Genomic DNA, 144,179 nt, shown 5'->3' with positions numbered 1-144,179 from the left:
TGTGAGAAGAGCATTTATGCAGGTGAACACCAAGAAGGCTGCTGGCCCAGATGGCATAACAGGACGTATACTCAAGACCTGTGCCAACCAGCTGGCCCCTGTGTTCACCGCCATATTTAATCAATCACTGGCGGAGTCAGTGGTCCATGCCTGCTTCAAGATGTCTACCATCATCCCTGTGCCGAAGAAACCCTCCCCAGCATGTCCAAATGACTACAGACCGGTGGCACTCACCTCTGTGGTCATGAAATGCTTCGAGAGGCTGGTCAAGGACCACATTTGTGCCTCCCTCCCCAGTGATATGGACCCTATGCAATTTGCATACAGGACAAACAGGTCCACCGACGACGCGGTCTCCCAGGTACTGCACAGCACCCTCTCGCACCTTGACCGTCAGAAGGGGGGCTATGTGAGACTGTTGTTCATTGACTACAGCTCAGCGTTCAACACCATAGTCCCCACCAGACTGGTGGACAAGCTGATCGAGCTAGGTCTGAGCTCCGCCCTGAGCGCCTGGGTACTGGACTTTCTGAGCGAAAGACCCCAGGCGGTCAGGGTGGGGGGTCAGACCTCCAACACCATCACCCTGAGCATCGGGTCCCCCCAGGGCTGTGTTCTGAGCCCCCTGCTGTACTCACTCTACACACACGACTGTGTGGCCAAGTTCAGCTCCAACTCCATAGTGAAGTTCGCAGATGACACGGTGGTGGTGGGGCTGATCTCGGACAACGACGAGAAGGCCTACCGGGAGGAGGTTGAGGTACTGGAACGCTGGTGCCAGGACAACAGCCTGCTCCTGAACATTGGCAAAACCAAGGAACTGATCGTGGATTATAGGAGAGGACAGCAGGAGACACACACACCACTGATGATAAACGGGGCTACCGTGGACAGGGTGAGCAGCTTCAAGTACCTGGGGGTCCACATCTCAGAGGACCTGACATGGTCAACACACATAGACACAGTAGTAAAGAAGGCGAAACAGCGTCTCTACCACCTGAGACAGTTAAGGAAGTTCAGAGTATCGGGGAAGATACTCCAGTCCTTCTACTCAGGAGCTGTAGAGAGCATCCTGACCGGAAACATCACTGCCTGGTATGGAAACAGCACGGCACAGGACAAGAAGGCCCTACAGAAAGTGGTGCGCTCAGCCGAGCGTACCACGGGTATTGCACTACCCCCCCTGCAGGTTCTATACAACAAGAGGTGCAAATCCAGAGCCTGCAGGATAATGAAAGACCCTCACCACCCCAATAACAGCCTGTTTCAGCTGCTGAGGTCAGGCAGACGCCTGCGAACCCCAGCTACTAGGACAGAGCGGCTTAGGCTCAGCTTCTTCCCCCAGGCCATCAGAGCCATGAACAATGAACATTGAGTGCTCAGAACATTGAACTGTCCACACACAAGCACACATGAACACACACACGACACGCACACTGTGCACGCTCACACACGAGCAGCCACTTAACACTTTAACATGAGCGGGCACACACTCATGTCGCACACACGCACACTTATGGCCAAAGGAAAGGACACTTTAAATTAGAATAACAGGAACAGTGTATTGCACTACCAAAGCTAACTAGCATGTCACACATGCTCTGTAAATAACTATGTACAGATACCGAGATGTCACTCCATGTTACCTGCTACCTGTTACTGCACAATGTTGTTTTCTTCTTTTGATTCTATTATATGTACCACTGTATTGCACATCGTTGCGGGCAAGACCACCCGCATTTCATTGTATACCTGTATGCCGTGACAATTAAAACTCTTGACTTGACTTGACTTGACTTGAGCCCCTTGGTTCAAGTTCAATCGTGCCGACGAACATGTCGTTACAAGCCCGGTTCCGCGTAGGAATACGTCTGGCGAAATACGAATGGTACTATTTGTTCACAGCGCATATATATATGGCGCAAGTAAAGTAGAACTTTCTTTTTAGTCCATTAGTCCTTTACCCTCCAACCTAGTAACAGACGTGAAGCCTCACCCACGACCCACGTGTGGTGTAGTATGGCCTACTTGGCCTCAGAATAGGCATTGAGACATTGTGTGGATTAATAGTTGAATTGTCATAGTTTGGCACTATACCGTCGAGTGGGACGTATTTCTATTAAGTTAATAATAGTCTATTATGTATGGTGCATCGTTCGGTTAGAGTTATAAAGTGAGCAGTACCCCCATCGTTCCTGGCGTTATCTAGAGTCTTAACCAGGCTGGGCAGACCACGTGTGGTGCTTTCATCCGAGGAGTTCTGGGCCAGGACGAGTGGACCTGTACATTGGATTACTTTACCCGGACGACGGCGAGCCCTACACGGCTTGGATTATCTACTTGCTTTGGGTGCTTTGATTATGCCATGGATAACCGCCAACACTGCTGAGTGTTGGAACTACCCCCCCGAGAGGAGTCCAGGTGAGACGGCGCTCTACCCCGAGTGAGGTCGCCTCACGTCTCTTCGTTGTGGACCGGCAGCTACCGTCTACAAGAGGGCCCAGCTGTATTCATCTGTGGACCGAGGTTCTGTGGGCACCGTGTTCAGCACTCTGAATTCTCCCAAGAAATCGTTGGCCAGATGGGATATCGCCGGCGGCTCTCCTAACCCCCCCCCCCCCCCTACTGACTTACAACCAGCGGGACCCCCCTTTAGTGTATCCAGCTATAATCATTTAAGTACCATCGCTATAGTTCCCTAAAGAACCAGGTTGTATACTTGCTCCCTGCGTAACCAGAGATTGGACATTCAATGTTGATTTGCCTACGAATACTCATTTGCCTTACAAGTGCATTCAAATCATAAATGTCATTAAGTGAACGTTGTATATACCCTTTGCTATATAAAATATTCGATTTATACATTTGTGTGGACTTCGTTTCATCAGGTGGGAAAGTGTTCATCATATCTATATCATGTACTGTGTGGCCAGTAGTTAAAGTACATAATCGGTAGTGGTTTAATGATACCATACTTATCAATACAGTCAGGGAATTGTACCCCTCAGTTACAATTGGTCCTTCGAGCCGGAGGGTAACTAGTGTAATATTAATATAGTGTTATTAATATTGAAATGGCCTATGATGAACACTCCACGAAACGGTCCTCCTAACGTAGAACGCCCGCGGCGCAGACGACAGACACCTCAGTACTTAGAGGATTACGCTGTCAGTCAACTACCTAGCCTTCGACAAACGGTAAACGCGGTAAAAGTAGAAAGTAAAATTATGTCTGACCTTAACGACCAGGTTACCCCGACCACAGAGGCCCTAGTGGGTTCTAATGTAACTGACCAAGCTCACGGTGGGGACCAGGAGGGAGCTGACATGCCTTTACCCCCCGCCAACACCGAAGAAGTAGTCCCCGACCATCCCCGGGAGGAAGACAACCCAACAGAGAGAGAACTCTGCACGGAAGAAGAGGAGGAGAGCGCCGAGGAAATAGAGCTCCAGGACTCCCCAACGAGTACCGCCAGGAGCGGCTCACCTCTACAACCGTCTTCCCCCAGCGAAGCGGAGAGGATGCTATCACAGGCGTTCCTCGTCAGCCTGACAGCCTCTACCGAACGCGATCGACTTCAGGGTGAACGCGATCGACTTCAGGGTGAACGCGATCGACTCCAAGCACAGACGCTTAGCGAGCGCGAACAACTCCAAGCGCAACAACGGAGCGAAGAAGAGCGCATACGCCTGGAGATGAGACGCCTTCAGACGGAAGAGAATATGGCAAGAGACCGAGCAGACACCCAGCGTGCCGCTGACGGTGCCCAAAGAGAGGCAGAGCGCGACCTCGCTCTCATCCAGCGCGAAACCGAGCGCGACAGACTACAGGGCGAGCGCGACAGACTACAAGCCGAGCGCGACAAGCTACAAGCGCAACTAATGGAGCAGCTGATCCTCAAGGCAACACCCTCTCCCTCCGCCAGGGGTTCAAGGAACTCGTCGAAACAGTCAAGGGCAGCGTCTCCTAACCGAGCAAGCGACCCTGAACTTGACCAACAGACCAAGCCTATACCCCCCGCAGACCCCCTTCCCAGACCGGTCCAAGCGAGACCCAGCTACAAGGAAGGAGCGGCATACACTGCGGAGAAGCTAAATAAACGACTACAGGATCTAGAGGACCTGATAGAAGAAGAAGAGGGAGAGGAGGAGAACCAAGCCCGACGACAGCACAGTACTCCACCGGACCAGGAGGTCCAGTACAGCCCAGGCTATACCCCCGCGGCGCTGCGCTACAGACCCCCGACTCTATTCACGGGTGAGCATGACGCACGACCAGCCCCGAGGAATAGCACCTGGACCAGCGGGCCATGGTACCCTGCCGGTACCAGCCCACAGAGAGGCGCAAGAGGAGACTCGCCTAGGAGGTCTCTCCCCCAACGCTCGCCGATGTATCAGCCATCCACGGCGTCATACATTGCCACGCCGACGTTTCCAGACTTCACCTATGAGAATCGAGCACAGTACACGAAGCTCCGGATGTGCTTAGAGACAATGATGGTGGATGTCGCTGATGAACGCCACAAGTATGCAATATTACTGAAGCACCTGAAAGTACCGCGAGCGCACAATATAGCGCTAGCCTATGCCACCTCTACGACCCCATACACCGCGGCTCTAGCAGCGCTGGACCAGAGATATGGACGTATATGGGATTACGTAATCCAAGAGATAAGGCATATTGATCGCTTACCCCCAGCAACAGACAATCGCTCATTAGACGACCTGTCTATAAAAGTGCAGTCCCTGGTAGGGATGCTGGGAGCGCAACGGGAAAAGGGTATGCACGAGCTATACGCCAACAGTAGTGTTTTTTAAAAACTTCTCAAAAACCTTCATTGCTAATGAGGTAAGCGCCACTGGTCTAAAGTCCTTCAATTCTTTTGAATCTTTTGACTTAGGGATGGGTATGATGGTTGACGTCTTCCATAATGTGGGGATCTGACCTAGATCTACACACATCTGGAAGAGTCTAGAAAACACCCAACCAAGCTGATCAGCACAGTGGTGCAGGGTGCGCCCGCATATCGAGTCTGGGCCAGCAGCTTTTCTTGGTTTAACCTTTTTAAATGATACTGTGACCCAATCTTGGGAAATAACCATTTCGTTTTGGGGTTCCAGGGACTCCATGCATGCAGAGATTGTCTCTAAAAAGTCAGAACTTTCAAAGCGGGAGAAGAAGGAATTAAAAGTGTTTGGCAAGTCAGTGTTATTTACTCCTCTAATAGTAGTGGATTTATTCCTCCCAGTATTAGTATTTGTATTTATGGAAGCCATGTTCTTTATACCTTGCCATGCGGCTCTGAGGTATCCACTGCTATATTGAGCTTCTATCTTGTCCTTATACATTTGTTTGGCTTTCTTAATAGCAATACAAACTTCTCTAGAAGCAGCCTTTTTCTCTAGGGCATTACCCGTACAATAGGCCAGTTTCTTTTTATTGATAACTGCTTTTAACTCCTTGGTTATCCAAGGTTTATTATTTGGATAAATAACAACCACTTTACTCGGGATAATGGAATCTACACAAAATGTGATGTACGAGGAGATAGTGTCACAAAGTTCATTAATGTTATCGCCGCATGCACACACGTGTGTGTGTGTGTGTGTGTGTAGATAGGATGTTGCACTCAATGAAAATGTCTAAGGCCAATGAGTCTCAGATTGAAAGAGTAATTCATTGTAGCATTTCTCTTTTAGCAAACATTGAAAACAGGTCCCCGATCTCCAAACCCATCGGCTGTCATCTTCTACGATGCAGGTATCCATGCAGTGGGCGTACAGGCCTCCTGGTAGAGAGGGGTCTCACACACTCAGTGGGCGTACAGGCCTCCTGGTAGAGAGGGGTCTCACACACTCAGTGGGCGTACAGGCCTCCTGGTAGAGAGGGGTCTCACACACTCAGTGGGCGTACAGGCCTCCTGGTAGAGAGGGGTCTCACACACTCAGTGGGCGTACAGGCCGACCTGTAGAGAGGGGTCTCACACACTCAGTGGGCGTACAGGCCTCCTGGTAGAGAGGGGTCTCACACACTCAGTGGGCGTACAGGCCGACCTGTAGAGAGGGGTCTCACACACTCAGTGGGCGTACAGGCCTCCTGGTAGAGAGGGGTCTCACACACTCAGTGCTCATTCAGCGTTTCACATTAAATGACCAGACATTAAAATCTCTTTCAATCTGTGTTCAATCTTTACTAGAGCCCCATGTGAAACCTCAGCTGAAAATGTTTATACACCTCTTTGTTTTGCTCCCTCACTGTTCCACCATCTATTCTCAGTGCAAGAGGTTGAGATGATGTTTTTATTCACACCTTTTTATTTCTGTGCATGCAGCGTCCGGTGTAGATGGAGTACAATATGTGTGATAAAGGCTTGATAAGATACCGCATCTGGGTACCAAGAAAAACACAGATTTATAAGAAGACTTTATAAGGTTCACTGAGCATGGTTGCTCTTTTTCAGCAACGCCCTGCTTCACATTGACACAGTCACGTACATTTACACCTGCGGAGCTGCCCTGTACAACCACAGTCTGACACTGTTGGCCACTGAGCAGCTCCACTGGAGCAGTTAGGTGTTAAGTGCCTTGCTCAAGGGCATTTCAGCGGTTGGTATTTAGGGACGGGAGAGCACTATTCATTCACTTTCCCGCCCAGAGTTTTCCCTGCTGGCCCGGGGGGCCAAGCCGGCAACCTTCCGCTCACAAACCAGCGTCTCTAACCCTCGGGTGGCCTAAAGCTCTCTCCTCTGAACTATGGACATGTCCTCTTGTGCACCTCTCTGCAAGAGATTGAAGGTTTAATAAAAGGAAATCTCTTCCACTTGCCAGCAGCCAATCGCTGGTGCGGAAATGGTGTTCGGACCATAGATATATATAAATATCTAGATGACTCACCCACGCTGCTGGCCAACGGAGACCGACGTTGCCACATGGCAGCCATCTTGCTACAGGTAGCATGCCCACTCATAACATGAATGATAGTGCATGTACTATTGAAATGACCATAGATTGTTCAATTTTCAACCGTTTGGTTTGTTAAAAAACGTCAGAGATGTAGTTATCATAGTTCAAGTTCAAGTTTCTTTATTAGTTGTCATATAGAGGTACAGAATAATAACTTTTATACAAAATGCTTCTTTCTGTTTTGCTCCAGAGACTGTGCTAGGCAAAAATAGATAATAAAATAAGTATAGCAGTATAAAAGTATAAAATAGAAGTCAAGTACGTAGACAAAAATGTTCAGTATATACAATGCTCTATGTAGAGTAGAAGTAACTGAGTTACCATACAATATACTATACAGTGCAAAGCAGAAGTGGGATGAGGTACAATTTAGGTACAATATAATTTACAGTAAGGTGTAATGAGGTATTAGGTATGAGGGTTGTAGTGCAAATTCTTTACCGATAAATATAAAGTGTGCTTAGGTGTACTAAAGTGGTTAAAGTGGGTGCTGCAGTGAGTTGTATGTTTAAAGTGAGTGTGTGCGTGTGGATGTGTGTGCTGTGAGTGCATTTGATGGTTGTTACATAGTGTTATTGTTCGTTGAGCACCCTGATGGCATACTTATAATGGACTTTCATATGAAAAAAAAAAATTTATATAAAACTTCTTCCACACGTTAATAACGTGTGTAATAAACCAAACCATTTGTAAATCTGTCAAGATTTCAGCGAGTTAAGAGTATTTTTGTTTGTGCAGATCACTCACCTTAAAGCAGCTACCATAATACATACCAGAATAGTTAACTGTAGCAAGATGGCCGCCAGGGAAACTACGCGTGCGTGTGTGCGTGCGTGTGTGTGTTCTAAATCTCCTTGGACTGGATGTACATCTGTTGTATATCCAATGCTACCATGATGAATGTACAGAAAGACTCAAATACTGTAGGCCTATACTGTATATTAGGGTGCATTGTGGAAAAAACATACAAATTGCATACTCACAGCATTATAGGATAAAGGGAGCTGAAATGTGACCTGCACTTAGAATTGGCAACCAGCTAAAGCTATTTAAGGGTGTGTGAGAAATGTAGATTGTAAGCAGGATACAGTTGCCACTCGACTTCTCCTTTCCACTCTCACTGCATCACTGAGCACAGGGTGTCCGGCCTGTGAGGCAGTGGTCGACTGAGGCTGCTGATATGCTCAGCGACTGTCTGGAGCTCACTGACTGTTTTTAGTGAAGCATGTGATGATTTGGATGAATACACTGACACAATATCCTCATATATCAACTTCTCGGAAGACAGGTGTATTCCATCAAAGATGATGACTATCTATGGCAATAATAAGCCATGGTTTAATAAAGAGGTTAAAAGTATCTGGGTTAAGAAGAATCAGGCTTTCAAAAGTGGAGATGCAGATCTCTATAAAATTGCCAGGTATGAATTTGAACGAAGTGTGAAAACAGCTAAGGCTAAGTACAGAGATAGTCTTGAGGACAAATTGAAAGCTGGGGACGCAAAAGGGGTTTGGCAGGGTCTACATATGATTACTGGGTACAAGAACAAACAGTCAGCTCAGAATGTGGACCCCCTACTCCCTGACAAGCTTAATGAATTTTATTGCAGATTTGATGTGCACTCAGGTGATCAACCCAGGGTAGCTGATAGAATGGGTCCTGTAACCCCCCCCCTTTGTAGTCGAGGAACACCAAGTCAGAGCCTTACTCCGCAAACAAGATGTTAGGAAGGCCGCAGGGCCAGACAATGTGTCTACTTTTACCCTGAAAAATGGTGCTGACCAACTTGCTACTGTTTTTACAGATCTTTTTAATTGGTCTCTCAGCACACTTAAAGTCCCGGCATGCTATAAATCTGCCATAGTCATACCTGTGCCCAAGAAATCTAGCGCTGCTTGTCTGAATGATTACAGGCCCGTCGCTCTGACCTCTGTCATTATGAAGGTGTTCGAGCGGCTTGTCTGTGATCATTTATCTAGTATTGTTAAATTAGACATGTATCAGTTTGCTTATCAGCCCAACAGGTCTGTAGGGGATGCTGTATCTGTGTGTTTACACACCATCCTGCAGCACCTGGAGGCCTCTGCCACTTATGGACCAATTTTGTTTATTGATTTCAGTTCAGCGTTTAACACGATTGTGCCTTTTAAACTATTTGAAAAACTTAAATTGCTCGGAATTGATGAGTCTCTGTGCTATTTTATTCTAGATTTTCTCTCAGACAGAGAACAAGTGGTTAAAGTAGGTAATTTGTTCTCTAGATCCAGGACCTTGAACACCGGGGCCCCCCAGGGCTGTGTTCTCTCTCCTCTGCTCTACTGTCTATACACTAATGACTGTGCCTCCCACTCTGATTCTGTCAGATTTTTTAAATATGCGGATGACACAACAGTAGTGGGACTAATTAAGAACGGGGATGAATCGGCCTATAGAGCTGAAGTCGATAGCTTTGCTGTATGGTGCAAGGAGAACGACCTGCTTTTAAACATCTCTAAGACAAAGGAAATTATAGTTGACTTCCGGCGCGGGGAGGCAGTCCACCCTCCTCTGTACATAAACGGCCAGCAGGTGGAGAGGGTAGACAGTTTCAAATACCTCTGCATCACCATATGTGATAATTTTAAATGGGAAGTTAACACCAGCCTCATAATTAGCAAAGCCCACCAGAGGCTCCACTCCCTGCGCCAGCTTAAAAAGTTTGGTGTGTCCAGGGAGGCGATGCTCAGCTTTTACAGAGCCACTGTGGAGAGTGTCCTTACCTTCTCAATGACTGTGTGGTACGGAAACACCACCGTCCATGATAGGGGACATTTAGAACGAACTGTACGCACAGTGTCAAAAATCATCGGCTGTGAGCTCCCCTCTGTGGCCTCCATTTATGCCACACAAATCCGGCCGAAAGCGGAAAAGGTGATCAGGGACCCTTCTCACCCTGCTTACGACCTCACTGTAAACCCGAATAAGTTTCCAGAACTTAAAAAAATTGAGGCAATCCCATGCCTCAATTTTTTTAAGTTGATAAACTCAAATGTTTTCAGTTGGCTAAGACTTACAATTCTCAGTTAAGGCAACTCAAATATGGTCTGTTACTGTGACTTAAGGTTCTCAGTTAAGTCAAATCAAATATGGTCAGTTACTCTGACTTACAGTTCTCAAGTGGAGTCAACTCAAATATGTTCAGTTACTGTGACTTACAGTTCTCAGTTAAGGCAGTTCAAATATATTCAGTTACTGTGACTTAAGGTTCTCAAGTGGTGTCAATTCAAATATGTTCAGTTACTGTGACTTAAGGTTCTCAAGTGGAGGCAACTCAAATATGTTCAGTTACTGTGACTTACAGTTCTCAGCTAAGGCAATTCAAATATGTTCAGTTACTGTGACTTAAGGTTCTCTAGTGGAGTCACCTCAAATATGTTCAGTTACTGTGACTTACAGTTCTCAGTTAAGGCAATTCAAATATGTTCAGTTACTGTGACTTAAGGTTCTCAAGTGGTGTCAACTCAAATATGTTCAGTTACTGTGACTTACAGTTCTCAGTTAAGGCAGTTCAAATATGTTCAGTTACTGTGACTTAAGGTTCTCTAGTGGAGGCAACTAAAATATATTCAGTTACTGTGACTTACAGTTCTCAGTTAAGGCAGTTCAAATATGTTCAGTTACTGTGACTTAAGGTTCTCTAGTGGAGTCACCTCAAATATGTTCAGTTACTGTGACTTACAGTTCTCAGTTAAGGCAATTCAAATATATTCAGTTACTGTGACTTAAGGTTCTCAAGTGGTGTCAACTCAAATATGTTCAGTTACTGTGACTTACAGTTCTCAGTTAAGGCAGTTCAAATATGTTCAGTTACTGTGACTTAAGGTTCTCAAGTGGAGGCAACTCAAATATGTTCAGTTACTGTGACTTAAGGTTCAACCTTAAATCCATGTGATTAAGTTAACAGAACTCAAAGACATTGAGGCAATCTAATGCCTCATTTCTTTTAAGTTAATCAACTCAAATTTTTAAGTTAATCAACTCAAATATTTGCAGTTACTATAACTTAAGGTTCAGTTTTAAAATCCATGTGAATAAGTTAACAGAAAAATAACTACACAAGCACATTATATCAACTTCAAACAACTCTTTTATTTTTTTCTATTCAAAGAGTATACATATATAATCTGTATGTTAGCAATGTACAATAACACTGTAAACACCGTATACACTGTTTTTGGACTATATTACACGTATGTTAACAATACCGACCAGGTATTAGTGCCTCGCAAAGTGCAGATATGAAGTTTTCCCCTTTTTTGTATGCATTTAGGAGGTTTTGTTCTTCATCGAAACTATTTATCTTACAAAAACTGTGAGGTTCGCCTCTTCCCTGGACCTTTAATTCCTGTTCCCTGGACCTTTTATTCCCTGTCTCCTCACCTCACCAGCCCCCACCCTCGCGTTGTCGTTACTGTGAGGTTCGCCTCTTCCCTGGACCTTTAATTCCTGTTCCCTGGACCTTTGATTCCCTGTCTCCTCACCTCTCCAGCCCCCACCCTCGCGTTCGTTTACTCTCGTCTGCTCTTCAGCAGCCCACACCCTTGGACTACTTTTCATTATGTGTTTGATTGGTCCGTGCCGAACACACACTTCTAAATCAAGTATCAATTACCATCACGCACCTGATGTGTGTTCTAATTAGCGCCCCAGTGGGCTTTAAATACCTCGATCTCCCCCCCAGTCCTTGTCGGGTCGTTCCGTATCATATCTCTATCTGTAAGCTCCTACGGGAGATTCCCTATCTGTATCTGTTTCTGTATTCTGGATGCTGTTTCATCTCCGGCGTGAGACGAGGTGCCAGCCTTCGCCACCTGTCGCCGTTTTGCCTGGAGTGGGACACAGTACTGCGCTCTCTAATTCTCTACGGGAGGTATTCCAGTGTTCCACTCCAGACCCCGCGCCAGACGCGCACCACTCCAGACTCCGCGCTGATGCGCTCCTACAGCAGACGCGCACCACTCCAGACTCCGCGCTGATGCGCTCCTACAGCAGACGCGCACCACTCCAGACTCCGCGCTGATGCGCTCCTACAGCAGACGCGCTCCTTCAGCAGACGCGCTCCACTCCAGACGCGCATCGCTCTCTAATTCTCTACGGGAGGATGTGTCTCTCCGAGCCGGCGCGCTCTCCGAACCGGCGCGTTCTCCAAGCAGACGCGCACCACTCCAGACCCCGCGCCAGACGCGCACCACTCCAGACTCCGCGCTGATGCGCTCCTACAGCAGACGCGCACCACTCCAGACTCCGCGCTAATGCGCTCCTACAGCAGACGCGCTCCTTCAGCAGACGCGCTCCACTCCAGACGCGCATCGCTCTCTAATTCTCTACGGGAGGATGTGTCTCTCCGAGCCGGCGCGCTCTCCGAACCGGCGCGTTCTCCAAGCAGACGCGCACCACTCCAGACTCCACGCTGATGCGCTCCTACAGCAGACGCGCTCCTTCAGCAGACGCGCTCCACTCCAGACACGCATCGCTCTCTAATTCTCTACGGGAGGATGTGTCTCTCCGAGCCGGCGCGCTCTCCGAACCGGCGCGTTCTCCAAGCAGACGCGCACCACTCCAGACTCCGCGCTGATGCGCTCCTACAGCAGACGCGCTCCTTCAGCAGACGCGCTCCACTCCAGACGCGCATCGCTCTCTAATTCTCTACGGGAGGATGTGTCTCTCCGAGCCGGCGCGTTCTCCGAACCGGCGCGTTCTCCAAGCAGACGCGCTCCACTCCAGACGCGCATCGCTCTCTAATTCTCTACGGGAGGATGCGTCTCTCCGAGCCGGCGCGCTCTCCTCCAGACGTCTAGCCTGCGCGCTCCTACTCCATCCCTGTAAGCAGCTCTGCCCCTCGCCCTGTCCAAGGCCTTAACCCTGTTCTCTCTGTCCCTGTCTCCAGCCCGCCTCCGCGGGCCTCTGTCCCTGTTCCCCTCTCCAGTGCCCCAGTCCCTCGCCCTGTCCAAGGCCTTAACCCTGTTTTCTCTGTCCCTGTCTCCAGCCCGCCTCCGCGGGCCTCTGTCCCTGTTCCCCTCTCCGTTGCCCCTGTTCCTGCCCTGTCCTTGCCCTGGCCCTGTCCTTTAGCCCTAGCCCCTTAGCCTGCTCGCCTCTTAAAGGCACAGTGCCTATTTTCCCTAGTTCTTGTTTTCCAGTATTTTGTGTTCCCCCTTAAAGGCACAGTGCCTATTTTCCCTAGTTCTTGTTTTCCAGTGTTTTGTGTTCTCCCTTAAAGGGACAGTGCCGCTTTTCTGTTGTATTCAATAAATGCCCAGTTCTTGGCTTACTCTCATACCTGTCTTGTGTTGTGCGATTGGGGTCGGTTACAAACCATAACAAAAACATTGTGTTACAACTTCAAACTCTTTATATTTATTTCTATTCAAAGAGTATACATCTATTTATCTTACAAAAACATTGTGTTGCCCTCTCCAACAGTATGGCAATGTTAAAATTGAAAATATATATATAGAAAATATATATAGAAAATAAATACATGCATGTTATAACATGTACATACAATGTAATGTATATTACACATTTAATCCCACTGGTCACAATAGTGTAATAATGTTTGTTATAAGGCTCTGAAAATGTTACTGAATGATGTATCAATGTATTTCCAGCAAATATTGAAATAATAAAGGGTCTCAATATGTGCAGTGCACATGACCAGAGCCGTTTACATCCTGGCTGAATTACTCAAATTTGTATAGTGTGGTCATAGAATGAGCAAACATGTTGACGGCAACTATTGTGACCGTTGGGATAACACAGTGTATCTATGTACAGTACAGAATAAAATGTATAGATTATCTGAAAATTGTCAATCCGCTTGGCACATGTAAAATTCACAAACGTTGTGCTGTATATTGGGTCCTGCCAATGTGGAACCAAAATACCAATCCACATTACATGCTATACAGCTGGCAATACTGTTAATAGTGCACATACCTACATATGGAAATGCAGCTGTATTTGCTCCATGATGTATCATGGAACAAGATGGTGTTTTCATTGAAAGAGTTAGTCAGAATGTCAGAGGCACCATCCGTCATTTAGAGCAGGCTATGTTTGCAGAATGATAACTAGAACAATACAGTACTCTGTACTAAGAACACTATACAGTACACTAACTATACTGCCCTGTCAAGGCAGACCGCAGTAACTTCCAAACAGTGAAACTGTTTGACTTGCCATCCAAAATGTGTTATAGGTAGATAGATGATAGTACCCAGATTTAACATGTATTAATGAAGTAATCTTTAGGCATACAAAAATATGACGTAGTTATTTTAATTAACCCCAAAAAAGCAGATACTGCACTCTGCTGCACGATTTCCTTAAATAATTATACAGGTAATGTACAGGCAAAGTGCAGTAACTTCAAATGCAATGTTGTTTTCCCTCCAGCTTTCATAACTTCACCTAGCCATTTTATTTGGATCATCATCATTCCAATATATTCAGGTATTAAATTTCATTTTCAAAATGGCTAGGTTAAGTTATGAAAGCTGGAGGGAAAACAACATTGTATTTGAAGTTACTGCACTTTGCCTGTACATTACCTGTATAATTATTTAAGGAAGTCGTGCAGCAGAGTGCAATATCTGCTTTTTTGGGGTTAATTAAAATAATTATGTCATATTTTTGTATGCCTAAAGATTACTTCATTAATACATGTTAAATCTGGGTACTATCATCTATTTACCTATAACACATTTTGGATGGCAAGTCAAAACACTTTAAAGCCAGTTTTCACTGTTTGGAAGTTACTGCGGTCTGCCTGGGTTTTGAGTGTGATTTTGTAGTTACTGCAGTTTTTAAAACCCCATATCTCCAAAACTGAGCGACATTAACATCTGAAACTTGGTCACAAGATAAAACATTTATTGACAAGGTCAATTTCACTCATAACTAAATTTTTACTTTTTTCAAGTTACTGCGGTTAGCCCTTGACAGGGCAGTATACTACTGCCTACAAGGTCTCAAGGATACAGTCCCACTCTCAGCATACAAGATCGATGGTCTGCTGCTGCTGACTCCCAAGCGATTCATTCAAGTGAAACGGAACTGAGTCCAGCTAATGGTGAATAGTTATTTTATTAATCAATTATTGTGTCTTTATTCACTCTAGTTGTGTAATTGACCAGTTCATATTCTGTATAAGTTCATATTCTGTATATGTTAATAATAACGCTTCTGTGTTGCGTTTATGGCTCCTGGTATATCGCCTTGTACTCTGTACTGAGAACACTAACTCTACCACTGCCTACAAGCAATGGAAGCAGTCAGAGCAGAGTGGCATTTATGCCCATTGCCTCCTATTGTTCCTCGAGAAACAAACGTTTGGGACTTGGATGTTGCCTTTGAGATTCTGATAAACTCTTTCAACTCTAAAACTTACTTGGATGAAATTACAATAATGCCAGCAGGTTAAGAAAATTCGAACTGTAAAACTCTCAAATGTAAACATATTACATAAAAAATAAAGAACAAGGTACATTGAGTAGTTTGGACCTATTGGCTGAACATCTGCAAAGTAGTACAGCAACTTTTGAAGGTATTATTTTGACATGACAAGACATTTCAGATGAGTTTCTATAGACACACTTTTGAGGTGTTGGTAAGTGCTTTGGGGTAGTGCATAGATTAGTCCAAACATTACAGGAAGGAATCACCAAATCTGGGGAGGCTGATCATGATATGACTTTCAATGACAATAGAGATTGTCACAGGCTGGTAGTGAACTGGACTTGTGTCATGATCACTGATTACAGTAAGGAATAGAAACTCATCTGAAAGAAGGATGTGGGGTGAGGTATTAATTTCCTTGTCATGTCAAAATAATACCTTCAAAAGTTTAATGCAAGAGCGGTCAGGTGACGTAGCGGAGATTGCGTTCGTCACCAACGCTGGAGACACTGGATTCGCGTGTTCGAATCCAACTCCCTGCGTTGTCACCAGCTTGGCTGGCCGTTCACACTAATACAATTCGGCAGTATTAGGGGGTGGGGAAGCTGGCGGGTGGGAATCTGGCGTTGTGGACAGCGACGCCTACAGGTCAGGTCTCGGCGCTTGCTAAGCGGGGCAGGACTTGGTGGAGATAGCGTGCCCTCCCACGCGTTACACTTCACCAATGAGAGCCCTCGCTGCCAAGTGAAAAGACGTCACTGGCTGTCGGCGCACGTCTCGGGGGAAGCGTGCGATCGACTCGGGACGCCCTTATACCGACTCGTAGGAGAACATGCATACAGCACCAGGTAGGGGGGGGGGGGGGGGGGGGGGGGAATTGGCACAACGACTAATTGGGACGGGGAGAAAATCCATTGAAAAATCTGAAGAAAAAAAAATTATTGCATCATCAAGTCATTCTTGAGAGTCTGCAACCTGGGCAACAGTTTACCAGCTTCTAGACCTAGTAAAATCTTCTGAATGAATTCAAAAGTGTTGGTAAGTCCCTTGGGTATAGCTGAGGTGTAGTGCATAGATTAGTCCAAACATTACCAGGAAGGAATCACCAATCAGAGATTGTCACAGGCTGGTAGTGAACTGGACTTGTGTCATGGTCACTGATGACAGTAAGGAGGGCCACTGCAACACCCTGAAGCTCTGGCTCATCAGGCGTGTCCTGAAGGAATGAAAGAGACATAATAATCACAAATAAATCCATGGTTTCTACAAAGTGCAGCACAAAGCTAAGTATATGGAGTTGTGTTTGTAAGTTGTTTATATTTTAGTTAGAACTATTTTTTTGGTGAGAAGGTTATTTTTATTTAACCAGGTTAGTCCCGTCGAGATCAAATATCTCTTTCACAAGGGAGACCTGGAAGGAAGGAAGACTGATACTTAGCATTTTGATTAACTGTTCACTTAATATACAGTTGTACTGTAAATTATTTTCACTCGGACTCACTGTGCAGGTTTTGAAAAATACAGAGACTTCCTCCTGCAGATACACAGGCAGGGCATGGAGAACAGTGGTACGCCTGGTGTGAACATCATGGATTTCCTATTAAGATGTAAGATTAAGAAGAAAAAAAGAATTGTATTATATGGAAATGTTTACTGAACAAAGCGGATTTTAAACAGTCCAATCAGATATGTCCACAAATAACATGTTCACATCTTTAATGCAATCAGAAAAATGGCAAACACAATGGTGGACTAATTGTAAAATTCAAAAGCTCATTTGAATCATTGAACCTGTTCAATGTTACAGAGGTTCGACCTATGACATGTATAATAATCTATTCACCTGTTCATCGTGGATTTTTTTAAATGTGAGCCAAAGCATCTGCCGTGTTCCCAGTTTTGGACGCCTTCTGTCTGAATAACGTCATCAGTCGAGGAAGATGGCGGTCAAGCTCAGCGTAGAATGTGTTGGGCAGGTTCTGGTTGGCAATCAGCTGGAACTCTGCATACACCTATATTTAAAAACAGCAGGACAATATAGTATATCAACATCAATTAGTCACTTCAACTTGGTGGATCTCTTACTTTGTTTGGTTTGGGCTTCAGAGCATGACGGCGGGATTTCTGGTCAACCATGTCATTACATGCTTTGCGGAATCGGTCGCTGATGACAAGCTCACGGGGGCGCACAGAACACACACGCAGATGCGCCGCTAGAGTATATAAACCAGGCTTAAGAATCACAAGTTTCACTTTAAAACACACAGAATGTGCCAAATGTTAACACAGGAAAGAGAGCTGATCTATATTACCTCAGACTCCATTTTGAGAGCAGGCCAGAGGTCCATGAGCTCTTTCACTGGTGGGCTGGACTTCACTATGGTCTGTCGGCGCAGGGCAAATGTGGTCTGCATCAGCTTTCTAATGAGGGGCAGGTTCTTCTCAGTCTTCTTGACTTCTTCAGCTGCTCAAGCCTCAAGGAATCCTCTCCTTGGGGATAGTTGGGTAGGAAGTTTACTTCTGCTCGCTTGGGTCTTTTAATGTTGGAATGTGAAGGTTCGCCATCAGGATTGCTTCTACCTCTTTTTCCAGCATTTACAGTGACCTCCTCACATCCTGCCCGTCTCAGCTTGTTTCTGAAATTGCCCATCTTGAATTTGATGCTGTTCTTCCATCCATTGCAGCCGGTCTCAGATCCTGCTTCCTTCAAGCAGGGATGTTTGGCGACAAGAGCCGCAGAAGCCACTGCTATCTCTTTATCACTTGGATAAGCCTTGAAAGCATACATTGTAGATGCAAGCTTTTCTAAGATGTTGTGCTTTAGGTCTCTTGTCAACTTAAGGTGTCTCTTGTTCTTCTCAAATTCATTGTTTCCGTCTCTAAGTTTCAGCTCAACATCGAATGCAAATGTAGGAACTGGAAAAGGACCTGGAGGCCATCTGCTTAGACGTTCTGGAGATGACCTATCTGAAAGTATATCAACATTCTGGAGATGACATATCTGAAAGTATATCAGTAGATGCAAGAGAGCTGGAGTCGAGCGAAAGTGAAATGTGCACAACAGCTTTTTGTGGCAATTCCGTAATGTCATCAAGGGAAGTAAGTTTCCCATCAAAGTCTGGATCTTCATACAGCAAACTGAAGTCAAGGTCTATTTCCAACTGTTCTTTTATAATCTTGATCAGTGCATCAACAGAGGCGGGTCGTGAACTGAGTTTTAATTTTCTAGCCCGGTCTGTCTCAACAACACGAAGGATCATGGGTTGTGGGGAGGCAGCTGCCATTGTGCTATGGAAACTTGAATGAATCGCTTGGGAGTCAACAGCAGCAGCAGCAGACCATCGATCTTGTATGCTGAGAGTAGGACTGTATCGTTGTGACCAGACTGCAGGTAGATGGACAGTGGACAGATGTGGTCCGGTCGACAGACAGCAGCTCAAGGACCTAAGGAGTAGTCATAAACACAACACAGAAAGCGTCATTATTAACATATACAGAATATGAACTTATACAGAATATAAACTGGTCAATTACACAACAAGTGAATAAAGACACAATAATCGATTAATAAAATAACTATTCACTGCCGCCCTGCTGGATTAAATTCTGAATTGCAGGTAGGCCTGAATAAGTATTTACTGTGCAAAATAACCAAAACCAGATAAACAATATCTGTTTTTTATGAAGCACAGATCATGTTAATTAAGTATTCTGAGTCTGAGCAGACAGAAAACCATCTTACCCTCAGCAAGGGATTCCTTTGTGCTGAAGACCCACAATGCAACACAACAACTTCAAGCTAAAATGCCTCACATACAAAACGAAATAAAATATAGAGCCATGGCTGTGTCCCAAGTTTAACACAATTGAACTATAATAAAGTATTTGACCTGTTCCACTCGACGGGGTCGGTACCGACCCCTTTTGACCTTATTATCATATAGGCATATTTTTATGAAGATGAAAATAATTTGTGATTTTAAAATCAACCGTTTTCAAGTATAAACATCACTACTATGTCACAAATACATGTAGAATGTAAAACGTTAGGTTGGCAATAGTTTAGCAATAGGTTAAAAGTGTACTTATATCATTTTAAGTTTTCTATTTGCGATCGTCTATTCTGACCCGGAACCGGAAATGGAAATGTTGAACCATCGGAATTGTAGTTTACTTGTGGCCATTTTGTAGAGGAGATCGCTAGCTATCGGCCTGCGTTGAAATTTCTCCGATCTACACTTCCTGTCACATACTATGTTGGTTCAAAGTTCAGCGTTCTGAATGAATCATATCAATAATTGTTATGATTCGCGATAATAAGCTACAAAAGGTAACGTTTTTGACAAATATTGAAACGCAGTCAGTTTCTCCACACTATTGTTACCATGTAGGAAGAATTAGATCTGAAATTAGTTTCAAAATGGTTACACTGTGGGGGAAATAAAATAGTACAGTCGATTACAGTAAATATCAGTATCTGTTATTATGCACGCCTGGTGATACTATATCCAAATTGAACTCGGCCATTTTAAATATACTATATGTATATATATATAAATGTGCTAATTGGCTATAATAAGGTAATGTATAAGCATATATTCTATATTCTATAATAATATTTCAAATTGCATTGGTCCGGATGGGAGAATTCAGTACTGTATATACAGAACCTTCAGTTTGATCATCTTCCCTTTATCAATTTCCTTAGATCCTTTGTACACATGATCTCAAGAGGGTACTGAATGAGCTCAGTGGCAGTTTTTTAAGTTTGGTCATTATTATCATGGTTTTATTCACTGTCAAAGATGAAAAGAAAAATCATAATTCATATTTCCCTTTGTTTCATCACAATTTAAGCAAGCCTAGTAATAGACACAATATTTCTGACACTGAGAATACATTCATTGAGGTCCATAGATGTTCCTAGATACCAAGAATATGCAATTAGCCCTTGTAGAAGTGGAGCAATATTCCATTTACCTAGGTATACATTTTATGCAGATTTTCACCTGGGGTGGAACAGGTCACTAGTTACAACAATGCTTATGTAACTATTAAAAACGTACATTTTAATCACGAAACAAAATGGCAGACTAACGTTAGCTAGCATGCTAGCTAGCTAACGCTAGTAGCATGCTAGCTAGCTAACGTTAGTAGCATGCTAGCTACTGTAATAATATGCAATACTATTTGCTAAAACAAGCTCCAAACTATTTGCCACGGCACAGAGATAACATTTAGTCAAACGATAACAGCCCGGTGATGGTATCTGAACGGGATCATACTATTCCCATAAGAACTCACTTACCAGTTAACTAGTATACTATCTAGCATGCTAGCTAATAATGCTAACAATGCTAACAAGCTTCGTTCTGCACTGTAGGCTACTAGTTGCCACCACGGTAATAATTCACAAAGTAGCATGTAGTCAAACGATGACAGCAAGATTATGGTATGTGAATGGCATAATACATTATATTGTCAATGACTTACCAAGGAGTTTGGCTCAGACTATTTGTCAAGCCAGTAGTGAAGACACCATCGCGCCAACGCCAAGTTACGTTTGAATACCTCAAGTCCTGTGAGATCTTCTAGGTCTCGCGAGTTGCTTAGGACTACCCTCTCGAAGGGGAGGGGAGGGGGAGGAGGGGAGGAGGGGAGGGGGAATCTATACTAAATTGATTCAACTACAGTTTTTCAAATGTTGAAATGGTATCTGTAATTAAATATTGAATCAACATAGCTTTTTCAACCTCAACCAAAAATAACCAATCTGACCAAAATCCAACATTTAATTAATGTCTTTTGCTATCTGGGAAACATGCAGGTTGCATGTTTTCATGCAGACATCATCACACTAATGTTACTGCATCAGACAGTAATGTTTAAACATAGAAATTAGTGGAAAATATATTTTTTATAAGATAAGATAAGATATTCCTTTATTGAAATCATGGGTACAGTGACCGTGACAGGCCCGGATTGATTGATTGATTGATTGAAAACTTTATTAACAGATTGCAGAATGGGTACAGTGACGTCACAGGCCCGGATTGATTGATTGATTGATTGATTGAAAACTTTATTAACATCTCTCTCACTTTCTCTCTGTCTCTGTCTCTGTCTCTGTCTCTGTCTCTGTCTCTCTCTCTGTCTCTCTCTCTCTCTCTCTCTCTCTCTCTCTCTCTCTCTCTCTCTCTCTCTCTCTCTCTGTGTCATGCTAGCATACAGGCACAGGTCATAGATACTGGTCAACCGTGTCATGCTAGCATACAGGCACAGGTCATAGATACTGGTCAACCGTGTCATGCTAGCATACAGGCACAGGTCATAGATACTGGTCAACCGTGTCATGCTAGCATACAGGCACAGGTCATAGATACCAACACCAACAGTGTCATGCTATACAGGCACAGGTCATAGATCAACAGTGTCATGCTATACAGGCACAGGTCATAGATACCAACAGTGTCATGCTAGCATACAGGCACAGGTCATAGATACCAACAGTGTCATGCTAGCATACAGGCACAGGTCATAGATCCAACAGTGTCATGCTAGCATACAGGCACAGGTCATAGATACCAACAGTGTCATGCTAGCATACAGGCACAGGTCATAGATACCAACAGTGTCATGCTAGCATACAGGCACAGGTCATAGATACCAACAGTGTCATGCTATACAGGCACAGGTCATAGATACCAACAGTGTCATGCTAGCATACAGGCACAGGTCATAGATCCAACAGTGTCATGCTAGCATACAGGCACAGGTCATAGATACCAACAGTGTCATGCTAGCATACAGGCACAGGTCATAGATACCAACAGTGTCATGCTAGCATACAGGCACAGGTCATAGATACCAACAGTGTCATGCTAGCATACAGGCACAGGTCATAGATACCAACAGTGTCATGCTATACAGGCACAGGTCATAGATACCAACAGTGTCATGCTATACAGGCACAGGTCATAGATACCAACAGTGTCATGCTATACAGGCACAGGTCATAGATACCAACAGTGTCATGCTATACAGGCACAGGTCATAGATACCAACAGTGTCATGCTATACAGGCACAGGTCATTGATACCAACAGTGTCATGCTATACAGGCACAGGTCATAGATACCAACAGTGTCATGCTATACAGGCACAGGTCATAGATACCAACCATGTCATGCTAGCATACAGGCACAGGTCATAGATACCAACCTATCACACCTCTCACACCTATCACACCTCTCACACCTATCACACCTATCACACCTATCACACCTCTCACACCTCTCACACCTCTCACACCAATCACACCTCTCACACCGATCACACCTATCACACCTCTCACACCTATCACACCTATCACACCTCTCACACCTATCACACCAATCACACCTCTCACACCTCTCACACCTATCACACCTATCACACCTCTCACACCTATCACACCTCTCACACCTATCACACCTCTCACACCTCTCACACCTATCACACCTATCACACCTATCACACCTATCACACATCTCACACCTATCACACCTCTCACACCTATCACACCTCTCACACCTCTCACACCTCTCACACCTATCACACCTCTCACACCTATCACACCTCTCACACCTCTCACACCTATCACACCTCTCACACCTATCACACCTCTCACACCTATCACACCTCTCACACCTCTCACACCGATCCCACCTATCACACCTATCACACCTCTCACACCTATCACACCTCTCACACCTATCACACCTCTCACACCTATCACACCTCTCACACCTATCACACCTCTCACACCTCTCACACCTATCACACCTATCACACCTCTCACACCTCTCACACCTATCACACCTATCACACCTCTCACACCTCTCACACCTCTCACACCTATCACACCTCTCACACCTCTCACACCTATCACACCTATCACACCTCTCACACCTATCACACCTCTCACACATATCACACCTCTCACACCTATCACACCTCTCACACCTATCACACCTCGCACACCTCTCACACCTATCACACCTCTCACACCAATCCCACCTATCACACCTATCACACCTCTCACACCTATCACACCTATCACACCTATCACACCTCTCACACCTATCACACCTATCACACCTATCACACCTCTCACACCTATCACACCTATCACACCTCTCACACTTCTCACACCGATCCCACCTATCACACCTATCACACCTCTCACACCTATCACACCTCTCACACCTCTCACACCTATCACACCTCTCACACCTATAACACCTAGCACACCTCTCACACCTATCACACTTATCACACCTCTCACACCTCTCACACCTCTCACACCTCTCACACCTATCACACCTCTCACACCTATCACACCTATCACACCTATCACACCTCTCACACCTATCACACCTATCACACCTCTCACACCTATCACACCTCTCACACCTCTCACACCTGTCACACCTATCACACCTCTCACACCTATCACACCTATCACACCTATCACACCTCTCACACCTATCACACCTCTCACACCTATCACACCTCTCACACATATCACACCTATCACACCTCTCACACCTATCACACCTATCACACCTATCCCACCTATCACACCTATCACACCTATCACACCTCTCACACCTATCACACCTATCACACCTCTCACACCTCTCACACCTATCACACCTATCACACCTCTCACACCTCTCACACCAATCCCACCTATCACACCTATCACACCTCTCACACATATCACACCTTTCACACCTCTATACCCATTCTGCAATCTGTTAATGAATTCAATTATCTTAAGTTGTACTTAAGTTATGCTTTTACATTATACTTACTTAATAAGTGAATAATTCCAAGTCAATCAAAAACTATGAGTTTTATTTACTCAAAACATAATGCGGTTTACAGTCTGTATCTACTTAATTATCTTAAGTTGTACTTAAGTTATGCTTTTACATTATACTTACTTAATAAGTGAATAGTTCCAAGTCAATCAAAAAAGATGAGTTTTATTTACTCAAAACATAATGCGGTTTACACTCTGTATCTACTTAATTATCTTAAGTTGTACTTAAGTTATGCTTTTACATTATACTTACTTAATAAGTGAATAGTTCCAAGTCAATCAAAAACTATGAGTTTTATTTACTCAAAACATAATGCGGTTTACAGTCTGTATCTACTTAATTATCTTAAGTTGTACTTAAGTTATGCTTTTACATTATACTTACTTAATAAGTGAATAATTCCAAGTCAATCAAAAACTATGAGTTTTATTTACTCAAAACATAATGCGGTTTAGAGTCTGTATCTACTTAATTATCTTAAGTTGTACTTAAGTTATGCTTTTACATTATACTTACTTAATAAGTGAATAGTTCCAAGTCAATCAAAAACTATGAGTTTTATTTACTCAAAACATAAGAACACGTCACACGAACTCAAGACATTCAAGTTAGTAGAACTTTGATAGAATATTGAGTATACCCTACTCAAACTAATTGATTATTTTGAACATGCGGGTTTACAGTGCTCTTTAACCCCCTTCCCTCTGGCAGAAGACTCCAAAGTCTCAGGTGCAGGACATCCCGTTTTAAAAACAGTACATATCCCGAGGCTGTCCGTCACCTGAACTCAAGTACAAATGTACAGGGCCCTCATTTATCAAATGCTCTTAGAAAACCTTCTATTTCCACACGTAAGCACAGAATTTAGAATGTGTGCACGCACAAAAAAAAACGGACTTATCACACGTGCGTACACAGGTCCTAAGCACACCTGTCATGATAAATATCACCTTGCTTCTACGCTGAGGCTCGTGCACACTTTCACGTATTTGCATACCAAAACCGCCCCGATTAACCATATACGGTAATGGAACACCCCCATGAAATGTGGAAAAATGGACTAAACCGAGGGAAGCGTGTTATGAGACAGGCTGACTGACGTGTACACGTACAGTGATGTCGGATATGATATCTATTAACCATTGCTGCCTGGGCAGCGCAAACACTAATAAAGACCGTGCTGGAATATGACTGCCTTTTCCGTTTTGTTTGATTAATACCCAGGGATTAAAGTTCTCCTCAATTTTATTCCAAATCGCGACGGATTTTCCGTACATTTTCTACCTGCTGCATATGATTTCTAGAGGCATACAATCTATTTTGATGTCAGTATTGGGTAGCCTATATAAACAATAATACGAGAGCATATACAAGAACAATGAATCTCACTGCCATGTATGATGTAGCCTGCCTATGTGATCAATACATGAACTTGAATTCCATCATGTTTGTGTGCGGGAGCTCACAAGGCTGTTGTCACAATGGGTGGTACAGTAATAACAGTCTACACAATAATATCACGATGGACCATGCCATGTAGCCTATGTTCTATTATGACATGATCTGTGACGACAAATGTTCTAGAATGTTTGATTATGACATCATACTCTGACAGCATGCCTATGATCAATAAAAACGCGAACTTGAATCCCATCATCATATTTACATAGTCTGTCCACTATCTTTATTACTTTGTTATTCCATCTATGTAAAGCGACCTTGCATGGGTCTCTTGAAAGGCGCTATGTAAAATGAAGCTATTATTATTATTATTATTATTATTATTATTATTATTATTATTATTATTATTATTATTATTATTATTATTATTATTATTATTATTATTATTATTATTATTATTATTATTATTATTATTATTATTATTATTATTATTATTATTATTGTTGTTGTTATTATTATTATCATGTCTGTGTGCTGAGCTCAGTGAAGTTTCAACGGAGTGAGGTAAAGCGAGGTAATCTATTCTAATCAACAAATTGAAGTAGAAAGCATTCCGTTGTGGCCAATCTTATTTGGAAACATGACACAAAATAATAGTATGTCGCTTTTTATTTGAAACAATATTTAATGGCGTTTGGAGGTGGGTGTAGCATGTATCATGCTAGGATGTAGCAGCTCAGTGTAGCTTCATGTGATGTAGCAGCTCAGTGTAGCTTCATGTGATGCAGCAGCTCAGTGTAGCTTCATGTGATGTAGCAGCTCAGTGTAGCTTCATGTGATGCAGCAGCTCAGTGTAGCTTCATGTGATGTAGCAGCTCAGTGTAGCTTCATGTGATGCAGCAGCTCAGTGTAGCTTCATGTGATGTAGCAGCTCAGTGTAGCTTCATGTGATGCAGCAGCTCAGTGTAGCTTCATGTGATGTAGCAGCTCAGTGTAGCTTCATGTGATGTAGCAGCTCAGTGTAGCTTCATGTGATGTAGCAGCTCAGTGTAGCTTCATGTGATGTAGCAGCTCAGTGTAGCCTCACCTCGCGTAAAGATTTTCCCTAACGCACTTTCAGTTCCGCGTTCGGGTTCCGCGATCTGATTGGCCACTGACGTTTCTCTCAGCGCCAATCGCGTTTACGCCTAGTTCTATCACTGGTTAAGCTTGACGACTCTTTCGAAGTTGGTTATGGTTAGAGTTTGGTTTAGAGCAGGGCGATAGACCACCAGCCATGATTCCAAACTCTAACCTTACTTCGAAAGAGTGGTGCGTTAGGGAAAATCTTTGCGCAACCTAGAGGGGAGGAGTGGGATGATAAAATTGAAATGAAATGAAATTGAACAGTATGACTTTTATATTGTTGTCTGAACACTATTTATTTATGTTTAAGTATTTATTTAATTATATTTGCATTTATGTATTTATGAATTTTATTATTTATGTATTTATTAACTGTTAATCCATTATGAGGAATTCCATTTTCCAGATGAGCATAACAACATAAGAGTTTAAATGGGCACACTATTTAATTATATTGATTAATATAAATACATGTTTTTTTTTTAGATTAATGAACAATCAACCATATTAGTCAACTGAAATAGCCTAGACCTAGACTATGCCCACATCAGCAGCCAATATGTATAGGCTCCTGGCTGCCAGGGCAGGTAAATAGAAATACTGACATCTAGTTAAAAACACAACCAGATCAATAAGATGTAATATCCCAGGGCCATACCGAATCAATCTCAGGAGATGTTTCAGTCATGAAGAACTGCAGCCCCTTTCGTGACTTCAAGCAAGGCTTGCATCACAGTCACGAAAGGGGCTAGAAGAACTGTAAACCCTGTGCTTGGGTCCTTTCTTTGCGTTCTTATATTTCGGGAATGTTGTTCTCCTGAGGCATGCTGTCTGATGTCAGTCAGTCCACCATGTGCCACAGAAAACACCTACATACTTTGCAGTTTGCTTTGTAAACATCTCCACTGACGCTATCAAGGATTTGCCTCTTCCCACTCAGGTCTGTACTTCTGGAGCAACGTGAAAGCGCTAATTCTCATTGGTCGTGAGCTGCTGAGCGCACGCCCATCATAGCAGAGTTGCCATGTCTGTTTATTTTCCGCAGTCGGTTGGCTCATTTCTCTCACAATACTGGCAACACTGTCTGACTTGCAGAGCTCTCACATTCCCGACCTTAAAATACGGGACAAAGTGCGTCCCGTATCAGTTCAATAGGGAACGCGTCTTTTAGTTTCCAATTACGGGACGATTCCGTATTTTACGGAATGGGTGGCAACCCTAGATGTAGCAGCTCAGTGTAATAATAATAATAATAATAACTGTATTTGTATAGCACTTTTCATACAGAGGTTGCAGTTCAAAGTGCTTCACAACAGTAAAAAATACAGGCATGAGCGAGCATAGCAAGGTATGGTAAATCACAGTGTTTCACATTAGGATCTAGCATCCTAATAGGCTGTTTACAGTTTCATTCAGTAATACAAATAATAAAATTGTTTAAAATGATTAAGTTTAAAAATAGTCTAAAAACTATAAAATAGAACGGACATACAACAACAGTAAAAAATACAGGTATAAGCGAGCATAAAAATAAAAAATTTAAATAGCAAGGTTACAGTAAAAAGTGTGATAAGATTGTTCAATCAGATGAAAATGGCCCAGTTAGGAGAATCAACCTTGGCTAGGCGGTGATGTTCACGATGTACCTAACTGGAATGTTAAACAACTTTGAAAAGATTTAGGTCAAAAGTCATCTTCTCCTCACAACAGAGCATCACTCTAACATACATATGAATTTCATTGGAAGTGTATGAAAGTAGGCAGGGTAAGAATATAGCAAGGTATGGTAAATCACAGTGTTTCACATTAGGATCTAGCATCCCAATAGGCTCTCTGTTTACAGTTTGATTCAGTAATAAAAAATAAAAAATAAATAGTCTAAGAATTATAAAATAGAACGGACATACAACAGGGTATTTGACATACAACAGCACAGTGTTTCACATTAGGATCTAGCATCCCAATAGGCTCTCTATTTACAGTTTGATTCAGTAATACAAATAATTAAAGAAAATTAAAATGATTCAATTTAAAAATAGTCATCAGTAAGAAGTAAAAAGTGTGATAACCGACACATGAATTTGATAGGCAGTGTATAAAAATAGGCAGGGTAAGAATAGTGCAGGTAAGTACAATTTGTGTCAGGATATCCCTGATGTTTCTATAATAATATTTCCCCTTGACACTAGGTGGTAGCAGATATCTATCTTCAAATATTTGCCTGCATTACCCCACAGTGAAATGTCTGAGCAAAGAGAGTCTGTCTTTTAAAGATGTCTTTTAAAGATGTCTAGCGAGTTGGCTTCTCTGATGTTTTGGGGTAGTTTGTTCCACAGTTTTGGGGCATAGTTGATAAAGGCTGCATTACCGATCCTCTTTTGACTGTTTCTGGGAGCCTCTAGTAGTCCAGCAGCTGATGATCGCAGTGTTCTTGCTGGTGTGTAATTTATTAGAGTGTTGGCAATGTAGCTAGGTCCCTGTCCATTTAGAGCTTTGTCTGTAAGGAGAAGGACCTTAAAGTCAATTCTAAATGTTACAGGAAGCCAGTGTAAAGCAGCTAAGACTGGACTAATGTGCTCTCTCCTTTTGGTTCTAGTTAGCAGTCGGGCTGCAGAGTTTTGGATTAGCTGAAGCCTCTCTGTGGTTTTCTTAGGGAGACCTGTGAAAAGTGCATTACAGTAGTCTAACCGGCTAGATATGAATGCATGAATTAGCTTCTCAGCATCGTTCTGATTAATAAATGGTCATACTTTTGCTATATTTCTGAGATGGAAGAACGATGTTTTCGTCACTTTGCTAATATGAGAATTGAAGTTCAGTTCTGAATCTATGATAACCCCGAGACTAGTGACCTCAGATTTGATCCAAGGGGTTAGTCCTCCCAGATTCTTTATTAATGTTTCTTTTTTAGTTTTGGGGCCGATAATTAGAATTTCAGTTTTGTTCTCGTTTAGTTTCAGGAAGTTCTTACTCATCCATTTATTTATTGCCAGTAAGCAGTCTGTAATGGAGCTAATCGCTGTATCATTTGGTTCAGCAGATATGTACAGTTGTGTATCATCCGCATAGCTATGGAAATCTACATTATGTTCTCTGATGATATCACCCAGCGGTAACATGTAAAGGGATAAGAGTAAAGGACCTAAGCAACTCCCTTGTGCAACTCCATAGTTGTTGTCGTATATATCAGACATGTGATCTCCTAGTTTAACATAGAATTTCCTCCCTCTATGTTTTAAACCAGCCTAGCACATGTTCTGAGAAACCGACATGGTTTTCAAGATGATCGATTAGAATATCGTGATCGATTGTATCAAATGCTGCACTGAGATCTAGCAGGATAAGGATGGAGATCTTATTCTCGTCAGAGTTTAGCCTGAGGTCACTGATTATTTTGGTGAGGGCAGTTCTGTGTCGTTATGGCTTCGCTCAGCACCTAGTTGCATATATCTCGCTTCATCGTATATACACTGAATAAAAAATTCCACCATGTACCTTTACATGCCAGCATTCATCTGACCACACCCCCATCCGCTTACCTTCATAAGCAGGGGTGGGGCCACACACTCATCTCCTTCTCAAATTTCATCCACAAGGAAGTGCCTGCTATATGCCCACTTGACGTGGAGAAAAATATTTAGTTTGAGGAAAGGAAAACAGAAGAACAAGGAGATACGTTGACATCATATCTTTATTTTCTCTCTCACTTTTTTTGAGAAAATACGGCGATATTGTCTTCGTTTTTGGAGTGTCTGGAAGATGATTTCTGACCTTCAAACGGCTTTTCGTATTGGGAGCTTACGCCGCTGACATGCTCCCCAGCTATAGTCCTCCTTGCTGCGGCTGGATGGGGTTGCCCTCCGGCCACACAGCTGGACTGTGGGAAACAACGACTGTGTGAGAAGCGGTTGTTTCCAGGATGGGGTATGTACTGTTTTGCTTGCGAGCTCTGGTTGTTGTTGATGCTGTGGGGGTTAACAATTTACGAAACGCCGACTCCAGGCTGAGGTCCTCTGCTCGGCTTAAACGGCGGTCGGAGGATCTTGGTCTGACGCCCATGATGGTCAATCTAGTGGGCCGCGACCAGGTCCTGGTGATCCCGGGATTCTCGAGCGGATGCTTCTCTGTCCCGTGCAGGCCCCACCTTTCATATAAAAATGAAAGTATACCCTAACGAGGAAAAGTGGGCATAGGATCTTCTTTATCTGGAGTTCCATGCTCAAAGGGCCCCGCTGTATGTCTGGATCACCGTTGACAACTGTGTTCTGACATTCTTTTTCTTTTCCCTCTTAGGGGAGGGACTTGGACAGCGGCCTGTCTGAAGTGTGGCTTGTTATGTCGTTGTGTACAGTTCAGGTGATAGCTGCTTAGCTTGCGTGCTAGTTATGGCCTACTGTGCAGCTGTTAGCTGCGGCGTTAGCTCGCTGTGTTTACCAGGCTAGTAAACGTTAGCTTGTTGCTACACTGCCGATCAGTCGATCGGCTGTTAGCTTAATGCTACACTGTTGAACGTTTTTTATGACTATAACATGCCTTAAACACTCTGACTACAACGTCATCTTTGACAGAGGATGTTAGTCGAACCTACACCGGAGCCCTGCCAGCGAGGACTGCGTCAAACATGGAGAAACGTAGCGGCTGGGTGGTGCAGCGACGCTACCCTCATCGTCAACACAGAGATGCTGTGTTCAACTTCGGTGCCCCGTTAGCCAGATTGCAGTTCGCTTGGCCTGCGTTCAGGGTAGGAAGGTCCCGACCGGACCTTAAACACTTCTTCTTTCCTTCCCTTCTAAATGTTTTGTAATAACGATGTTTTCCAAAACGTGTGTTGCTGCAATACATTGAGGATACGATGCGTGTTGTGTGTGAATTGTCTTGTCACTGGTATAGCTTCTCTCTCCATAGAAATCGGGTTGTTGTTTTACATGTGTAAAAATGATCTGGTTAGTTGTGATGAGAACATGTCTGTTCATATAACGTGGACTCACAACTAAGGGGGTTAATTAACCTATAAAGCTATGCTTAGTGACATATGATTGAGGAATGAATTCCTTTCTCAGCCTGTAATGACAATGTACAGTGTGTTCACATATTAACAGGGTTACCTGTTCAACTTGGTCGTATCAAGGGTAAGGAAGGAGGGGTGATCCCCCCGGTTCCCTGGGGCTTCCCCACCCTCCTCTCAGACATGTTGTTTACAATATATTGTGTCACTGTGTTTGTGGGGATACGATGTAACCCTCAGCTTAATTGCTGGGGTTGTGCTAACCGCTTGAGAAACTATATTTTCCTAAAGAAAAGATTGTTTGGTCACTTATCGTGTGTGCTTAGCAAGGCCTGTGGCCGATACATAATCGAGGATTCTGTACGGCACCCCAGATTTCTTGCATTTTGGTTTTCTATTCATACATACATGGATTTGTTATGAAATACACAGTCAAGGATACCACACTACCCTGCTGTCTCTAAACTCAAACTCTAAACTAGTACTAACATTACTGTAGCAGCCTACTCTAAAGTCTATACTACTTAACGCTATATCTAATGTTCATCTTCACATCTGACACCATGTTGAGTTATAATCATGACATCTTAGGTTTGTTATAATCAAGAGACGATATGAGACAGGCGATAGCTTTAGAGTCCGTGCATGCTTTATTTAACTCCCCCTCTGTCACATCAAGGTTCCTACCGCACAAAGGTTCCTATACAAATATAACCTAATACTACCTAAATGACATTTTCGTAAATTCGGCTCCAAAGAAACATTGAAACGTGATCTGGTAGTGACTAAATGCTGTTTATGGCTCTCGCCACACGAGGGCGATTTTACATCACTTTTTACATCAACCATTATTAGGGATGTCCGATATTATCGGCCTACCGATATTATCGGCCGATATCGGCATTAAAATGTGATATCGGAAAATATCGGTATCGGTTTTGAAAGGAAATACTGTCATTGGCCTCCTCGATAATGTAACCTAAGTTCTTTTATTGAATGAAGCGGTGAGACACAAGTTGAGTCTGGAGTCAGATGTCTGCAAGGTTCTTTATCTCAAAGTACACGGAGAACACAGGAAGGATAGCTCTCAATCCGGACCACCTGCTTGAGCACAACCGCAGACTGGTCCTTGACAACAGACAGCCACACACTTTTATACAGTAATCCATAGACCAACCTCTTTTCTGACTTGGATGATTGATTAGTGTCGTGTCATACCTTGAGGACAAAGGATTTTAAGCGGGACGTAGAGTAGAAGGAGGGGCTGTTTTCAATATTCCTCCGCTCTCTTTATCAGAATGGCCCTCAACGGCATATAATTTGTGTGTGTGCATGTGTGTTGGTGTGTGTGTGTGTGAGTGTGTGTGTGTCGGTGTGTGTATGTGCTAAAGTGAGAGACATGAGTTTGCATGTCTAGCTGACACTCTCCAAAAAAAGGGGGGGGTGTGTGTATGTCTTTTCTGTGTGTATGCATGAATGTCTGTGTGGTGTGTGCTTGTGTGTGTGTGTGTGTGTGTGCTGGTGTGTGTGTGGGTGTTTGCATGCTTCTGATACATGATCTTGCACCTGTGTCCAGTACTGTTTCACGGGGCCCTGTGTCTACATAGAGACAGAGACCAGTGTACAATGTTTCTGCCAGTACTGTTTCACGGGGCCCTGTGTCTACATAGAGACAGAGACCAGTGTACAATGTTTCTGATACATGATCCACTGACATCAGATCAATTAATTAAAACTATCAATAATCCCCCTTTTGACATATAAATCCATATGTCAACACAACAATTCATTGTGCACCCAACAATATGACACAACCATCAATCATCAAGACATACACTAAGCATGGACCTGTTAAAAGGCCAAGGTCAGGAACAAATAGAGTACATTTCCGGACATATACCTACATATCGGATGACCACCAATACTGCCATCAATACACCAGACTTGCACTTAATCCAAGAGGGCGTGTATCATATAAGCGTGAAGCTTAACTATACGGGGGCCCAGAGGAGAGAGAGAGATAACAGAGAGACTCTAGAGTAGGCAAACATAGCACGAAGCGCATGGTATAGCAGAGACATGTGACAATTAGATGGTCCAGTGGTCATCCAGTAGCGTCCAGTGTCGTCAGGGCCGTAGATGGGCAGGCCATAGATCAAAACCGTGAAATACTAATTACAATCACACAATATAACCCAGGAAACGAACACGAGGATACAGTCATCAAGATTCACTGTATATTCATAGAGGAATGAAAACACAAAAAAAATAACAATAAACTGACGTTGATTTAACCTTAACCAGGACCTGTAAAATATGGAAATGATGCTTGACCGCTTTCGCATAATGTACATGCCTGAAATACTATGTAAGACAGTTCAGACAGGTCAGTTTTCTTTTGCACAATATCAATCATATTTCAAGACAGTTCAGTTTTAGTTCAGTCACATTTTGCATAATTGCAATCAATTTATACTTTCTCATCTATTATTAATTTATTCAGTTGTCGTGTCCAATTCAGTTCAATTTATTCAGTTGTTGTGTCCAATTCAGTTCAATTTATTCAGTTGTTGTGTGGAGTCCACACAGAGTCCAAACACCGCAGGCCATCAGGCAGAGAGCGCCGAACGACACCGTCAGTCAGCCATCACCCCCAGAGGACACTGCATCATACTGAATTCAGGCCGAAGTCCTGTTGCCGGCCCCTCCCCCTCAATCCGGCATCAGCCCTACATTTTCAGGCGACCAGCGAGCGACAGCTCGTGACATCGTCGGGGTTGCATTTCCACCCCACCACCGGCGGAGAAGGGCCTCGGTACGGTTCTCAGCATGACCACAGCGTCCCTAATGAAGCGGATGACAGCTGACCGTTCCCCATCGCGTCCATGGTCGCTCAGCCTCTCCCCAACCCGACAGCCTGTGGAAGAATCAAAGCACACAGAACACCACACAGCTTACGCAACAACCAAAACCAGATTACGACTTATTTTATGAGAAAACCCATTGATTGAAACACATAAAAAATGCGTAAAGAACCACTCAACTTTCAGATCCCCAGTTCCGGCACATCAGCGTCATACTTCGTCACCATCACCCAAACTCACAAATGAAAAAGAAGACCACATCAGAGATACATAAAAAAATGCAATGATTTTCAATGGTTGCAATCTCTATGCCGAGGGATCATTAGAAAATCAGACTAAAATTCACATAAAACAAATCAAAACAAAACACACATTGTCCCACATCAGAGTATACAATATCCTATGAGTAGACAATATTCTAATGAGTATATAATAAAAAAATAAATAAAAAAAAAAAAACAAGCAACAATATCTTGTCCCCATTCTCACAACCCTACCACGACCTCATAGAAACATGCAGTTGGTTCCCCCACATCCTCATCCCCGGATGCCATCATGTCAGCAGAGTCCGGTGGCTCAGACACGGGGGACCCCAGCTGGACAGGAAAGAGACGGGGAGGAGAGCCGGCCGGTGCATCCTCCAAGGGCTCCTCGTAGGCCGGTGCCTCGAGCACGGATCCTGCAGTCGCCTCGTGGGCATCCTCTCCATCCCCCAACAGGGCCCCCAACTCGCCCATATCATACATCCCCAACAGGGCCTCCAACTCGACCATACCATATATACCACCCTCTCTATCACCTACACACCCAGCCTCCCCTCCATTCACCATCATCTGGTACCCAGCATCCCCTCCATTCACCATCATCTGGTACCCAGCATCCCCTCCATTCACCATCATCTGGTACCCAGCATCCCCTCCATTCACCATCATCTGGTTCTCTGGTACTTGCGCGAATTTTGTGTCAACAGCAGTCACAATAACTTTCTCACAGAGTTTCCTGATGCATGGAATACAACAGCATCCACATAGGACAAATAGTGCCACAGATGTTATGAGGGTTACCATTACTGACGCTATCAGCCCTTTCCACTGACCAAAATGTTTGCTCAACCATTCACTAACGACATTTGTCACTCCAGAATCAGTCGCCATACTTGCAGACAGGGTCCTCAGCCCCTTCAGGGCTCTGGTTACAGACCCATCACCAGCTGTGTTGTTGGGGAGGAAAGTGCAGCATTGGTCCCCAAATAGCGAGCACACGCCCCCTTTCTCGGCCAAGAGCATATCTATAGCGATCCTATTTTGGTAGGCCATCAACGAAGTGGCTGATAATTGCTCAGACAGTCCCTCAATTGCATCACGAGTCATGTTCCCTAGCCTCTGTAGATTGAAATGAATATAATTGATTCGGTCAACATTCTTATTAGGGGTGATCCAGACGAAGATTGACTCGAACCCTGAAGCAATCTCGTCCACCAGCTTAAACTCGTTCGGTACCCCCCTTGGGATTCCTATTGCATCCACGTAAGTAGGATTATCTGCATACAAATCAAAGCTTGCCGCTCTCCTTCTGCGGAAGAAATGCAGGGGATGCCTGACACGTATAGTAGCAGCAGCTCGTTCTATGTCAGCTACGGAAATAGAGGTTATTGTTACCGGGGCAACCAGTGAGATCAAAGTACATGACCCTGTCCATGCCTTATCGAGCGTGTTCCTCAACTTTGTCCCTCCACAATACCAATAGATGTCAGCACGTGATTTTGTTAGTCTAGTCACATTTTCCCAACGGGTAACATCTATGGTGATATTGCACCACGTCTTGTCTATAGCACCCATCCTCTTCTCATCATTTGGTCGGATGTGATCGCGCCTATAGCACACATGATCACCCCGTATTGGATTGAACAAGGGGGGCCTTATGTTTTCGGGCGAGAGTGGGTAAGCCCCGTCCAGGTATCTACACCTTTTACTTTACCTTTTACAGTCATCATGAGTTCAGTCATGCACCAGGTCTCATTAATTGAAAACATAGAGGGTACCGTTAGTAACGCCGGTCTCGCTCCTGCACATATTACACATTCCCTTCTGGTTGCAGCCGCCGCATTTTCAGTGAAGTCAATCCAATAATTCTTCTGGAAGAATCCAGTTTCCCTGGCAAATGCCCTCTCAATTGTGTCAGAGTCCCCTTTTACAGGTCCAACAACCAGGGAGTTGTCAAGGTTTCGAATTACAGGCCTGGGTGGTACGGACAAGGGAGGTACTTCAAGGAGGTCCTCCTTGATTATTAGGTGGAACAGAGCACTCGGAAAATCATTGGAGATAGAGGTAAGCCAAAACAACCCCCAGTCGTGTTCACCGGGGTCTACAAGGGTTAAATCCAGAGGATTGCAGTTAGCTTTGGTACAGTTCCCGGGTCTAGGTAGTTTGGTGAATACCAGTCTCTGTATCAAGTCTCTACCTCTGGACCTTCTCATGGTGGCGTCTATGGGTCGCGGTCCCTTCCTGGGATGTCGGGTGGCCCAGGCCGCCCTCTTGTAACTATCCCAGCAAGGATTAGTGTGGACCGGCTGGCCGTAGTAACTCAAGCATAATACGAACATCTCGTTCGTCATCAGCTGTTGGTATGTAACAGGGTTATCGTCACACGTCAGGATCTCACATGCGTCAAATCTGTAGCTTGCCGTAGCTCCGACATTGAATCTAAACCTAGCGGGGGGGCGTGTCATCCTCCTAATGTCTTCCGACTCCCCTCTCTCATGGGATAACTTAGATACAGCAATAAACCTAGATGGATAAGGGCCCCCGGGCGTGTATGGCTCAGAAACGTCTTGTCTCTCCCGGCTGTGCTCAACCCTTGGCACACAAGAGCTAACATTACCAGAGATATGTTCACGGATGGGTACACATTTAGGATCAGATTTTGGGTTTGGGATGTCGAGCGGGAATGCTACAGCATACCGTAAATCCAATGGTGGGCCTGTATCAGAGGGGATCGTAGTTGTATTTCCTGCTTGTGTGTTCCTATAATATCTATCTACCCCCCAGACGAAGGGAGCAATAACCAAGGCGGTCATTGCGACAATAATAAATATCATCTCGGTAGCTGAGCATCCCAACCCGGCAAGTGCCCTCTTACTCTTGGTAGCTGGACATCCCAACCTGGCGAGTGCCCCCTCACCCTTCAATTTGGTGTATTTGGACCCGGGCATTTTTGTCTCTAATCACTGGATACTTCGGCCAGGTCCCTCCGTACTGCGTTAAGATCCCGCTCGGTGGGGTCTCCTGACTTACAAATATGTGTCTTATGCAGCCAATTACTGAGACGTTCCTCCCTAAGCCAGACCTTAACACAATGGGTAGTTACTTCTGCTACCTTGAACGGACCTAGCCAGCGTGGGTCAGACCAATTGAATTTGTTCACTTTTCTCATCACCCAGTCCCCAACTTCCACTGGGCTGGTTTCCACTTCTCTGTCGTCCTTGGTCAGTATCTCGATCACCTGTTGAGATATTGCCATTACAGCGTTGGTCATGCCTTTTACGTAATCACTCAATTCGGAGTGTGCCAGCACCAATGGTGGAGTAGTACTGGGCGCGGTCTGAAACGGGCACGGCATCTTCCTACCAGTAAGCACCTCATGAGGACTCACATTGAGAGTCGCAGAGGTGCTGGATCTCATGGTGAAGAGGACTATGGGAAGGGCTTCCGGCCAAGCCAAACTGGTTGCTTTGCAGACTTTTGCCAACCCTTCCTTGATAGTGCGGTTTGCCCTTTCTACCAGCCCCTGCGATGCGGGGTGGTACACAGCCCCGAATCGGTGTATTATACCGAAATGCTTCTCTACCTCCTGGAGGGCTTCATTAGAGAAGTGGGAACCATTATCGGACCGGATTGCTTCAACTAGCCCGAATCTGGGGATTAGTTCTCTGATTAGCCATTTAATCACTTCGGTTGCCTTCTCAGTCTTGGTGGGAATGGCCTCTACCCACCGGGAGAATGTGTCTACACACACTAACAGATACCTCTTCCCCTCCACCCGATGTTGCACTCCCATATCCGTAAAGTCTATGCAAATTTCTTTCCATGGTGCCGCCGGGGTGGGAAAACTACCGAGACCTGCTTTCAGTGCTGCCTTTGGGTTAAACTCACAGCATATCTCACATGATAACACAAAGTATTTACAAATATCCCTTAGGTGGGGGTGCCACCAGTGCTGGGAGATGAGGGTGTTAACCTTTGACCCTGCGCAGTGCCCTCTACTATGTGCTTCCTGACAGAGTAAGTTGAGTAGTCCAGCCGGAGCTACCACCTTCCCCTCATGGTTCCTATATATACCCTCCTGATCCCTGCTCGCTCCCTTCTCTAGCCATGCCTGCTTCTCCATGGGAGCGGCACCCTGCTGAAGTTCTCTGATTCGCTCACTCGTTAGTTCTCTCCCTTCTGGAGTGTCCTGTTTTCCTTTAGTTGGTTTCTGGACCAATTGCTTCTGCACAGTGGGGTCTCGGTATCCAGCAACGCGTTTAGCCTCCATATCAGCAGCGTTGTTCCCCTTTGTGATATATCCCTCCCCCTTTTGGTGTCCTTTGCATTTCAGTACAGCCACCTCAGCAGGTGCGGTCAATGCTTCATAGAGTTTAGTAAGCTGTGTCAGATGCTTAACAGGTTCCCCTGACGAGGTGACATACCCCTTCCTCCCCCAATGCGGCATGTCAACATGAATCGCATGTGTGGCATACGCAGAGTCCGTATGCAAGTTTACCCGTTTACCCTCAGCTGCTAAACATGCTTCTGTTATCCCCACTAGCTCAGCCAACTGGGCTGACGCGGTCTGGGGTATTATGCCCGATGTCACTGTGGAGTATCCCCCATCCATTCCCAGTTCTACCACAGCATAGGATGAGATAAGTGCACCAGTGGGGCCATGATGACTGTGTCCGTCGCTAAACAGTGTCATGTCTGGTGAGTCGAGTGGGAGGTCAGACAGTGACTCATGCAGCTTCATCTCTCGTCGCGTTCGTTCAATACAGCAGTGGGTGTCTGCTCTGCATTCATGATCCTGTTCAGTTTCCATTTGCTCAGCCATGTTAACCCTATCCGTGCTGAAGTGTACATGAGTCATCCCTAAAATGCGCTTTAGGTTTTCCGTCCTATGGCTTGATAGTGTAAACGCACTAGCGTCTAAATATGCCTTGACACCATGCCCTGTATGTACAATGGTCTGATTGTCCATTGTGATGTGTGATGTCTTTTGTAAAGCCTTACCTATGGCTGCAATGTTACGAGTGCATGATGGATGCCCCATCTCTATTTTATCTAGTCTAGTACTGTAATACATCAGCACCTGTCGCCCCTTCTCTGTTTTCTGGTACAGGACTGAGTTACAGATCCCGCCCGTTTCGGAGACATCTAGATGAAAAGGTTCGGAGTAGTCAGGTGTGTGGAGAGAGCATGCTTCGGACATGGCTGTTTTAATCTCTATGAAGGCCCTCTCGGCCTCTCCGGTCCAGATCAATGGGGCTTTATAGTCTTGATATCCTGCCTCCGTCATCATCTGTCTCATAGGAGTCACATAATCAGCAAAGTTTGCTATGAAGTTCTTACTATACGTCACTAGTCCTAGAAACTTCATCATTTCTCGTACCGTGGTTGGTTTTGAGTAGTGCAGGATGTCATGTCTAGTGCTATTAGTCATCTCAGCGCCGTCTTGGCTGATTACCTTCTGGAGGAATACAACCTGTGGGCGTCCTACTTGGAGTTTTTTTCGAGACACCTTGTATCCATAGTGGGCTAAGGAGGCTAACACAGCCTGTGTCGCCGTCATGATATCAGCAGAGGTTTCAGCCGAGATCAAAATGTCGTCCACGTATTGGTAAATGGTAACGCCCTCCGGCAACTTAATGTCTTGAAGGTGTGACTTCAATACATGATTAAAAATAGAAGGAGAGTCTATATATCCTTGGGGCAACCGGGAGTATGTGTATTGTTGCCCCTTGTAGGTGAATGCAAATAGTTCTTGACTCTCATCATCTATGGGGATACTGAAGAAGGCATTAGCAAGGTCAATACAGGTGAACCATATCTGTTCAGGTCTTTTTGCATTCAATATGGTGTATGGGTTTGGTGTATCATACTTAGTGGTCTCGACCACCTTATTGATTGGCCTGAGGTCCTGGATCATTCTATAATCCTTTTTACCTGGTTTGGGAACTGGATTTATAGCGGTGTTCCAGCGAGACCGGGTGGGGTGTATTACACCTCCAGATACTAGTCCCTTAATAGTATCTTTTATCCCGTCCTGCTGGGCTTCACTGAGCTTGTACTGAGCCCGAAATATGGGTGTGGTTCCTGGCTTAGTTTTAATCGAGATTGGATCTATCTTTAGCCTTCCAACATCCATTGGTCCCTGGGACCACAGTGATTGAGGTAGCGAATCTATCAGTGCATCAGTGTCGGGGTGGTCTGTGTTTTCGCGTCCATGTGTTCTTGGTAAACGTTGTTTCTGGCATTCTACCGTGACCTCTGATTCGTGGGTTATTCGGTATGATTTAGTTCCTGGAGAGTACCAGAGTAAGTCATGCTGCGTCTTTTCCCAATCAGTAGCCTGCATGCATGCCTTAATCATGGGGCCTAGGTTTTTCGCTTCACCCCCTCTAGTAACCCCTAGGGTAAGGTGCGGACTAGAGGAGGTTCCTAGGTTATAATACTCAGCCTGTTGTGGGGTCAGTATCACCCCAGCCGCGGTGCCTGCTTCACCTACATAGATATGTTCTATCCGGAGTCTAGGTTTTGCGTCATCTTGACCCTTTCCCCATCCCTCCCACAGGGCATCATAATTCTCATCCTCCGCTAATGAGTAGAAGAACGTACAGTGCGGAGGGTCATTTGGGGCTTTTTGTAAGTACTGGGAAGAGATCCAGGGTTGCCATGTTCGGTTTGCGTCGTGGAGCTTGCTGCTGTTAAAATCCACGCACACTCCCCACCATACCTCAGCCATTGTGTCAGGGTGGGGCTGGCAAAACCGTGTCTGCTGGACCATTTGGTGCTTCATCACCTGCCATGGCGTGGCACATGTTAATGAACTCCCATCGGGGAATAATATGTCCATGCTAAGGGGGTGACACATTATCTCAATATTAAGAGAGCCCAGTATGTCTCTGCCTATCAAATTAAGTGGGCAGCTCTTAGCTAATAGAAATGAATGTTTAAATCTCTGTGTTCCCCAAACACAGTCGGTTGTCTCAGACAACGGCCACATTTCGGTGTTTCCCGAGAACCCAGTTACAGGGACGGCATCCTTTGAGTGTGGCAAGTGTGTGTTAAGTGTAGAATACCGTGCTCCTGTGTCCACCATAAATAAATGATCACGGCCGTTTATGGTTAAGTTGACCATGGGTTCCATGAATAATTTATCTATGCTGGACAAATCGCCTGTGTATGGGTCTGGGCCTCCCTATTGGTTCTGGAACATTTGGTGTGGCCCACCACGGGGCATTTGATTCGGGCCGGGCGCCTGGTGGGGCGGGGGCATTATGGCCCTGGCACCCCTCCCCCTTTTCCCTGAGTTGTAGGGACATTCGCGGGACCAATGACCAGGCATTCCACATGAAAAACAGGTTCCTGTCCCGGGCACTGGGGCATCTCGCATCGGGGGGTAACCCCATGGTCCGCCGCCCCACCCCCTTCCATACCCCCTCCCATACCCCCTCCCCCCCTGAGTTTGGAACCTGTCGTTTCCACCCCTATCCCATTCGTCGTCCATGTTGGACATCTGGTACTCCGCTGGTGGGGGACACTGGAGGTATTGTGGGGTGTGAGGGGATTGACAGTATGGTTCCTCAAGAATTACTTGTGGCATCTGTTTATATGACTTGGCGCAATTCATTTTGTCTTTCATTTCCTTTGCCTGTCCCTTCAGAATATGCGACTGGAGATTAGCCAGTTCCTTTTCAGATTCTGCTCTCTCCTCCAATTCCACATCTATGTAATGGACTAGATGGGAGGACCAGAGTTCATGAGAGAACTCATTTATGCCAATAATACCTCTGAGCTTTGCTTGAACGTTCTTGTTCATGGACCCCTCAACTGCACCGCGAAACAGTTTATCCATGGTTGGGGTAGTGTAATCCCCGGTGCTATCTAACCACGTGTCTCTGACCCTGAGTATGTATTCCGTCCCGGTTTCATCAGGTTTCACTGGTAGGTTGTTCAATTCACGCACATTCTGTTTTGTGGGGTATTTCTTCCTAAGTGCCGGCCATAATAAGTCAATCAGGTCACTTAGGGGGGTGTCATCTGGATCCCCCCTTGTATGTGCCTCAATTTCTACCCCCTCTAAGGCAGACCGAGAGGCACACGCAGCGAACACTTTACGAAAATCCCCCATGGCCGGTTCATGCCCCACACATGTGTCTAAATATGCCTTGATAAACTTGGTTGCACCCTTATTGATGTCCGGCATACTCTCCTTCATGAGTGTTACGTCTCGGAGTGCCATTGGCGAGAATGTCGTGGTGACCCTACCAGTACCGGACGATTTGCTATGTGTGAGGGGCATCATATAGGCTCTATCGGGTCCCACCAGATTGTACACATTACTACCATACCTAGTCGGTGGGGCCCGAGTCCTATCTACCCGTTCCAGGTCCCTCCGTGTTGCTGGCGTGGAGGTCAATGGGGGTGACTGTTGGGGGTGACTCCCCACCCAGTCTTGTACCCCCTGGGTTTGTCCATTCTGAGGTGTGCCCGTAACCAGTACCGATTGTAGCTGAGTTATAAGGGTCTGCACCTCGGCTAATCCTATGCTACTTACGTCACTTGAGCTGGCGCCTAAGCTGGCTCCTGGTGCCGAGGTCTGGTTATCTACATACCCCATGGGCCCCCCGGTCGATTCTCTGATACTTGCGCCACTTGAGCTGGCGCCTGAACTGGTTCCTAGTGCCGAGTTCTGGGTGTCTATCCTATACCCCGATCCTATGACACTTGCGCCACTTGAGCTGGCACCTGAGTTGGTTCCTTGTGCCGAGGTCTGGGTGCCTACCACATACCCCACAGACCCAGCTTGGTTTGTTCCTGCGTATGGACTGGGCGTGAGATTACTACTATGTTCCGCCACTTCTGCCAGGTATCGTAGGGTATCGTCCTCCCTAACACTATTGCCACCGGATGGTCCGGTATCCAATAGCCCTGCTCTGATCACAACTAAAGGTCCCATAAATGCTGGTGCAGGTGTTGTCAGGGGCATTTGGAATTTGTTTAATGGCACCTGTGCATCTGCATATGGTGGTGGTCGACTAGAGAATGGATTGGTCGTGCTAAACACAGGAGCTGTTGGAGTGAATGGGGGAGCCTCAGCCGCTATGAGGTTATCAATCACTCTTTCTGCTGCTCTTTCTTCCATCTGCATAGTCAGTTTAACCTCTCCCAAAAAACAGGAGCAGTCAGCTAGGAATGACTCGGCCTCGGCTAGCTCCTGCTTAGCTTTAGACTTTGCTTTGAAAACGTAGGTTTTCGTTCCTTGCATAACAGCGTTTGCATTAGCTACTCTTGTGGCTGCTTGGCCTGCACATGTGCCAAGCTTCCCTTTTACCGGCACCTTCTCCGTCCATTGTCCAAACACTCCGACCTTTTGGACCCGTTCCGCCCATTCTACAAATCTTGTACTGGCTTTGTCTCTTTCTTTGTCGGCCACTTTACCCAGCCAACGTGAATGTGTATCTACTAATACTTGTCCGACGCTACCCGGCTCACACGACCTCCACTTTTGTATAATGCGTTCCGTCATTTTATTACAACCTTTATGCTAAGTTTGTGGGGAGAGTGAGAAAATTAAAGAGGAAGGGGGGGAGAGAGACAAGAGAGCGAGGGATAGATGGAGAGAGAGATGGAAAGAGAGAATGGGGATAGAGAACGAGAGGGCAAAAGAGCAAGAAAAAGTTTAAATGTGTGAGAGAGAGGAAGAGTAAGAAAGAAAAACAGAGAGAGTCAGAGAGAGAGACAGAGAAAAAGACAGAGAGAGAGGGAAAAAGCTAGTGTGAGAAAAATGGGAGAGTCAGAGAGAGAGCGTGTGAAGAAAAGTGTCCGGGGTGCGTGAGCAAAAGAGAGAGAGAGAGAGAGTGGGGAGAGAGAGAAGGAACGAGAGAGAGAGTGAGAAAGAGAAGGAGAGAGAGAGAGAAAACGAGAGAGAGCGAGAGAAAGGGAGCGAGAGAGCGTGCAAGTGGGGGAGGAGACGAGACACTCTGAATGGGTCCTGTGAGAGCGGGAGAAGAGAGAGAGTACGAGAGAGTGAGAGAGCTGGCTCGAGTTCAGTACTACCACCTAGGGAACAGCTCCGTGTTGTTGTAGTTTTTCGAGGACGTGTGGTCCCGCAATGTTTACAGCAAGCGGCACTATCGAAATATGTTGTAATGAAAATGGGGACCTTGAGGTGTGAAATTAGTGTGAGAGGGAGAGAGGGAGAGAAGAGTGAGAGACAGCGAGAGAGATAAGTCTACGGAGGGAGTGGGAATGAAAGAGAGGAGGGGTGACGAGAGCGAGGGATAATATAGATAGAGAGAAAGATGGAGAGAGAGTGAGATAGAGAGAGAGAGAAAAACAGAGAGGAGAAAGATGGAGAGAGAGTGAGATAGAGAGAGAGAGAAAGAGAAAAAAAAAGGAGAGAGAAAGAGTTTATTGTTAGTAACTGTGAGAGAGAGAGGAAGTGTAAGAGAGAAAGAAGGAATGTGAGAGGATGAGGGAGTTTGATCAGAGAAGCCAACGAGCCCCTGTGCCCTGCTACCTAAGTATTGGATTTCACTTCTCAGGTCAAAGGTCAATCCTGGCTGTTTTAAATAAGGAGGGAGAGAGGGTTTGATAGTGTGAGAGTGAGAGAGAGAGAGGAAAAAAGAGAGAAATAGAGAAAGACAGAGAGTGAGAGACCGAGCTAGTGTTAGCAAATGTGAGAGAGAGAGAGAGAGAGAGAGAGAAAGAGAGAAAAGACAGTGAGAGAGAACGAGCTAGTTATGAGCACGTGTGAGAGTAAGAGAGAAAAAGAGAGAGAGAGAGAAAAAAATTTGAGAGAGAGTCAGGGGGTGTTTGGGTGATAGAGCCCAAAATATAGAGAGACGATTCTGACTCGAAGTCAAACGCCTGCCAAAGGGGCCTGTCTTCCTTTCACCCAAATCTCGAGTATCACTCCTCTGTCAAAGGTCAATCCTGCGCCCGTAACCAGCAACCACAAGCTCGTTTAGCTCTCACGCGCTAATCATCCGCAGATTATTACAATCTTTGAGATGTGAGCTCAGGTAGCCGGCCGTAACACATATCGACACATTAATCCGAATGAGTTCCACCTCGAGATTTTTTTATGACACAGAAAACAGGACAGCCTCAGAGACGTTCTAAACCTCAAGATCCGAACAATCCCGCTAGACTGTAGGCTTCCTTATGCGTAATGTGTGTGTATTTAGATGCGCTGGGGTACAGAAAGAGAGAGATAGAGAGAGAGAAGGAGGAAGCCAGAGTGTGGGGAAGAGAGTTATAGAGAGAGGCAGAGGGGGGGGGGGAAGTAGGAGGAGGAGGAGACGGAGAAAAAAAAACACAAGATAGTGTGAGGAAGTGAGTTATAGAGAGAGGGGGGGGGGGAAGTAGGAGGAGGAGGAGACGGAGAAAAAAAAACACAAGATAGTGTGAGGAAGTGAGTTATAAAGAGAGGCAGAGGGGGGAGAAAGTCACCCTAACCACACAGCTTAACACAAACTCCAATCGCTTGACCCAGTGAACTAGTACAACGTAGTTATCCAACCTATTTAAGTAACGTGTCCCTCCACTTTGGGGGTCCGTTCAACTATGCTAAAGATGTTTTCTTCACTTGCTCCAGCTAAACCTGGGATTCAATACAAATGCCTATTCACTATCCCCTAATATCCCAACCCCGTCCGTGGATATTAATCTCAAAAGCCTGTATGTCGTTCAAATCGTTGCTGTAATAACGAGCCAATCTTCTACCCTTAATGGGCGGGCCCTGTTGAAGAATACAGCACCAATTCGTCTTACATCTAAGCTTTTCTGTTAAGATTCAATAACATGCCACCCAAATACATATATCCTTATGCCTTTTTTCCTCCACATCCACACACAATTGAAATGTATGGGGGAGAAAAGACAAACAAAACCAGCACAATCAATTTATAGCAATCAGTCGACTCACTTTCTTAATAGGTCACTTAGCTTTAACATTCATACAGAATCAATTTATAGGCCTTTAACCTCCGGTGGGACTTTAACACTATTTGGAAGAATAGATTTATAGGCCTTTAACCTCCGGTGGGATTTTAACCCTATTTGGAAGAATAGATTTATAGGCCTTTAACCTCCGGTGGGACTTTAACCCTATTTGGAAGAATAGATTTATAGGCCTTTAACCTCCGGTGGGACTTTAACCCTATTTGGAAGAATAGATTTATAGGCCTTTAACCTCCGGTGGGACTTTAACCCTATTTGGAGAAATAGATTTATAGGCCTTTAACCTCCGGTGGGACTTTAACCCTATTTGGAAGAATAGATTTATAGGCCTTTAACCTCCGGTGGGACTTTAACCCTATTTGGAAGAATAGATTTATAGGCCTTTAACCTCCGGTGGGACTTTAACCCTATTTGGAAGAATAGATTTATAGGCCTTTAACCTCCGGTGGGACTTTAACCCTATTTGGAAGAATAGATTTATAGGCCTTTAACCTCCGGTGGGACTTTAACCCTATTGGAAGAATAGATTTATAGGCCTTTAACCTCCGGTGGGACTTTAACCCTATTTGGAAGAATAGATTTATAGGCCTTTAACCTCCGGTGGGACTTTAACCCTATTTGGAAGAATAGATTTATAGGCCTTTAACCTCCGGTGGGACTTTAACCCTATTGGACAGACCTTAGGGCCTCACAGATGTCAGCAGACGCAGGTACTTTTTCTTATCAAAATGACAAAATAATTCTAAATTTGGAATTTTGCCAATTTGTAGTTCTTTTTAAAGGCTGGCATTTTGCCTACCGTTTTGTCATTTGAAGAAAAAGCACCGGCATCCGTTTTGACCTGGGCGGCTGTCCTTCAGCAGTCACACCTTGTCAGTCTCTCCAGGACGATTTGCAGAGAGGAGAGGAAAAAAATACAGATTATAGATCCATCATTCCTGTGCTCTCACATATACCAATATTCAGAACAAATCATAAATTTAGAGTTTTCAATGTGCAGGACATTCAGTTAAATAGGTGGTCTGCTCACCTTTTCAAGTTTTTAGCGCTTGTTTTGTCACTGACGACGAGACACCTTGGTTGGGACTCCAGACGACAACTGGTTCACCGCGATCAATCCAATCCCGGACGAGCCCCCATTTGAAAGGAAATACTGTCACTGGCCTCCTCGATAATGTAACCTAAGTTCTTTTATTGAATGAAGCGGTGAGACACAAGTTGAGTCTGGAGTCAGATGTCTGCAAGGTTCTTTATCTCAAAGTACACGGAGAACACAGGAAGGATAGCTCTCAATCCGGACCACCTGCTTGAGCACAACCGCAGACTGGTCCTTGACAACAGACAGCCACACACTTTTATACAGTAATCCATAGACCAACCTCTTTTCTGACTTGGATGATTGATTAGTGTCGCGTCATACCTTGAGGACAAAGGATTTTAAGCGGGACGTAGAGTAGAAGGAGGGGCTGTTTTCAATATTCCTCCGCTCTCTTTATCAGAATGGCCCTCAACGGCATATAATTTGTGTGTGTGCATGTGTGTTGGTGTGTGTGTGTGTGAGTGTGTGTGTGTGTCGGTGTGTGTATGTGCTAAAGTGAGAGACATGAGTTTGCATGTCTAGCTGACACTCTCCAAAAAAAGGGGGGGGTGTGTGTATGTCTTTTCTGTGTGTATGCATGAATGTCTGTGTGGTGTGTGCTTGTGTGTGTGTGTGTGTGTGTGTGCTGGTGTGTGTGTGGGTGTTTGCATGCTTCTGATACATGATCTTGCACCTGTGTCCAGTACTGTTTCACGGGGCCCTGTGTCTACATAGAGACAGAGACCAGTGTACAATGTTTCTGCCAGTACTGTTTCACGGGGCCCTGTGTCTACATAGAGACAGAGACCAGTGTACAATGTTTCTGATACATGATCCACTGACATCAGATCAATTCATTAAAACTATCAATAGTTTTCAATTTTTTTTTCTTTTTTTTTTTACATTTCTATAACATTTATTTACCCAGGCAAGCAAGTAAGAACAAATTCAGATTTTATTTATTGTCAAAAGTATGCATAATGTTGTGTTAATTCCACAACAAGAAATATGTAATGTTAATTACCTGAAATTATTCAGTTTTTTTGGGGGGGGAAACCCTGCATATATCGGTATCGGTTGATATCGGTATCGGAAATTAAGAGTTGGACAATATTGGTATATCGGTATCGGTAAAAAAGCCAATATCGAGCATCCCTATTATGAATTGAAAATGGGGGACCCTGATGTAAACAAGACGAAAGTCTTTCTCTGGTTAACAATAGACCTGTCGCTAAACCACGCCCCAAAATAGAATTTGTCCAATCATATCACAGCAAAAATCCTCGCTGCAGAAACCTCTGTCAACTCGGTTTGTTGGCTGTATCAAACCAGACGGCTGTGATCGAAACCACTGTGTAAGAGTTCAGTTTATATCTTATTATCTACCTAATATCCGATGGTGAAACGCTGTGCGTGGGGTACCTGTAATTCGGACACCAGGTACCCTGAAAGACTGGATGGAGGAGTATATTTCATACCTTTCCCGAAGCCCAAACGAAAACTAGAGAAATGCAAGCAGTGAATTATGTTGTGTCGTCGACCACATACACAACTGAATGTGAAGACCATTACCAAGGACACTTATGTTTGCTCAAAGGTAAGATGCCAACATGTTTGCTATCTACTCGTCCTCGCTAGTTAGCTGGTGTTTTTAGCTAACCTTTGCTTCTGTCTTTTCACCCCAAAGCACTTCAGAGATGGGAAGCCAACTCTGGAAAATCCAGATCCCATCCGACCCTCACCCAAAAAAAGGTAACGATACCGCAGATATTTCTGCATCATAACGTTAGCTTTCTGCATCATAACGTTAGCCTTCTGTATCATAAGGTTAGCTTTCTGCATCATAACGTTAGCCTTCTGTATCATAAGGTTAGCTTTCTGCATCATAACGTTAGCCTTCTGTATCATAAGGTTAGCTTTCTGTATCATAACGTTAGCTTATACTCTGGACTGGATTGATAGCAGGGCTAGTACTAGTAGAGCCAGCTAGTTCCCCATCTCATCAGCAATGTTACCGCAAGCCAGGTGCATAACAGTGGAAATGATGACCAACAAGGACAGTTATAGTTATAGATGTAATGTAGTGACCACCATTGATAGTATAAAGAACTGGCTAACAGACAAAAGAATACTAATAACATGAATACTACTACATGCACTAAGAATGCTCGATGCACTTCAGATGCCATAGTGCCACTTGAAACCAGTAACAACAGGGACAACGATGTAAATAAGTCCTGGGCCCTCATTTATCAACTTTTCTTAGAAAGTATTCTACTTCCGTTCGTAAGCACAGAATTTAGAATGTGTGCATGCACAAAAAAAACGGGATTTATCACACGTGCGTACACAGGTCCTACGCACACCTGTCTTGATAAATATCACCTTGCTCCTAAGCTGGAGCTCGTGCACTGTTTTAAGTATTTGCATACCAGAACCGCCCCGATTAACCATATACGGTAATGGAACACCCCCATGAAATGTGGAAAAGTGGACTAAGCCAAGGGAAGCGTGTTATGGAGAAATACGTGACAGGCTGACAGACGTGTACACGTACGGTGATGTCGGATATGATATCTATTAACCATTGCTGCCTGGGCAGCGCAAACACTAATAAAGACTGTGCTGGAATATGACTGCCTTTTTCCGTTTTGTTCGATTAATACCCAGGGATTAAAGTTCTCCTCAATTATTATTATTATTATTATTATTTTTTTATTATTTCTTTTTTGGCGTTTTATCGCTTTATTTCTACTGGGCAGTCCAGTAGTGAGAGACAGAGGAGGAATGGGAGACAGAGTGGGGGGAAGACATTCGGCAAATAACGACGGGTTCGGGAATCGAACCCGGGTCGGCTGTGTCGCGGCTGAGCGCGCTATGTGGTTCGCCACTGGGGCGCCCCAGTTCTCCTCAATTTTATTCCAAATCGCTACGGATTTTCCGTAAAATTTTTACCTGCTGCATATGATTTATAGAGGCATACAATCTATTTTGATGTCAGTATTGGGTAGCCTATATAAACAATAATACGAGAGCATATACAAGAACAATGAATCTCACTGCCATGTATGATGTAGCCTATACGCCATGTGTAGCCTGCCTATGTGATCAATACAAACATGAACTTGAATTCCATCATGTCTGTGTGCGGGAGCTCACAAGGCTGTTGTCACAATGGGTGGTACAGTAATAACAATCTATTACTCGATCCATCTACAATATCACGATGGACCGTGCCATGTAGCCTATGTATAGCCTGCCTATGTGATCAATAAAAACGTGAACTTGAATCCCATCATCATATTTACATAGTCTGTCCACTATGTTTATTACTTTGTTATTTCCCCCCCCCCTATCTATGTAAAGCGACCTTGCATGGGTCTCTTGAAAGGCGCTATATAAAAATTGTTGTTGTTATTATTATTATCACATCTGTGCGTGGAGCTCAGTGAAGTTTCAACGGAGCGAGGTAATCTATTCTAACCAACAAATTTAAGTAGAAAGCATTTCGTTGTGGCCAATCTTATTTGGAAACATGACACAAAATAATAGTATGTCGCTTTTTATTTGAAACAATATTTAATGGCGTTTGGAGGTGGGTGTTCTGCGTCTGCCCCCCGTGCCAAACAAGCAAGCCAACCTCTTGTTCGCGCATGAGCCCGTTATAATTACACTACTGTCGCTATTTCACAATGAACTATAATGAATTACGGTTCATACAGAACACGCGCCAGTGTCGGGAGTAATGCACGAAAGCTTATTTCCGCGTTGAAACTGCATGAACTGAGGAGCGCATAATGCCGTCCGTCTGCAGTAACGATCTTCTACCACGGGGCGTCAGCTACGCATGCTCCGAGCTGTGCGTAAATATAAGCACAAAGTCAAGTTCACGTTCAAATTGATAAATCCCACACTTTGCTTCGGGCGGCACACATTTTCTAGAATGTTCCTAACAATAGGTCCGTGGGTGAATTATGTACCATTACAATCACTACAGTACTGTATTAAGTTTCAAAAGTAAAAGTACAGTACATATTCTATAGGGTGTTCTTGTATTTCAGTGTTTCAATGTTTCTCCTTCCAAGGGTCATCAATAATCACAGCAAATGTTGTGACTATGAGTAACGGGTCAGGAGATTGACAATGTGCATCCAGCAATAACATTTTAATTCGATTTGTGAACTATGGGTCTGGGGTTGGGACAAAATCAATTTTAAGCCTCGTCACAGCATTCATTTGCCTACAAAAATATAATGTTAAATTACCATATCTATCTAGGTCGTCCTCGGACGGGCCCTCCATCGGTGCTTCCAGTCGTCCCGATCCTCCATGCATCTCGCGAGCTCGTTGGTGCTTTCTGTTCCCGCATCTCTCCTGAGTACGTCCACGTAGGTTAACGTGGGACTTCCTCGTGATCAATGCCTGTGTGTTGGTTCCCACAGCACAAGTTTGCTGGTTGGCATCTCATGGTGTCTCTGGCAGTGACCTGCCAGCCTCATTCTCCTGACTGCCACTTTATCGCTCACCTTTAGCACCCCCCCCATACAAGTTTGCATTAGATAGATGTATCACAACAACACGTGATATTGTTTGCTATTCCAGTTTATATCGTACATCCATTTGTGTAACTGTAAATCCATGTATATTTATTGTATATATTAAAAATAGTGGCTATTTATGTACACTTTAGTTGTGGGTTTTCTTTTCTAATCAGAGTGATCTATCTTGAGAATGTGTTGTATATGCATTTATTTATATTTATATTAAATATAACTTATACTTAGTGTTATAAGAAAAGCTATGTCCTGTACCCATTTACTGTGATTTACAGGTATTTTGGTAAATGGTAAATGGCTGTATTTATATAGCGCTTTTATCCAAAGCACTTTACAATTTGTTTCTCACATCTTACCCATTCACTCACACATTCACACACCGACGGTGGAGGCAACCATGCAAGGTGCCAACCTGCTCATTAGTGTCTTGCTCAAGGACACTTTGACACGCTGCCCGGGAGGAGCGAGAATCAAACCGGGAACCTCCGGATTACCAGACGACTGCTCTACTCCCAAGCCACTGTCGCCCCCTATTTTTACTTTGGTCTCTGTAACTGAGGGGTACAATTCCCTGACTGTATTGTTAGATATGATACTTACTACCACTACCTCTTGTACTTTAGACTCTGGCCACCCAGTACTAGGTATAAATAATTATGATAAACACTCCCACCTGATGAAACGGATCCAACACAAATGTACCAAGTCGAAAGTCTGCGTTTAATAATAATACATAGCAAAGGGTATGTACAACGATCACTTAATTACATTTATGATTTGAAATAGTATGCACTTTTATGGCAAATGAGTATTCGTAGGTAGATCAATATCGAATGTCCAATCTCTGATTGCGCAGGAAGCAAATATACAACCTGGAATATTTAGGGAACAATAGCAATGATACTTGAATGATTATATAGCTGGATACACTAGGGGAAGGTTCCGACTGCTTGTAGGACAGCTGGAGGGGGGGGGGTAGAGTCTGGCTGTATCCCGTCTGGCCGAGGGTATCCTGGGAGAGCCCACAGTCGTGCGACCCGGTGCCCAGCGATCCTCGATCCACAGATGAAAGCAGTTGGACTCTCTGTGGCCGGCGTCCTCCGGTCCACGATGGAGAGACGTGAGGCGACCTCGTCGTGTAGAGCGTCTTCTCACCTGTCGTCCTCTCCGGGGGGGGTATTTCCAACACACCGCAGTGTTGGCCTTTATCCATAGAATAATCAAAGTACTCAAAGCATAATCCAAGCCGGGGAAGGCTAGCCGTCGTCGGTAGAACAATCCAATATACAGGTCCACTCGCTCTTTGGCCTGGAGCTCCTCGGATGCAGCTTCACGTGGGGTCAACCACCCTGGATAAGCGTCCAGCTGATGCCCGAAACGATGGGGGTGCTGATTACTATAGAACTCTTACCGCACGAGGCACTACATATGAATAGACTATTATTAGCTTAATAGAATACGTCCAACTCGACGATATAGTGCCAAATATGACTATTCAAATATTAATATACACGATGTCTCAATGCCGATACTGGGCCGAATTGGCCTTACTGCCCACACGTGGTTCGCGGGGAGGCTTTTGCGTCTATCACTCTGTTGGAGGGTAAGGAACTGGACTAAAAGAAAGCTCTACTTTAATAGCGCAGTATATATACGCACTATGAACAAATAGTACCATTAGTGGTGCGGTAGACATATTCCTACGCGGAACTAGGACTTGTCCATACATGTTGAGCGGTACGATTGAACCTGGTCTGAGGGGTATGGCGACCTGGCACCAAGGTCTCGTCCAATGGTAGAATGGAGACTATTATGGGATGTTCAGTAGACTAGAAGGGATATTCAGTGCATATTGTACAAGGAATATACAAGGGATATCAGGGGATATACAAATACAATTAAATATATATATATAAATAAATATATATATTCGGTTTACTCTGATCCTTCAGAACAGCCGCCCCCTAATTGGTCCCAACCCAATTAGTTAAGCAGTGACAGATTAACCGCACTGTCCACCACTCAAGGGTTCGCTGTAAGGGTCAGTCAACTCACAAAGTCATAGGGTCATGGTCATCATCGATTGTGTCTGGGAGTCGGGGCAGTTCTATGAGCCTCGCCACAGGACGGGTGTAAATGCGCCCCTGGACGAGTACTTCAGCTGCTCGGACCTTGCCATCGGCACCGGTGATCACTTTGCTTACGCGGCCAGCCGGCCACATAGCTCTGGGTAGTGACTGGTCAATAATCATGACGACTGTTCCTTCCGTCAAATTGTCTCTCTCTTTTACCCACTTCTGGCGGGTCTGTAGAGACGGTAGGTAGTGCAGTAGGAAACTGCTCCAAAACTTGTCGGCTAATACTTGGCTGTACCTCCACATTCGTCGGCCGTTCGCTTCTTCAGGCCGGTACATTGTCTGGGGTAACGCGGGATCTAGCCGCCCCATCAGGAGGGTGTTGGGGGTGACTGGGTCAACATCTGCTACATCACTGGAGACGTAACCGAGGGGCTTTGAGTTCAATACTCCCTCAATCTCCGTGAGGACTGTCATTAGGACTTCTTCCGCCACAGTCTGGGCCCCAAGTACTGCGTACAGGGCTGTCTTTATAGAACGTACTTCTCGTTCCCAAGTTCCACCGAAGTGGGGTGCGTTTGGGGGGTTGAATTGGAAGTCAATCTGGGCTGGAGCGAGGTGGGTCTTAAGTTCTGGGCCCATAGCTTGGAAGCTCTCCCTCAGCTCTCTTTCTCCGCCTTTGAAGTTTGTCCCGTGATCGGACAATAATGTAGACGGTTTTCCTTTCCGTGATGTGAATCTTCGGAAGGCCATAAGGAATGAGTCTGCGCTCATGGTCGGAAGGAGCTCGATATGTATCGCTCTGGTGGTCATGCATTTGAATACAATACCCCACCGCTTCTCGGTGCCTCTTCCTTTCTTTATGTGCAGCGGGCCAAAACAGTCCATGCCTGTTGAGTGGAATGGCTTGTCGCCGAGTCGGAGGCGACATGGAGGTAGGTCAGCCATCCGTGGTATGCTGGGCTGCGCGCGCCACTTTCGGCAGTCTAGACAGGTTCGCTGGAAGCGTCGCACCGCCTCTCTTCCTTGAAGTATCCAGTAACAACGTCTGATTTCCGCGAAGACTCTCTCTGCTCCTGCGTGGTGTACATCCTCGTCGTATTTCTTTATAATCAGCTCTGTGACCTTGTGTCGGCTGTTCAATACGATCGGGTACTTAATGTCATCCGGTAAATTGGGGGCTCTCCGCAGGCGACCACCCACTCTGATGAGGGTATGTGTGTCACTCTCGGGGGCCAGATGAATCAATCTGCTGTCTGATGGGACGGGCTTTCCTCCCTGTAGACAGTCTAGTTCATCGGGGAATGAGTCTCTCTGGGCTCGTTGCAGTAGAAGCAGTTCTGCTTCCTCGTAGTCAGCTGCTGACATATCAGCGGGGGACTTAATCTCTGGGTGGTGCCGCAGGAATGTCCGTTGCTGCGCACTCTCTATGGTAATGCAATCGTCTATGTTGGGGTCTGCGGAGACAACAGTGCTCAATCCACAGAACATGGGTTTCTTATTCTCAGCCTCCTCGTCACTTGCTTCCCTCGGGGTGGGCGTGGGCCAATCTCCTTCCGGGAGCTTGAGGAATGCTGGTCCGTCACTGTAGATGTTATGACGGGTTAAGTCATCTAGGGACATTCCCCGGGTGATGACGTCAGCTGGGTTGTGTTTTGTATCAACATAGCGCCAGTTTGCTTCTCCGGTTAACTCTCCGGTTAACTCTTGAATCTCAGTGACTCTGACTCCCACGAAGACTTTGTATTTGCATGAATCCGATTTGATCCAGGCGAGTACTGTCGTGGAATCTGACCACAGGATTGTTCTATGCACCGGAATGGTGAGCTCACGTTGGATGAGCGTGGCTAGATGCGCTCCTGCGAGGGCTGCGCAGAGCTCTAGACGTGGGATAGACTGTTGCTTGCGTGGGGCTATTCTCGAGCGGGCGAGGATGAATGCTGTGTAGATCTCTCCCCCCTCTTCTTGGGCCCGCAAGTAGGCTACTGATCCGTAGGCGACCTCGGAGGCGTCACTGAAGACGTGTAGATCCATTTTACATGTCTCTGGCCTCACCGTGGGTGGGAAGTAGCTTCGGCGTATATTAACGCCTGGGAGTGAGTGGAGTTCCATCTCCCACTCTCTCCAGGTGGATGCAAGGTGTGCGGGAATGGGGTCGTCCCAGCCCTGGTCCTTGTCCCACAATGCTCGTACAATCATCTTTGCCCTGGTGGTGTACGGTAGTATACATCCTAACGGGTCATATTGTCGGGCGAGTGTTCTGTACACACTCCGTCTGGTGGTCGGTATTGCCGTCGACCTTCCCTGCTCCGTGGTCAGGGGTTTGTGTCTATAGTGGAGCGAATCTGTTTTGAAGCGCCACACTAGTCCTAGTGTCATCTCTTGGGCTTCTCCTGGGATTGTGGCCATCCAGGTCTCGCTGCTCGCTGCCTTGTCCTCGGAGGAGAGGCTGCGCAGTACGTGCGGATCGCTGCTGGCCCACTGCCTGAGATCAAAGCCGCCTTTGATCAGAGAGGCGCGGAGTTTAAGTAGGAGAGCCTCGGCTTCTTCCTGGGTCGAAACGCTTTGTAGACAGTTATCTACGTAGAAGCTGTTCTTCACACTGTGTCGGACCTCTTCGTCCGCTGCTGGGTCCTCTGCGACATGTCTCTGTAGTGCAAATGTAGCACAGCATGGGCTGCATGTAGTTCCGAAAGGGAGGACTTCCCATTGGTAGATGGCTGGGTGCTCATCTCCTGGCCTCTCTCTCCATAGGAACCGCAACAGGGGCTTGTCCTCCTCTACTAATCTCACCTGCAGGAACATCCCTTTGATATCCCCGCTGATAGCCACCTTGTCCTGGCGGAAGCGGAGTAGTACGCCTAGTAGGGAGGGGCCGAGTGTAGGACCGGGCAATAGCTCTTTATTCAGATTTTGGGATCCGATCTGGTGGCTGCAGTTAAACACGATGCGGTCTTTGCCGTTGTGATGAACCTTGTGGTGGGGCACGTACCACGATTCAGTCGTCTGGTCGGCCTCTTTAATGTCAATCTTTGTGACGTGTCCCGCTGTGATGAGCTTCTCAATCTCAGCGCGGTATACACTTTCTTGGGCGGGGTCCTTGGCTAAGCGCCGCTCTGTGTTTAGTAGGTACCGCTCTGTGGCGTCTTTCTTTGCGTGAAAGGTAGGCATCCCTTCCCGCCGCAGGAGTGGCGTGGCGTATCTCAACACGCCGCTGACTGGGACTCTCTTTGTTCCCGTCTCGAGGAGGTTAATGGCGTAGATGTCGTCTTTAGAGCGAATGTCTTTCTTTTCGTTCTTAAAGGGCATTTGTTCTAAGGTCCATAGCCTCTCTACATGCTGCAGGAGTGCGGTGTCTCCCTCTGTGACTCGGGAGTGGAGACAGCTAGTGGCTGTGGTTCGGTTGAGAGATTTGGCGAGTGGGCCTTGGAGAGTCCATCCTAGGCGGGTCTCGACTGCTGCAGGACAGCCTCTGGGTCCGGTATGAACCCGGTCTATCGGGACAATGAGGTCTGCATGGTCGGAGCCTATCAACAGTGTCGGGGTAGCACCGTCTATGAGTGGGATCGGTAGCTTGCGTAGATGTACATATTTCTCCATCAGCTTGGCTACGGGGTATGTGTACCGCGATAGTCCTATTTCTTGGCTGGTGAAAGCGTCTGTAATCCTGTACCGTCGCTCGGGCTGGCCGCTTGCTGCGATAGAGAATGAGACATTCTCGCCCTTTATCGTTTTCAAATCTCTTCTTATTGTCCGAATTGTCATTTGGTTTTCGCTCCCCCGCAGCCCTAGCTGGGCCGCAGCGGACGCGAGCAGAAGGGTCTTCTCTGACCCGTCATCAAGGACGGCGTAAGTGTCCATGACTTTATTCTGGTAGCTCAATGTCACACGGACTACCTTTAAGAGCACTCTGGCTCCGCTGCTGCTGGCGGGGTCGATGTACATGACGCTTGCTTTGCTGCTTGATGGTGCGGGTGGAGGCCGCCGTCTTTACTGTCGTGGAGTATGTCCAGATGGGCTCCATCGCACCGACTGCACCTTTTCTTTAAGCGGCATTCGGCTGCCATGTGTGATTGCGCACAGCGAAAACAGCGTCTGTTGGACTTTATCCATTGACTCGCTTCCTCCGCATTCATCTTGGGGAATGAGTCACATTGTGACAGCCAGTGTTCTTTCTCACAGTAGGGGCACACTATCTTCCACTTCTCCTTTCTTGAGGGGGTACTGTGGCTCCTACTGCTTGGCACTGACTCCGATTGGTGCATGACAGTCACCGATCTTCTTCCATCATTTAGTCTCCTGGTTCCTTCTCTGGAGCCAGGGGTGCTCCGTCCGAATGTATCTAGCCGTAAGCTGCTGACTTCTCTCGCCAGGAAGTCGGCTAGATCGAGGAGGTTCGGTTCGGGGCCATTAGGGTCTCGGTGGTCGCTCCTGTCGGGCGGGCGGTAGCTTCTCCAAGATCCTCTCTACATTTGAGTTGGCGTATAGTTCATGCCTACCCTTTTCCCTCTGCGCTCCCAGCATCCCTACTAGGGACTGCACTCTGATGGACAGGTCGTCCAGTGCTCGATTGTCTGTTGCTGGGGGTAGGCGGTCGATGTGCCTGATCTCCTGGATCACGTAATCCCATATACGTCCATATCTCTGGTCCAACGCTACCAGCGCTGCGGTGTATGGGGTCGTGGAAGTGGCGTAGGCGAGCGCTATGTTGTGCGCGCGGGGTACCTTTAAATGCTTCAGTAGTATCGCGTATTTATGGCGTTCATCAATGACATCCACCAACATTGTCTCCAGACACATGCGGAGCTCCGTATACTGGGCCCGGTTCTCCTGGGTGAAGTCTGGTACCATAGGTGTGCCAATGTATGACGCGGATTGTTGATACATCGGCGAGCGTTGGGGGAGAGGCCTCCTAGGCGAGTCTCCTCCTGCTCCTTGGCGTGGGCTGGTACCGGCTGTGTACCATGGCCCGCTGGTCCAGGTGCTGTTCCTCGGTGCGGGTCGTGCGTCGTGCTCACCCGTGAATAGCGTCGGGGGTCTGTAGCGCAGCTCCGCGGGGGTATAGCCTGGGCTGTACTGGACCTCCTGGTCCGGTAGAGTACTGTGCTGTCGTCGGGCGTGGTTCTCCTCCTCTTCCTCTTCGTCTTCCGTTAGGTCATCCAGGGCTTGTAGTCTCTGATTTAGCCTCTCCGCAGTGTATGCTGCTCCTTCCCGGTGGCTGGGTCTCGCTTGGACCGGTTGGGGAAGGGGGTCTGCGGGGGGTATAGACCTCGTCTGTTGGTCAAGTTCAGGGTCGCTTACTCGGCTAGGGGATGCCGCCCTGGAGTGATGTCTAGACGAGTTCCTGGAGCCTCTGGTGGAGGGAGGGGGTGTTGTCCTTCTGATCAGCTGTTCTATTAGTTGCGCTTGTGCTCTGTCGCGCTCGGCTTCGCGCTTGGTGAGATCCGATTCTCTCTGGGCACCGGTGGCGGCGCGCTGGGCATCGGCCCGGTCTCTTGCCATATTCTCTTCCATCTGAATGCGTCTTATTTCCAGGCGTATGTGCTCTTCTTCGCTCCGTTGCTGTATCTGCAATCGATCGCGTTCACCCTGGAGTCTATCGCGTTCAGTAGAGGCTTTCAGGCTGACGAGGAATGCCTGCTGTAGTGTCCTCTCTGCCTCGCTGGGAGAAGACGGTTGTATAGGGGAGCCGTCCCTTGGGGTACTCCGTGCGGAGTCTTGGAGCTCTATCTCCACGGTGCTCTCCTCATCTTCTTCCGTGCCGAGTTCTCTCTCGGTAGTATTGTCTTCCTCCCGGGACTCGTCGGGGACTACTTCTTCGGTATTGGCGGGGTGTAAAGTCATGTCTGGTTCCCCCTGGTCCCCACCGTGAGCTGGGTCAGTTACGTTAGAACCCATAGGGGCCTCTATGGTCGGGGTAGCCTGGTTGTTAGGGTTAGACATAATTTTACTTTCTAGTTTTACCGCGTTTACTGTTGGTAGAAGACTAGGTTGTTGACTGACAGCGTAAGCCTCTAGGTACTGAGGGAGCTGTCGTTTGCGCCGCGGGCGTTGTTGGTTAGGAGGATCGTTTCGTGGAGTGTTCATCATAGGCCATTTTAATATTAATAACACTATATTAATATTACACTGATTACCCTCCGGCTCGAAGGACCAATTGTAACTGAGGGGTACAATTCCCTGACTGTATTGTTAGATATGATACTTACTACCACTACCTCTTGTACTTTAGACTCTGGCCACCCAGTACTAGGTATAAATAATTATGATAAACACTCCCACCTGATGAAACGGATCCAACACAAATGTACCAAGTCGAAAGTCTGCGTTTAATAATAATACATAGCAAAGGGTATGTATAACGATCACTTAATTACATTTATGATTTGAAATAGTATGCACTTTTATGGCAAATGAGTATTCGTAGGTAGATCAATATCGAATGTCCAATCTCTGATTGCGCAGGAAGCAAATATACAACCTGGAATATTTAGGGAACAATAGCAATGATACTTGAATGATTATATAGCTGGATACACTAGGGGAAGGTTCCGACTGCTTGTAGGACAGCTGGAGGGGGGGGGGTAGAGTCTGGCTGTATCCCGTCTGGCCGAGGGTATCCTGGGAGAGCCCACAGTCGTGCGACCCGGTGCCCAGCGATCCTCGATCCACAGATGAAAGCAGTTGGACTCTCTGTGGCCGGCGTCCTCCGGTCCACGATGGAGAGACGTGAGGCGACCTCGTCGTGTAGAGCGTCTTCTCACCTGTCGTCCTCTCCGGGGGGGGGGGTATTTCCAACACACCGCAGTGTTGGCCTTTATCCATAGAATAATCAAAGTACTCAAAGCATAATCCAAGCCGGGGAAGGCTAGCCGTCGTCGGTAGAACAATCCAATATACAGGTCCACTCGCTCTTTGGCCTGGAGCTCCTCGGATGCAGCTTCACGTGGGGTCAACCACCCTGGATAAGCGTCCAGCTGATGCCCGAAACGATGGGGGTGCTGATTACTATAGAACTCTTACCGCACGAGGCACTACATATGAATAGACTATTATTAGCTTAATAGAATACGTCCAACTCGACGATATAGTGCCAAATATGACTATTCAAATATTAATATACACGATGTCTCAATGCCGATACTGGGCCGAATTGGCCTTACTGCCCACACGTGGTTCGCGGGGAGGCTTTTGCGTCTGTCACTCTGTTGGAGGGTAAGGAACTGGACTAAAAGAAAGCTCTACTTTAATAGCGCAGTATATATACGCACTATGAACAAATAGTACCATTAGTGGTGCGGTAGACATATTCCTACGCGGAACTAGGACTTGTCCATACATGTTGAGCGGTACGATTGAACCTGGTCTGAGGGGTATGGCGACCTGGCACCAAGGTCTCGTCCAATGGTAGAATGGAGACTATTATGGGATGTTCAGTAGACTAGAAGGGATATTCAGTGCATATTGTACAAGGAATATACAAGGGATATCAGGGGATATACAAATACAATTAAATATATATATATAAATAAATATATATATTCGGTTTAATCTGATCCTTCAGAACAGTCTCTATCACTATACATTTATAGTTAGTGTAATCAATCATTTGACCTGATGTACACTAGAATGTGCAGCATACCATTCTCTGACGTCTCACCCCTTTATGGAGGAGGATTGTTGGCAAGTGACAGCTCTCACTTTTTTCCTCATTCTAGTGACTAGTGACACAACTGTCGGGTCTAGCTCGTATACTGCGTTGGACCACTAGCCTTAAACAAAATGTATCAGCAATAGTAGTAATCATGGATTATCGTCATAGTTCTTGTAATCTTCAATCAAGTCAACTGTAAGTAATGCTTGAGACGTTATCTATAGCTAATGCTTGCATCATGGAGGTCTAAGGTAAATGTGTATCTCATGAACGTATTTTTCCACTGCATATTGTAACCCTCTCTGTCTGCTTCTAGATGAAATATTTGTGTTATCTTTAAAAAACAGGTCTATTACCTGCTGTGGTAAATCTCCCGCGATCTAGCCCCTTTCGTGACTGTGAAGCAAGGCTTGCATCACAGTCAGGAAAGGGGCTGCCTGCGGCCATCGTCAACGAGAGTCATTCACGGTCGGCTTGTTGTCCGACTTTTCAAAGGGGGCGTGGTTTAGCGACAGGTCTATTGTGTGTATTGAGCTGTACTGTACGCGTGAATACTTTCGGCAACCCACTTGTCCTTCCGCATTGCTCTGATTGGCCGAGCGCGCGCATGCGCATGAGCCGCGACGGGGCTCCTCAGAAAGGCAGGAATAATAAGCTCGCTTTACCGCAATTTATACAAATGGAAGTATTGATTTTGCCGTAACAAATCATTAAAAAAATATACCGTTAACTGGAATATGTTGTGCCTTTACACATATGTTGGATTATGTAATTGGTTTGTCATGACAAACCAATAAAAAATAGCTACTTTACATCAGGGTGAACGCTGTTGGTGCCACCACCCACTTCAATGACAGAGCTCTCATATTTGCGAATGCATAAACTATATCTTAAATTATGGCTATGTGTCTAATATGGCCGTCCCTTATCAATGACTTGTTTTGTTTACATCAGGGTGAACGCTGTTGCGAATTACACATAGCCATAATTTAAGATATAGTTTATGCATTCGCAAATATGAGAGCTCTGTCATTCGCAACAGCGTTCACCCTGATGTAAACAAAACAAGTCACTGATAAGCAGTGGCGGCTCGTGGATTATTCTCCACTAGGGGCGCTATACCAAACATTTTGCAAACATGTACAAGGCACGCATTGGCGAATATTATCACCATTGCCATCGATCAATATATGATCACAGTCAGTCAAATGCAACCACGTTTCCAATAGCCCAACACAAACACGCACAGCTCTCGCTCTCTCTCTCTCTCTCTCTCTCTCTCTCTCTCTCTCTCTCTCTCTCTCTCTCTCTCTCTCTCTCTCTCTTCTCTCTTCTCTCTCTCTCTCTCTCTCTCTCTCATATCTATTCAATAATAAACACATGTTTATATCTTGTCATTTTAAACAAGTTACCATTCATTGTCTGAGTGGTTATGCCCCACCCGCAGCGAAATTAGAGAGAGAGAGAGAGAGAGAGAGAGAGAGAGAGAGAGAGAGAGAGAGAGAGAGAGAGAGAGAGAGAGAGAGAGAGAGAGAGAGAGAGAGAGAGAGAGAGAGAGAGAGAGAGAGAGCGAGAGAGAGAGAGAGAGAGAGAGAGCGAGAGAGAGAGAGAGAGAGAGAGAGAGAGAGAGAGAGAGAGAGAGAGAGAGAGAGAGAGAGAGAGAGAGAGAGAGAGAGAGAGAGAGAGATCGCAACTATACCTTGTTAAGTTGAAACGCACAGTGGTCCAGCAGGGCAGAAGGGCTTGATAAAGTATATCCACTCCACTCCACTGTCCAGACTGTGTTGATGTCCATTGTCCATGCATGTCCAGTTGTCCACACTGCATCCATATAGCTTGTTGTTAACCAACAATGGCAACAAGTACTGTGAAGAGCTGTGTCTTTGCCCATTTCCTCGTCAAACAGCCTGCAAACTACCTGGCGTTCTATCGCCCTGCTCTAAGACAAACTCTAACCTTAACCAACTTTGAAAGAGTGCCTAAGCTTAGTTAACCGTCGAAAGAACTTGCCTTCACGCTCTAAGACAAATAGCTGCATCACAACAACACAGTCTGCCAACCTAGAAGCTAGAAAATGGTGTTGGCCAATCAGAGAGAGCGTCTCCGCGAAATGCGGCTACGGAAAAAAATGCTGCTACGGAAAGAAATTATAGACGCTGCTGCTTAGACCGCTTCAAATCGCGCCCGGCTTCCATCATAAACATCATATTTCAACGCACAGCGCATTACGCACTGATTGGCTGCGACGGATACAGCGATCAAACAGTGACGCGCACTCAGAGCGCTAGTGCGTCTAGCCCGAGCCGAGAAATACGGCAGGAGAAATACGGCTAGGAGAAATGCGGCAGGAGAAATGCGGCAGGAGTGAGTCACTTCCTGTTCAGGAAAACGAGTATTTTTTATTTTATATATTAACGTTATATTGTGCATTGGAAACACAAACATACTTAAAATGAGTAAATATTATTCATTTTAAACATGTTTATATTATTTATAGGGCTATAAAACAAAAAACAAAAAAATTTTTTTTTCTTCTCTCATTTAACAGGTGGGTCGGCGCCCTAGCGCCCCCGGTGGCCAGCCGCCACTGCTGATAAGCGACGGCCATATTAGACACATAGCCCGCAAATATGAGAGCTCTGTCATTGAAGTGGGTGGTGGCACCAACAGCGTTCACCCTGATGTAAAGTAGCGATTTTTTATTGGTTTGTCATGACAAACCAATTACATAATCCAACATATGTGTAAAGAAACATATATTTTTTTAATGATTTGTTACGGCGTAATCAATACTTCCATTTGTATAAATTGCGTTCGGGACCTCCATGTTTTGGGGGTATTCATCAGAAAAATCGGATCCGGGATTCGGTTCCCATCAGTCGGGCAAGAACTGCAGGTTTTCAGCCTCTCTCCTCTCTCCTGGAGCTTAAGCGGAGTTTAGTATTCCTGCCTGGCTGAGGAGCCTGTCGCGGCTCATGCGCGCGCTCGGCCAATCAGAGCAATGTGGAAGGACAAGTGGGTTGCCGAAAGTATTCACGCATACTGTACTGTACCCATTCCGCAATCTGTTAATAAAGTTTTAAATCAATCAATCAATCATTATGCTCACTTATACATCCCCAAGTCATGCAGACTCATGCTGTTAGTGTAACGCGATTACATGGAAATCTAAATGTTTTTATTTTATTAAATTTTTTACAGTTTACCACAATGCACTTTATTTATTTATTTTTATATATTTTCCACAATGCACCTTATGTGCATCCAGGTTCAACGAAACTGTGGACGTTTGCGGAACCCAAAAACCCGTCCTAAATCCAAAGTAAACGGCTCTAAAGGTAAAGTAAAGAGGGTGTAGGAGAGAGGAGGGGTGGGTGGAGTGTGAGAACTAGAGCAATAGTATCCAACTGCAGAGCCGCAGCGTGGCGCTCTCAGGTGCGGCGGTGGTGAGGACCGGACCTGAGAGCGCCGCTCTGCGGCTCTGCAGTTGGATGCTTCTCAGAAGGGGGAGTGGACGCAGAGCAGAGTAGTGGGGCTGATGAAGCAGAGCGGCGTCAGTAGAAGTAGGGAAGCACCAGCAGGAGCCACTTCCGCCCACACGAAAGATGGCGGCTCCCTTGATGGAGAAATTATCGGAATCTTTAGGTTCCCCAGAACCAGCGGTTCGACTAATATTATCAGTTCTAATCGGTGAGTTTTCCTTCTGTAATCGCTGACTGACAGCATTCGTTGAAGCTAGTTAAAATGCTATTCATTGTGCTGACATAGAGCTAATAACGGTACCAGGCTGCTGTGTGCCCAGTCTGTAACGTTACTGCATTCATTCAGCTAAAGCTAGCTAAAGCCAGGCACCAACGTATATAAACCCACAGTGCCACACACAGGCAGATAACCAGTTTCATAGCCTTAACAATCGCTACTACCCGAAATGACTAGCTACAGTAGATTCATTACGGATATACAAAATCAGTAAGCAGGCTTCATGCACATGTCATGTCACACAACATTGCAAGGAAGGTCGAGTTGTCAGTGCAGGCAGGGGCAGGCACACTGGGCACACTGGGCACCCTGACAGGGCAGTGCATCAGACACAGCAGCTCAGCATCAGGGCTCTTCTGTTCGCACCTAACTAGTCTTGTTTCCGCCTGTATACCGCTGGTTGTGAAAGAAGTACATTGCTTATGGTAAAAAATGTTAGTGTGCTGTTTGAACGTCGGTTGTATGTATGTAGCACAATAGATACAATGGGTTTCATATTACAGGGTCGGTATGTGAATGGGGGAGGCGGAGAGCGGACGCTTCTTGTACTCTGAACTTTGGTCCGACTCCCCCCCCCCCCCCCCCCCCCATGAACTTTGGTCCGACTCCCCCCCCCCCCCCATGTCACATGCTGGTAAAGGCTCACAACACAAGTCAGATTGTTTTGTTGAAACAATACACCTAGTATGTATATACTCTGTCAGGATCTATGGGTAACCGTACTGTATATTTGAATATCGTATATACCTGTATGTCATGTATGTCCCTATGCCATAAATGTAACTATGAATTGAAAATGGGGGACCCTGATGTAAACAAGACGAAAGTCTTTCTCTGGTCTGCATCCCCTTAACAATTGTGTGTATTGAGCCATACTGTACTGTACCCATTCTGCAATCTGTTAAATAAAGTTTTCATTCATTCATTCATTGTCTACGTCATTGCTAATGTTCATGGTTTACCTTCCTCCTCAGCCCTTGTACTATATAGAATGTTTAGAAATAACTGACGACTGAATAACTGATGTAATTTAACCACCATTACAATTTACAACCTTGTTCAGGACTGTCACTCTTTTTTGTACTGGCAATGGCACTTCAGTGTTTTGAAGGCTTACTTATAGTAGCTATACGCTAGTCATAAATAAAGGTTCCCAGCAATACCAATCATGTCTACCTTTTCGGTAGCACACAGCAGCACAGTGTTTGTGTGAGCTGCACTGATATTATGTCCCTGTTCTATCTGGAGGTCAGCAGCACATAGAACCACAAGGTCATTATTGTCAGTTGTTAGTGAATGTGCTTGGCTAACGTTGCGTATGTGTTTATGCCTCTTGTCTCCCAACAGGATACCCCTGTGCGCTGGTATACCGGCGCTTCTTCTTCTACCAGCCCGCCACCGTTGTTCACTTGTTTCACGCCCTCTCTGGGCTGTCACTAGCCGCTTTCAACTTTGGTGAGATGAAGAGGGAGAGAGGAGAGCAGGGAGGGAGGGAGGGAGGGAGGGAGGGAGACTTTTGTTTGGGAGGATGAGTGAAATGGCTAATGAGACTGTTTTCTTCCCTGTTTTTTCTTGTTTCCTTCAATGCACCTTTTCTTTTTTTTAATGATCCATACTCAAGGCCGTTTCTGGTTCCATGGCCTTGTTGTTATGATTTGTGTTGGGGGGGAGGGGGCTTTTTAATTGACAACAACAACAACTTTGAGCCCAGTGGTGTCACTAATGTTAAAAGCCCCAGTCTCTGATCTGTGGGAAAGCGACAATCCTATACCTTTCAGCCCCAACATTTGTTTGTTATTGTATGCATTGATGGCAGGGAAGGCTAGATTATGGGGTTAGCGAGGTACGTTCAGGGTTAAACCTGTGTTGTTTTCAGTGTTACCACAGTGTAGAACTTTTTACAGAGGTACATTCCCCTGGTAACTTATGCTGTGACCTGACCTGTTGTAGAGCTGGTTATGTTCTGCTGTAGAGCTGGTTATGTTCTGCTGTAGAGCTGGTTATGTTCTGCTGTAGAGCTGGTTATGTTCTGCTGTAGAGCTGGTTATGTTCTGCTGTAGAGCTGGTTATGTTCTGCTGTAGAGCTGGTTATGTTCTGCTGTAGAGCTGGTTATGTTCTGCTGTAGAGCTGGTTATGTTCTGCTGTAGAGCTGGTTATGTTCTGCTGTAGAGCTGGTTATGTTCTGCTGTAGAGCTGGTTATGTTCTGCTGTAGAGCTGGTTATGTTCTGCTGTAGAGCAGGTTATGTTCTGCTGTAGAGCTGGTTATGTTCTGCTGTAGAGCTGGTTATGTTCTGCTGTAGAGCTGGTTATGTTCTGCTGTAGAGCTGGTTATGTTCTTGCCAAGAGATTCAAACCTGGGAAAAACACTGCCTATTGACCAATCAACCTTTTGGAAAATGGCATGTAATTACTAGAAGATGACGTGGAACTTTAATTTAACATTTCGATACATAGAGTGTACTAGGGCTGCAACTAACGATTATTTTGGTAGTCGACTAATCTGTCTTATTTTTTCGATTAGTCGACTAATCTAACGATTATTTCTGTCACACCCTCCATCTCTGCTTCCTCTTTTTCCGGGCTCTTAGCAGACTTCTTAGCTTAACATAACAGACCGACAGTAAGTTTGGGGTAACTAATGGGATAACTGGGGTTGCAACAAAAGTGCAACTAGGGCTAAAAACACAATGAAATAAAATAATAATAAATAATATATCCTTCTTAGCAGACTTCTTACCTTAACATCCCAGGGAACTAATGGGATAACTGGGGATGTTGTTTGCTCCTGACAAGAGTCTCAAAGTCTGGGGGGATGGTAGACAAAGCAACTCTGAGGTCATGCTCAATGTCCAATATGTTCCTCTGCTTTGTCTTCAGCTGGACCAGAGCTGAGAAGCCACTTTCACAAAGATAGGTAGTGCAAAAAAAAACTATAAAAAAAATTATAATAATTTCTTTTTTAACCACGCATCGACGCAAAAAGTCTGCGTCGACGAGTTTTTATGATCGACGTCGTCGACTAATCGTTGCAGCCCTAGAGTGTACAGAAATAAGCATGAATAAAGCAAATAAAATCACACTGCGTATAAAATCACAATCATAAGACAAAGGTAGATAAAAGCAAGGATAACGAATCAATTAAAACGCGTACAATGATTAGTGATCAAGGTCTTAAATTATGTAACAGAGGGGAGAATCTCAAGCTTTAGGGATTGTTTGAGTTTATTCCATGAGCTAGGGACATCATAATAAAATGCAGATGTACCCTGTTCTGAGCAAACGTTGGGGACCTTAAGGACACTAGAACGGGTTCCATAGGTTCCAAAATTCCATTCCAGTAATCATGTAGTATAAGGAGGTAGCTTACCAATAAGGGCCTTAAAAATTTACAGATACCAGTGTTTGTTGCCCCTCACCATCGGAAAGGGCCAACCGACCTTCTCATAAAGGTCACAGTGATGAGTGTCATATCTATCACCAGTATTGAATCTGAGGGCAGAGTGATGGACAGAGTCCAAGGATCGTAACTTTTACAGTAAGTGTACTGATAATAAGAGGGCGTCTTCACAGGACAAAGGTTATTTTTAGAGGCTTTCCCCTGATAATTATATATGAAAGAATATACCCCCCCAAGTCTTCTAATACATTTCCTCCTGTTTGCTGCAAGCAATTTCAACTATAATCCTTCATTAGGCATTTGTATCTCATCCAAGTGTGATGAAAGCAAACCTTTGACCTTTCTTTTTTATTATGACTTTTGCAAGTAAGCGTATCACTTTGAATTATCCTTATAGGCCTATTGTTTGTAATTTGCACCCAGTAACGCAGGAGGGGTTTCAATCTAAAAGAATAATGAAAAAATATTTCCTGCATGCCATCATTTGTCACAGAAATAAGTCCAACATGAAAGTCATATCTACTTGTGCCTTAACACTTTGAGTGCCATGGACGCTTTATGTCGTTAGTTCATGCCGCCAGTTGAATGCCAGCAACGCTATATAGCGTTTGGTTGTCGTTTTTTTTAAATTATCAATTTGAATTCATATTTCATCAATCGAGCCTCACGCTAGTGTTCCAAACTCTCTCTGAGCTCCATTGGGAAAATACCGCCCCCTATCGTCTATCCCTGTGTAACTGCACCCCATTGGATTAGACTGATGGGGGGGGGGGGTCCAGTTTCCTCATTTTACTTATCCGGCAAGCCATTCTGAAGAGACCGAAGTGATTGCAGAGCTGGAAAACAATGTGGAATATATATTTACAGTACCCAGCGCTGAATCAATAAACGCGATCGATATTTGGAATGGCGATCAGGAATTGGAATAATCTTTTTGGAGAACATCTGATATGAGGTAAGGAATCTATTTGACCAGTCTTGGGGTAATCAGATCTGTTTTCACCTATATATCAGCGTTTGTGTGTGTGTGCACGCTGATCAGGAAATGAGAGAATAGATTTTTCAGATCACTTCTCTAGTGTGCATAAGTACACATATACTATCGATAATCTAGCGTTTATTTGAAAACGATTCATAAATAGGCTGAAAAATTACAACGTTTTTTGTGTATTCCAGAATATTCCAGTAAATGCCGTTTATCACGGAATCTTTATATTTTCCTGAAACTTTCAAGAAAACGAGGGCTTTTCAAAATGCTATAAAATGGAAATTAACTGATTAAAAAATAAAAATAAAAATCTGTTTAGACAATGTTGACTGCAAACAAGTCATTGATAAGCGACGGGCAGATTAGACACATAGCCATAATTTAAGACATAGATTATGTGTTCACAACGCTATCATTGAAGTGGGTGCTGGCATCCAACCATGTTAACCAGTGGCATCCAAAGTGTTAAAGGGGAACTATCTTACTATTTCTTTCACTATTTGGGCAATTTTACACAATTCCTGTGAGTCTATGGAACACATCTGTACGTTTTTCCCCCCAAAACATTTATTGTTTTGTATTTCTAATCCAGTACTGTAGAGCAGCAGTGTCTGCCCTTCAAGATTCCAAGCTATTTTTGGCTGGGCTCCGCCCATACTCGCAATGCGTTTTGAGTGACAGTCACCCACTGCACTGCACTGGCAGATACCTTTTGGGGGAGAGAGAGAGATGGAGAGGGACTAATTAATTTCACCGCAGGGGCATAATCCCACGGGACAATGCATTGGTAACTTGTTTCAAATGACAATATATACCGCTGTGAATATTATTGCACGGATTGGAATACGCGTGGGAGCGTGCGCCAGGGTTTCCGTTGTCCGGTAATTACCGGTTTTTGACCGGCAAAATCTGTTGAAGTCCGACATATTTAATCTCTCCGGTCATAATGTCCGGTGAAAATAATTCCCTCTAAGCACAATTTGAATTGTATTAAAATAGTTACATTTGTTTCATTGTTGCTTCACCAAGCAGGTCTAAAAATGACAACAATGTGTGTTCTATTATGATATGTGTGTAGTGTTCTGATAACGACTATTGGTGAAGCGATGTCGAGATTCATTTGGGTTAGGCAGCGGGAGCTAGATTTGCGAGAAGCATGCAACTGCAGAGCCGCAGAGCTGACAGTTGTGCGCGCACAGTGCAATACTCCAATTCAGCCATTGGCAATTCAGCTGTTGGGTGGGTGGCGCTGCTGAGCAGTCCCCAGACCGGGATGAGAGCGCCGCTGGCTCTGCGGCTCTGCAGTTGCATACTACTGGTATGTTCTTCGTTGGGACTGGGAGGCGGAGATATAATAGTCATCACGCAACGTTTATATTTCACGATAATGTTGCCGTCTCTCTCTGCCAAATTTCCCAGTTATTCGCTTGATATAATTAATACAAATGTCCAATATAACGGAATTCGTTAGCTCATAAAAATTTGATTATAATAACACACTGCTGTTTATTAATGTCGGGCCGACTGCCCACAGACACCTATTTGATTTAAAGTCAGCAGCAGCACGGAGTCTCTGGACTTATTTTATTTGGAATATAATGACTGTATACGCAAAAGTAGCCTAGTTTTAAGTTAAAATATTATAAATCTACATGCCTTGAGGATGTCATTCTTTATATAGCCTGCCTATCAATTGTTTTTAAGCTCAATAAACTCTGACCGGAATTTCTCCCATTTGACCGGCAGATTGAAATCTTGCCGGCACGGAGACCGGCGCCAATATTTTCTAACGGAAACCCTGGCGTGCGCTATGATATTTTGCAACAGGTGAGAGAGAGAGAGAGAGAGAGAGAGAGAGAGAGAGAGAGAGAGAGAGAGAGAGAGAGAGAGAGAGAGAGAGAGAGAGAGAGAGAGAGAGAGAGAGAGAGAGAGAGAGAGAGAGAGAGAGAGAGAGAGAGAGAGAGAGAGAGAGAGAGAGACGAGAGAGAGAGAGAGAGAGAGAGAGAGAGAGAGAGAGAGAGAGAGAGAAGCAGTGTTGTCAATATAATTTAACTATCTAACTAAATGAAATATATATTCACATAAGGTGCAGTATGCTTCAGGTAGTTTATTGTCCTCCTTGGGTTCCTATTAGTCCAAGGTCAATGTCTGGCAGCCGTCGCTGCCCCCTGTTTTGGAGCCTGCACTATTGAGCTGCCGCTCTGTGCTCAGTGATGCAGTGAGGCACAGTGATGCATTTTATAGTCTGATGGCTGTTGGAATGAAGGACTTCCTGTGCCGTTCAGTGCTGCATTTGGGTAGTGTGAGCCTAGCACTGAACATGCTCCTCCTGTCAGCCAAGTCTGTGTATAGTGGGTGGGTGGGGTTTTCCCTGGTGGCATGGAGCTTAGCAAGGCTCCTCCTCTCTCGGCCCAATGATTAGGCCGAGATAATAAGACTATTCATTTACACATAACACAGTGAGCAATCTTTTGCTCGGCAGTCCTTTCAGTGACTTCCGTTTAAATTTCTCATAACTGTTAGTAATAATTAGTTCTTCCTGCAGGACATAGAAGACAGCTCTTAAAAACAGGTCTGTGTTTGTGATTGGTCTTCTGTTGCTGAAACCGTACCCCTTCTACGTGAACCTAGCCCATAGCTCAAGTGGGAAAACCTGCATTGGCTAAGCAAATTGATAACCACTACTGTGACACAGATTATGATTGTGGTTGTAAGGATTAGTGAAGCTACCCTGGGTATCATGTTGAACTTGCTTCATACTTCATAGTATGGGCTACGGCTAGTATTGTTATGGTTAGTGAAGCTACCCTGGGTGTGTTGACCTTGCTTGGTAGTATCGGATAACAGTTATCTTTCTGACCGTGACAAACTATCCTAGTGAAGTGATAACTATCTGTGATGATAAGCAACAAACAGAAAGGTTTTTGCGACTACAGTGTATTGACAATAAACGGTTATACATTAGCCAGTATCTCCCCTGTCATACAGGTGTTGCAACATCTGTGTTGACATTTTGGAGTTTTTTTGTTGTTAATTTTGAGCTCCAGCAATCAGAGATTGGTGTTTAAATCAGTGTAGGGTAAAAGTGAAGGAACTAAATTGCATCTGAAGAGCACGTTCAAACACTTGTTTATCATGGATTCAAGTTTTCACTTTAACTTAATAAGCACATACTGTATACAGCCACAGTAACAAAACATGTACGTCAATGAAAGCTCGTTTTTCCAGTGTCCTTGGAGCAAGTTGGTTAGGGTTGGGTACCTTTTCACATTTTAATCGATACCGGTACCCAACGGTACCTTTTTTCTGTATTTTAGTCTCTAAAAATGTAATCTACCTACCTCAGTTATGGGGAAAAAAATCCAAACTTCAAATAACCACACTTCCGGCTTGCCATTGCCCCGACTGCTTTGTTGTTGAATCAAGTAAAATCCTAGGTAAGCGTATATTGTGCGTGTGAACGTGCGGCACACTTCATCATAGGTTTCGTTTCATGGTAAACGAAACATTGACGTCGTCAAAATTTGTATTTTATTTTTTTACAGTACCGAAATGTGGCACCGACGGATCTCACGTGATTGGGTCGGTACCCTTAAAAGTACCTGATTCGGTCCCCATCCCTAACGTTGGTACACATGAGGGTTAGGTATTCAGGGGGACTTGAGCCGTATTGGACACTGTTGTTACTACTGGGGATTGAAGCACCTTTGACTATTTGGTGGCCTCACTAGTCGAGCTGCTGCCCATTCTCCTACGCAGAGAGTTGGATGACATCCCACTTGTGTTCCACAACATCTCGGCCCAAAGAAGAAGTAAACTAACCGGCGCTACCTATTCTCATATCATTTTCCTTTAACATATTGAATAAATTATATTATATTATTGTTATCCCTGTATGTCTCTTTTTATAAATAAGTAACTGAAAGTGAGTTAAAAAAAGTTAAATAATTGAATTTCACGACATCTGTGCAGCCTTGTTTATTCACTGTGTCCATGGAAACGACGATGAACGCAGCCATAAAGGTATGGTTTCCTTACGCAGAAAAGATATAACACTATAGTCAGTTTACTTTTCTGATAACTACATCACTGCATAACTCATAAATGTTCAGAGAAGCTTAATCTCTGGTTATTTGCGATATTCTGTATACACCCACTTCAAAGTTATATTCTGTATACACCCACTTCAAAGTTATATTCTGTATACACCCACTTCAAAGTTATATTCTGTATACACCCACTTCAAAGTTATATTCTGTATACACCCACTTCAAAGTTATATTCTGTATACACCCACTTCAAAGTTATATTCTGTATACATCCACTTCAAAGTTATATTCTGTATACACCCACTTCAAAGTTATATTCTGTATACACCCACTTCAAAGTTATATTCTGTCTACACCCACTTCAAAGTTATATTCTGTATACACTCACTTCAAAGTTATATTCTGTATACACCCACTTCAAAGTTATATTCTGTATACACCCACTTCAAAGTTATATTCTGTATACACCCACTTCAAAGTTATATTCTGTATACACCCACTTCAAAGTTATATTCTGTAACTTTCAAAATGTTCAGTTGCTATTGCATGCACTCATCTGTGTTTCACTACAGACATGAGTGCATGCTTACCAACTGTCCGTCTGCAACACTACTATCACCAACATCTAAGAAGGGAGATCCCCCCTTGAATGGCCCTTCTAAGGTTTCTCTCCTCCACACTGCCTGTGGAGCTTTTTTCCCTATTGTTAGGTTTTAGTGAGTTTGTCCTTACCTTCGCGTGGGGTATGTTCTTGGAGTGCTTGCATTCTTTCATTTATTTGCATTTATCTTAAATTTTTTGGACCTTATGGTGTTCTTGTTCTGTTCTTGACTTATTGTTATGTTTTCTTCTTGACTTGTTTAAAGAAGACCTGTACGGCCCATGGGGACATTAACGTGTGTTGTCGGGCCTTATAAATAAATTTGATTTGATTTGATTACACCCACTTCAAAGTTATATTCTGTATACACCCACTTCAAAGTTATATTCTGTATACACCCACTTCAAAGTTATATTCTGTATACACCCACTTCAAAGTTATATTATGTATACACCCACTTCAAAGTTATATTCTGTATACACCCACTTCAAAGTTATATTCTGTATACACCCACTTCAAAGTTATATTCTGTATACACCCACTTCAAAGTTATATTCTGTATACACCCACTTCAAAGTTATATTCTGTATACACCCACTTCAAAGTTATATTCTGTATACACCCACTTCAAAGTTATATTCTGTATACACCCACTTCAAAGTTATATTCTGTATACACCCACTTCAAAGTTATATTCTGTATACACCCACTTCAAAGTTATATTCTGTATACACCCACTTCAAAGTTATATTCTGTATACACCCACTTCAAAGTTATATTCTGTCTACACCCACTTCAAAGTTATATTCTGTATACACCCACTTCAAAGTTATATTCTGTATACACCCACTTCAAAGTTATATTCTGTATACACCCACTTCAAAGTTATATTCTGTCTACACCCACTTCAAAGTTATATTCTGTATACACCCACTTCAAAGTTATATTCTGTATACACCCACTTCAAAGTTATATTCTGTATACACCCACTTCAAAGTTATATTCATTTACACCCACTTCAAAGTTATATTCTGTATACACCCACTTCAAAGTTATATTCCTTTACACCCACTTCAAAGTTATATTCTGTATACACCCACTTCAAAGTTATATTCCTTTACACCCACTTCAAAGTTATATTCTGTATACACCCACTTCAAAGTTATATTCTGTATACACCCACTTCAAAGTTATATTCTGTATACACCCACTTCAAAGTTATATTCTGTATACACCCACTTCAAAGTTATATTATGTATACACCCACTTCAAAGTTATATTCTGTATACACCCACTTCAAAGTTATATTCTGTATACACCCACTTCAAAGTTATATTCTGTATACACCCACTTCAAAGTTATATTCTGTATACACCCACTTCAAAGTTATATTCCTTTACACCCACTTCAAAGTTATATTCTGTATACACCCACTTCAAAGTTATATTCTGTATACACCCACTTCAAAGTTATATTCTGTATACACCCACTTCAAAGTTATATTCTGTATACACCCACTTCAAAGTTATATTCTGTATACACCCACTTCAAAGTGATATTCTGTTACACCCACTTCAAAGTGATATTCTGTATACACCCACTTCAAAGTTATATTCTGTCTACACCCACTTCAAAGTTATATTCTGTATACACCCACTTCAAAGTTATATTCTGTTACACCCACTTCAAAGTTATATTCTGTATACACCCACTTCAAAGTTATATTCTGTTACACCCACTTCAAAGTTATATTCTGTATACACCCACTTCAAAGTTATATTCTGTATACACCCACTTCAAAGTTATATTCTGTTACACCCACTTCAAAGTGATATTCTGTTACACCCACTTCAAAGTGATATTCTGTATACACCCACTTCAAAGTTATATTCTGTCTACACCCACTTCAAAGTTATATTCTGTATACACCCACTTCAAAGTTATATTCTGTATACACCCACTTCAAAGTTATATTCTGTTACACCCACTTCAAAGTTATATTCTGTATACACCCACTTCAAAGTTATATTCTGTCTACACCCACTTCAAAGTTATATTCTGTATACACCCACTTCAAAGTTATATTCTGTATACACCCACTTCAAAGGTATATTCTGTATACACCCACTTCAAAGTGATATTCTGTATACACCCACTTCAAAGTTATATTCTGTCTACACCCACTTCAAAGTTATATTCTGTATACACCCACTTCAAAGTTATATTCTGTATACACCCACTTCAAAGTTATATTCTGTTACACCCACTTCAAAGTTATATTCTGTATACACCCACTTCAAAGTTATATTCTGTCTACACCCACTTCAAAGTTATATTCTGTATACACCCACTTCAAAGTTATATTCTGTATACACCCACTTCAAAGTTATATTCTGTATACACCCACTTCAAAGTTATATTCTGTATACACCCACTTCAAAGTTATATTCTGTATACACCCACTTCAAAGTTATATTCTGTATACACCCACTTCAAAGTTATATTCTGTATACACCCACTTCAAAGTTATATTCTGTATACACCCACTTCAAAGTTATATTCTGTTACACCCACTTCAAAGTTATTATTCTGTTACACCCACTTCAAAGTTATATTATTTATACACCCACTTCAAAGTTATATTCTGTTACACCCACTTCAAAGTTATATTCTGTATACACCCACTTCAAAGTTATATTCTGTATACACCCACTTCAAAGTTATATTCTGTATACACCCACTTCAAAGTTATATTATGTATACACCCACTTCAAAGTTATATTCTGTATACACCCACTTCAAAGTTATATTCTGTATACACCCACTTCAAAGTTATATTCTGTATACACCCACTTCAAAGGTATATTCTGTTACACCCACTTCAAAGTTATATTCTGTATACACCCACTTCAAAGTTATATTCTGTATACACCCACTTCAAAGTTATATTCTGTTACACCCACTTCAAAGTTATATTCTGTTACACCCACTTCAAAGTTATATTCTGTCTACACCCACTTCAAAGTTATATTCTGTTACACCCACTTCAAAGTTATTATTCTGTTACACCCACTTCAAAGTTATATTATTTATACACCCACTTCAAAGTTATATTCTGTTACACCCACTTCAAAGTTATATTCTGTATACACCCACTCAAAGTTATATTCTGTATACACCCACTTCAAAGTTATATTCTGTATACACCCACTTCAAAGTTATATTCTGTTACACCCACTTCAAAGTTATATTCTGTATACACCCACTTCAAAGTTATATTCTGTATACACCCACTTCAAAGTTATATTCTGTATACACCCACTTCAAAGTTATATTCTGTATACACCCACTTCAAAGTTATATTCTGTATACACCCACTTCAAAGTGATATTCTGTTACACCCACTTCAAAGTTATATTCTGTTACACCCACTTCAAAGTGATATTCTGTTACACCCACTTCAAAGTTATATTCTGTATACACCCACTTCAAAGTTATATTCTGTATACACCCACTTCAAAGTTATATTCTGTTACACCCACTTCAAAGTGATATTCTGTTACACCCACTTCAAAGTTATATTCTGTTACACCCACTTCAAAGTTATATTCTGTATACACCCACTTCAAAGTTATATTCTGTATACACCCACTTCAAAGTTATATTCTGTTACACCCACTTCAAAGTTATATTCTGTTACACCCACTTCAAAGTGATATTCTGTTACACCCACTTCAAAGTTATATTCTGTTACACCCACTTCAAAGTTATATTCTGTTACACCCACTTCAAAGTGATATTCTGTTACACCCACTTCAAAGTTATATTCTGTTACACCCACTTCAAAGTTATATTCTGTTACACCCACTTCAAAGTTATATTCTGTATACACTCACTTCAAAGTTATATTCTGTTACACCCACTTCAAAGTTATATTCTGTTACACCCACTTCAAAGTTATATGCTGTTACACCCACTTCAAAGTTATATTCTGTATACACCCACTTCAAAGTTATATTCTGTTACACCCACTTCAAAGTTATATTCTGTTACACCCACTTCAAAGTTATATTCTGTATACACCCACTTCAAAGTTATATTCTGTATACACCCACTTCAAAGTTATATTCTGTTACACCCACTTCAAAGTTATATTCTGTTACACCCACTTCAAAGTGATATTCTGTTACACCCACTTCAAAGTTATATTCTGTTACACCCACTTCAAAGTTATATTCTGTTACACCCACTTCAAAGTGATATTCTGTTACACCCACTTCAAAGTTATATTCTGTTACACCCACTTCAAAGTTATATTCTGTTACACCCACTTCAAAGTTATATTCTGTATACACTCACTTCAAAGTTATATTCTGTTACACCCACTTCAAAGTTATATTCTGTTACACCCACTTCAAAGTTATATGCTGTTACACCCACTTCAAAGTTATATTCTGTTACACCCACTTCAAAGTTATATTCTGTTACACCCACTTCAAAGTTATATTCTGTTACACCCACTTCAAAGTTATATTCTGTATACACCCACTTCAAAGTTATATTCTGTATACACCCACTTCAAAGTTATATTCTGTATACACCCACTTCAAAGTTATATTCTGTTACACCCACTTCAAAGTTACAGCCGCATTTTCTTTCAAACTATTTTGGTGGCAGGGCGTCCAGATTTGGTAAAGCGCTGGCTCTCCTGGGCAGAGCGGTGACTCTCCTGGGCAGAGCGGTGACTCTCCTGGGCAGAGCGGTGACTCTCCTGGGCAGAGCGGTGACTCTCCTGGGCAGAGCGGTGACTCTCCTGGGCAGAGCGGTGACGTACAGGTTGGCTCTCCTGGGCAGAGCGGTGACGTACAGGGCGGCGTAGAGACAACTCTGTGAATTGCTTCCCATCTCTGAAGAACCGTTTCTATAAATAACATGGACACTGCTTAATTCTCATGAATGGCTAATGGCGTCAGATTGATGGAGTTTCAAACGTAACGGGATCCTCTGAGCAGAAGAGTGTAATCCAGAATGAGTCTGTGACTGAACGTGCTTCTCATCTTGACTAGCTCGTCGTAGAGTGGGTGGGAGGGATTCTCCAGGATAGCAGCCAGCTTCCTTCTCATCCCCCTCTCTGCCACCACCTCTAGTCTGACCAGCTCGACTCCCACCACAGAGCTAGCCTTCCTCACCAGCTTGTTGAGCTTGTTGGTGTCCCTTGAGTTGATGTAGCCCCCCCCCCCAGCATGCCACAGCATAGAAGAGGACGCTGGCCACTACAGACTGGTAGAATGACTGCAGCAGTCTATTGCAAACATTGAAGGACCTGAGTCTCCTCAGGAAGAACAGCCTGCTCTGTCCCTTCCTGTAGAGGGCCTCTGTGTTGTCCGACCAGTCCAGTTTATTGTTCAGGTGTACCCCAAGGATCTTATATGACTCCACCACCTCCACCTCATCCCCAAAGGGGGCCTCTTTGACGTGACGCGAGTGCTGATACGAGAGAGAGAGGGAGAGACAGACGGAGAGAGAGAGAGAGAGGAGAGATCGCTCCGAGACAGGGAAACCACTTTCGCATTATTTCCACTCACTCCGTTGTTGAGCGAATTGTTGATTGTGGGCGGTGGCTACAACCACAGAGGGGGCTGAGATATGCAGATCAGCAGCACCTACTTACGTCAGGGAGCAAGTCAATTCTGAATGGCTTGGTTCAGTGGGGGAGGTTCTTGTCTGAGCTGAACTGAAGAAACGGGAGGAGCTAGAGATTTCACATCTAGTCGGTGTTGGTACAACCCCACATTGCTAGAAAACAATGCAAACCACAGGAATAGGCCATTTATAAGATAGTTCCCCTTTAACTAAATCAAGATATTTTGATATAACGTTAACTAAACCAAGATATGTAGATATAACTTTAACTAAACCAAGATATGTAGATATAACGTTACGTTAACTAAACCAAGATATGTAGTAGGGCTGGGCGATTCTTGCTAAAATGTGAATCACGATTTTTCTCTAAGAATTGAGATCACGATTCTCTCATGATTCTTATTTTTTTCAATAAAATCATTTAAAAGGTAAAGTAAAAAGTTTAAAAAATAAAAATTTTTAATAAAAAGAAATCGTCATAACTTAGAAATGAGATTGCATAGGTCTATGAATCGAGATCGCGATTTCTTTTCGATTAATTGCCCAGCCCTAATATGTAGATATAACGTTAACTAAATCAAGATATATATAACGTTAACTAAACCAAGATATGTAGATATTGTAACGTTTGGCGTTGCCCAATGGTAATTACCGGTCTTCCTGCCCTGATTGCCCTAATTGATACCTGGTGTGTATAGTTGACTTGCTTCATATGCTCCCCTGGTTTGCTACTCAGATTGTCAGGTGTTCACTGAACATTACTGAGTAGTATTCTGTATTATTGTGAAAGCGTTATCGCTCCTTGCCACGGAGGATAATCTTGTTGTGCTATTTTGTTGGAGTCGCCATGTCTTTATGATTGCCGTTTATCACAGTTGTTATTTAAAGTGTTTCCTACTACGAGCACATGCAGCACCGTCGTGTGACGTGCTTATTATTTAGTGCGTTTTGGAGACTTGCTTTCCCCCTTTCTTTTCCCCTGTATTGTATTATTACCGTGTTCATTATTATAAAGCATTTAGCATGTTTTGGAGACTTGCTCTCTCCCTTAGTTTTTGAGCCACACACACTCTAATTAAAGGAGCAGTGCTCATATTCAAGAATCAAGAACTGTCTCATCGTGTCTGTTCTTCACTGCACCTGGGTCCAACACCCCTACCCACACCTGGGTCCAACACCCCTACCCACACCTGGGTCCAACACCCCTACCCACACCTGGGTCCAACACCCCTACCCACACCTGGGTCCAACACCCCTACCCACACCTGGGTCCAACACCCCTACCCACACCTGGGTCCAACACCCCTACCCACACCTGGGTCCAACACCCCTACCCACACCTGGGTCCAACACCCCTACCCACACCTGGGTCCAACACCCCTACCCACACCTGGGTCCAACACCCCTACCCACACCTGGGTCCAACACCCCTACCCACACCGTAACGGATAGAACGTTAACTAAACCAAGATATGTGGATAGAACGTTAACTAAACCAAGATATGTAGATATAACGTTAACTAAACCAAGATATGTAGATATAACGTTAACTAAACCAAGATATGTAGATAGAACGTTAACTAAACCAAGATATGTAGATATAACGTTAACTAAACCAAGATATGTAGATATAACGTTAACTAAACCAAGATATGTAGATATAACGTTAACTAAACCAAGATATGTAGATATAACGTTAACTAAACCAAGATATGTAGATATAACGTTAACTAAACCAAGATATGTAGATATAACAGTAACTAAAGCAACCTATTTAGATCAATCCACGGGAAATATTGGCGAAATTGTTCAGGTCTTTGATACACACGATGGACACATTTTCAGTTGCCATACGAATTGAACTTTCAAGTTTGAGGTTTTGAAAATGTATTCATATAATAATAATTGTTAGACTAGAAGTCTTTATTTGTCATGCAGTTTTTTTAACACACACACGCGAGATGGGCGACCCACGGGCACACACATCCACTGAGTCGCTGATGTCTCTCTGCACTTTTCCCATCCCGTTGTCCTTCCCCCCATGGGCAGCCGGGAGCAGATAGGGCGTCAACGTGAGCCGCGCCCCGGGGACCAATCCAAGTGCTCCTGTCCGTCTTCGTCAAGGACGCCACAGCGTTAGCGATCTGTTGTGCATGTTTTTCCATTGGGTTTATCTTATTGGGGGGGAAACCCTTGCGAGCACAGAGGGGGAGAACATGCAAACTCCACACAGAAAGGCCTGGGAGATACCCCACCTGGGTACCTGGCATCATGGAAACCTGGTCCCCAAGCGGGAATCGAACCCTGGACCTTCTTACTGTGAGGCGACAGTGTTAACCACTACACCACTGTGCCGCTTCATATTACATTACAGCTCAAATCACACACTACACACACCTTGGTTTGGCTCAGAAAAATACACATGTTATTTCAAAGTCTTAAACAATGAAAATGAGCTCTAAACATTATGCTAATAATAGCAGAGGCCACACCACACCATACCACCAGTTACACCGAGGGGCACGTGAGCCACAGCGAAGAGAACAAGAGAGGGAGAATGGATGTCGATACAGTTCTGAATGACGTTGTATTGAAGGTATATTTTAAAAGAGTTTTCAATTCTGTATTGAGACCCCTAGTTTTGGACAGTCATAAAACCTGCCAGTGTCTTAGGGCCGTTTAGCTAAGAAGCCTCCAGGTCCGTCCCTAAATACTCACTTAACCTACCTAAAGGACAGTTCTGTGAGTCCTGCTTAGTTCCGTAACTGGAACTAACATCCCTGGCATCATCCTGGACTCCACCCTTTCTTTCCTCCCCCATGTGAACCACATAACCAAAACGGCCTTCTACCACCTCCGGAACATTGCTCGTCTCCGCCCCTCCCTATCACTCTCCGCTGCTGAAACACTGGTTCATGCATTCATATCATCAAGACTGGATTACTGTAACAGCACCCTCTACGGCTCACCAAACACTATTCTCAATAAACTCCAATATGTCCAAAACTCTGCTGCCCGCATGCTCACCTCCACCCGTCGCTCTGATCACATCACCCCTGTCCTCCACGACCTCCATTGGCTTCCGATCAAATACAGGATACAGTTTAAAATACTTCTCATCACATTTAAAGTCCTCAACAACCTTGCCCCTCCCTACCTGTCCGACCTCCTCCACCGTCACACGCCCGCCCGTCGCCTTATGTCTGCTGATGCCAACATCCCACGACCAGGCTCTGGACCTGGGGCGACAGGGCCTTTGCTGCTGCTGCCCCCCCCCCCCCTCTGGAATGCCCTCCCCCGCCATATCCGTGATGCAAACACCCTGACATCTTTTAAATCAGCCCTCAAAACCCACCTTTTCAATCTGGCTTTTGACCTCTAATTTTGTTTGTTTGTTTTATTTTGTCATGTATTCTTTTTTTGTTCTGTTTTAGTTTTGCCATAGTTTTGTCTCTTCTACCCATGTAAAGCGTCTTTGAGCACCTGGAAAAGTGCTATATAAAATAGATGTATTATTATTATTATTATTATTATTAACTATATAAGAGCCTGTCTGGACTGTGCACCCGGTAAGAAACTATTGAAGAAGTTAGAGTTGTGCGTGTTCCCTCTTTAATTTACACCGTCACACATGCTACCCTCAGCTGAACAATCAGCCATTGGTGAGTGGTTCCCGTGGTGACGGGGAAGTGGCTCCCTGTGCCTGAATTAATTCAGACATATATAACCGGTTTGACCAATAAAGGGGACGAATGGACAGATGGACCGATTGAGGGACACATGGAACTCCTCGTGTGCAGGAACCACTGACATTAATCCCTTGTTTCTTTGTTCCTTTGTTGTGGCTGCACTTGGAATTTACAGCAGGTCTGTTGCTTTCTCTTTCTCTTTGTGGAATTACCTGTCTCTGAAACCTCCTTGAATACTCAATGATGTGTGTTTCTCTCTCTCTCTCTCTCTCTCTCTCTCTCTCTCTCTCTCTCTCTCAGGCGCTCAGATCTATCACTCGGCATTATGCGTCTTGGTCCAGTTCCTGATGCTGAGGCTCATGGGAAGGACAGTAACAGCTGTCCTGAGCAGTTTTATCTTTCAAATGGTGAGGTCTCTCTCTTTGTCTTCCCCTTTCTGTTCCCTGTGCCTGCTTTCTCCCCATGTCTTGTGACGCAGGCTTACTTCATACTGTAGCAATATCCCCCTTTTATTCACCGTGGCTCCTTCACTGCAGTGGCCGAGGTGCAGGTTTTAAATCCACTACTAGACTGACCCAGTGACTGCTGCATGAGACTCACTCTCAGACTCACTCTGCCAGGTCAATGTGACACGGCTCTGTGGTGACACTGCTCTGTGTGGTGACACTGCTCTGTGGTGACACTGCTCTGTGGTGACACTGCTCTGTGGTGACACTGCTCTGTGGTGACACTGCTCTGTGGTGACACTGCTCTGTGGTGACACTGCTCTGTGGTGACACTGCTCTGTGGTGACACTGCTCTGTGGTGACACTGCTCTGTGGTGACACTGCTCTGTGTGGTGACACTGCTCTGTGGTGACACTGCTCTGTGGTGACACTGCTCTGTGGTGACACTGCTCTGTGGTGACACTGCTCTGTGGTGACACTGCTCTGTGGTGACACTGCTCTGTGGTGACACTGCTCTCTGTGGTGACACTGCTCTCTGTGGTGACACTGCTCTGTGGTGACACTGCTCTGTGGTGACACTGCTCTCTGTGTGGTGACACTGCTCTGTGGTGACACTGCTCTGTGGTGACACTGCTCTGTGGTGACACTGCTCTCTGTGGTGACTAGGGGTGGGACGATACATCGATCCAGATCGATATATCGATCTATTATCAATAATCAAATAGGATCGATGCAACGTAATAAGATCGATTCATATTGCGATTATTTATTTTGAAAATCCCGCAAGTCATATCCGCCGGAGAGCAGAGGGGAAGGAGGAGGGGCGGGGGGGGGGCAGTCTACCTTTCTGTGGGGGACTGGGGGAGGGGCATTCTGTGTGTGTGTTACTGAGGATGGACAGATAATGTTGATATTTAAACATGAATACATAATAAATGTATTCATGATCATCATACATAAAAATAGGGAAACATGTCTTCTACTATTACCATGTACCTGTACCTCCCCTCCCCCATACTGATATGAGCCTGAATTTCCCCAAGGGGATCAATAAAGGAATATCCTATCTCATCTTACCCCTCCATCCCAGCTGCCCTGCTTATTTGTACCATTCTGATCATCTGCGTGTTGAATTGTGTTTGATAATGTCTCTGTGTGTGTGCTCAACCTTCTCTCTTCTCCCCCCGTCCCCTCCTCTATCTCTCTCTCTCTCTCCCCCTCTCTCTCTCTCCCTCTCCCCTCCCCTCATCTCTCTCTCCTCTTCTTTTCTCTTCTCTTCCCCTCCTCTCTCTCTCTCTCTCTCCCCCTCTCTCTCTCTCTCTGCAGGTATACCTGCTGGCAGGGTATTATTATACAGCGACGGAGGAGTATGATATCAAGTGGACCATGCCCCATTGTGTCCTCACACTCAAACTCATTGGTATGTTGTCTGGTCTTATCAGCTGAGGCAGGAAAACACCCTTGTTTGGGAATTCACCCACATCGACCTAATGACCTCTTTGATTTCATAACTCCAGTAATACTTCATTTGTAGACCTTCTATTTATAGGAGTAACTACCAATACGTGTTGTTGTGCAGTAGCTCTCTTATCTCCTATAGCTTTGATGCGTTTTTCCCACTGCAGTAGTTGTAATCGCCCCCCCCCATACAGTAGTAAACTATTAACCTGCTACTAAAATGTTCAAGAAGGCCCGTGGCGTAAGGTGTTCCAATGATCATGGCAATCTTAGTTACATATTGACTGATAACATAGTGACTGATGCCAGTTGCATTTTTCTGATTGCAGGTTTGTCATTTGATTTCTATGACGGCGGGAAGGAACCAGTGAGTTGATTGATCTCCCTATTTGATCACTGGTCAACCTGTGTGTGCTGTTTTTGCTCTGTGTCACTGTGTGTGGAAGGCTTTTTTTATTAATTTTTATTTATAATGTCAATCTGAATGGGAGAGAGGGGGGGCGGGGGAGTCATTTTGTTTATTTGATCAGTGTGATTTGGTATTAGTTTATACCCGCCAGCTTACTGGATGTTTTTGTTCAGCATACATTTTATGCAGTCCTTGGTTTATAAACGAGTCAGTGTTTCTTTTATTTTTTTGGGTGGGAAGTAATGAGTCAAGTTTCAAGTTTCTTTATTAGTTGACATGCAAAGATACAGAATACCTTCACATGGAATGCTTTTTTCTGTTATGCTCCTATGAGGATCATAGGACGCTTGGATCATACACATACAGCTCATTACAGTAATATTCCACAATTATTACATTTTAGATAGTAATAATGGTACAGAGCCTTGAGACAAACATATGCATATTCACCACCGCAAACAGTCATATACCTTTGTACAACAAGACAAGTGTGACGTCAATGTTGCATCGTACGCCGTTTGATAACGCATGTCATGTGTGAATGATGTCAAAACATTCACATCGTTTTAGATGGCGGTGTCTCTGTATCTTCCAGGAGTGTTGCTCTCCTCTCTGGGAAGGCTGTCCTCCTCCAATTGTTGATTTAATCGACAAATCTGCAAAAATGCAATCATGCAGAAGCAGCTCTTTTTGCATACTAGAGATAAGCGGATCATTTCCATCAAATAGAGCTAACTCATTCAGCCAGAAAAGCATAATAAAAGCAACTAATCCGCTAAAAAAGACCTTAATGACAGTTGACTAAGAGAGGGCAGCTGTACTACTGTATCTATCTGCTGGTTAATAGATTGCCGTCTCTTTGCCACTCACTCAGTTCATTATCTCTTTGCCCGCCTTTCAGCTGCACTTGACATCTCTTTCCTTGTGCGAAGAAACTCATAATCCTGCTTTTGTCAGATTGATATTAATTTCCGCCTCAATGTCACGACGAGTCGCCCTGTAGCGCTTTGGAAAAACGACCCGGTTTATGGGCTGTAGTTAAATGGCTGTTAAGCAGTACTTTGTGGTCAGATGGAGTTAGCGGTCAATCTAGATTGTGGTGGATTTACCATAAGAAGAGCCGTTGGTAATTGGATATGCTGCTACTGGAGCTCAGTGCTAGATGCTTAATACCCTTTTTTTTGGGGGTGGGTTTCCTTTTTATCTCTCTCCCTTTTTCATTAATAACCCCTCTCTCCTGTGACTCCGTCCGGCCTCCTCCGCCTGCCCGTCCCCAGTCCCAGCTGAACGCGGAGCAGCAGAGGGCCGCCGTGGTCTCGCCGCCCTCGTTGCTGGAGGTGTGCGGCTTCTCCTACTTCTACGGCGGCTTCCTGGTGGGCCCCCAGTTCACGCTGCGCAGCTACCAGAGGCTGGTGGCTGGGGAGCTCACCGACTGCCCAGGGCAGCCGCCCAACAGGTAGAGAGAGAGAGAGAGAACTGCAGGGGGACATGTCTTTTCAGCTATTAATTTATAACACCATTAACCTCTCTCTCTTCTCTCCTTTCTCCGTTTCACTCCTGTCTCTCCCAGTGTTCTGCCCGCAATGAAGCGCTTCGCCCTGGGTCTCCTCTGCCTGTCGATATACGCCATATTCAGTCCACACTACCCAGACAGCTACTTCATAACAGACGAGTACGAGGTGAGAAGGACGGACTCCTCGTGGAACCATTATTCACTCAGTGGGCCATTTTGCTCGTACGTCACCTCGGGTCGGAACAGGAGTTGGAAAGGAATCCCAACCTGAGCGTGACACGAGAGCGAAATGGCCGCCGTGTGAATATGCTCAATTGGAAATAGGATTTGCTCTTGCGTATATTTTGTTCAATGTGCGGCAGGTGAAGGTGAAGTCGGGTGTTCATCCTCCTCTTCTTCTTAACATGTGACTCTGTGTCCTCTCCCCCAGGCCCAGCCCGTCTGGTACCACTGTGTTCATCATCCTCCTCTTCTCTCTCCCCCAGGCCCAGCCCGTCTGGTACCACTGTGTTCATCCTCCTCCTCTTCTCTCTCCCCCAGGCCCAGCCCGTCTGGTACCACTGTGTTCATCCTGCTCCTCTTCTCTCTCCCCCAGGCCCAGCCCGTCTGGTACCACTGTGTTCATCATCCTCCTCTTCTCTCTCCCCCAGGCCCAGCCCGTCTGGTACCGCTGTGTGTTCATCATCCTCCTCTTCTCTCTCCCCCAGGCCCAGCCCGTCTGGTACCACTGTGTTCATCATCCTCCTCTTCTCTCTCCCCCAGGCCCAGCCCGTCTGGTACCGCTGTGTTCATCATCCTCCTCTTCTCTCTCCCCCAGGCCCAGCCCGTCTGGTACCACTGTGTTCATCATCCTCCTCTTCTCTCTCCCCCAGGCCCAGCCCGTCTGGTACCACTGTGTTCATCATCCTCCTCTTCTCTCTCCCCCAGGCCCAGCCCGTCTGGTACCACTGTGTTCATCCTCCTCCTCTTCTCTCTCCCCCAGGCCCAGCCCGTCTGGTACCGCTGTGTGTTCATCCTCCTCTTCTCTCTCCCCCAGGCCCAGCCCGTCTGGTACCACTGTGTTCATCATCCTCCTCTTCTCTCTCCCCCAGGCCCAGCCCGTCTGGTACCGCTGTGTTCATCATCCTCCTCTTCTCTCTCCCCCAGGCCCAGCCCGTCTGGTACCACTGTGTTCATCATCCTCCTCTTCTCTCTCCCCCAGGCCCAGCCCGTCTGGTACCGCTGTGTTCATCATCCTCCTCTTCTCTCTCCCCCAGGCCCAGCCCGTCTGGTACCACTGTGTTCATCATCATCCTCCTCTTCTCTCTCCCCCAGGCCCAGCCCGTCTGGTACCACTGTGTGTTCATCCTCCTCTTCTCTCTCCCCCAGGCCCAGCCCGTCTGGTACCGCTGTGTTCATCATCCTGCTCCTCTTCTCTCTCCCCCAGGCCCAGCCCGTCTGGTACCGCTGTGTTCATCATCCTCCTCTTCTCTCTCCCCCAGGCCCAGCCCGTCTGGTACCGCTGTGTTCATCATCCTGCTCCTCTTCTCTCTCCCCCAGGCCCAGCCCGTCTGGTACCACTGTGTTCATCATCCTCCTCTTCTCTCTCCCCCAGGCCCAGCCCGTCTGGTACCACTGTGTTCATCCTGCTCCTCCTCTTCTCTCTCCCCCAGGCCCAGCCCGTCTGGTACCACTGTGTTCATCATCCTCCTCTTCTCTCTCCCCCAGGCCCAGCCCTTCTGGTACCACTGTGTTCATCCTCCTCCTCTTCTCTCTCCCCCAGGCCCAGCCCGTCTGGTACCACTGTGTTCATCATCATCCTCTTCTCTCTCCCCCAGGCCCAGCCCGTCTGGTACCGCTGTGTGTTCATCATCCTCCTCTTCTCTCTCCCCCAGGCCCAGCCCGTCTGGTACCGCTGTGTTCATCATCCTGCTCCTCTTCTCTCTCCCCCAGGCCCAGCCCGTCTGGTACCGCTGTGTTCATCATCCTCCTCTTCTCTCTCCCCCAGGCCCAGCCCGTCTGGTACCACTGTGTTCATCATCCTCCTCTTCTCTCTCCCCCAGGCCCAGCCCTTCTGGTACCGCTGTGTGTTCATCCTGCTCTGGGCGAAGTTCAGTCTGTACAAATACGTCAGCTGTTGGGTCATAGCGGTGAGTCTCTCTCACCACTACGACGTCATTGCTCTACGAACCGGTTGGTCCACGAGTCTGCATCTCTCTCTCTCTCACTCACTCACTCACTCACTCACTCGCTCGCTCTCTCTCTCTCTCTCTCTCTCTCTCTCTCTCTCTCTCTCTCTCTCTCACTCACTCACTCACTCACTCACTCACTCACTCACTCACTCACTCACTCACTCACTCACTCACTCACTCACTCACTCACTCACTCACTCACTCACTCTCTCACTCTCTCACTCTCTCACTCTCTCACTCTCTCACTCTCTCACTCTCTCACTCACTCTCTCACACTCTCACACACACACACACACACACACACACACACAGAGAGAGCGTACACAAAACAAACACATTATCCCTCACACACACACACACACACACACACACAGATAAGCACTGACACGGGGCCTTACAGTACATTTACATACTGTACATGGCCCTACAGTGAGCTGCACACGCTATACCATGCAGGGTATGATCCCATGATTCATCCGTGGGATGATTTTTATATTCAAGCTGCAAACCCCGTCTGCCGTGTGTCACAGGAGGGCGTGTGCATACTCGCCGGGCTGGGCTACAACGGGCGAGGGGAGGACGGCGAGGCCAAGTGGGACGCCTGTGCCAACATGAAGGTGTGGCTGTTCGAGACCACGCCTCTCTTCACGGGAACCATCTCCTCATTCAACATCAACACTAACGCTTGGGTAGCCAGGTCAGTGTCCTACCCCAATTAGTTTGGTTTCTGTCGCTTGTACCGAGGGGGGTGGTGGGGGATTTCTCTAAAAGTGAACCATCTACTTCATATGGGAGGATTATGGGATGCATGATTTGCACAACTTTGAAATGAATGAGTTATTGTACGTGGTCCACAACCCTCTTCACACGTATCTAAATGAATGAGTTATTGTACGTGGTCCACAACCCTCTTCACACGTATCTAAATTAATGAGTTATTGTACGTGGTCCACAACCCTCTTCACACGTATCTAAATTAATGAGTTATTGTACGTGGTCCACAACCCTCTTCACACGTATCTAAATGAATGAGTTATTGTACGTGGTCCACAACCCTCTTCACACGTATCTAAATGAATGAGTTATTGTACGTGGTCCACAACCCTCTTCACACGTATTTTTTTGCACCAAAGCCATCATTTCACAAGATCATTTCATATCCGATTTTGAATCCAAAATCAGAAAACCAATAAAGGGCTGTTTTTCATTGTTTTGATTTTGTTCTGGAGTTAAAAATAGAACATGATAAATGCTGTCTTCAATTTTGTTTACCAAGGTCCACTTGGAAAAAGTGACCTGCTCACAGGAATACATGGGAGAAAAGTCTAACTAACTTCATGGTCACAACAAAATGTGGAAATGTTAAGCGACAAAATCGAAGACAACAAAATATCCCATTTCCCATTTCTCAAAACAACGAAAAACAGCCCTTTTATTGGTTTTCTGATTTGGGATTCTAAATCGGATATGAAATTATCGAATGATACACGGATACCAATGCCCTGGTAAAACATTTTGGCCAATGAGTGATCTAGAGCAGTGTCTCTCAACTGGTGGGTCGCGACCCAAAAGTGGGTCGCGGGGCCATTTTGAGTGGGTCGCGGATGTGTGTAAAAAAAAAAAAAAATTTTTTTTTTTTTTTTTACTTTTTTTTTTTCACTACCTATCTTTGTGATAGTGGCTTCTCAGCTCTGGTCCAGCTGAAGACAAAGCGGAGGAACAGATTGGACATTGAGCATGACCTCAGAGTTGCTTTGTCTACCATCACCCCAGACTTTGAGACTCTTGTCAGGAGCAAACATCATCCCCAGTTATCCCATTAGTTCCCTGCATGTTAAGCTAAGAAGTCTGCTAAGAAGGATATATTATTTATTATTATTATTATTTTATTTCATTGTGTTTTTAGCCCTTAGTTGCACTTTTGTTGCAACCCCAGTTATCCCATTAGTTCCCCCAAACGTAGGTCTGTTATGTTAAGCTAAGAAATCTGCTAAGAAGCATTATTTATTATTATTTTATTTCATTGGGTTTTTAGCCCTAGTTGCACTTTTATTGCAATCCCATTAGTTCCCCCAAACTTAGGTCTGTTATGTTAAGCTAAGAAGTCTGCTAAGAAGCATAATTATTTATTATTATTATTTAATTTCATTGGGTTTTTAGCCCTAGTTGCACTTTTGTTGCAACCCCAGTTATCCCATTAGTTCCCCCAAACTTAGGTCTGTTATGTTAAGCTAAGAAATCTGCTAAGAAGCATATTATTTATTATTATTTTATTTCATTGGGTTTTAGCCCTAGTTGCACTTTTGTTGCCCACTCTATTATCCAATTAGTTCCCCCAAATGTAGGTATGTTATGTTAAGCTAAGAAATCTGCTAAGAAGCATATATTATTTATCATTCTTTTATTTCATTGGGTTTTTAGCAATAGTTGCACTTTTGTTGCACTTTTTTGTGTTTATTTCATGTTTTGAAAGATTGCGTATTACTGCAATTTTTTTTTTTTACATAAATCATAGTGGTTCAAAATTTTGGGTCGCGACTTAATGACTAAGGAAAATGTTGGGTCCCGAGGCTAGACCAGTTGAGAACCACTGATCTAGAGCAGTGGTTCTCAACATTTTTACACCAAGTACCACCTGAGAACGTAGCTGGCTCTCCAAGTACCACCATATGACGGCATTAAAATACAGTCTATTCAGCTATGCACAGTTCACGCAGGAGGCAAATGTATTCCTAATACCATTATTTATTGTTAACTTTTGTCAGACACAGCCACATTGTGCAAAGGGATAGCACTAGAACTAGCAAACGCTTCCACACAACTCATACAATGCAAGGGGCATTGAGAACATAATAACTAACATTCTCACATAGCAAGTGAGAAAATTAAGAACCACTGTATTTCAGCAAATGTACTTAATTCTCTCTCTCTCTCTCACAGCAAGCAATTGTCCTTCATTCTCTCTCTCTCTCTCTCACACACACACACACACACACACACACACAATTATTTTGTTACAAAAACTTAATTTCCTGCATTCTGGTGCAGGAATTTTTGAAATGTTACCCTTTAAATGCCAGTGTTTGTGATGGGCATCACAAATTATTGTAAAAAAGAAAAGAAAACACATATTCAATACATTTTTGAATTTTTACCCTTTAAATGCCAGTGTGTGTGATGGCATCATAAATTATTGTTAAAAAAACACACAAAGTTAAATATTTTCAATATATCAAATGCAAAGTACATTTTTCTGGGGGGGATTATTACAGGCTAGGCATGTGTCAATGATTAGCAACAACACAGCTTTTGATGGATTTTTTGTAATGTCAGATTTCACACTAACTCTTTTCAGAAGAGTGGGAGTATTTCATTTTTTATCTGACATTACAAAAAAATCTGAAGAAAATAAATGGTTATGATCAGGGCTGAAGTTGAATTAAAGATGTATGACTGTTTAGACTGCATTACTCTCTGTCACAATGATCTCCTGGTTGTTCCCCACTTAGGTTATCTAACTATCGCGCCGCCGCAACCAGAAACACTGGCCTGGCCTGCTTCTAAATTCAGTGGCCTGACTGCACACAAAAATATATAATAATAATAATAATATTTTTTGTAAATGTTTTCAAGTACCACCAGCAGTACCACCAAGTACCACTAGTGGTACGCGTACCACAGTTTGAGAACCACTGATCTAGAGTGATTCAGAGTGATCTAAGAAAGAAAAGCAGCCAAGTAGGAAGCGATAAAATGGGCATAGAAAAAAAGTGTTCAATATAAATATGGATGTTGAAGAAAAAAGTAGCAATCCCTGTAAGGATTCAGTGTCCTCCGATGATGTCACCGGAGGACATATTCAAAGTCATTAGCTCTAAATAACTAAATGAATGTGTGCAATACGTGTGAATTGGGATACGTGTGAGATGTGCATAATAAATCGGCATTCTTTTTCTAATTTATTTAGTTTTTGGTGAAGTGACCCTTTGAAAGTTTGTATTTTTCACAATGATCCAGTGCTGGACCAAATAGTTCTAATACATGCACAGGACTCCTAGTGGCTGGCAGACCATGTGATTCAACATTTGATGACCGTCAAAAACAAAGTAATGTTTGTTTACCCCATTTTATCACATGCTCCAGGTTGCCTGAAAATTCTCCATGGTTCATTAGCGACCTCAGTTAGCTTACTTTATCTCACTACTGTTTCACATTTACAGGCAGATAAATGTCGCTCATTTGATTTAATAGTGACAAACTTCCACTCCTATCTCAAACTCCACTCTCTTCTATTGATCCTCCTCTCACAACAGTTGTGATTGGAGGATCAAGAAAAGAGGGCAGAGTTTGAGATGGGAGTGAAAGTTTGTACGTCAGTCAAAGTTGGAACAGTGGTAGAAGTTGATCAAATGATCTAAACGTTCAGTTGGTAATAGTCACTATTAAATCAAACGAGCCACTTGTTAATCTATTAAATCTGTCTGTCTGTGGCCCTATACTTGTCACCGTGGCCAACAAGCGGAAGTCCCAATGGCTTAATGATGGTAATGTGAGAGTACTGGCACTTAAAATGCTGTCATTGGTTGACCTACATGCTAAACAGGTCTGTGTATTTATAGGCTAGTACTGTATGTACTAGACTCGTGCTACAATTCCCTGGACACACATTGAAGCAGTTTAGTACTGAAATTGTCCAATTGTACAGCATCTAATCTGGATCACAGGTATCTTATAACACTATGTGTAGCGGCCATATGACAATCTTAGATTGTCCAAGGTTTAAATTTTGCCATGATATGCATTCACAGGGGGAGATTGTGATATAGTCTTCCACAATCTGCTCTTCATTTCTATTTATAACCTTCACCATAGCCGCTCTGACACTGCTGATATTGACACTTTTACTTTTATTTGTGGTTATTAATAAGCTCAATTTAAAGCCTGCAAATGGAGTACTATATTGTTAACAATAAAAAATATTGTGATACCCATTGTGAATCTTTAAAATGTGGATTGTGATATATTATTTTGGCCATATTGCCCACCCCTAACTAAAAGCCAACTATACAGTATCAACCTTCATATGTGGCCCAGTTTGGGAATAGATGGCATGGTGCAATTACACTTGTAGTTGGTACAGTACAGTATAGATCACCAGTGAATTAATGAGCTGTAGAATAAGTTATTCAAACTTGGCATGTCATTTCACTGGTTTATTCTACAGTGTTACAGGGTACAGAACACTGGTTTTGTATGAATGTGTTCTTAAACAGCCAAACTGTTCTCAGCTGCACTCCCCCGAATGAGGAATGCCACTGATTCTTAAATTGAATGTGTGTTCTTGTGCACCTGAATTTGCATACATACATAAATGCCCTGCCAGCTCCTGCAGACCATGCAACCACAGGGCTGTGTGCACACAGAATCCACAGGCAACGCAAAAGCAATTTGCGACTGATAAAAATGAGATTAGATTAAAATCTATTGTCATTATACAGCAGTACAGTACAACAAAAATAAGTTTGGCATCCAACCAGAGTACAATTATTTTTTTTTTTTTTTTTTTATCCACCTTTTCTCCCCATTTTCTATTTTTCTCCCATCCCAATTTCGTATTTCCAATTCTTCCCTCCCCTGTCTTGAACGTTGCTAGACTATGCCTCCCACTGGTCGGCTGTAGTGAGGATAGAAGCCTTGCATCACGTGTCCCCTCCGGTACACGAGGAGGCAGCCTGTCGCATCTTTTCACCGCAGCAGCTCGAACTCTCAGTGGCGAGGAGTAACACGTGGGAGGCTCACGCTGCTCCTGATACTTCCTGTTTCCGGCGTCACCCAACCGACCTGTAGGAGTCGCTGTCCACAACGTCCAATCCCCACCCACCGGCTTTCCCACCCTCTAACACTGCCAGTTGTGTTAGTATGACGGCCGGCCAAGCCGGTAGCAACGCCGAGAGCTGGGCTCGATACCAGCATCTCCTGCGTTAGTGGCGAGCGCCTTGCCCACTGCGCCACTCAGCCGCCCTACCAGAGTACAAATGTAACAGTAAAGTGCAATAGTAATATACAATGTACAGGTGATTAAACTGGGTATAACGTAATATAAATGAGTACTACTGAGTAACTAATCAGATGTATATACAGAGTTGTAGTATTAATATGTACAGTGATACAGGTATACCCCATGGTAAGTCATACTGGCCAGTAGCGTAACTAGTAAGAGTAGGTAAGGGATATGTACAGATATAGATATAGTATCTACAGATATGTAAGAAGGATTATATGCAGAAAGCACAGACAGATGGGGATATAGAGTAAGATAAGGAGTAAACATAAGCGTGACATCTTATTTATACAATACGGGGTACAAGGCCTCTCAAAAAGAGAGGCATGGGATGAGATAAAATGGGAGGTTAACGTGGTGTCAGGAGAGGGGCGCACAGCGGCTGAAGGATGGAGCACATGGAGGCCATCATGAGCACCACAGCAGTCAGGAGAGGGGCGCACAGCGGCTGAAGGATGGAGCACATGGAGGCCATCATGAGCACCACAGCAGTCAGGAGAGGGGCGCACAGCGGCTGAAGGATGGAGCACATGGAGGCCATCATGAGCACCACAGCAGTCAGGAGAGGGGCGCACAGCGGCTGAAGGATGGAGCACATGGAGGCCATCATGAGCACCACAGCAGTGGCTGAAGGATGGAGCACATGGAGGCCATCATGAGCACCACAGCAGTCAGGAGAGGGGCGCACAGCGGCTGAAGGATGGAGCACATGGAGGCCATCATGAGCACCACAGCAGTGGCTGAAGGATGGAGCACATGGAGGCCATCATGAGCACCACAGCAGTGGCTGAAGGATGGAGCACATGGAGGCCATCATGAGCACCACAGCAGTCAGGAGAGGGGCGCACAGCGGCTGAAGGATGGAGCACATGGAGGCCATCATGAGCACCACAGCAGCGGCTGAAGGATGGAGCACATGGAGGCCATCATGAGCACCACAGCAGCGGCTGAAGGATGGAGCACATGGAGGCCATCATGAGCACCACAGCAGTGGCTGAAGGATGGAGCACATGGAGGCCATCATGAGCACCACAGCAGTCGCCGGTGTGCGAGCTTTCTGTGTCCAAACACATCCAGCATCTTTTCAGCAGTCCGATGCTGCACTTGATGGTGGAACGAGTGTGTGCGTAGCTCTTTGAGGGTTGGTGAGTGGGTTCATCAACCAGGGGGCCAGTGCATATCTGCAATCTCCTAATAAAACAAGTCATTAGAAGAATAGAAGCCTACTGTTGCTGGAAAGATTAATTACGCACAGACACTTACCAATTAGCCATGCGTCTCCTTGCTTGAGGTGCACATCCACAAGTTATTTTGTAAGATGTAGGGTTTGAACGTCTGGTGCGGCTCCTCAGTGCTGGCTCCAGGGTATTGCACAGCTCCATTAGGACAGGTCTTGGTAGCCTGATGCATCCCACTAGGTACTCATTGCTCTCTGCAAATAGGTCTGCATGGTTGCAGTACTGGTGCTCCCTCCTCAGCACACGATCTTCCAGCAGCAGTAGATTTGCCATATTGTGTGTGTAGGCCTAGGGTGCAGACTTGGCCCTTAGCACGATTGATCACTAAATTATTGGATGGCATGGTTTAATTTTCATGATTGATGTTCAAATCCACATACAAGTTCAAGGTTTTATTTGTCACATGCAACATTATACCAGTAAGATGAGCAGTGGAATGTTCTTTAATGTGCACACTAAGCAAAAAAAAAGAAACAACAACAATGGAGAACAAGACGTTCTATGAACTATTAATCCCAAATGGCAAATATATGGCTTACATGAAAGGAATGGAATGTGCTGAGAGCAGAATGTAGATGTGTCCATTCTATTCCACTATGGCTATATCCACGTGATTGAGTTTAGTGCTTATTTATTTATTTATTCACTGCCATTTGCAGTTTGTGTAGTGCTTTTATTTATTGTAGGACATCATGATGCCTCGTTGAATGACTATAAATGTCATTGTTAAAGATACAAATATTCTCGTCTTCATTATTATTATTATTTAAATCCGAGGATGTCTGTAGAATCGATGTGAATACAATCACCAATGATTTCTCACAAATTAAGCCCTTAACTCATTGACTGCTAAGCTGTTTTCCCATCTTTACTCAATGGCGCAAGCGTTATTGACCATTTTCACGATGTTTGCGGACCCATCGTATATTCTATATTATAGCTATGGAGACAATAGTATGGCTCATTTGACAGGCACTATTTATAGTCCAACACTGACAAACCAGTTCATTTCTACATACTTTCGTTTGTGCGCTATTCCACGCAAAACATATTGCCCCTTTTCAAAATAATCCAGTCTTCTTTTCTAGATCGCGAGATACATGTTATATGCATATGCGCAAATCGTTCTGGTTGCTCACCTGAAACCTATATTATTTCCAAATCAAAGGTATATACCATATATAGATGTTTCTTCACAAAATCATCAAGGGGGGGGGGGGGGGGGGGGTAGATTTACGAAGCTGCGATCGTTACCAAAAGCATGTTTTAGGTCCTGTAAAATAGACCTTACCTTAGTCAGAAGGTACTCCAAAAGGAATAATCCAGTAGTTCCATCGCGATCGCCATTACTTGTGTGCATTGGGCATGGCTATAATACGGGAAAAAATAGGTTTCAGGCGGGCAAATCTCCGACAGATGGCTGTGTTCTGATTCACTTTGAGGGGGAGAGGATTCCTGCAGCCAGAGGCACAGAGAGAGAGACACCTTAGAGACCCAGTTCAAAAGGTAGGAGATACTGCCACCTGTCGGGATTCGATCGCCATTGCAATTTTAACGTAGGCAGTGGTACCAGGGAGACACAGGCAGGTCCGTGCAAGTGTTTAGAATGGGGAAATCGAATAGGGCGGTTAGGTGGCGTAGCGGAGATTGCGTTCGTCACCAACCCCGAAGCTGTGAGCTGGATTCGCCTGTTCGAATCCAGCTCACAGCTCCGGGGTTGTCACCAGCTTGGCTGGCCGTTCACACTAATACAATTGGCTGTATTAGAGGGTGGGAGAAGCTGGCGGGGTGGGTCCGGGTCGTTGTAAACAGCGACTCCTACAGTTCGGTCGGGGCGCCTGCTAAGCGCGGATAGGACCTGAGTGGGATAGTGTGATCCTTCCACACGCTATGCCCTCTCAGGGAGGATCCGCGCTGCCAGGTGAAAAGAAGCGGTTGATTGGCTGGACGTGTGTCGGAGGAAGCACGTGGTAGCCTCCACTCTCCCAGATGATCTGACTGTGGGGGGTAAGTGCGCAGCGACCAGGAAGGGATTGGGAATTGACATACGACTAACATTGGGATGGGAGAAATTCGGAGGAAAATGGAGGGGGGAAAAGATAAAAAAAAAAAAAAAAAAAAATGGGGAAATCGAAAAAAAGAGAAAAGGATCAAAACCCGAGAAATCTCTGGTTTTGGCGCAGAAAGGGTTAAGAACACGGGCGCGGGGAGCTCCAGTAGCTCACCACGTACCGCAAGTGCTATTTCAGCGCTGTGGACAACCGCGCTCGCGCGGATCTGGGGCTGAGCGCGTTCGAATCCCGGACGGCAGCCGTGCCTTTCCCAGAGTGTCTTTCCCCCCATCTGAACCCTTTCAGTCTGCTTCTGTCGGTCGAACTTGACCAAGTATGAATGCGAAGAAAAAGCGATAAACGCTAAAAGAACCAGGTGACTGGTCAAAGTTTTAAAAAAGAACACGGGCGCACTCCAATCTGGCCCATCTACGACTGCTTTTCCACGTTTCTTAAATCCTGTTCTTAGCTAAGAACGAATCCCAAATAAGAAACAATTCAGCCAGGAACTTCGTAAGAGGAGTTAAGAAGAAATGTATTCTTAACTTTTTTGTAACCGAGTTCAAGAATGAGGTCCACTGTTTATGTCCGCGGTGGGCAGAGCCTATCCAAGGATATTGTGTGTGACTCTGCGCATTATCTTGCAAACTATAGGGCCGATCAGCCTGTGCTTTGGTGCAGAACATTACAGAGGCAGAAGGATGAGTGTGTGGGAATATGTTTTACATCAGGCAACAGGAAGTATTTTGGGGGAATTAATTTCCAGCATTCTCCATTGACTTTCATGTAAACCTTTTGTGGAGAGTTTATGGTACACCTTTTTACCGCCAGAGGGTGACAACAACGGCTTTCGCTCGCCATTCACAGGGGTCAGCACAACCAAAGTGCAATAGCTGAGTCTCACCCAATGCGATCTTATCAACAGCCCAATTGTTTTACCTGGCAACAGCTTGGGGCAGTGATTATCATTTGGAAAATGACTATCAATTTGAAATGTTTGGAGTGGGGAGTTCATTTTGTGATGTGAATGGCCATAGGCCGCCCTTTTGGCTGAGTCACCTCGTTTTCAGTAACCAGCTAGTGTTACAGACTTCTGATTGGCCAGTCAATGTTTTGGTTTCGAATTGTGGACTACCTAGCGTAAAAAGTAGCACTTTCTATTGGTAACAACATGTGTACAATGTACATCAATCTCAATGAAAACCACAAACTGCATGAAAGCACTTGTGACTCACACACATCCTGAAAAGGCCACAAGAGACGACATAAGACACATGTGTAGTTGTGTACATGCCATACATCCTTCATTCATTGGGGGAACATGTTTTTTACCAACTATATCATGCAGCGGACATAATTATGTGCTCCCAATAAGCACCCATTCTAGTTTATACCCGGGTACAGAACACTAGTTTATCTTACAGTGATACCCATGTACAGAACACCTGGTTTATCTTACAGTGATACCCGGGTACAGAACACCTGGTTTATCCTACAGTGATACCCGGGTACAGAACACTAGTTTATCCTACAGTGATACCCGGGTACAGAACACCTAGTTTATCCTACAGTGATACCCGGGTACAGAACACCTAGTTTATCCTACAGTGATACCCGGGTACAGAACACCTAGTTTATCCTACAGTGATACCCGGGTACAGAACACTAGTTTATCCTACAGTGATACCCGGGTACAGAACACTCGTTTATCCTACAGTGATACCCGGGTACAGAACACTAGTTTATCCTACAGTGATACCCGGGTACAGAACACTAGTTTATCCTACAGTGATACCCGGGTACAGAACACTAGTTTATCCTACAGTGATACCCGGGTACAGAACACTGGTTTATCCTACAGTGATACCCGGGTACAGAACACTGGTTTATCCTACAGTGATACCCGGGTACAGAACACTAGTTTATCCTACAGTGATACCCGGGTACAGAACACCTGGTTTATCCTACAGTGATACCCGGGTACAGAACACTAGTTTATCCTACAGTGATACCCGGGTACAGAACACTAGTTTATCCTACAGTGATACCCGGGTACAGAACACTAGTTTATCCTACAGTGATACCCGGGTACAGAACACTAGTTTATCCTACAGTGATACCCGGGTACAGAACACCTGGTTTATCCTACAGTGATACCCGGGTACAGAACACTAGTTTATCCTACAGTGATACCCGGGTACAGAACACTGGTTTATCCTACAGTGATACCCGGGTACAGAACACTAGTTTATCCTACAGTGATACCCGGGTACAGAACACTGGTTTATCCTACAGTGATACCCGGGTACAGAACACTAGTTTATCCTACAGTGATACCCGGGTACAGAACACCTGGTTTATCCTACAGTGATACCCGGGTACAGAACACCTGGTTTATCCTACAGTGATACCCGGGTACAGAACACTGGTTTATCCTACAGTGATACCCGGGTACAGAACACCTGGTTTATCCTACAGTGATACCCGGGTACAGAACACCTGGTTTATCCTACAGTGATACCCGGGTACAGAACACCTGGTTTATCTTACAGTGATACCCGGGTACAGAACACTAGTTTATCCTACAGTGATACCCGGGTACAGAACACTAGTTTATCCTACAGTGATACCCGGGTACAGAACACTAGTTTATCCTACAGTGATACCCGGGTACAGAACACTAGTTTATCCTACAGTGATACCCGGGTACAGAACACCTGGTTTATCCTACAGTGATACCCGGGTACAGAACACCTGGTTTATCCTACAGTGATACCCGGGTACAGAACACCTGGTTTATCCTACAGTGATACCCGGGTACAGAACACTGGTTTATCCTACAGTGATACCCGGGTACAGAACACTAGTTTATCCTACAGTGATACCCGGGTACAGAACACTAGTTTATCCTACAGTGATACCCGGGTACAGAACACCTGGTTTATCTTACAGTGATACCCGGGTACAGAACACTGGTTTATCTTACAGTGATACCCGGGTACAGAACACTAGTTTATCCTACAGTGATACCCGGGTACAGAACACCTGGTTTATCCTACAGTGATACCCGGGTACAGAACACTAGTTTATCCTACAGTGATACCCGGGTACAGAACACTGGTTTATCCTACAGTGATACCCGGGTACAGAACACCTGGTTTATCCTACAGTGATACCCGGGTACAGAACACTGGTTTATCCTACAGTGATACCCGGGTACAGAACACCTGGTTTATCTTACAGTGATACCCGGGTACAGAACACTGGTTTATCTTACAGTGATACCCGGGTACAGAACACCTGGTTTATCTTACAGTGATACCCGGGTACAGAACACTAGTTTATCCTACAGTGATACCCGGGTACAGAACACCTGGTTTATCCTACAGTGATACCCGGGTACAGAACACCTGGTTTATCCTACAGTGATACCCGGGTACAGAACACTGGTTTATCCTACAGTGATACCCGGGTACAGAACACCTGGTTTATCCTACAGTGATACCCGGGTACAGAACACCTGGTTTATCCTACAGTGATACCCGGGTACAGAACACTAGTTTATCCTACAGTGATACCCGGGTACAGAACACTGGTTTATCCTACAGTGATACCCGGGTACAGAACACTAGTTTATCCTACAGTGATACCCGGGTACAGAACACTGGTTTATCCTACAGTGATACCCGGGTACAGAACACTAGTTTATCCTACAGTGATACCCGGGTACAGAACACCTGGTTTATCCTACAGTGATACCCGGGTACAGAACACCTGGTTTATCCTACAGTGATACCCGGGTACAGAACACCTGGTTTATCCTACAGTGATACCCGGGTACAGAACACTGGTTTATCCTACAGTGATACCCGGGTACAGAACACCTGGTTTATCCTACAGTGATACCCGGGTACAGAACACCTGGTTTATCTTACAGTGATACCCGGGTACAGAACACTAGTTTATCCTACAGTGATACCCGGGTACAGAACACTAGTTTATCCTACAGTGATACCCGGGTACAGAACACTAGTTTATCCTACAGTGATACCCGGGTACAGAACACTAGTTTATCCTACAGTGATACCCGGGTACAGAACACCTGGTTTATCCTACAGTGATACCCGGGTACAGAACACCTGGTTTATCCTACAGTGATACCCGGGTACAGAACACCTGGTTTATCCTACAGTGATACCCGGGTACAGAACACTGGTTTATCCTACAGTGATACCCGGGTACAGAACACTAGTTTATCCTACAGTGATACCCGGGTACAGAACACTAGTTTATCCTACAGTGATACCCGGGTACAGAACACCTGGTTTATCTTACAGTGATACCCGGGTACAGAACACTGGTTTATCTTACAGTGATACCCGGGTACAGAACACTAGTTTATCCTACAGTGATACCCGGGTACAGAACACCTGGTTTATCCTACAGTGATACCCGGGTACAGAACACTAGTTTATCCTACAGTGATACCCGGGTACAGAACACTGGTTTATCCTACAGTGATACCCGGGTACAGAACACCTGGTTTATCCTACAGTGATACCCGGGTACAGAACACTGGTTTATCCTACAGTGATACCCGGGTACAGAACACCTGGTTTATCTTACAGTGATACCCGGGTACAGAACACTGGTTTATCTTACAGTGATACCCGGGTACAGAACACCTGGTTTATCTTACAGTGATACCCGGGTACAGAACACTAGTTTATCCTACAGTGATACCCGGGTACAGAACACCTGGTTTATCCTACAGTGATACCCGGGTACAGAACACCTGGTTTATCCTACAGTGATACCCGGGTACAGAACACTGGTTTATCCTACAGTGATACCCGGGTACAGAACACCTGGTTTATCCTACAGTGATACCCGGGTACAGAACACCTGGTTTATCCTACAGTGATACCCGGGTACAGAACACCTGGTTTATCTTACAGTGATACCCGGGTACAGAACACCTGGTTTATCCTACAGTGATACCCGGGTACAGAACACTAGTTTATCCTACAGTGATACCCGGGTACAGAACACTAGTTTATCCTACAGTGATACCCGGGTACAGAACACTAGTTTATCCTACAGTGATACCCGGGTACAGAACACTAGTTTATCCTACAGTGATACCCGGGTACAGAACACTAGTTTATCCTACAGTGATACCCGGGTACAGAACACCTGGTTTATCCTACAGTGATACCCGGGTACAGAACACTGGTTTATCCTACAGTGATACCCGGGTACAGAACACCTGGTTTATCTTACAGTGATACCCGGGTACAGAACACTGGTTTATCTTACAGTGATACCCGGGTACAGAACACCTGGTTTATCTTACAGTGATACCCGGGTACAGAACACTAGTTTATCCTACAGTGATACCTGGGTACAGAACACTAGTTTATCCTACAGTGATACCCGGGTACAGAACACCTGGTTTATCCTACAGTGATACCCGGGTACAGAACACTAGTTTATCCTACAGTGATACCCGGCTACAGAACACTAGTTTATCTTACAGTGATACCCGGGTACAGAACACTAGTTTATCCTACAGTGATACCCGGGTACAGAACACTAGTTTATCCTACAGTGATACCCGGGTACAGAACACTAGTTTATCCTACAGTGATACCCGGGTACAGAACACCTGGTTTATCCTACAGTGATACCCGGGTACAGAACACTAGTTTATCTTACAGTGATACCCGGGTACAGAACACCTGGTTTATCCTACAGTGATACCCGGGTACAGAACACCTGGTTTATCCTACAGTGATACCCGGGTACAGAACACTAGTTTATCCTACAGTGATACCCGGGTACAGAACACTAGTTTATCCTACAGTGATACCCGGGTACAGAACACTAGTTTATCCTACAGTGATACCCGGGTACAGAACACTAGTTTATCCTACAGTGATACCCAGGTACAGAACACTAGTTTATCCTACAGTGATACCCGGGTACAGAACACCTGGTTTATCCTACAGTGATACCCGGGTACAGAACACTGGTTTATCCTACAGTGATACCCGGGTACAGAACACTAGTTTATCCTACAGTGATACCCGGGTACAGAACACCTGGTTTATCCTACAGTGATACCCGGGTACAGAACACTGGTTTATCCTACAGTGATACCCGGGTACAGAACACTAGTTTATCCTACAGTGATACCCGGGTACAGAACACTAGTTTATCCTACAGTGATACCCGGGTACTGAACACTAGTTTATCCTACAGTGATACCCGGGTACAGAACACCTGGTTTATCCTACAGTGATACCCGGGTACAGAACACCTGGTTTATCCTACAGTGATACCCGGGTACAGAACACTAGTTTATCCTACAGTGATACCCAGGTACAGAACACTAGTTTATCCTACAGTGATACCCGGGTACAGAACACCTGGTTTATCCTACAGTGATACCCAGGTACAGAACACCTGGTTTATCCTACAGTGATACCCGGGTACAGAACACTAGTTTATCCTACAGTGATACCCGGGTACAGAACACTAGTTTATCCTACAGTGATACCCTGGTACAGAACACTAGTTTATCCTACAGTGATACCCGGGTACAGAACACTAGTTTATCCTACAGTGATACCCGGGTACAGAACACCTGGTTTATCCTACAGTGATACCCGGGTACAGAACACTAGTTTATCTTACAGTGATACCCGGGTACAGAACACCTAGTTTATTCTACAGTGATACCCGGGTACAGAACACTAGTTTATCCTACAGTGATACCCGGGTACAGAACACTAGTTTATCCTACAGTGATACCCGGGTACAGAACACCTGGTTTATCCTACAGTGATACCCGGGTACAGAACACTGGTTTATCCTACAGTGATACCCGGGTACAGAACACCTGGTTTATCTTACAGTGATACCCGGGTACAGAACACTAGTTTATCCTACAGTGATACCCGGGTACAGAACACTAGTTTATCCTACAGTGATACCCGGGTACAGAACACTAGTTTATCTTACAGTGATACCCGGGTACAGAACACTAGTTTATCCTACAGTGATACCCGGGTACAGAACACTAGTTTATCCTACAGTGATACCCGGGTACAGAACACTAGTTTATCCTACAGTGATACCCGGGTACAGAACACTAGTTTATCCTACAGTGATACCCGGGTACAGAACACCTGGTTTATCCTACAGTGATACCCGGGTACAGAACACTAGTTTATCCTACAGTGATACCCGGGTACAGAACACCTGGTTTATCTTACAGTGATACCCGGGTACAGAACACTAGTTTATCTTACAGTGATACCCGGGTACAGAACACTAGTTTATCCTACAGTGATACCCGGGTACAGAACACTAGTTTATCCTACAGTGATACCCGGGTACAGAACACTGGTTTATCTTACAGTGATACCCGGGTACAGAACACCTGGTTTATCCTACAGTGATACCCGGGTACAGAACACTAGTTTATCCTACAGTGATACCCGGGTACAGAACACCTGGTTTATCTTACAGTGATACCCGGGTACAGAACACTAGTTTATCTTACAGTGATACCCGGGTACAGAACACTAGTTTATCCTACAGTGATACCCGGGTACAGAACACTAGTTTATCCTACAGTGATACCCGGGTACAGAACACTAGTTTATCCTACAGTGATACCCGGGTACAGAACACTAGTTTATCCTACAGTGATACCCGGGTACAGAACACTCGTTTATCCTACAGTGATACCCGGGTACAGAACACTAGTTTATCCTACAGTGATACCCGGGTACAGAACACTGGTTTATCTTACAGTGATACCCGGGTACAGAACACTAGTTTATCCTACAGTGATACCCGGGTACAGAACACTAGTTTATCCTACAGTGATACCCGGGTACAGAACACTAGTTTATCTTACAGTGATACCCGGGTACAGAACACTAGTTTATCCTACAGTGATACCCGGGTACAGAACACTAGTTTATCTTACAGTGATACCCGGGTACAGAACACTAGTTTATCCTACAGTGATACCCGGGTACAGAACACTAGTTTATCCTACAGTGATACCCGGGTACAGAACACCTGGTTTATCCTACAGTGATACCCGGGTACAGAACACTAGTTTATCCTACAGTGATACCCGGGTACAGAACACTAGTTTATCCTACAGTGATACCCGGGTACAGAACACTAGTTTATCCTACAGTGATACCCGGGTACAGAACACTAGTTTATCCTACAGTGATACCCGGGTACAGAACACTAGTTTATCCTACAGTGATACCCGGGTACAGAACACTAGTTTATCCTACAGTGATACCCGGGTACAGAACACTAGTTTATCCTACAGTGATACCCTGGTACAGAACACTAGTTTATCCTACAGTGATACCCGGGTACAGAACACCTAGTTTATCCTACAGTGATACCCGGGTACAGAACACTAGTTTATCCTACAGTGATACCCGGGTACAGAACACTAGTTTATCCTACAGTGATACCCGGGTACAGAACACTGGTTTATCCTACAGTGATACCCGGGTACAGAACACTAGTTTATCCTACAGTGATACCCGGGTACAGAACACTAGTTTATCCTACAGTGATACCCGGGTACAGAACACTAGTTTATCCTACAGTGATACCCGGGTACAGAACACCTGGTTTATCCTACAGTGATACCCGGGTACAGAACACTAGTTTATCCTACAGTGATACCCGGGTACAGAACACTAGTTTATCCTACAGTGATACCCGGGTACAGAACACCTGGTTTATCCTACAGTGATACCCGGGTACAGAACACCTGGTTTATCCTACAGTGATACCCGGGTACAGAACACCTGGTTTATCTTACAGTGATACCCGGGTACAGAACACCTGGTCCCTAACTACTGGTTTGTTTTCAGGCACGTGTTCAAGCGGTTGAAGTTCCTGGGCAACAAGCTCCTGTCCCAGGTCGCCACGCTGACGTTCCTGGCCGTCTGGCACGGCCTGCACTCCGGCTACATCCTGTGCTTCTCCCTGGAGTTCATCATCGTCAACGTAGAGAGACAGGTCAGAGGTCAGACAGGTCAGATAGATGCTCGTCTCTGGAGCAGGGATGAGCAACTTGGATGAAACTGTAGTCATGGCAAGTGGGCTACTTTGAAACTCACATATGCCAATCGATATATAATGGTATAATATGCTTGTAATTAATGTAATGTACACTTTTTGTACCAAAAGTTTGACTAAATCTGTGAGATTTTAGTGCGTCTATAATATAACTATATAGTGTGACATGACAAAAGTAGATTGTAAATATAGATAGTGTAATATATACTGGCTTATAATTTGGAAAACGTTCATCTGCAGGACACTTGCATGTGAACCTTAAAGGAACACTAACATTATGGGAAATGCACTTACAGTCTTCTCCAGAGTCCGACAAGAAGACAAGAACCAATTTCTTCACTGTGTCTTCAGTAGAAAACTATCCGGCTACAAGCTAGCTTAGCACAACTGAATGGAAGCAGATGCGTCTCTGCTAGCCTAGCTGTTGTACCACAGCCCCCTCTCAGTCATGTACCAGCCCCCTCTCAGTCATGTACCAGCCCCCTCTCAGTCATGTACCAGCCCCCTCTGCTAGCCTAGCTGTTGTACCACAGCCCCCTCTCAGTCATGTACCAGCCCCCTCTCAGTCCTGTACCACAGCCCCCTCTCAGTCATGTACCAGCCCCCTCTCAGTCATGTACCAGCCCCCTCTCAGTCATGTACCAGCCCCCTCTCAGTCATGTACCACAGCCCCCTCTCAGTCATGTACCACAGCCCCATCTCAGTCATGTACCAGCCCCCTCTCAGTCATGTACCAGCCCCCTCTCAGTCCTGTACCAGCCCCCTCTCAGTCATGTACCAGCCCCCTCTCAGTCATGTACCAGCCCCCTCTCAGTCATGTACCAGCCCCCTCTCAGTCATGTACCAGCCCCCTCTCAGTCATGTACCAGCCCCCTCTCAGTCATGTACCACAGCCCCCTCTCTGTCATGTACCAGCCCCCTCTCAGTCATGTACCAGCTCCCCTCTCAGTCATGTACCAGCCCCCTCTCAGTCATGTACCAGCCCCCTCTCAGTCATGTACCACAGCCCCCTCTCAGTCATGTACCAGCCCCCTCTCAGTCATGTACCAGCCCCCTCTCAGTCATGTACCAGCCCCCTCTCAGTCATGTACCACAGCCCCCTCTCAGTCATGTACCAGCCCCCTCTCAGTCATGTACCAGCCCCCTCTCAGTCATGTACCAGCCCCCTCTCAGTCATGTACCAGCCCCCTCTCAGTCATGTACCAGCCCCCTCTCAGTCATGTACCAGCCCCCTCTCAGTCATGTACCAGCCCCCTCTCAGTCATGTACCAGCCCCCTCTCAGTCATGTACCAGCCCCCTCTCAGTCATGTACCAGCCCCCTCTCAGTCATGTACCACAGCCCCCTCTCAGTCATGTACCACAGCCCCCTCTCAGTCATGTACCAGCCCCCTCTCAGTCATGTACCACAGCCCCCTCTCAGTCATGTACCACAGCCCCCTCTCAGTCATGTACCACAGCCCCCTCTCAGTCATGTACCACAGCCCCCTCTCAGTCATGTACCAGCCCCCTCTCAGTCATGTACCAGCCCCCTCTCAGTCCTGTACCACAGCCCCCTCTCAGTCATGTACCACAGCCCCCTCTCAGTCATGTACCACAGCCCCCTCTCAGTCATGTACCACAGCCCCCTCTCAGTCATGTACCAGCCCCCTCTCAGTCATGTACCAGCCCCCTCTCAGTCATGTACCACAGCCCCCTCTCAGTCATGTACCAGCCCCCTCTCAGTCATGTACCAGCCCCCTCTCAGTCATGTACCACAGCCCCCTCTCAGTCATGTACCAGCCCCCTCTGCTAGCCGAGCTGTTGGCCAAAAACACCTCTAAACACTTTTAAGATAGGCTGCTTGTTCTACAGTGTAAGCAGCATTTTTGATTGAAAGTGAATAATTGCAATTACACTTTGAATTGTGCATAATTCAGTAGAGCTAAAATAGCCAATCTAAATGTTGATTTTTTTTAATTGTCATTAAGACCTTCACAGGGTCATTGATAAGGTAAAATAAAATCATTATATGAGTCCATTGATGTATAATTTGTGACCGTTGCACCTTGAAAATGTCTTCATGAACTTGAAGCTTCCATCCTCTTCCTAATATGTGGGCGCATGGTATTTCTAGAGCTCGTCTGTGATCCTACAGTAAACCCAGACAGATCATATAGTTTTGTCATAAATAGGTGATAATCATAGATAATCAATGTAGAGGGTGATGATGAGCAGAGGTGATAGTAGACAGATTATAATACCAGGTAGATATATGCAGGATGTTCTTTATGAACAATAGAACAATTAGGTCTTTATGAAGCCTGTTGGATTTGTCACAAACTAGGACTGCTTTCAGTTTCCCTCGAGAGCACTTTGCACCAGTGCTTTGGTTTTTGAGATGGTGGAAGCAGGAACTGTATAACGGCGTGCTATTAATGGATGGTGTGAAGCATGAATATGCTTAAAGGAACACGCCAACATTTTGTGAAATTAGCTTACCGTCTTCAGAGAGAGACAAGATGATAGATACCAGTTTCCTCTCTGTGCGTTCAGTAGAACGCTATCTGGCTGCATGTTAGCCTAGCTTAGCACAATGAATGGAAGCGGACATGGCCAGTTAGCCTTCGGGAGAGGTGTTAGTTGGACAATGCGTAGGCTAACCGTTCATGTCCGTTTCCATTCATTGTGCTAAGCTAGGCTAACGTGGCCAGATAGCGTTCTACTGAATGCACAGAGAGGAAACTGGTATCTTATCTTCTATCTCTAAATGTTGGCGTGTTTTTTTAACAACTGAATTTAGAATGCTTCATGCCCCCCATCCTCTTCCAGTTGTTACGTTGCATGTTGCTACCTAATGCTAACATCTTCTACACCAATGTCTCAAAAAAACAAAACACTGGCGCAAGTCCTTCTTGGTTGGAGTGGAAGGATTCTGTTTGACAAATGGGATGGTGTTTTTGTATATATATATATAAACGTAGACGACCCTTTAAGAGAAGTTAAATGCTGTTTAGCTTTCAGCCGCCTGTCGCTGCGATGCACATAGAGGCTGATGTTGGTTGTCCTCGTCACTGCTCTGGAGGCGGGAGACCAGGATGTTGGTTGTCCTCGTCACTGCTCTGGAGGCGGGAGACCAGGATGTTGGTTGTCCTCGTCACTGCTCTGGAGGCAGGAGACCAGGCTGGTTGTCCTCGTCACTGCTCTGGAGGCAGGAGACCAGGATGCTGGTTGTCCTCGTCACTGCTCTGGAGGCAGGAGACCAGGATGTTGGTTGTCCTCGTCACTGCTCTGGAGGCGGGAGACCAGGCTGATGTTGGTTGTCCTTGTCACTGCTCTGGAGGCGGGAGACCAGGATGTTGGTTGTCCTCGTCACTGCTCTGGAGGCGGGAGACCAGGATGTTGGTTGTCCTCGTCACTGCTCTGGAGGCGGGAGACCAGGCTGCTTGTCCTCGTCACTGCTCTGGAGGCGGGAGACCAGGCTGATGTTGGTTGTCCTCGTCACTGCTCTGGAGGCAGGAGACCAGGCTGATGTTGGTTGTCCTCGTCACTGCTCTGGAGGCAGGAGACCAGGCTGATGTTGGTTGTCCTCGTCACTGCTCTGGAGGCGGGAGACCAGGCTGATGTTGGTTGTCCTCGTCACTGCTCTGGAGGCGGGAGACCAGGCTGATGTTGGTTGTCCTCGTCACTGCTCTGGAGGCGGGAGACCAGGCTGATGGTTGTCCTCGTCACTGCTCTGGAGGCGGGAGACCAGGCTGCTTGTTGGTTGTCCTCGTCACTGCTCTGGAGGCGGGAGACCAGGATGTTGGTTGTCCTCGTCACTGCTCTGGAGGCGGGAGACCAGGCTGCTTGTTGGTTGTCCTCGTCACTGCTCTGGAGGCGGGAGACCAGGATGTTGGTTGTCCTCGTCACTGCTCTGGAGGCGGGAGACCAGGCTGCTTGTTGGTTGTCCTCGTCACTGCTCTGGAGGCGGGAGACCAGGCTGCTTGTCCTCGTCACTGCTCTGGAGGCGGGAGACCAGGCTGCTTGTTGGTTGTCCTCGTCACTGCTCTGGAGGCGGGAGACCAGGCTGGTTGTCCTCGTCACTGCTCTGGAGGCGGGAGACCAGGTTGGTTGTCCTCGTCACGGCTCTGGAGGCGGGAGACCAGGCTGGTTGTCCTCGTCACTGCTCTGGAGGCGGGAGACCAGGCTGGTTGTCCTCGTCACTGCTCTGGAGGCAGGAGACCAGGCTGATGTTGGTCGTCCTCGTCACTGCTCTGGAGGCGGGAGACCAGGCTGCTTGTTGGTTGTCCTCGTCACTGCTCTGGAGGCAGGAGACCAGGCTGCTTGTTGGTTGTCCTCGTCACTGCTCTGGAGGCGGGAGACCAGGCTGATGTTGGTTGTCCTCGTCACTGCTCTGGAGGTGGGAGACCAGGCTGATGTTGGTTGTCCTCGTCACTGCTCTGGAGGCAGGAGACCAGGCTGCTTGTTGGTTGTCCTCGTCACTGCTCTGGAGGCGGGAGACCAGGATGTTGGTTGTCCTCGTCACGGCTCTGGAGGCGGGAGACCAGGCTGGTTGTCCTCGTCACGGCTCTGGAGGCGGGAGACCAGGCTGATGGTTGTCCTCGTCGCTGCTCTGGAGGCAGGAGACCAGGCTGCTTGTTGGTTGTCCTCGTCGCTGCTCTGGAGGCGGGAGACCAGGATGTTGGTTGTCCTCGTCACTGCTCTGGAGGCGGGAGACCAGGATGTTGGTTGTCCTCGTCACTGCTCTGGAGGCGGGAGACCAGGATGTTGGTTGTCCTCGTCACTGCTCTGGAGGCGGGAGACCAGGCTGCTTGTTGGTCGTCCTCGTCACGGCTCTGGAGGCGGGAGACCAGGCTGGTTGTCCTCGTCACTGCTCTGGAGGCGGGAGACCAGGCTGATGGTTGTCCTCGTCACGGCTCTGGAGGCGGGAGACCAGGCTGATGGTTGTCCTCGTCACTGCTCTGGAGGCGGGAGACCAGGCTGCTTGTTGGTTGTCCTCGTCACTGCTCTGGAGGCGGGAGACCAGGATGTTGGTTGTCCTCGTCACTGCTCTGGAGGCGGGAGACCAGGCTGATGGTTGTCCTCGTCACTGCTCTGGAGGCGGGAGACCAGGCTGCTTTTGTGTCATTCCTCTAGTCTCTCTTTGAATATAGAGTAGAAATTGACAACAATGTCTCGGAATCGAGCCATATTACTAGGTTACCGTGATGATTAACACATTGGACACCAGACCCGAGATAAGTCGGGTTAACTCGCCATCGCTTGAGCGCCAAACCTGAGAAAAGTCGGGTTTTGGTCGTTATTTCTTTTATTCGCTATATCCATTCATAATTCATCCATCCAGCCTGATGTTATCATTGGGAATGGGTCTGAGATCGCAAACGGCCAATACCGCCGTCTAACGCCTTGCGGCCGCTATTGCACTCCATTTGAAACGATGTGGCGCTTGTTGTCTGGGCCGAGCTGCAGCGTGCGTGCGGGGTCTAAATACTCCGGCAAGACAAGCGCTTATAACGATGCATCGACGAGGGTCACCCCCCCCCCCCCCCCCCCCTCCCGTTCATGTGCAATGCTGAATAACGTTGGAAACACGATCGCGATATGTATTTGGAATGGCGATCAGATAATTGGATTATTCTTTTTGCAGTACATCATAGACAAGGTAAGGACTATATGTTATCAATCTTGCGTTGATCCGATAATTCTTTCCCCGCGATCGGAGCGTGTGTCTGTAATGTACTGTGTAGCGTATTCCGTTGGTGGCGATCGAAGAATAGAAAAACTACCCCCCCCCCCTTTCTTGCATGCATGATGAAACATAATACCGATAATTTAGCGTTGATTTCAGATTGATTATTGATCCAGGCGAGAAATGGCACGATTTATAATGAAATGCAGTAAAACGCTGTTTGGCATTGTTTCCCGGGATTACACAGAATCACTCTAAAACTATACTCATATTCACCACGGTATAAAATGGAAATGTATGGATGAAAAAATTATCTGTTTTTTGCATGTTGACCGGAAGAAACTCACCGACAAACTCACTGACAATGTTATTAGATCCATAGCTATAATATTTAATATAGTTTTAGCACTGCAAACACCAGCATTTATCCCCATTGAACAAAGCACTGGCACACAACGGCCATACGCCCATAGCGACCTCTGGCGCTGAACCTGTTAAGGGATAATTATTATTCAATATCCGTTGTAATTATTATTATAACTTTTTCTTTTTTATTGCTGATAGTATGTGAGTACACATGCATTTGTGTCTGTGTGTCTGTCTGTAGAATGGTGTAAGAAAAAGAAAAAAAAGAACGGTGCACAATTGACTATCTCAAGCCCCGCCCTCTTTTATTGATCCTCCAATCACAACTGTTGTTTCCCTCGACAATCGAAACGAAGTTTGGATCAAGAAAAGAGGGTGGGGTTTGACATAGGTCAATTGGGTTTGTTGAAAGAGTATAATTATTAAATGTATTGGTAAGTTGGATCAAACCAACCTATGTGAATAATATTGTGTGCGTCTGTCTTGTCACAGGCCCAGGCACTAGTGAGAGACAGCCCCTTGCTGACGAGGCTGGCCAACAGTCCCCTCTACCCCCTCATCTATATAGTGCAGCAGTTCATCCATTGGCTCTTCATGGGCTACCCCCTGGTGCCATTCAACCTCTTCGCCTATGAAAGATGGCTCCAGGTAACTCTGTTAAAGGCCCAATCCTTTTTATTTATTTTATTTATTTTTAATGTTTTTGTTACCATAACACTTTAACTGCCGGAAGACGTGTTTAGGCGTCCTTCCCCGCCATGCTCAAGTTGCCGAAGACGCCGTAACTCGTCTTTGATATCAATATTTCAAAAATCTGTGATCGGATTCATATTTCCCATCCGCTGGCCTGAGACCCACCAAAAAGCCCCACTGAACCCTCTAGCGGTTCAAGAGCACCATCTGGTGGCCGATCGGCGCAATCGCCTAACAGGAAGTTACTTGGACGATGTGTTGTTCTCCCATATTACTTCCGGGCACTCTGTAAAGGTCCCGGCACTCTAGCTCGTCACAATACATAGCGATCCGTTGCCAATAACTCGATAAACAACATGATTTGGACGTATAAATACCATTATACAACCTGGAAATGGACCGGGTATTCCAACATCCCATAATAGGAAAATGTATACTCCACGCTCATCGCCCAACGGCGCGAGGAAGATACGGTAAGATTCAGCGTTATTTTTCAATGTCTTCTATACTAACTGATCTGATGAACATTTGACCCACATTAGATGAATGGTATAACGCTGCCCACGGAATTATAAACGCCCCCTCGCCCATCCGGTCAACATCAAATGACGTGTAGTAACTTCCAGAAGTCTGTCCAGTTGAATTTTTTTATATCGCGCCGATTGCTATCAAACTGTATTTGATCATCAATATAATGCATTTGGGGCTATAAATCACATTCTGGAGAAGCTGCAGAAAGAGATGAAAACATACTTATACTTTAGATCATATTTTAGTATGAATATGTGAATGAAAAAGTTTAACGTTCATACACCCTGAACAATACATATAGGACATTGAATGGGCCCTAATAATGGCAATTTAGCAATAGAATTTAAAAAGTTATAGCCCTGCAAAGAAGGGGAATTTCTCCATAGACAAATAGAGCTGGCAACCTATGGTATATCATGAATTTAGCCTTAGGCAATCAAAGTGTTAACAATGTGGGGTATATTCACATACATACTTGGAAGAGTTTGACCCGTCGGTGGAAAATAAGCTTTTTGAAACTCATTGTGAATCAGAGCGTGTTTACAGCAGATACCATTAGCACTGCTGTGGCTAATGGGGATCCAAATAAACTTAAACTTAAACCATTAAAAAAAATCCTTGTATCAAGTCAATCAGCTAGAGAATGAGAACACGTCACCTGTTGGTTTCCGCTTGGATCACCGATTGGGCCGTTAATAGTTCTGTGTATCATTAACGCTGCTCCACACTGAGCGTTTTCATAGCAAGTGATTAAGGTGTCCCTCTGGGCACTTTGTTAATAGTGTTGCTCTTATGATGGGGATCAGGAGTCTGATGTGAAAATGTATGCGTTTATTTATTCATTTATTTGATAATGGAATTAATTTGTTTTTCCCATCACTTCTGTCTTCCAGGTGTATTCGTCCGTCTATTTCTGTGGTCACATCTTCTTCTTTGCGGCCTATTTAATCATACCATACCTCCGCAAGGTGCTGGTGCCTCGGAAAGAACGGAGTGTTAAAAAAGAAGACTAAATCTTGATATGGTAAATGAATATAAGCCTTGTTTTTTGTACCTATTACTACGGCTGAACGATTTGAGCAAAAAATTATACTGCAATTCTTTTGACAGATACTGCAATTGACCTATCTCAAACCCTGTCCTCTTTTCTTGATCCTCCAATCACAACTGTTGCTTCCCTTGGACCAACTTTGTTTGTCAGCAGTTGTGATTGGAGGATCAAGAAATGAGGGGGCGGGGTTTGAGATGGGTCAATTGCGATATGATTCTCGATATTAAAGGGAATGATACAGAGCCCTGGAGTGGCCATAGAAATATATATAAAGGCCACATTTTACTACATTGACCACTCAAAATGCTCAATGCATTTTGAAGATACAATTCAAACTTCGAAATACAATCTTCAGTTTTGATGAATTAGTGGGCAGAAGATACAATTTGTTCCCACGTTTTGGTTCATTCGTGCACACGAGATACAATTTGTTCCCACGGTTTGGTTAAATTGTTGTCACAAATTAAATAATAGAGTTGTGGGGATCAACCAAGTTGTTCATTCCAGCCACCACCTGCTTACGGCTCTCGTCCTTGGTTGTAGCGCTCCCTGAACGTCAGCTAAACAAAAGAGATGGTTGTGGACTTTAGGAGGTCGAGGGTCAGGGACTACAGCCCCCTCAGCATCGAGGGGGCACCGGTCGAGAGAGTGAACAGTTTTACGTACCTCGGAGTCCACATATCCGAGGACTTGACATGGACCACACACATTGACAGTGTAGTGAAGAAGGCACGGCAACGCCTCTACTTCCTTAGGCGCCTAAGGAAGTTCAAAGTGAGTCCGAAGATCCTTAAGAACTTCTACTCATGCACAATAGAGAGCATCCTGACTGGCAACATCACCTCCTGGTTTGGGAATAGCACTGCACAAGACCGTAGCAGACTACAGAGAGTGGCCCGTTCAGCCGACTGCACAATTGGAGGTGGGCTTCCCACTCTCTAAGACATTTACAACAAGCGTTGCAGGGGTAAGGCTAAGAGAATAATCAAAGACTCTAGCCACCCAAACAACTGCCTCTTTGAACTGCTGCGGTCAGGCAAGCAATACCGGAGTCTCATGGCAAGCACAGAAAGACTCAGAAGAAGCTTCTATCCCCAGGCCATCAGGATGCTCAACGACAATAACACTATGTAACAAACCATCAAATACACTCACAGCACACACATCCACACGCACACACTCACTTTAAACAAACAACTCACTGTAGCAGTGAGCACCCACTTTACCCACTTTAGACACTTTAACACACTTTATATTTATTGGTAAAGAGATTTGCACTACAACTCATACCTCATTGCACCTTACCCTAAGTTGTACCTCATCCCATTTCTGCATTGTACTGTATATTGTATTGTAACTCAGTTACTCATTTTTCCTACTCTGTATTGTATATTGTATATATGGATATTGAACACTTGTTTACACTTGTTTACGTACTTTTGACTTTCTATTTTATACTTATCTATTTTTATCTTTATCTAGCACACTCTCAGGAGCAGTACAGAAAAAAGCATTTCATATAAAAGTATTCTGTATTTTTGTATGACAACTAATAAAGAAACTTGAACTAGCTATGGATAGAGACTCTTTAATTAAGCTTTACATTTACATTTTACATTTAGTCATTTAGCTGACGCTTTTATCCAAAGCGACTTACAAGTTCTGTGCGACAAGACAGCAAGAAGGGTATAACTCTATCAGCTGAGTAACAATGTTCATCAAAGTGTTGCGTGTTACAGTGTAGGTTAGTTTATTAGGACAAGTGCATGACATTAAGGTTAGTCGGGGTTCGATTTTTTTTTTTTTTTTTTTTTTTTTTTTTTTTAGCACACTTTAGCTTGGGGATGAGTTATCAAGACATGTTGACAACACTGGCTTGGCAGGGGATTATTGTTAGTAAAAGGCAATTTACAAGGATATTGTTAAACATTGGTGATTTTAGAGAGCTGGATGTGATGTGCATTCCAAACTTCTCAAAAAAGAAAAGAAAATAACATTACTGCGCAAAGACAAAACGATAGTAATCGCAAACGAATGCACTGTATCAAATCCAGTCACTATCATTGCATCTCAATTGATAAATACTGGGTAGTTTGCTAGATTAGGATATCAATCACCATGTGTTCACTATAGTAGAGCTTTATCAACAGCTAATTGGCTTCATGGGCTTACATCATGGTGTATTCTTTAAAATCACAGGCCTAATTTTGCAATGCATGTTTTTCGCGCATCCACACATTCTTACGCACAGATTCAGTGAGGTACCAAGTGCACCAACTGGACATTGACAATTATGGACTAAACTATTAAATCAACTTTAATTTGGCATACATTTCTTCACTATTTTATAAGACCTACATTGAACGCATAGGTAGGCTATCAACATGCAACTACGGTATGTCTTAATCCAAGTATACCCACCATGCGTAGAGACTAGAGACGCACACAACTCATTCAACAACACCGTCAGGCATCCTCTAAATAGAAAAGAGCTATGTGCCCGCTGTTTTACATTCTAAGTTAATCATGTTCATGCATTATCCTTGGACCTTTACTCTAATATTTGCATTGTTTTTAAGTAGCCCTAATATGCCTTAATAACATGGAGTCAGGGCAGAAGGTTGGTATTAGCTATGGTTGTCTGGCAAGTTTTTTCAGCAAACTGTTTTTTTTCCCGGCTATGTGAAGAATTGATGTCTGGTTAATTTGATAGGTTAGTCCTATAGGTGCACCTGGCTCATTGCCAACAATGCGTAAAATGTGGATGGACGCATATAACATGATTAACGCTTATAATTAGACCTGTGATTTTTAAATGTGTACATTCACTGTAACTGAGGGGTACAATTCCCTGACTGTATTGAGAGTATGGTATCATTAAACCACTACTTAGTTATGTACTTTAATTACTGGCCATACAGTACACGGTATATATGGTGATCACCCACACAATAATACGGCTTAACAAAGAAAGTCATATTTAGAAGTATTTATTAGCAGAGCAGCAATAGTAGGTTACAATATTGAGAATTATGAATTGCGCTTATATGGCGAAGAACACTTAAGTAGGTCAAGAGCGTAAGTCCATGAGCATATTAAGATGGGTATAATTAATACCACCTGTAGCATAAGAATTATATAAGGCACACTCGTAGTCAGCTGGAGATACTAAGGGGGTTCCCTCCGGTTGTAAGCCAGCAGGGGAGAGGAATTGTCGGGAGCAAAAGTCTGGATCAACGAGGAATAAAGAGACTCCAGATACAGGAGACGGTGCAATAATCCTTTGGTCCGTAGACAAAGCAACAGCTATACTCCGGTATGCATGGCAGCATGGATGAAAGCTAGCCAGCCTCTGTGGGTCCTAGAGGCGGGCTCGACGGTGCTCCTCACAGGGTAGATCCCACACAGCAGTTGGGTAGACGGTTCTCTGCTCCAGCAGCCACAGTACCAAAGCAATATAATCCAGCCGGAAAAGGCTCTGCATTCGTCGGTGTAGGTTCTCCGGTGTACATATCCACACGGTTCTCGTCTAGGACCCCTTGGATGGCGGCACGAGGTTAGGCCGCCCAGCCTGGATAAGTGCACTAGCTCGGTACGACGAACCGGTGGTAATGCTGGTCACTGTAGAACGGTAGCCGCACGATACACTATACATAATAGACTATTACTTTACAATAGAATAAGTCGAACTCGACGATACAGCGTTAAACTCTGACACTTTAGCTATCAATTCGCACGCGGTTCTCAAGGCTCTATTTAGGGGCAAAGGGGGCCCACTTCACGGCACGTTGTATCGTGGTGAAGGCTTCAACGTTTGGTCTAAGTCACTTTTAGGCTAAGTGCTTCTGTATCCACCTGCGACGTATTTATACGTAGGGTGAATAATCTAGTGCCAACCTCAGTTCTGTCTCGTATTACTGCGCAAACCTGGGCATGTTGAGACATGTCTTAGCGGTAGCTTTGAACTCGACATTGGGGGTATGGTCGTTGGCGCCTAGGGGTCGCTGTCCAATAGGAGAACGAATATTATGGTCTGGCCTGTACCTAGGTAAAGGGATATTCCGTGTATATGTACAAAGAATGTACAAGGGATATCAGACTATATACAAATATTATACAATATATCTCAAGTAATAAATATATATATTCGGTTTAATCTGACCCTTTGTAACAGCCGCCTCCTAATTAGTCCGCACCTAATTAGATAAGCAGAGACAGATTAACCGTCTTGTCCACTACTCAATGTCCGTTGTGAGGAGTAGGGCAATTCACAAAGTCAGTGGGTCATGGTCGTCATCAAGGGAATCAGGTAGCCTTGGCAACTCTATCAGCCTCGCCACGGGTCGGGTGTATGTCCGTCCCTGGACGAGCACTTCTGCCGCTCTGACCTTTCCGTCGGCACCAGTGATCACTTTGCTTACGCGGCCGGCCGGCCACATAGCTCGGGGTAGTGACTGGTCTATAATCATGACGACTGTGCCCTCCGTCAAATTGTCTCTTTCTTTTACCCATTTCTGGCGGGTCTGTAGAGACGGTAGATAGTGGAGGAGGAAACGGTTCCAAAACTTGTCAGCCAATACTTGACTGTACCTCCACATTCTTCGGCCGTTCGCTTCCTCAGGTCTGTACACTGTCTGTGGGAGCGCGAGGTCCAGCCGCCCCATCAAGAGAGTGTTGGGGGTGACTGGGTCGACATCTGCTACATCACTTGAGACGTAACCGAGGGGCTTTGAGTTCAATACTCCCTCGATCTCCGTGAGGACTGTCGTGAGGACTTCTTCCGCCACGGTCTGGGCCCCAAGCACGGCGTACAGGGCTGTCTTTATTGAACGTACTTCCCTTTCCCAAGTTCCCCCGAAGTGAGGGGCGTTCGGGGGGTTAAACTGGAAATCAATCTGAGAGGGAGCTAGGTGGGTCTTAAGTTCTGGGCCCATAGCTTGGAAGCTCTCTCTCAGCTCTCTTTCTCCGCCTTTGAAGTTTGTCCCGTGATCAGACAATAATATAGACGGTTTTCCTTTCCTCGCTGTGAATCTCCGGAAGGCCATAAGGAATGAGTCCGTGCTCATGGTTGGAAGGAGTTCTATGTGTATCGCTCGAGTGGTCATGCATTTGAATACAATACCCCACTGCTTCTCCGTCCCTCTTCCTTTCTTCACATACAGCGGGCCGAAGCAGTCCATACCGGTGGAGTGAAAGGGCTTGTCGCCGAGTCGGAGGCGACAGGGGGGTAGGTCAGCCATCCTGGGTATACTGGGCTGTGCTCGCCACTTGCGACAGTCTAGACATGTCCGCTGGAAGCGTCGTACTGCTTCTCTTCCTTGCAGTATCCAATAGCGACGTCTGATTTCAGCGAAGACTCTCTCTGCCCCAGCGTGGTGCACGTCCTCGTCGTATTTCTTTATGATGAGCTCTGTGACCTTGTGTCGGCTGTTGAGAACTATCGGGAACTTGACGTCATCCGTTAAGTCCGGGGCCCTTCTCCGACGACCACCCACTCTGATGAGATCATGGGCGTCGCGCTCAGGGGCCAAGTGGAGCAGTCTGCTGTCTGACGGGACTGGCTTTGATCCCTGCAGACAGTCTAGCTCGTCGGGGAACGAGTCTCTTTGGGCTCGCTGTAGCAGAAGGAGTTCTGCTTCTTCGTAATTAGCTGCATTAATGTCAGTAGTGGAGGGAACCTCAGGGTGGTGCCACAGGAATGTCTTTAGCTGCGCACTCTCAAGGGTGGGGCAGTCGTCTATGTTGGGGTCTGTGGGGACTGGTGTGTGCGTCAACCCACAGAACATAGATTTCTTCATCTCTGCCTCCTCTTGACTAGCCTCCCGTGGGGTGGGGTTAGGCCACTCTTCTTCCGGGAGCTTGAGGAACTCGGGACCGTCACTATAGAGATTGTGACGTGTGAGGTCATCCAGGGACATTCCCTGTGTGATGACGTCTGCTGGGTTCTGTTTTGTGTCCACGTACCTCCAGCATGCTGATTCTGTTAAATCTTGGATCTCTGTGATTCTGACTCCCACGAAGACCTTGTATCTACACGAATCGGACTGGATCCATGTGAGTACGGTCATGGAGTCTGACCACAGGATTGTTCTTTGCACCGGAATGGTGAGTTCACGTTGGATTAACGTGGCGAGTTGCGCTCCTACTAGGGCTGCGCAGAGCTCTAGACGCGGGATCGATTGTTGCTTGCGGGGGGCTATTCTTGAACGAGCCAGGATGAAGGCGGTATGTATTTCTCCTCCCTCCTCTCGGGCCCGCAAGTAGGCCACCGAACCGTAGGCTACTTCGGAGGCGTCGCTGAAGACGTGCAGGTCCATCTGGCACGTCTCCAGCCGCACTGTGGGTGGGAAGTAGCTGCGGCGTATGTTGACACCTGGGAGCGAGTTGAGTTCTGTTTCCCACTCTCTCCATGTGGAAGCAAGGTGGTCGGGTATGGGGTCGTCCCAGCCCTGGTCCTTGTCCCACAGCTCTCGTACAATCATCTTTGCCCTGGTGGTGTAAGGTAGAATACATCCTAACGGGTCATATTGTCTGGCGAGTGTTCTGTATACACTCCGTCTGGTGGTCGGTAGTGAAATCGACCTTCCCTGCTCCTTGGTCAGGGGTGTGTGTCTATAATGGAGCGAGTCTGTTTTGAAGCACCAGACTAGTCCTAATGTCATTTCTTGGGCTTCACCTGGGATGGTCGCCATCCAGGTCTCGCTGCTTGCTGCCTTGTCCTCTGGGGAGAGGCTGCGCAGTACTTGAGGGTCGCTGCTGGCCCACTGCCGGAGATCAAAGCCGCCACGCTTTGCAGACAGTTGTCCACGTAGAAACTCTTCTCTACGCTTTGTCGGACCTCCTCGTCAGCTGCTGGGTCCTCGTAGCACAGCGTAGCACAGCATGGGCTGCATGTGGTTCCGAAAGGGAGGACTTCCCATTGATAGATGGATGGTTGCTCATCCCCGATCCTCTCTCTCCATAAGAACCGCAGCAGGGGCTTGTCCTCTTCCACTAGTCGCACCTGCAGGAACATCCCTTTGATGTCGCCGCTGATGGCCACCTTGTTCTGGCGGAAACGTAGCAACACGCCTAGTAGAGAGGGGCCGAGTGTTGGGCCGGGCAAGAGCTCTTTATTCAGATTTTGTAATCCGATCTGGTAGCTGCAGTTAAACACAATACGATCCTTGCCGTTGTGGTGGACCTTGTGGTGGGGCACGTACCATGATTCGGTCGTCTGATCGGCCTCTTGAATGTCAATTCTCTTTATGTGTCCCGCTGTGATTAGCTTGTCAATCTCAGCGCGGTACACAGTGGCTTGAGCGGGGTCTCTGGCTAGGCGCCGCTCGGTGTTCAGTAGATATCGCTCCGTCGCTTCTTTTGAGGCGTGGAAGGTGGGCATACCCTCTCACCTCAAGAGTGGAGTTGCGTATCTCATCCCTCCATTGACTTTGACTCTCTTTGTCCCCTGCTCGAGGAGGGCTATGGCATAAATGTCTTCCTTGGAACGAATGTGTTTCTTTTCGTTCTTAACCCTTAGAAGTCAACGGGGCCTATTGCTCCCGTGGGCGGAGAACAAAAGAATTAGAATCTCTCACAAATGCTCAGGAAGTCCCGTTTTTCAAAAATCTGTAAAAATAGCACAAAGACAATTTCGAGTGCATAATAGTGTAATCTATATGTATCCTTACTTGCTAAACATAATACGACTTGTAAATATGTTTAATTCTTGCTCAATTGTATAGTTCTAAATATCCCTGTATTCCCCCGAAACTACAACGCGTCACGTACATGCACGCGCGCACACACACACAGCGCATAGGTGTTAATCACTGAGTGATCTAATATGCATATTCTTCAGCGCGAGAGGGGGGGGGGGTTGTGTTTCCCACTGTCTGTCGTTGATAATATAATCTGAAGAGGTCCTGCATTATTATTATTATCATTCTCGAGAATACACGCGGACCCGACGGAACGTTAACTTATGAATAAAAAGTAGTCTAACATGCTTTTCATCCTCGCCCGTGTATATACCCACGTCGCGCTAAAACATCAACTACTGTATGAGTAGAGACAGAGTGCTTGTGTGTACGAGTTATGATGAGTTATCTCGCAGTTTTCTAGAGTAGAAAGGTGCGCCCAGTAGAGCACACACACACACACACAGAAGGAATTTCTTGTACAGCGAGTTGGGCGTTTTATTTATTTTATCACTTGTAGGCTACCATAGCGAAGGCTCATGGCAGCAACGTTAGTGGTTGAAACGTGATTCGAGAGTGATACCAAGTGGAAGGAAATATATCCTGTCATCAGTGCGTATAGCAGGTATCCTCGAAATTCTCCGCTATCAACTCTGCAAGCTCCTGTCTGTCCGCCTGCACTGCTTCCACTGCCTGTGTCTGTCTACTGCTTTGGTCCAATCATATTCAGAGTCCCGTCAGAATCCCGCCCCCCCACCCACAGTCTGCGAATCAGAGGCAGAGTAGGGCGGGTCTTCACGAAATGCGTGTTGTCTCTTTCAACGGGTTGGAGTCAGAGCGAGAGTTGACAGCGCATATACAGGTAGTCTAATCTGCAGGTACTGTAGCGAGTAGCATAGTTTTGCCAGCAGGCAGTTAGTAGAAAAATATGGCATGTTCAAAGATGGCCAGTAAAATAAAAGTCAACAGTGAAAATCGCTGCAATAATAATTCTTTCTTTCTTTCTTTCTTTCTTTCTTTCTTTCTTTCTTTCTTTCTTTCTTTCTTTCTTTCTTTCTTTCTTTCTTTCTTTCTTTCTTTCTTTCTTTCTTTCTTTCTTTCTTTCTTTCTTTCTTTCTTTCTTTCTTTCTTTCTTTCTTTCTCTCTCTCTCTCTCTCTCTCTCTCTCTCATTCTAGAGAAATACAACCACAAATTGTTATTGGTTTGCTTCTTTTTCTTACAGTACTATATATACTGTACTTTACTGTATATACTGTACCATCCACTGTACTGAAACATCTCAATATAAGTAATCATGGTATGCTGCAAAAGGTGATATGGTATGTGATATGGTACAGTACTGTAAATACCATCTCTCTCTCTCTATCTCTCTCTCTCTCTCTCTCTCTCTGGCTTTATTGAGGAAGGGCACACCTCTATCAGCTGAGTAACAATGTTCATCAAAGTGTTGAGTGCTACAGTGTAGGTTAGTATATTAGGACAAGTGCATACCTACATGTATGACCTATATCTATCTACTACTTTTGGATATGAGCATTTTTTCAATACCCAACTATGTAGTGGCCGCTTGTCGCTAGGCTAGGCCTCCTGCTGGGTCCATTCACTGGAATAACAAAGGAATGACTGGGCCTTTGCTCCAGGTGTGAAATGGTTCTAGTGACAATGATCACATTGAATTCTGGGAGTGTAGTTCTCTCATCAGATAGCTGAATGAACTTGGATCTAGTTCAAAGTCCTATACTGAAAAGGTGTTAGGATTTTACCAGAATGTTTGATAGGACATTGATTGAAAACTATCGTCTCAAATTTGACAATTGATGGCTTATTTTGAAGGTATGAATCTGTAATTTTATATTATGTAACAAAAAAAAAGGGGGAAATTCTCAGGAGGAGGAGCTATTTAGGTTAGACTTCTAAGGGTTAAAGGGCGTTGTCTCTAGTGTCCATAGCCTCTCGACGTGCTGTAAGAGGGTGGTGTCTTCTTCTGTCACTCTGGAGTGGAGGCAGCGAGTGGCTGCTGGTCGGTTGGGAGACCTGGAGAGGGGGCCTTGTAGTGTCCATCCTAGGCGGGTCTCGACTGCTGCTGGACAGCCTCTGGGCCCAATGTGGACCCGGTCCGTCGGGACGATGAGGTGTGCGTGGTCGGATCCTATGAGCAGGGTCGGGGTGGCGCCGTCTATGAGCGGTATAGGTAGTTGACGCAGGTGCACGTATTTTTCCATCAGCTTGGAGATGGGGTAGGTGTACCGCGACAGGCCTATGTCTTGGCTGGTGAAAGCGTTAGTGATCCTATACCGCCTCTCTGGCTGCCCGCTTGCTGCGATAGTGAAGGAGACGTTCTCACCCTTTATTGTCTTCAGGTCTCTTCTTATAGTACGAATCGTCATCGTTTCTTCGCTCCCCCGCAGACCCAGCTGGGCTGCAGCGGATGCGAGGAGGAGAGTCTTTTCTGACCCGTCGTCAAGGACGGCGTAAGTGTCCATGACCTTGTCCTCGTAGCTTAATGTCACTCGGACCACCTTCAAGAGCACTCGGGAGCTCCCGCTGCGGGCGGGGTCAATATACATGACGCTTACTCTGGTGCTGCTTGGGGGTGCGGGTTTCTTCCTGTTGCTGTCATGCAAGACGTCCAAGTGGGCGCCGTCACACCGGCTGCACCTCTTCTTCAAGCGGCACTCGGCTGCCATATGGCTGCGCGCACAGCGGTAACAGCGGCGGTTGGACTTTATCCATTGACTCACCTCGTCGGCGGTCATCTTCTTGAAAGTGTCACATTGTGACAGCCAATGTTCTTTCTCGCAGTACTGGCATACAATCTTCCACTTCTCTTTCGTCGAGGGGGTGCTGTGGTTCTTGTTCCGCGGTACTGATTCGGCTTGGTGCATGACGGTCACCAGCCTGCGGTTATCGTTGGATCTCCGAGGTCCATCTCTGGGGCTTGGTCCACTCCGCACGAACGTATCCAGTCGTAGGCTGCTGACTTCTCTCGCGAGGAAGTCGGCCAGGTCTAGGAGGGATGGCTCGGGACCGTTGGGATCACGGTGGTCTCTTTGCCGCCTGAAGCGCTCTTGTCGGGCGGGAGGAAGCTTCTCTAATATCCTTTCTACATTAGAGTTAGCGTACAGTTCGTGTCTACCCTTTTCCTTTTGTGCCCCCAGCATCCCTACCAGGGATTGTACCTTGATAGAGAGGTCATCCAATGAGCGATTGTCTGTGGCTGGGGGGAGACGGTCAATATTCCTTATCTCTTGTATCACGTAGTCCCATATGCGTCCATAACGTTGGTCGAGGGCTACTAGAGCCGCGGTGTATGGGGTACTTGAGTTGGAATATGCCAGCGCTATATTATGCGCTCTGGGCACCTTCAGGTGCTTGAGGAGGATAGCATATTTGTACGTCTCATCGGGGACATCGGACATCATAGTCTCTAAGCACATCCGTAGTTCCGTGTACTGTGCTCTGTCCTCGTGTGTAAAATCTGGGAACGTCGGTGTGCCAAGGTACGATGCCATGGATGGCTGGCACATCGGTGAGCGTTGGGGGAGAGGCCTCCTGGGTGAGTCTCCCCGTACGTGTCGTCGTGGGCTGGTACTTGGTGGGTACCAAAGCCCGGGTACCCAGGTGCTGTTCCTCGGGGTTGGCGGTGCGTCAAACTCACCCTTGAGTTGAGTCGGGGGTCTGTAACGCAGGGCCTCGGGGGTAAAGTCTGGGCTGTACTGGACCTCCTGGTCCTGTGGAGTACGATGCTGCTGGTGGGCTTGACTTTCCTCCTCTTCCTCTTCCTCTGCTAGGTCTTCTAGATCTTGCAGTCGTCTATTCAGTCTCTCGGCGGCATAGGCCGGTTCTTCCCGGTTGCTGGGTCTCGCATGGACCGGTCGGGGAGGGGGTTCGGAGACGTGGATAGGCTCTTTCTGTTGGCCGGGCTCCGGGTCGCTTGGTCGGGTAGGGGAAGGTGCCCTAGACCCTTGTCTTGACGATGCCCTGGAGCTCCGTGCGGAGGGAGGGGGTGTCGCCCTGGCAATCAATTGCTCCATTATCTGCGCTTGTAGTCGGTCGCGCTCGGCTTCGCGCCTGATGTGAGCGAGGTCGCGCTCTGCTTCGCGCTGGGCTTGGGCTGCGTCGCGCTGTGCATTGGCGGCGTCGCGCTGTGCATCGGCGGCGGCGCGCTGGGCTTGGGCTGCGTCGCGCTGTGCATTGGCGGCGGCGCGCTGGGCGTCGGCGCGGTCTCTTTCAATATTCTCTTCCGTCTGGAGGCGTCTGGTCTCCAGGCGTATGCGGTCGTCTTCACTTGCTGCGCCTGGAAGCGTTCTCGCTGGGTCGCAGAGTGTTCGCGTTCACTAAGGGCTTGCGCTTGGAGTTGCGCGTGAAGGCGCTCTCTTTGGTCTGCAGATTGTTCGCGCTCACTCAGTTGTTGAGCCTGCAGGCGTTCTCTTTCCATGGTAGAGTGTTCGCGCTCGCTAAGCGTCTGTGCTTGGAGTCGATCGCGTTCGGTGGAGGCTGCCAGGGCGGCGATGAATGCCTGCGCCAGCATCTTGTCCGCCTCGCTGGGGGAAGACACTGATGGAGGTGATCGGCTTCTGACAGTGCTCGTTGGAGATCCGTTCTCCTGGCGCGCTATGGGGAGGTCTATCTCCTGGGCGCGCTTCTCTTCTGGTAGTGGGTCGGGTTCCGTCCCTGGAGCGCTTTCTTTATCCTGGAGCTCTCCGGGGACCGTCCCGTTGACGTTGTCGGGGGGTATAGTCATGTCATGTCCCCCCTGGTCCCCCCCGTGAGCTTGGTCAGTTACGTTAGAACCCACTAGGGTCTCTACTGGCAAGGTCGCCTGGTCGGTAGGGTTTGACATGCTTTTACTATCCGCTTTTCCCGCATTTAACGTCTGTATAAAGCTAGGTATTAGACTGGCAGCGTAGTCCTCTATGTAAGGAGGTGGCTGATGTCTGCGCTGCTGCCGTTCTAGCTTAGGAGAGCCGTTTGTGGAGTGTTCACCACTGGCCATGGTTAATATCAATATTATATTTAGATATTACACTGATATTCCTCCGGCTCGAAGGACCAATTGTAACTGAGGGGTACAATTCCCTGACTGTATTGAGAGTATGGTATCATTAAACCACTACTTAGTTATGTACTTTAATTACTGGCCATACAGTACACGGTATATATGGTGAACACCCACACAATAATACGGCTTAACAAAGAAAGTCATATTTAGAAGTATTTATTAGCAGAGCAGCAATAGTAGGTTACAATATTGAGAATTATGAATTGCGCTTATATGGCGAAGAACACTTAAGTAGGTCAAGAGCGTAAGTCCATGAGCATATTAAGATGGGTATAATTAATACCACCTGTAGCTAGAGCTGCCGCGATTACCGCATTACCGCGGTATCGCTGTTACATCACGCCCACCGCAAGAGTAGGCTGAATACCGCGTCACTGCTGTTTTTTTTTTTATAATAATAAAGCACCCTTCTCTCGTTGGGCTTGCGGCTCTGCAGATATACCCTACTCCTCTATCGAGGTTCCAAGCGACCCTATTGGGTACCAGAAAAGTCATGTGAAACATTGCAGACCACTGATTGGTCAGAAGAGAGACGCGTCACACGATGGATCGTCTTGCAGTGCTTTTACTTCCTGAATCTCAGCCATTGATCAGAGCTCAGTCACAACACGGCTAATATACGTTAGCTCCCACCGGAGACCGGAGTGGATTACCGACGTACCGTCGCTCCTCAGGGAACGAGGCATAATGATTTTACTGCAACCAAATGTTATAATAAAAGCCCTTCGTTCTATACACTTGTCTGATTGAAAACTTTATTAACAGACCGCAGAATGGGTACAACTCTGCACGCTCTGAGCAAAGAAAGGAACTGAGATATGAATTGAGTAACGCTTGCCTTGCTATGGTCCGGTAAATACGAACGTGTAACTATATAACGTAATGCCACAAAACGAATGCCTTTGTAATCATAAGTAGTAACGTTATAATAATAATAAGAAGAAGAAAGGGTCGCGACACCGAGGGGATACTTCGAATCCGTGTTTCACTTTTAACGAATGCGTGCTTGCCGAATCCCAAACAATATTCATGCTGCAAAGTCATCCTCTAAAGATAGACATTTAGACTAGAGGCAGGCTATATGCTATAAAGAGTAGACTACAAAAAAAAATGCATTCAAACTTTTTGTGTGTGTGTGTGCGGTAATAACCGCAGCGGTAGGAAATATTTCGCAAATGTGTGCGGTAAGGAAAACATCAATACCGCGGCAGCTCTACCTGTAGCATAAGAATTATATAAGGCACACTCGTAGTCAGCTGGAGATACTAAGGGGGTTCCCTCCGGTTGTAAGCCAGCAGGGGAGAGGAATTGTCGGGAGCAAAAGTCTGGATCAACGAGGAATAAAGAGACTCCAGATACAGGAGACGGTGCAATAATCCTTTGGTCCGTAGACAAAGCAACAGCTATACTCCGGTATGCATGGCAGCATGGATGAAAGCTAGCCAGCCTCTGTGGGTCCTAGAGGCGGGCTCGACGGTGCTCCTCACAGGGTAGATCCCACACAGCAGTGGGGTAGACGGTTCTCTGCTCCAGCAGCCACAGTACCAAAGCAATATAATCCAGCCGGAAAAGGCTCTGCATTCGTCGGTGTAGGTTCTCCGGTGTACATATCCACACGGTTCTCGTCTAGGACCCCTCGGATGGCGGCACGAGGTTAGGCCGCCCAGCCTGGATAAGTGCACTAGCTCGGTACGACGAACCGGTGGTAATGCTGGTCACTGTAGAACGGTAGCCGCACGATACACTATACATAATAGACTATTACTTTACAATAGAATAAGTCGAACTCGACGATACAGCGTTAAACTCTGACACTTTAGCTATCAATTCGCATGCGGTTCTCAAGGCTCTATTTAGGGGCAAAGGGGGCCCACTTCACGGCACGTTGTATCGTGGTGAAGGCTTCAACGTTTGGTCTAAGTCACTTTTAGGCTAAGTGCTTCTGTATCCACCTGCGACGTATTTATACGTAGGGTGAATAATCTAGTGCCAACCTCAGTTCTGTCTCGTATTACTGCGCAAACCTGGGCATGTTGAGACATGTCTTAGCGGTAGCTTTGAACTCGACATTGGGGGTATGGTCGTTGGCGCCTAGGGGTCGCTGTCCAATAGGAGAACGAATATTATGGTCTGGCCTGTACCTAGGTAAAGGGATATTCCGTGTATATGTACAAAGAATATACAAGGGATATCAGACGATATACAAATATTATACAATATATCTCAAGTAATAAATATATATATTCGGTTTAATCTGACCCTTTGTAACATTCACCATATCCCCATATTTACTGTATAATTTACATTGCAATCCCTATCACAAGCCCACTTGCTCTGAAGCAGTATTGAAGCAGATGCACTTCATGGGGAAAAGGGCTGATCTGTTGTGCAGGCTCTCTGTATATACACGTATCTTGTGCACATACATTTATCAAAACGTGGGAACGAATTGCATCTTGTGCGCATGCAATAGCATTTTGAGCGCTCAATGTAGTAAAACGTGGCCTCTCTGGCCACTCTGAGGCTCTGTAGAATAATAATCTTTGCTTCATAATTTTCCTTTTCTTTGAAAAAACTATTAAAATCATCATGATGCAAGGACACAGTGTTATAGATGCTAAACACATTTCCTGTGAGCCACCACTAGGGACTGAGTGAGTGAGTTACTGATGAATGAATGAATGAATGAATGCGGTAGTGACATCGCAGGTCGTATAGATCTAAAAGAAAATGTCTTTGGAATAGGATTTGTAAGCTAGGGATTCTCTGCAGCACATGGTACATGTTACAGATGTCATCATAGTTATCTCTTGTGTATAATACAGTAACGTTGTGTATAATACAGTAACGTTTTGAATGTCTCTGTGTTCCCTCACAGGTTTCTCTAGCTGAATATCCACCCGGGATGCAACTGAAGGGAACTGTGACTTTTAAGGAGGAGCAGAAAATGTTTTAAGGCCTTTAGTAATATATATGTCCATGTTAAACAAGAAAAAAACAAAAGACAAAAAAAAGAAGAAAAAAATTATTTCTATATATTTTTGTGTTTAAGATGGGGTGGGTGTTTTTACGAACATTGAGAAAAGTTTACAGGAAACGACCATTGTGCCACATGGGTAATTGTGAGCCAATCAGGGGTGATTTCCTGTTTTGTTTTATTTTGTGTTTTCTTTTTTTTTCTTTTCTTTTTTTAAGGACATGGGGGAGGGATACACTGAAGTTGAGAGACTGAAGTATTGTGTACACAGAATTGCACTCGCCACTCACGGGTTCAGAGTCAGCCACTGGCTCTGGTATATTATCTTCTTTTCCTGTCTCTGCTCAACTCCCCCATGTCCAATATTGAACCTTTACAGGGCCATGGTTCAGGCACAACAATAATATATTTGGCACTTTTTAAATGTAATAATACAACATGCATACAGCTTGTTGTAAAAAAGAAAAAGAGAAAAAAAAAGAAAAAGAGACTGCTGCTCCGTTGAGAATGCTAATATTCAGGAGGGGGGGGGCATGACGCACTGTAAGCAACACTGTACACTTAACACACAACTCAAATGGCCTTGTATTATCAATGAATGTTTTTACATTTATTCTGGTTTTAATTTGATTTCCTCTTTTTTGTGATGAAAAACTTGATTTTATAGCTATTTTAGGAGGTTTTATGAAAAAGACAATTTTGTAGCTTTGAATAAGGTTCCGTGAAGGGATGTCAATTGTTCTCTTCCTTTTCCTCCTAAAAGGGAATTTCCACCGAAATGGGACTTTTAGGTTGAAAGTACAGAGGTAGATGTTTCCCTAAGATTCGGCAGAGAGGAGAATCTGTTCTGTCTGAGTAACGACATCTCCGCTGTAAGCAAAATGCAACGTGCATCACAACACATGAGAAGGTTGAAACAAGAGAGTTTTACTAAATCTGCAAAACAATGTAGATGGGTTAATATTGAAAGAAAGTGCGGCCAGGTAGCGCAGCGGACTAAGCGTCTGTCTACCACCACAGAGACAGTGGGATCTAATCCAGCTGTGGTGCTTCCGGGTTGGCCGACCGTCCATACTAACACAATTGGCGGTGTTAGCGGGTGGGAAACCCGGCGAGGGTGGGTCCTGGTCGTTGTAAACAGCGACTCCTACAGTTCGGTCGGGGCGCCTGCACAGCAAGGGAAGGATCTGGGAAAGGTAGTGTGACCTTCCACACGTTACACTCCCCCAGTGAGAGTCCGCGCTGCCAGGTGAAAAGAAACGGTGGGCTGGGTACACATGTGTCGGAGGAAGCATGTGATAGTCTCCGCCCTCCCGGACCGACGGTAGGGGGTAGAGTGCGCAACGACCAGGAAGGGGATTGGGAATTGGCATAACGACTAACATTGGGATGGGAGAAAAACGGAAAAAGAAGGGGGAAAAGATAATAAAAATATTGGCCATAGAATTGAACCATCTCAAACAGTGCAGATCAAGGTTGTCATTACATTGCATTTATCTTACATTGAGGGCTCAAAACTCTTTTAGGAAATTGTCTACTTTTGCAGAAGTATTTTTTAAATGTCAATTTTCGGGAGGAATTCCCCCTTTAAACCCTTTTCTATGACTTCTCCTGCCATCTCTCCTCTGGTCGCTCCACTCACCTCTCTGGCTCCCTGGCTTCCCGACCGGCCCACAGCCCTTCATTCTCATAGATCTGAAAGGATCTGATAGGATTGAGAAACACGGTAATTGCTCCATCTTGCACTCCCGACAGACATAGATAATAATCACCATTATACACTGTCTATTTACCTGCTCCAATCCTATCACATCTCCACTGATAGAGGGCCGAGGCGGCTTTGGAACGCAGGGGAGTTGTCTAATATTGAACTGGAACTGCAAAAAAAAGAAGAAAAAAAAGACTTAACCACCATTTTGTATTGAGTGATGTTCACTATTCCATTTTGAACAACCCCCCCCAACGGTCTGCTCCTTCCCTTCATCTTTGTATAGCAGTTGGTGTAAGTATGGATCTGACACATCTCAACCCCTCCATGGGAACGTTTTGTTATTTGGGATTGATGATGGTCTGATGAGATCCACAGAATGTAGGCTATAGGAAGGCAAGGCTGCGACCCTTTCAAACGGTGAGACTCATCAGGAGGGCAGCATCTTACTGTAGCAACAACCCAGATTTTAATAATATTTATACATGATATGGTGATTATTAATTGATGTGAATTAATTATTATTATTTCAGAGACTACTTTTTTGCCTTATTGCTACCAAATGTACAAAGGAGAAGAAAATGAAGAAAAAAATGAGAGAAAAAAAACAATTTTAAATACATTTTTGTAATGTTCATTAAAATGCTGGATTTCAAAAACCATAAGCGTGTGTGTTTGTTGTGGTGTGTGTGTGTGTGTGTGCGCTCAGCCCCATGCTTCTCCTTCCATCCTGTCAGAAAGGAGCAAAGGGGGGCGATATGACGTCATTTTGCAGTCTGGGCAGAGAATGCTGGAACAGGGAAAGGTAGAGTCGGTGGCAATGAAGAGACCCTCTTGTCACTCACTCACTAAACGGGGACAAGTGGAAATTAATGTGCTGGAAATGAATTATTCTGTTGGGTTCTCTGAGCGTCTGACTCACTCCGTCCGTGTATTCGGTAAAAAGCCAGAGCAGCAGTTTGGCAGGGAGCTCGGTACCCGGGAGTCGGGAGGAGAAGGACGCAGTGTGGGCGGGTTAAGAGACGCCGACCGAGAGGGAGGGGGGGGGACGCCAGCGTAATATTCCCATCGCCCCCCCCCTCCCCCTCCCAATCTCATACAACGTCCGCCGAAAACAAGGGCATCGGTCTTCAGATCAGACACTGTTCTCATATCACAGTTGGCCTACATCAATTACAACAGACTCGGGCATTTGAAGCGTCCTCGAGGAGAGCACTTGTGTTCCCTGTGTTCGGTGTCTGAACGGGATCCGAGCGGCAGGCAGGGCGTGAAGCAGCGGATGCTGAGCAGGGCAGCGTTGGGTACCACCACCACGGTAATGTGAAATCTGTTCAAATCAACGTCCATATCTATGCGACATTTTCCTTTAGTCTATTCGGTCAGGTGAATGATGTGCAGGCTTTGGGGCCAAAGCTTCTTCTATTAGTCAATAGGTATATATCAATTGCAAATCGATTGGTTATTGTCGCATAGGCTACGCATGTCTGTAGTCCTGCATTACTGACTAGCCTGCTGAAGAGTGTGCATCGTATTACGGATGGTCACAGATTGCAATGTGTTCTGATCTGCTTAATTTGTGTTCATTTCATTCGTTTGTATTTATTTGATCGCCTGGCTTTGCATGGTAAAGGAATAGGCTAATGTAATAGAAATGGCTACATGCCAGGCAGTGACCGCTGAACACACTATGGGTATGGGATCATTTTCAATTCTGTGTCACCTGCTACTGATTTGATTTCAGACTACATTTTATTATCACGGCAGTCACTAGAACGTGTGAAAACACCCACGCCAATTTCAGTGATGACACACAACACCAGATCTGCTTCATAGGCCAGTCCGGAGTGTCAAAACGGCAATGATTTTATTTTATTCTAACGAATGCATTACACCACAGGCATACCGGGGAGCAGGAATACATTCTTGATTATTCATTCATAGCGCGCCGTTTGATTTAGTCACACATTTTGTTCATGATTTGAGGGCAATTGCTCCCTTATCTGCCATGGCCAGTATAGGCCTTCAGTATGAGAGGAATTATTCAGAGGACGCAAGCCAGCTAGAGCCCACACGTCTTTTCCCCCACAGTGCTTAATTTTTTACAGACATAGAAAGCTTTTGCCTATATTTTATTATTGTAGACTTGATCTGTTTGTTTCCCCCTCTCTCTTTCTCTGTCCTGTTATTTCTATCTTCCAGTGCTGGTCAGCTGTTAATGCATGCAGCGCTGTAACCCTCCCTGTCCCTCCCTTCCACCTTCCCTTTCCTCCCTCAGATGGACAGAATGAATTTCCTCTCATTCCTCCTCCTTTGCTTGTCTTCGGTTGCCAATGGCAACAAAGGTCAGTCCCTCATCCTTCTGACTGTTAATTGTGAGTGTTGAGATGATGGTTTTCCTTGCCGTGGGAGCACACATACCTGCACAGCCACTCATGACCATTTCCATGACAACTATACCCAGACAACTCGGTAGAAGCTGGGGAATGAGTTCTCACTAGCTTACCCTGATTTGTGTGATGATGATAATGTATCATTTAGGATATTATATTATGTGGTGAAGGAGGCCATTTCCACCCTCCATTTGAGTCCGCTTTGAGTATCTAGAAAGGTGCTATTTAAATGCAATGATCATCATTGTTTGAAATTCCTGATGATCCAAAATGCATCTAAGAATATAGTGCCTGTCTGTCCATATCTACAGTGAGTATCTGGACAGTTTTTATATACCTGTATAGGTTTTTATTTTTGCATGTTTTTTGTGTGCGTATTGTGTCAACAATCCTGTGCTTGTGTCATCAGTGTGACTCTCAGATGATGATAAATCTGTTCTTCCTTCCATAGCAGATTTATCATGCTGCATAACCATGGCTCTGATTCCACATCAGTGTCCCAATGATCATCACACTGAAGAGGGAGAATGAAACAGACAGTGCAGTGAGGGGAATGTCAGGGAAGAAAGGGAGACTGAGGAGAGGAGGAGAGCGATGCAGAGAGACGGGGGTGGGGGCAGAAGTAAAGGAGAGATGGAATGTCATTGAAACACTGGGAGACGGATGATGAGAGGAGAGAGAGGGGAGGAAGCGGTGACAGCAGAGGACGTGGTGTTAGCCAGGAGATGGAGAAACAAACCGTTGGTGGCAAAGAAAAACACACTGATAAGGAGGGAGGAGGAAGTGTGAGAGAGAGAGAGTGGGGGCGGGGGGGGGGGGGGGTACGTGAGATCAGGTGACACGGAGGAAACGAGAGTGAGAGATAGGAGCACTTGTGTGTGGGAGACGGGGAGGAGGTGTTGTGGGGAGATAGAGGGACAGAGAGAGGACAAGTGCCAGGGAGGGAGAGAGAAGGGAGGGATGGAATGGGATGCCTCTCAATCTGTAATCTCGGATGTAATCCACAGCCCTGATGCTCAGATTAATGCTATATAGCACAGGAATGGAGGAAGGGAGAGTGGGGAGTAAAGGGGGTGGGAGGGAGGGAGTGATGGGCAGGTTTAGAGGGATAGAAAAATGGACAGAGCAGAGGGATGAGGAAATAGAGGAGGAGGAGGGAGTATTAGTAGCAGCCTGGGGCAGAATAGTATTTGCAAATACGTCTTTTATGTTATTGGTGCCAAATGGGTGGGGTTTGCCACATAGGACAATAAAATAAGTACTAGATTAAGTATGTTTCAGTGACTGACGACTTCCCTGCCACTGTCTGAATTGCCCGGCTGCAGTGGTACTCCAATCAGGTTAAAACAAATGGGGTGCCTTGGCCCTCCTGAATGACCCTTGGCCCCCCCTGTGGGAAACAATAATCCATAGTCTATCAATAGCACTGGCTCACTAACGATTACCTTTAACAAAAAGAGAGCCCTGCCAAATTACTTGGTGTAATTGTGCACTGGTTAGACATTGAGAAAAGAGAATAAGAGGTTTGATAACAACCAACATTTTTCTCGCTGAACCCTCTTCTTTTATAGAAGAAACTCACTCCATTCACATCAAGCATTTGTTATGTTGACACAACAGAGTAATTGTCGCTGTCGAGGCAACAGAGTAATTGCAAAAAATGAGCGCTGTGATTCTGTGGAATTTAAACTCCATGGCGTCTGCGTTTGTGAGTGAGGTTGACCGAAAGACGGCTCTCTGGCGTTTGTTTTCCTTCTACCTCATCACCTTGGCCTTTGATCGTTTGGCAGTGAACATTCAACAGAGGAATGAATAATTAATTTGCAATTAAAGGTGAATTCACAGCGAACCTTCTCTGTTTGATTGACATGGGTGTTTTTCAGTGTACTGTGCAGCGCCTGTGGCGAGCTACTTGGGCTGATTGATATGTGCAATATAGCTCTCTGTGTAATACGCTGAAATCATACTGGTTTTAATTATATTGCCAACCTGCAAGGTGTTTAGAGAGGCACTTGGTGTGTGTGTGTGTGTGTGTGTGTGTGTGTGTGTGTGTGTGTGTGTGTGTGTGTGTGTGTGTGTGTGTGTGTGTGTGTGTGTGTGTGTGTGTGTGTGTGTGTGTGTGTGTGTGTGTGTGTGTGTGTGTGTGTGTGTGTGTGTGTGTGTGTGTGTGTGTGTGAATGTGATTAAATTGTGCTTCTGTGGTCGTGTACACATACATTGTCTGTTTCTTCAGCCATGCACACACTTGAAATGTCCTCTCTCATAACGGAATGGCAAAAATAGACAAGTTTTTTCCCCCATCTAATTGCTCCATTTAACCCAAAGCCTCTTCTGTCTCCTCTCTGTATCATTCAGCCAATAAGCACAAGCCATGGATCGAGACAGAGTACCAGGGGATCGTCATGGAGAACGACAACACTGTGCTGCTCAACCCCCCTCTCTTTGCCCTGGACAAAGATGCTCCACTGCATTATGCGGGTAACAGCATAACCACGCAGGTCAAATATATGGGCAACGCTGGGGAAAAACAAAGATGAAAATCATTTGTAAAAACTTGTCTCACTTAAAAATTATAATAATTGTGATTTTGCTTAACCGCAAGGCTCTAAAAATGGCTACTTGTAAACATAAGCCAAGGTGCTCATTATTCTTAATAAAATATTTAAAACATATTCTTCTTTGACTTTGTCGAGGTTGCAATACAAGTACAAAGAGTTCCCACTGTACACACACACACACACACACACACACACACACACACACACATGTTGTAGTATTCAGAGAGGCGTTGAGCTATCACTCAGGATGCTGTGTTGAAAGCATGGTATTCATATAGGAGGCATTTTAAATAAAAGCTATGAAATCAATCGCAGAGTCAACTATTTTTAGACCCTGCAAGAGACTCGTTGTGTAATTCAAGCCCTTGTAGCTGGAGCTTTCAGCCGTGTTCTACTCTACAGCGCACTGAGATGAGCTGATGCTCTGGGAACACGTCGAGTTCATTCACAGGGAATATTCCTGGTTGCCTCAAATTATAATGGATCCACTAACATCCCTCCAGGGGGGTTTCACTGAAATTGATTTGGTTTATTTCAGCCCTCAAAGGGTGCTATTTTGAGGCAGGTTCTCTTGTAAATGAACTCAATTCTATTCTATTCTCGTCAGCGTGGTTTACTAGAGATAACCAAAGTGCCATTAAAAAGCCCCCCAGATCTTTCTATCCACTTATTCCTTGGGGTGACCTTTAGTTTTCCGTTGTGTCTGATGATTGTTCTCCCGCTACCTCCTTCCCTTCCTTTAGGTGAGATCTGTGGCTTTCGGGTGCACAACGGTCCATCTGGATCCGGTTCGGTCCAGTTTGAGGCGGTGGTTCTGGACCGCTCCACCGGAGAGGGTCTGGTCCGTTCCAAAGAGCCTCTGGACTGCGAGAGCCAGCGGGAACACAGCTTCACCATCCAGGCCTACGACTGTGGAGAGGGACCCGACGGAGTCAACAGCAAGAAGTCTCACAAGTCAGTCTGCAGTACTCTAGTGGTTCTCAAAGTGGGGTCTGAGGACCCCCAGGGATCCTTGAGGGACTTCCAGGGGGGTCCCCAGACAAATGAGGAGTGGTTTAACCCTTTCACTACCACACTACCAAAGGGTTAACCCTTTCACTGCGACAATACAGAAGGTTAACCCTTTCACTGCCACACGACAAAGGGTTAATCCTTTCACTACCACACTACAGAAGGTTAACCCTTTCACTATTGATTGATTGATTGATTGATTGATTGAAAACATTATTAACAGATTGCAGAATGGGTACAATACAGTACGGCTCAATACAAACTGCTAAGAGGATGCAGACCAGAAAAAGACATTCGTCTTGTTTACATCAGGGTCCTCCATTGTCAATTCATTGACATACAAGACAGACAAATATACAGTACTGTGTAAGAAAAAGAGATCGTAAAAAAATTAGGGCTGTCAAAGTTAATGCTTTAATTTTGGAGATATTGCATATTATAGCCCCCGCCATTGGCCATTCGGTGTCATGTTTTCATGTTCCTTTTTTAGAAATGGACATATTTTGTTCATATATCAAGATATCAACACAGAACTTGGTAGCTATGTTTACCATCGTGTTCCTGGCCAGTGTGACACATTTCAAGTGGATATTTAACAGGGTCATGATTTTAGAACAAGTAGAATCTTGTGACTAGAATTTTGAGAAATTGATTGCCTAATCATTTCACAATTATTTTTCTAAAACTATGTTCAGGCATAGCCCATAGACCTGTCCTGCAGATTTTGTGTCATTCGTACTTGAGAAGAAGATTGTTGAAGGTTTAAAAAAAAAAATCTGAATGTCTAGTTGCATATCTCTACCAAGTTTCACTTGCTAGAACAAACATGGTGGCAGCAAAGAGCCTTTCACTTAGAATGTTTATTGTAGCACCCCCAATGAGTGCCATTTTCTGTGTTGAGCTTATGCGTGGTTTGTACAATCTATGTGTCAAATTTGAAAAAAAGTATGGAGTTATTAGACAACATACAGGAGAAAAATAAATAATAATAGTTCAGCAATTACAATTTCCTGCTTTGCAGTGGAACCTTTAACACTTTCAGTGCCACGAGGTGGCGCCAGAGTTAGCTCTTGAATGCCACCATCGGCGCCAATGTTACGCTTAATATCGCCTAATCCATGTTTTAAATTATGGCTATGTGTCTAATCTGCCCGTCGCTTATCAAAGAATCCTTTTCCAGTCAGTGCTGTCAAGGCAGATTGGTTTTTTATCGCTTCATTTCCGTTTGAGAGCATTTTGAAAAGCACCCGTTTTAAGGTAAAAAACAGTCCATTCTGGGCCATTCTGTGATAATCGTCTTTTACTGGAATATTCCAGAACGTTGATATTTGTCGGCCTATTTATGAATCGTTTTCAAATAAACGCTAGATGATCAATATTATACGTACACGCACGCCCATTCGAGCCGCGCACTGATAGCCGTTTTCATTTCCTCTTGGATTTTTACAGTGAAACCGATAGAGCCCATTTCACAAAACAGCCTATATCTTCATCAAAATGAGTCTGATTATCCTAACACTGATAACATAGATTCCTTACCTGACATCAGATGGTATCCAACTGGTATATTCCAATTCCTGATCACCATTTGAAAAAATCGATAAGTGTATAGATCCAACGTGATACAGTTGGAACTCATGATCCGCGGCGCTCAGAGGATCCAGAATGAACTGTGGTAACCCCGGCTGGATCAGTGGACTGGAAAATGTGGAGTACAGGATTTTTTTCCCCATCCATTTTCATTGAGTCCATTCCAAAATCCCTTATGTCATCTGGGAGACGATAGGGGGCGCTTTTTTCCACATCTGATCGCCGGCGGCACTCGGGTAGACTAGGGTAGGCTCGCGTGATGCAATCTGATTTCAGATCGCTAAAAAGAAAAAATTCCGAGAAATCTCATGAGTGGCTTTCAACGAGATATTAATAATTCCGAGAAAACTCGTGAGTGGCATAGAAAGTGTTAAAAATATTAGAAATACCCAAGAACTAAATAAAAGGTCCCTTGGGAATGTCTGTTAACATGTCTATCTACAGATAACAGAGCATATGTCTATCCACATATTGTATTTTGTACCCCCCCCCCCCACACACGCACACACTTTATTTATCTCATATTCGAAGCAGTTTCTCTTTGTAAGTCTTGCCTCAGGGGCTGTTCTCCAGCATGAAGGACGGCGTGCGACGCGCTGCAGGCTGTGTACGTCCTGTAAAGACAATACAGCATCTCCTACAGCGCGCTGCTGTCTCACCCCCTCTGTCTCTGTCTCTCCTCCTCTGTCTCTCCTCCTCCTCGTCTCTGTCTCACCCCCTCTGTCTCACCCCCTCTGTCTCTCCTCCTCCTCGTCTCTGTCTCACCCCCTCTGTCTCACCCCCTCTGTCTCACCCCCTCTGTCTCTCCTCCTCCTCGTCTCTGTCTCACCCCCTCTGTCTCTCCTCCTCTGTCTCACCCCCTCTGTCTCACCCCCTCTGTCTCTCCTCCTCCTCGTCTCTGTCTCACCCCCTCTGTCTCTCCTCCTCGTCTCTGTCTCACCCCCTCTGTCTCTCCTCCTCCTCGTCTCTGTCTCACCCCCTCTGTCTCTCTCCTCCTCGTCTCTGTCTCACCCCCTCTGTCTCTCCTCCTCGTCTCTGTCTCACCCCCTCTGTCTCTCCTCCTCCTCGTCTCTGTCTCACCCCCTCTGTCTCCTCCTCGTCTCTGTCTCACCCCCTCTGTCTCTCCTCCTCCTCGTCTCTGTCTCACCCCCTCTGTCTCTCCTCCTCGTCTCTGTCTCACCCCCTCTGTCTCTCCTCCTCCTCGTCTCTGTCTCACCCCCTCTGTCTCTCCTCCTCGTCTCTGTCTCACCCCCTCTGTCTCTCCTCCTCCTCGTCTCTGTCTCACCCCCTCTGTCTCTCCTCCTCCTCGTCTCTGTCTCACCCCCTCTGTCTCACCCCCTCTGTCTCTCCTCCTCGTCTCTGTCTCACCCCCTGTCTCTCCTCCTCGTCTCTGTCTCACCCCCTCTGTCTCTCCTCCTCCTCGTCTCTGTCTCACCCCCTCTGTCTCTCCTCCTCCTCGTCTCTGTCTCACCCCCTCTGTCTCTCCTCCTCCTCGTCTCCGTCTCACCCCCTCTGTCTCTCCTCCTCGTCTCTGTCTCACCCCCTCTGTCTCTCCTCCTCGTCTCTGTCTCACCCCCTCTGTCTCTCCTCCTCGTCTCTGTCTCACCCCCTCTGTCTCTCCTCCTCGTCTCTGTCTCACCCCCTCTGTCTCTCCTCCTCCTCCTCGTCTCTGTCTCACCCTCTCTGTCTCTCCTCCTCCTCGTCTCTGTCTCACCCCCTCTGTCTCTCCTCCTCCTCGTCTCTGTCTCACCCCCTCTGTCTCTCCTCCTCCTCGTCTCTGTCTCACCCCCTCTGTCTCACCCCCTCTGTCTCTCCTCCTCCTCGTCTCTGTCTCACCCCCTCTGTCTCTCCTCCTCCTCGTCTCTGTCTCACCCCCTCTGTCTCTCCTCCTCCTCGTCTCCGTCTCACCCCCTCTGTCTCTCCTCCTCCTCGTCTCTGTCTCACCCCCTCTGTCTCTCCTCCTCCTCGTCTCTGTCTCACCCCCTCTGTCTCCTCCTCCTCGTCTCTGTCTCACCCCCTCTGTCTCTCCTCCTCGTCTC

The 144,179-nt window shown here is 45.4% G+C and overlaps 2 protein-coding genes across 2 annotated transcripts in view; both read left to right on the top strand.

The window, feature by feature from the left end:
* Positions 1 to 65,827: 65,827 nt before the first annotated feature.
* lpcat3 (lysophosphatidylcholine acyltransferase 3) lies at positions 65,828 to 132,909 on the top strand. Its single transcript, XM_084335801.1, has 13 exons — positions 65,828 to 65,937; positions 67,354 to 67,461; positions 84,676 to 84,782; positions 86,148 to 86,241; positions 86,609 to 86,646; positions 87,966 to 88,144; positions 88,259 to 88,367; positions 90,244 to 90,330; positions 90,903 to 91,069; positions 108,647 to 108,794; positions 115,382 to 115,537; positions 117,007 to 117,137; positions 132,785 to 132,909. The coding sequence occupies exons 1-12, from the start codon at positions 65,853 to 65,855 to the stop codon at positions 117,124 to 117,126; spliced, it is 1,398 nt and encodes a 465-aa protein (XP_084191927.1). The 5' UTR covers positions 65,828 to 65,852; the 3' UTR covers positions 117,127 to 117,137; positions 132,785 to 132,909.
* A 3,957-nt stretch (positions 132,910 to 136,866) lies between these two features.
* Positions 136,867 to 144,179, top strand: part of clstn3 (calsyntenin 3) — a gene marked incomplete at both ends in the record, with an annotated part of 93,620 nt that continues 86,307 nt past the window's right edge. The window contains 3 exons of the mRNA XM_084336781.1: positions 136,867 to 136,933; positions 139,337 to 139,459; positions 140,283 to 140,493. Of these exons, the coding sequence (XP_084192907.1) occupies positions 136,867 to 136,933; positions 139,337 to 139,459; positions 140,283 to 140,493 (401 nt within the window). The remainder of the gene's footprint in view (positions 136,934 to 139,336; positions 139,460 to 140,282; positions 140,494 to 144,179) is intronic.

This window comes from Notolepis coatsorum, assembly GCF_963971535.1.
Source record: "Notolepis coatsorum genome assembly, chromosome: 19".
Lineage (NCBI taxonomy): Eukaryota > Metazoa > Chordata > Actinopteri > Aulopiformes > Paralepididae > Notolepis > Notolepis coatsorum.
The sequence above is the reverse complement of the archived record's forward strand: the minus strand, read 5'-3'. Positions and strand labels throughout refer to the sequence as shown.

What these genes read in the sequence shown, in the direction of transcription:
- lpcat3 (XM_084335801.1), top strand. Translation starts at nt 65,853, where the DNA reads ATGGCGGCTCCCTTGATGGAGAAATTATCGGAATCTTTAGGTTCCCCA. An exon ending in CCAGGGCAGCCGCCCAACAG is followed by an intron (nt 88,145 to 88,258) that starts GTAGAGAGAGAG and finishes TGTCTCTCCCAG; the next exon opens with TGTTCTGCCCGCAATGAAGC. An exon ending in TCATAACAGACGAGTACGAG is followed by an intron (nt 88,368 to 90,243) that starts GTGAGAAGGACG and finishes TCTCTCCCCCAG; the next exon opens with GCCCAGCCCTTCTGGTACCG.